The 144,179-nt window shown below is 42.9% G+C and overlaps 2 protein-coding genes and 3 long non-coding RNA genes across 9 annotated transcripts in view; 3 read left to right on the top strand and 2 right to left on the bottom strand.

Moving 5' to 3' along the window:
* LOC147018885 (uncharacterized) overlaps nt 1-35,471 on the top strand; it is a 90,118-nt gene extending 54,647 nt beyond the window's left edge. The window contains exons 3-5 of the long non-coding RNA XR_015062573.1: nt 10,321-10,535; nt 23,609-24,244; nt 30,764-35,471. This is a non-coding gene — a long non-coding RNA (uncharacterized LOC147018885). The remainder of the gene's footprint in view (nt 1-10,320; nt 10,536-23,608; nt 24,245-30,763) is intronic.
* Nucleotides 35,472-56,130: 20,659 nt separating this feature from the next.
* Nucleotides 56,131-75,930, top strand: LOC147018884 (uncharacterized). 2 transcript variants are annotated; one of them, XR_015062571.1, is made up of 5 exons: nt 56,131-58,125; nt 58,952-59,021; nt 59,293-59,541; nt 73,008-73,186; nt 73,338-75,930. It is a non-coding gene; the product is annotated as an uncharacterized LOC147018884 (long non-coding RNA). The 2 variants fall into 2 exon arrangements; XR_015062570.1 differs by lacking the exon at nt 56,131-58,125 and having other exon boundaries at nt 58,883-59,021.
* LOC147018883 (uncharacterized) lies at nt 73,336-105,179 on the bottom strand. Its single transcript, XR_015062572.1, has 4 exons — nt 105,043-105,179; nt 98,302-98,471; nt 93,089-93,229; nt 73,336-73,440 (listed from the first exon to the last, which is right to left on the bottom strand). It is a non-coding gene; the product is annotated as an uncharacterized LOC147018883 (long non-coding RNA).
* Nucleotides 105,180-108,137: 2,958 nt separating this feature from the next.
* LOC147018880 (uncharacterized) overlaps nt 108,138-144,179 on the bottom strand; it is a 90,591-nt gene continuing 54,549 nt past the window's right edge. Inside the window, exons 1-5 of one of the 4 annotated variants that reach the window (XR_015062568.1) lie at nt 142,836-143,384; nt 134,999-135,084; nt 119,914-120,060; nt 118,293-118,476; nt 108,138-108,889 (exon numbers count right to left, since the gene is read on the bottom strand). Coding sequence is in view for 1 of the 4 variants with exons in the window: in XM_085898998.1 (XP_085755124.1) it covers nt 118,461-118,476; nt 119,914-120,060 (163 nt within the window). In the remaining 3 variants the exon portion in view is untranslated. Of the gene's footprint in view, nt 108,890-118,292; nt 118,477-119,913; nt 120,061-134,998; nt 135,085-136,086; nt 137,744-142,835; nt 143,385-144,179 lie in introns of those variants that run through there. The other 3 variants (XR_015062567.1, XR_015062569.1, XM_085898998.1) reach the window with 3 other exon arrangements.
* Nucleotides 138,243-140,390, top strand: HES1 (hes family bHLH transcription factor 1). The gene is made up of 4 exons (XM_085898997.1): nt 138,243-138,632; nt 138,747-138,842; nt 138,946-139,033; nt 139,478-140,390. The coding sequence occupies exons 1-4, from the start codon at nt 138,528-138,530 to the stop codon at nt 140,056-140,058; spliced, it is 870 nt and encodes a 289-aa protein (XP_085755123.1). The 5' UTR covers nt 138,243-138,527; the 3' UTR covers nt 140,059-140,390.

Here is a 144,179-nt window from a genome sequence, read left to right as displayed (position 1 = left end):
CCGAAAGGTTCTCGGTGGTGTTAAGGTCCAAAGGGTACATTCCAATAGTATTATGGGTCAATGAGGTTGAAAGGGACTATTCTCTCGTAGGTAAAAAGGTCTCGGTGGTCTAAAGCTCTAAATGGTCAAGGGTCGAAGCTGTCAAGGGTCGAAGCTGTAAAGGGTCCAACGTGTCTGGTGTGTGTGTGTGTGTGCGTGTGTGTGTGTGTGTGTGTGTGTGTGTGTGTGTGTGTGTGTGTGTGTGTGTGTGTGTGTGTGTGTGTGTGTGTGTGTGTGTGTGTGTGTGTGTGTGTGTGTGTGTGTACACATACATATATAGATGGATGTTTGTGGTTTAACCAAGCACCCTCGACAGTCAGCTCTGTACACCAATGGAATTGTGCTGGATATTTGCCAAAGAATGATTGACAGTTCCTGAAATAGACCATTGCATTGTCTGTCAATCAAGAAGTGTGTGTAAAAATCAACAAAATGGAAAATTCTTATCAAAAAGAACAACGCGGCTCAAAGGCTGGATTATATCAAACCATTTCCATGTGCTCTTTGACGAAGGCTTCTTCTGGCAATGGCCACCCACTGCTTTCCCCAGAAATTAAACTTAGTTGGGGGGGGGAGTTGAATTTCCAGGTGGTGAGGACTGATGGGTGAGAGGTGCGGGCGAGGGACGTCCGTGTTAGAGCACCATTCAGTAAGAACTGAAACAAAGTTTGACGCCAATTTTTTTAGATTTAACTCGAATTTATCAATTATTCAATAAATTCACGTTTGCTTTAGATGAAGGGAAATGAACTTATCTCATTTTGATAATAAACAATGAACAATGTTAATGTTGAACCCATCTGAGTTTGGGCTGAGAGCTTTCTTCAGAAGAAGAATGTTGGCTACTCGGGCCTTAGATAAAATGAGGGACGCCATAGCGATTGAAAGGCAATATTTTTTGAGGGCAAAAATAAATTAAGTAAATTATTTTTTTTTTTTTTAAGAAGATGACTACCATCTCCTTGCATTTGTTGATTTTGGGTAGAAAAAAAATGGACATAAGCATCAAGTTGGAAATTGAAGAAGAGTTTGAGGCCCCAAATTTCACAAAAAAGTGATGAAGGAAACCTGCCCACCAAAAGGTTCCAAAAATTGATAGCGCTCATGTGCCATAAGATTATTTTAATTCATCATGATACCGAGAATTATCAGTCATAACAAATAGTACTGTGCAGTACACCACCACCTTCACGATCCGAGCACATTGTACTGAGCTCTGACAGCAGTCGGCTTGTCAGGGTCAGGTAGCATCATTCGCTGCCAGAATACGTGCAGTGTCTTCTTGCAATGAAAATTGAGGCTATCTTTAAGAACTAGATCGCCTCCACAGGTTGTGCTACAGATTGATTTTTTTTTTTTTTTTTTTTTACAAGGTATATTCATTGTGCACACTTCCAGTCGGATTTGCATGCAAGATGAGTGAACAGGTGCATTCATTTACTATCGGTTGTAGCATACAAACTACTTGTATGTAAGTCACGATATCATACGTGCACCCCACATTCATCGTTGGCACTGCACTTCAATCACTGATGGAACACGCACATCAAATAATGGCTTCTGAGTTTGGTGTCTGAAACCTGGATCCTACTCAGGTTCCTCGTGAGGACTCCATCTTTGCTCTTTATCTCTTTGTGTTCCTCCTGATGGCTCCATTTTTGCTCTTTCCTTCTTCGGGTTTCTCGTGAGGACTCTATCTTTGTTCTTTACTTCTTTGTATTCATCCTGATGACTCCATCTTTGTTGTTTACTTCTTCGGGTTCCTTCTGATGACTCCAATGCAGTATTTGGTGTTCCGTTTGATTCTGATGCAAACTATCAACATCTAAGAATGATTGACTTTCAAAAAATCCGAACTAAAAGAAGTTCCTTGCCAGAGAAAATCACTACATTTGAATGATCGATGAAAGTTTTTTTTTTTGTTTTTTTTTTTGCATACCATACCCAGGTTAAACATGAACAGATCTATTTTTATGCATTTCTTGTGAAAATTCAGAAGTTAATAATTTTGAATATACTCTTGTCCATTGTAACTTAAATATTTTAGCTTTTTTTATTTAAGTAAATCTATTTTTCATCTTAATTAATTCCTTTTCAATCATTAGGCAATTAACGTACTTCCAATTAATTTATTTGCAGACCATTGTTTTGAATCTATCGTGATCTCGCTGCCGAGAATAACAACTCGTCGCTCCAAGTTGCAAGGAGTGTGACCACTCCTTGGCTTTTTTCACAAGATCTTGGCTATTCGTTGTTCACCTTGGTGTATTGGTTTTCTATAGGTTTTCTATTATCATCGCTTTTCCGAAACCTTGTGAATTCTTGGCTTTTTTCATTGGCTCACCTTGGCATTTCGGAAAATGAGAAGTGGTCACACTGGTCGCAAGAACCAATTATCCTGGTTCAGAAGTTCTAGTTGTGAAGTTTGGCGCTGAACGTTGATTCGGAGCAAAAAGGGAGGGTGCGAGTTATCGGAGGTAGAGCTGTCGGGAGTAGCGGCTGCGCTGCAGAGTTGTGCTACCAGTGGCCATGCACAATTTGATGATGGCTCAATTGCTGTGTTCAATCACAGGTTTCTCCTGGTTGTTCCAAGCAAAATGATTTTGCTCTCCAATGGCACATACATCATGCATCACCTGATCATGCTCAAAATGTCATGAACATAAACATGACCATTCGCTAATGGTCAGTTTGTTTGCCGTTCAATCTGGGCCTTTCCCTCCATGTCTTAACAGTCTCTTCCATCAATGTAGTGAAATCACATCTTTCGGAAATGTTACCAACGTGAGGCTCGCCATGAACGGATATTTTTGGACTTTATTTTGCATAATGTGAAGTGCATAAAGCAGTTGCGCATGAAAACACCATCCTTAGAATAATTAATGGATCGGTATTTGTGTGTTTGTGTGTTTGTTGGGATACTCATCCTACAGTTCTGGCCTAATTACATACTGAATTACATACTGACCCTAATTAATGTATAGGGGTGTTTATTTTTCCTATACACCGCCAAAATAAAGCTGTGTCAGAACAATGTATTGCATATTTGTAAAAAGATTGCCTGTCGGGCAGGTACTCCACTAGTTTTGAGAATTTGCCAGAGAATCCTATAAAGGAAAACAACTCAAAAAAACTAGCACAAGTAGTCTCTCGGTAATGATCTTGTATGCAAAGCTGCTGTCACACCTTGACGTTTTAGCCAGTGTATGGCAAAGTATCAAAATGTATGTAAAACGCTGGCGTACGCTGAACTATTGATGTTTTTTTTAATTTTTGGGTGTATAATAACGTGTTGGACGTATGCATGACGTATTGGTAACGTATACAGAACGTTTCAATCACATATAGATAATTTATACCAACGAATGCTGAGTGTTGACGCGTTCATAACCTATGCCCAACGATAGTCGAACTTATGCATAGCGCGGCAGCGTATCGCCGACGATCACGTGGCGTAGGTTATCAATAGGCTGCGGCTCGACGATTCAAATCATAACCGCACGAGACATCGAAGTGTGAAGCTGCTGTCATACCTTGATGTTTTAGCCAGCGAATGCCGACGTATGAAAAATTTGCTGAACCAAGCTGGCACACGTCGAATATGTTATGGGTAAGTTTTTTTTTGTATACGTTAAGAGCATGCTGGCATACATTGTAGTATGCTGGCATACGTCGTAGTACGCTGGCATACGTCATTGTACGTCGAAATTTTCAGCATGTTGAAAATTTCTTGATGTACTCGACGTATGACACACATTCCACATACGCTGGCATAAGTTGAAGGCACGTTACGCGATCGTTGGCACACTTCGACACACGTTACTTATACTTAACTCATAAGTCGAAACGCGTCAAGGTAATGGTTAGTGTCTGTGTTCCAGACGCCCTGATTTTTTTTTCTTTTTTTTTTGGTATGACGGTTATGATTTAAATCGTTGAGCGGCAGCCTTTTCATTAGATTATATTATAACCGCACTAGAAATTGAAGTGTCAACATCACCATCATACCGAAGAAAAAAAATTAATTTAAAAAAAACCAGGGAGTCTGGAACATTGACGCTAACCATTACATTGATGTGTTTCGACTTATGAGTAATGTATAAGTAACATGTGTAGACGTGTCAACGATCAGGTAACGTGCCTACAACACGTTACTCGTAGGTTAGAAATAAGTTTCAGGTACACAAAACATTACCTCGACGTGTTTCGACTTTTGAGTAACTTACAAGTAACGTGTGTCGACGATCGCGTAACGTGCGTACAACCTATGGCCATCATTATGTGGAACGTGTGAGTCGTACGCTGGCATATGTCGGGAAATTTCGAGAATGGAAAATTTGTCTAACAGCTTGGCGTTCTATGACGTATGCCAGCGTGCTCTCAACATATACAAACTTACCCATAACGCATTTGATGTGTGCCAGCGTTTTAGCCAAATTTTGCATACGTCAGACATACATTGGCTAAATCGTCAAGATGTGACAGGGCCTGAACCACAAGTCAAAGGCGATGATGGCAGACAACGTTAACGGAAGTAACAAGTCAAAGGCGATGATGAAGAAATCGCCGATTTTTGTTGATTCAAGCTTGAACAGCATGACCTGTGGTGGTGATCTGGCTATTAGGATAGTCTAAATCTATACAAAATTGGGTGTTTGACTTAATTAAAATAACCCTTTTGAAGATAATTAATGGCCTAATTTATTTAAATTTTTCTTGTTTAATTATCATCCTTGGTCAGTTCTCTATGCCTGGTGTTTGTTTAATGGTTTGGGTGGCGGGCTTGGGATCCTGGCGTCCTGAGTTCAAATCCTGCTCAGTTGTTGAATTAATACCAGGTGGGGTTAACTCGGCCTGTCATCCTTCCGAAGTCAGCAAAATGAGTGCCAGCATGCTCGTATACTTTGTCGGAGTGGCGACCCTTCCAGGATTGTGCGCAATAGTCAAGGAGACTGCTTCGGCAGCATCAATGTTCTGTACAGAGTATGGTCCCAATGGATGGATGTCAGGCCTCTGTCAGCTTGCTGGGGTCTTCATTCGCTATTTTGTTCGGCCTATTCAAATATGCTTTGATTTGGAAACGCTATCTATTTTCACGGACTAATTAAAGTATATAAGCGAGATATTTTATCGGATTTGAGAATCGGATCTTGTGGAATAAATAAGTGTCTTCAATTAGATTGGACCAGAGGTTGTCGAGAAACAGCGGTCACACACTTACACACACACTTACACTTACACACACTTACACACACACTTACACACACACACACACACACACACACACACACACACACACACACACACACACACACACTGCTGGAATTATAGATAGATATCATGTTTTAAAAAAAGATATGTGTACATTTACCCTAAAATGGCTTCCAACACAACGGCTCTGAACAGGTTTCCAAACGCTGCTGTTTGGTCACTATCCTAACCTCCTCTGTCAGTTCTGCTCAAAACTGGGTGTGGTCAACTCTCTTAAAGGGACAATTATATTTGGATGCTAGCCAACATTTCCTAATAAAATCTCTTTAAGGGACACTTATATTTAGGTCAAGCCAACATTTTGTCGTAAAATCTCAAAGGGACACTGTGTGCAAATGGCTTCCAGATTCGTAAAATACAACAGTCAGCAGTCCCCGCAGTTCAGTTATGTCGACAAGTATGTGTTATAGTCAGGGTGTCCTTCTGTCTAATGAGAATTACATGTGTGCGTTGCAAAGGTTCTTTATAGTTTTTTTTTTTTTTACATCAATCCTCCACCTCTCCGCACTATCGACTCCATTGGCCACGTGTTTTTGGCTGAAGGCGTGGGCGGAGCCTCTATCACTTCATATCGAGGCTCTGCTCCAAGGAAGGGCATGTAGCGTTTCACCGAGCCAATGGGTGAAGGGTGAGCAGAGCCGAGGCGCTCCGGCCAATGGGAGGTGAGAGTGTCGGGAATACTTCGGAGCCTCTTTGGGGGGCGTGCCTCCAAGATGCCTGACAACCTCTCGTCCAATCAGGAGGCGAGTGGGAGGGGAAGAAACCACATTGGACTTGGCAAGAAGAGTCGAGTGGTTGTCAGGACCAGTATGGGAGTCATCGTGGCGATTGGCTCGGTCTTGGTCGTGGTGGCTTTTTGACTGCGGTCCTTCGCGGTGGCTCATCGTAGTGGTGGAGGTCGAGCAGGAAGGGTCGTGGGCCCGTGGATTTCAGAACGTGGGTTTGAGTCTCACCGTGGTGGTTGAAGTATGGTGTGACCGCACGAGGCGGAGAGGTACCCGACAAGGCCCTGGTCTCCAGCTCGCCTTTCCCTCTTGAGCTGAGGGACTGAATAAAGACCCCATAGGATCCAGTGTGTGTGTTGTGTGTTGTGTGCCAATCTGATAAGTAGAATTGTTTAGTGCTTTTGCTCATTGTACATTGCCTGCCTGATATTCGTGATTAAGTCTGCACTGTCTTATTATTGTAAATAAATATCTGTTAAATGTTCCAGTTCATTGCCTGTCATTTCTACCTTTGGCCAGCACGGTGCGTATTGAGAATTAGTGAGGGCATTTGGGCCGGTAAGTTGTCATTGGGACTGGTGTGGCTTTGGTAACTCCCACTCGGTACCCCGGACCTGAGTCGGTACATGCGACTCGGTTCTGACCGAGTTGGCCGAGGGTGTGGTTTTCCCGGTAGCTCGATGGCGTGAGCACTTTGGTAAATTCGAATAGACAAGTGGAATCTACCTTATGCCTTTGAAATATTGGCGACCACGGTCCTTGAAGTGACCTGTGATCTTTCGGACTTATTCGAGAGCCACGACATAAATTTCAGGTGTTCAGTGGGAGACGGCTCTACCGCTTCCCCTGTTCGTCGTGGGCCGGGGTTCGGCGGTGATAAACAATAATATTTCGGTCTTGCCAACATTTCTTTTGTAAAATCTGTTAAAATGATACTGTTATATTTAAGTCGAGCCAACATTTCGTTGTAAAATCTCTTATAGGGACACCGTTATATTTAGGTCGAGCCATCGTTTCTTGAATAAAATCTGTTAAAGAGACACTTATTTAGGTCCAGCCAACATTTTTAAAATAAAATCTGTTAAATGACGCCATTATATTTAGGTGCGAGGTGACATTTACCACTTGGCTACATACATAAAGACATTAATTACCAATCCAAATGTGTTGTTCTCGTTGAGATTTTTAAGATCCTTCCATCCAAGCATGATATTAAAAAATGAGGGCACGACGTACCAACTTATGTCGTCGTCCTGAAGGGAAGGAATCGGCTCCACCAGTTGGTTCCACCTTCATTTTTGAATATAGTACTTATCTTTCCAACTCCAACCAGATTTTTGGAAATCAAGACATGATGTTGTACCTCGTACTGCAAACCATCATTGAAAACTATATATAGGACCTCCAAAAACACAAGGCTTGATTCTTCACCCTTTTATCAGATATGAAACACACTTCGAAGAAGAAGAATATTAAGTAATTTTCACTATAATTCACAGACTGGTTTGTGTTTGTTTGTGTGTTCATGTGTTTTTGTGTTTGTTTATTTGTAGCACAACTCCTCCTGCAGTTCTCGGCTGATGGCATCTCGACTTGCTACATAGGATCAGTATGGCTCCAATTAATGTAGAGGGGTGTTTTTATCTTTGCTGGTGGTCTTGGGGGGGAGGGTGGATGATGTAAATTCTCAATGTAAATATGTATTGTGTTGTACCGCTTCAGGTGAGAGAGTCTATTACAGGTACCCACCCCTTACAATACAGTACAGTATTCCTGTCCCCACGTTTTCCAGTGCAGTGGAGTGTTTTGAATTATAAGCAGTCGGTATGTTTTTGCTTCATGTACGTAACCCAGTTTTTATTTTTAAATTTTTTGGGAGCGATTGAAGCAACTGCCAGTTGCCTTTCCACCGTCCAAATAAAGATATGTGTGAAATGAACATGTTGCATGCTTGGAACAGGATGAACCATGGAGCGGATACTCAGCTCTTATTTATTAGACCACTAACTTCAGAAACAACTAAACTCAGAATCTGGACAAATTAAGTAAAACTATGTACTTTCCAATGAACCGTTTACTAATGTAACAGGAAAAAAATATTTTTTTAATGTTATTGTTTCTGATAATTTTGGAAAACAGACGATGAGGAATACGAAGGAGATTCAAAGGGAGCCGAGACTATTCCTATTGGCCACCCTGCACACCATGCTAGTAAAGATCTCTGGACAAGGGGTGAACCATCCTGGTGCCACACACGGAATGTATGCTGTGAGTGGTGTTAAACACGTTAAACCAACCTCTTCCCTCTCTTCCTCATCCCCCTCCCTCATTCCCCTCTCGTGTTCATACTGTATCACATTTCAAGCATTTGCAATGATTTAATACCTTTTAATAAGTTTTTTTTTTTTTCTTGCAGAAATTATTTTCTGTGCTCGCCATCTGTTTCTAAACAATTCTGCTCCTACTTCACCACCTCCACTTTGCAGTTTACCATTATCTCATCAGACACTCCAATGTGTGTTTGTGATTACAACTACTTATTTAATGGGCACAATTATTCACACCACTTGGAGGGATCAGCCAGGGAAGATCTTTGGTCCAGGTCTTTAACAAACCTGGCTGACCAGGCATGATTGTTTGACTGAAAGTGACCGGAATTTGTAATTTGTCCAGGGTGCCTCAACCAACTCACCTACTCTTACCCAAGGACGCCTTGGATCTTGAAGGTCACAGATGACGCACCCAGTTTAACACCCATTCGATGGACGGTACACACATTCATGCCTTGCCCCACAAGGGTAACAGTTTAAAGCTTGGTGGGGATTCAAACCCAGGCTGGACAAATCAGAGGCGTGTGAAAAAACCTCTGAATCGTGCCAGGTAATAGATTTGTGATGATAGTTATATTGATCGTAATTACTCCACACACGCAAAGAGAGGAGTGGAGTTCAGCATTTGGTTCACTTTTGTCTGTGTTTGAAAACGTGAGTTTATGATTCGAGGAACAACTTGATTTCAATTGACTTATATTTTGACCACGAATCGGAACATGAATCGGAAAATAAACTGTCGTTTAACTACTTTGGCTCTGAATTCGTCTCGTTCATACATGCACGGAGAGGAGTGAGATAATCGTTTTACTCTCTGCCTGTCCGGCAGTGAAACAAAATTGAAAATCATTTCAAACAGGAAACTTACTGTTTTTAAGGACGTCATAAAGGACACAAACAACAGGCACAGAAAAGTCCTGTAACGTGTTAGATAAGGTGGTGTATAAGCTGCCGCATCAATGGCAATAAACTTGAGTTTTTTTCCTACAACCCTTTAAAATCTTAATTTTTTTTATTAAATTGAGTGATACACTTGAACCCGTAGAACACAAATCACCTTTTTGGCACTTTTGTTTCAGCAGCACCGAGACAAAATATTGTGAGATTTTACGTTGTCACAACTTATCAAATTTGCCGTTTGTGGACCCCACCTATGTCTTTGTTTCTCAAGACAGTGTGGGGTAATGTATTCTATGAACTCTACAGTTATATAAATAGGTGCAGCAAGGTGGCTGCAGTTGGGAATGTTATTATCAATGATCGAGCTGTCTCATGTGTTTGACCTCTTCTAACACCAACAAATCATGGTTTGTGTTAACGGGGTGCAGCATTTTGGAGCATGCTGCCCTTTGCACATGAACATAAAGTCTGATGCTCTACCATCTGCATTAAGTTTGTGGACGTTAAAAATCACAAAATATCCTCCGAGAGGAACAGGCCAAATCGATGTTTATATCAGCCATTTTATCGGTGATTATGATATGACAGCTCAGAGATGGGGTTCTCGCCTTGGAGTTCGCCATGTTTAAATTTGAATCCCCAATTGAAAAGTATGGAAACTTTGGCTCTTTTGGAGGGGTCGTTAAGCTATTAAAATTTGCTAGTGAACAAGAAAGATGGAATCTTTTGAAAAAAGCCAGCAACTGTGTGCTGGTATGCTGGCAAAATGCCCAAATGAAACTTTGCTTGAGGGTGACTTTGGCCTGCGATGGAGTTGCGACACATCCGGAGTCATTTCTGAAACATGAAATGTGCATGACTTGTTATGGGTGCTCATTGCCTCGAGGGGTATGGCTGGTCGGGATGGGGGTTAGGCGTTGGTGATTGAGATTGTCAAATTTATTCACTCTTAACATGAGGAAATAATTGACATTTGTGAATTGAAGAAATATTATTTCTTATAAATGTGGCCATACCTGACGGCATTGGTGTCTCTGTTGTCAATACATTTGCAGATAAGATACGCCACAAGGGAGAAGATTGTTAAATGGAGAAATACATTTGAAAAAAGATATGTCTATCTTTTCTCATACATATTTCTTCATTCTTCTCAACCCTGGAGGACAGAGGAAAAAGGAGAATGGAGGTGAGGAGGATGTATGCAGTAAACATGGGGAGAAAACGATGGTGGATGTCAAGAATGCTTCCATTCTGTGAATTGCACATGCAGGTAATGCCGAAGGGGTCATCTACTCCTTATTTCATACAAATAGAAACACCCGCTTCCTATAGGAGTGGCCAGGGTCTTGGGGAGGGGGTCATGTAATTAAGCGTTCCCTTTTATAGGATAGTGGTGTCTCCTTGTAGGATAACAAAGTGGGGTTCCAATTTTTTTTTTTAACTTGATGTAATTTTTAAGGTCATTACTCAATTATAGATGTTTTAACATTTTTTTTTTACCATAACTCGATTAAGATTTATCTGATCAGAACGAATTTGTCCTCTCGAGATAGCCTGGAATAAGGTACATTTAAAACTACTTTACATCATACCCCCACCCCCTTCCCCGGGGTTAAAGGTCAAGATCAAATAGTGGTCTGAAAAAAAAGATGCGTTTTGTTTTTTGTTATCGCTCAATTTTGATAATGCGGAATCTTAAAGACCGCCAAGTCTGCCAAGGTGTTCTTGCATCATAATAGTGTAGCTGCACTGAAGTTGTGCACCTGATACTTGATTCGTGTCTTTGACCTACTTTTTTCAGATTGTGACCAAATTAATTTTAAAAACCTTTTTAATCATAACTTGAATACATTTCGTCCGATTTTCGTGATGTTGAGTTTTATGGACGGGTTGTACACGGTGATGCGTTTTCTTAGTTTTCACTCAATCCGTAAGTGTTGATGGTCAAGGTCATATGGTGATCCAAAAATAATATGGCCATATTTGGACCGGGGGTGCCAGAGGAGCCTTACCCTTGGCGATCGCTTTATGATCACATACATGTAGTTATTACTATTAATGTTATTATCATGCTATCATCAATATTGTTTTTGTTGTTATTTCGTTTACATTGGCAGTGTCCTTGGAAAAATTCTATGATAAGGTTGAATGATGCTCAAGCTGCGATGTACTTTTCACCTTAACATGGTGTTTTTCACGGCGGCAAAAGGCAAAATAGCATGGGAATCCTCCAGATTTTTTTTCAGTCATGTTTAAAGCAACATAGGCTCAGATCAAATTAGGCTAACATTAGATCATGAGTCGTGCTCTACACGAGCATCAGTGTTGCCGAAGCAGTTTATTTGGCGAGGGTTACAATCCTGGACATGTCAACACTCTGACACAGGAAGTCAGGGCAGGGATTTGTAATTTGTTCAGGGTCCCGGCAATAGTTTGGTGACTCTTCATGAAGGACGCCGTGAGATCTTCAACATCCATCAACAACAATGGCTAAGGATCTGTGAAAATGAGGTGAAGGTATCCAACTCGTGATACAATGGAGGTTGTTTAGTGGCATCAGAAATGTGGGTACCGCGACCATATTGGAGTAAGAGAAAAGAAAGGAAGGAATGTCCATTCACAGTCGGTTGAGTTGTTGTGCTTTGTGTGTTTTCATGGCCAAACAATTGGAGTCAAAGCTTTGATATTGTCACGGATTCGCGCACGCCGGCCTGCGGGCGGCCACGTAACTCGAATCGCGGCACGTCGCCCACCGGACGGACAATCCCGTCGTGACCCTCTCGGACTAACGCCGGGAACTAGTCACGGGTGGGCCTTTCGGCCTCACCACGATTGTGCCAATCGGCCCCCCGCGTGGGATAGGGTTGTTCGCCAAATTCGACCTACCTAAGTACCCACACGGAGGGTAGACCGGGCGATCGCACCTCGCCGCAGGTCGACTTCGGACACGGGCCACTTTAAGCGACCCGTTCCGTACTATCGGGATAACCGAGCGGTGTTATCGTCAACCTCGACGGTTCCGATTAATTATCGGGCGTATTTAGCCCACGACCAACTCTTTACGTGAAGTAAGATGGAGATTCAATTAGAGAAAAGACGAAGCGAAACGGGAGAAACAGTTCAACATAAAGCACATTTATTCCGCGGCAAACGGAAAGCACACATATACAATTACCACAATTATGCACCAAAAGAAGAAACAACAATTACGCACCAAAAGCAATTGCAACAAAAGAAACACAATGCAGATCTACTACCGACTACGCGAGCACACGGCAACACTTACACAGTTTTACTTCACAGACGGCGCCGACAACACATATACTCCAAAGCAAAAGAAAAAGGGGCCACCCTCAACGATAAGGGGGCAGATGGGCCTGGGGCCGAGACCGCGTCGAGCCTACCCGTCTGATGAGCCGCAAAATGGCGGCGGCGCCCCGACTCCGCGGGCCTCGCTGGCACTGTCTGGAATGGGGTGGGAACGGGGCCCCCTTCTCACACTATCTCAGCGCGCGGGGGAAACAGGGGGGTGTTGTTGATGCTCGGGGGAAAGAGGATATCTGGCTGGCTTGGGTCCCGCGACGAGCGACTCCACTGCGACCCCGACCGCGTTCTCGGCCTCCCCTCTCCGCAGCTCCCCGACTCTGACACGAGCGCAGACCTCCACAAAGCTCCTTGGCTTCTCCAGACTCTCCGGACCCCGACAGACACTCTCTCGACTGATTTCGCCGCCGCCACAACTCTCCAACTCTTCCCTCTGCCGCTGCCACACCTCTCCAACTCTTCCCTCGATTCGCCCCGTGCTCGGCGCTTTATAGTGCGACAGGAGAAACCATATGCAGATTTTTAGATCAGGATCGGCTCGGAGGCGGAGCCACGCTCGCCCATTGGACAGAGGAAAAGTGGGCGTGAATCATTCCTGATCCTCGAATCTGCATATATCGATTATACTCCGACGCGCCTGGAGGCGGGGCCAAATCGCCCCACGCTCGCTGATAGGACGGAACAGAAGTGGGCGTGAATCATTCTTGATCCGATTTCTCGGAAAGGCCGCTTTTTGCACCCGCTGCTCGGTGCGCGCCCTGTACGAGTCCAGGATCGGTACCCACAAGCGGCGCGGGAATGGCGGTGATGCGATGGTTGCGAGAGCGAGATGTGATGGTAAAGGTCGTGGCTGTTGGCGTTGTTGTTGTTGTTGTGAAGCGGCGTTGCGGTTGGTGGTTGTTGTGTGATGGCTGTTGAGACGTGGTTGGCTCAAAATAAAGATAGAACAGAAAAACGGCTATCTTGAAGGGTCGCAGCCCGAATGAATGACATTTATTCCCACTAAACAACGGGTTTGGGGCTAACTACACATATACTTGTAGAGATATCTCACCTACGGGACCTGAATGGTGGTTTGCGAATTTCCTCAACCACAACAATATGTTGGATACTTTGTATGGGAAGTGCTATGACAACAAAATACAGGTTTATAAACAACACAGACCCGTTTGAATTGCCAAATACAGTAAGGTTCAAAAGCAAGATGAACTTTCCAACCGTTTTACCTCCAGATATACTGAATTATCTTTTGGTTACAAAAAGATTTTATACCCTTAAAAACCTGAAGGCATAGTAAAGTTCGGATGCCGACAACCAGTCGATGTGTGGCTGGATCAGTGATGTGGATGTTCTTGTGAAGAATGGCTATCACACTGTACCAGCAAAGGTAGGCCGATAACACATCAATGATACGGACTCGTGTCCATGCCGTTTAAGACCGACGCTGAACGGATGGACTGAACTGGCTTTTACTCCTAAGGACTGCGTTCAAACAATGGCGGCTTTGTGTGCGCAGGAATCGTCAGAAGCACACGAGGGTCTTGATTATTTTAAAACCAATGGGTTTATTTCCCAAATAAGTAACAGGGGATGGTGATTGCAATGGTGGAGATGATGATAGGTTGAGGTGGCCAAGAGGAACATGGAATCGATAATAATTAATTATATACAATGAGACGACGAAACCTATGGCACCACAAACAGATTCAAGAACAGACAAGGATTGGGAATGAGAAAACCCGGATGAGGCTCTGCTCTGCTGGTGGACGAGGAGGGAGCAGGTCCCCAGGCTGGAGAGACCAACACGCGATGAGGCAGGTGACGAAACACCCATGCAGGATCACAAAGACATGAGCAGGATCAAGCACGATGAAGCAGACACAACGAACGAGGCAACGTCAAGAGCAGGACCAGAAGGAAGGCAGACGGTGAGACAGGCACCATGGACAGAGCAACTGTTTCCCTCCACATGTTCTCTCTTTTTGGTGCAATCTCTTCTCTCCTTGTCCTTGCTTCACTTCCAACCAACTCTACTGGCTCTCCTGAGCTCTCACGAGAGGTCTCAAAACTCCGCAGTCCTGGGGCAATGAAAACTGCTCCTCTGGAGGCAACAATAACGCCACCCCTCGGTTGACAACCAACGCTCTGCCTCTCTGGAGGCGACGAAAGGCTCCCCCCCCCCTCCTCAATCTGTACAGCGCAGCCCCTTTTAAAGCCCCTCCTCTCTCTGTTTCTACTTCACCTGAGTACCTCATCTGGTGGGACATACAAGAGACTACACATACAATTCCTTACCTTAAACCCCAACTATTTATGGAAATGCAACACCCCCCCCCTCCCCACATGGTGCACATTTAAACAGACAATCCTTAAGCTAAGTTTCCCGACTTAATGACATTGAGATGGGCTAACTACTTGTACACAGACTATCTTCCTCAAAACATTTATATCTGCTCTCAGGTAATAAGTACCTCTTCCTCTACAAATGTAGCAATATGTTAACATCATGCTTTTCTGCTCTGCCATTTCCTTCAATATTCTCGGATGTTTATCCAGCTTAAAAGTTTTATCTTTTTTCATGAACTCTTCAAGAAAGACATAAACTAATGTGAAAAACACCAATTAAACAGTGCTTGCAGACAGGATACCCAGCCTGATGTCGATGGAAGAGTCAGTGAAGTATCCATAAAAATGACCTCAGACCTGCCTTTCGGTCAATCCAGTGCATGCGTACCAGTCCGAATTTAAATAAAAAACAAAAGCAGCATTCTGATCATGAAAGTGAGATGGACACTCTTCCTCACCATAGGAGGCCCCTATAACTGGTGATGACATCACCATGTGCGTGGATCCTTCCTCCATGTCTGAGGTCCAATTTTTTAGGGGGTCGGCTTTGGCTACAGATTTCCTCGTATTATGGCTACAGTGCCCGAATGTATCTCCACCACAGTCATCCCCCAACACCACTGTACCCTTTCATTTCACTATCCGCCCTTACAACCGTAGCACAACCCAATATGAGCCTTTCAAAATGACGTCATGAATGTCATTTCCAAAAGGCCTTTGTGCAAAACACGCAAACACGTGTTTTGGGGAAACCGTCATGTGGTGAGGAAACTCAAAATGGGCGAGCTGCTGGGTGTGATGACATCACTGCACAATTGCCGAAATGTGCTGAGATTCCAATGTGTGAAGTATTGCAGTAGTTATCACCTGATCATGTTTCTTTCAGTTCCTGGGAAGGTATTTGCTCATGTTTTATTCTGAACTGTATTCAGTCCCTCCTGCTGAAACGTCGATGCCCCCAGCAATCTGGTTTCACCCCAAATAGGTTTATAACAGATGCTTCCACATTCTCGCAGAACTTCTTCAGGAATTTCAGCGCCGAATAAATGTGGCGTATATCGACCTCGAGGCCGTATTTGACTTGGTTGATCGGACATCTCTGTGGATGGTGTTGAGAGGCAGTGGAGTTCCATTAAAATGATCCAGAATCTCCACAAAAAATACAACAGCCTGCTTAGAATGGACATTAACTTATCATCATATTTCCCCATGTCTTCTGGAGGACATCAGGGCTGCATCCTTGCTCCTTCCCTTTTCCACTGTGCCATGCACTGGATCATGTCAAGATGTGCAAATCAGCTTGGAATTGATATCAGTAAAGAAGTCATCACTGATCTACTCTTATGCAGATGATCCCATCCTATTTATGAGAGAACGTGTCCATTGGGCGGCAATGTTCAACCGCTTTGAATCGGTTGCTAAAAGCCTCAGCCTCAAGCCCTCATGGAAAAAACTAAAGAACATAATTTTCCCATGCCCTCCATCCTACCGGTTCCTACCACTGGCATGGTCCGAGAGTTAGTGGAACACGTCATCAACCTGGGCTCCAACATTCATTCATCTGGATACTGTTTCCTTATGTGCACAGATGAATCGGCATGGTTGGCTCTGTCATGGGGCAACGAGACGTTGTCGAGAAACATCACCGTCTAAGTTGACCATAAATGTTCCACATCAAGACCAAGGCACCTCACAAGCTTTCAATTTGCAATGTCAACGCTGCATCCTTGGGGTTTGATAGTTAGACCAAGTCTCAAACAGTACTATATGCGAGATCACTAAACTTAGAGCGATCACATTCTATTGCAAAGAGATGCTACTCTATGTTTGGACATGTCTGACACCAGTCCACATATCCCTGGAATTTGACATGAATCTTTACCACAGTAACCGATCCGATCAAACCTGGCATGGTCCTCGAGGATGTCTAAAACTCTCTTGGCTAAGCCAGTGCACCAATGAGATTGGCCTTAGCCCACGTGAATGTTGGCTGAAGGTGGACGACCGACAGTTGTGGGGGTCGCTATGTTCCTTAGCTGAGCAAGTGGATTTGTAATAGTAGTAGTAGTAGTAGTAGTAGTAGTAGTCGTAGCAGTAGAGGGTTGATGCAACCTGTAATGCAACAGCCTGCATATCTATTAAGAATAAAAGGCAATGTGTGTGCGTGCGTGCGTGCACCTCCTCCATAACTCCAAAATTAAAAAACCTTGCAGCCTGAAACTTTGCAGGCATATGAAGAAAACTGCAAGGAAGTAGAATCGTGAAAATTGGGTGCTTGGGTTAATTAAAACGTTCCTTTTGAAGATGATTAACGGCCTTATTTAATTATATCCTGAATCAGGCGATCCTTGGCCACGTCGCTCTTTGAGTCTGTAGGTGTTTCCTGGGTAACTCCGCTGGGGTCTGAAACCACCATGTTTTTTGGCCTTCTCAACTTTACCTTGACTTAGAACAGGCCACAACGATTTCTTAACGATAAAGTTGTTGTTTAAGGCCCGGTCACACCTTGACGTTTTAGCCAACATATGCCGATTTTAGAATTTTTTTTCTAAAACGCTGGCACACGTTGAATACGTTATGGGTAAGTTTTGATAACATTGAGAGCACGCTGAAAAACACTGCCATACGTCGTTGTACGCTGGCTTTAAACGTTGTACTTTTCGGTTGTCCTCAAATTTTTTCATGCTTGAAATTTCACGACGTATGCCGGCGTATGACTCACACGTTCCGCTACGCTGGCCACAAGTTGTATGCACGGTCTGCGATCGTTGACAGACGTCAACACATGCTACTTGTAAGTTAATCATAAGTTGAGACACGCCGAGGTAATGTTTAGCGTACCCGAAACTTATTTCTAACCTATGATTAACGTGTTGTTGGCACGTTACGCGATCGTTGCCACACGTCGACAGACGTTACTTTTAAGTTACTCATAGGCTGAAAGACGTCGGTATAATGGATCGTCCTTGCGTCAGCGTCCACGGCCACGGCAAGGACACTTATTTGCAGCATTCTTCAAACTTTTCTTCGGCATGACGAGGATGTTCACACTTCGATGTCTAGCTTGGCTACGATTCCAATTGTCCATCGGCAGCGTCTATTTAAAATAGTCGAGTTTGAGCGTTTTAACACGTTCAGAAGAAACGCTTCAAATTTCAAAACCCCAGCGTCAAAAAACAAAGGCGAGTGACAGCAATTTAAATCGTTCATTGTAAACAATGAAACTAGCTGAGTGGTACCGTTTAAAAGTCGTTGAGTGTAAAAAAAATCCAATTGTTGAGCGCAAGCGTCTACTTTCAATAGTGGAGATGCAGCCATTTAAATCGTTGAGTGGCAGCCTATGAACCTACCCGTGGACACGCGGACGCAAGGACGATCCATCATAACCCACACCCTCCCCCTCACACTCACCTACTACTGCCAACATGAACAAACTACTACTAATACTAATACTAATACTAATACTACTACTAATACTGATACTGATACTGCTGACATGGACATCGACGCAAAAAGGACTCGAAAACACTGTTGGGTTCCCCTTTTATGAACACCATTTTTATATACCAATTCCCAAAACCGCTGGGAACACGTCTTTTTATGGCAGTTGTAACCTAGAAACACGTTCATTTTTTTATTTTTTGTCGACCGGAAGACGTCATTGGAATACGTCTACATACGTCGATGTGTGTTGGGACTACGTAAAGAATTGGTTCAAAGCACGTCAAACATAAGTTAGAAATAAGTTTCGCGTAAAAAAGACATTACCGCGACGTGTTTCGACTTATGAGTAGCTTATAAGTAGCCTTTGTGGACGTGTTTAAGCGTCCACATATCGTGTGTAAAACTTATCCCCATCGCATGCGGAACGTGTGTCATACGCAGAGTACGTCGTAAAATTTTGAACATGTTTAAAATTTCTTGACGTACTCTACTTACTACGACGTATGATAGCGTACTTTAGCGTTCTACTCACGTATACTAAACTTATTCGTACCGTATATGACGTGCCCCCAACGTTTTAGACACATTTTTCTTAGGTCGGCATACGCTGGCAAGATCGCCAAGGTGTGACCGCGATGTTGTCACTTCCATTTCTATGGCAGTTATGATTCGAATCGTTGTGCGTCAGCCTTTTAATAGGCTACGTCACGACATCGTCGGTGATGCGTGCAACGCGCTATGCCTAAGTTAGACTATCGTTGGGCATCGGTTGTGTAGGCCGACAACATGTCGGCCAACAGGTTCAGCATTCGTTGGTATAAGTTATCTATAACACAACGAAACGTGCTGTGTCCATTACTAATATGTTATACATAAGACCAACTCGTTATGAATACGTCCGAATCTTAAAAAAAAAAAACATCAAAAGTTCAACGTAAGCCAGCGTTTTACATACATTTTAATACGTTGCCATCGCTGGCTAAAACGTCAAGGTGTGACCGGGCCTTCACACTTTCTTTACTCATATTATTGAATGTCTGTTCATAGGTACAAATCACTGGGTACATTGCAATGCTTATAAACATCTGGAGACGTCAACATTCGAGGCTTGACATTTTGGGCATCTCCGGGAGGCGTACGTTGACCGCGTTTCCAATCACGTGGCAAACTAGCAATTTCTTTACAACCCATTCGTTGCAGTGCTTTCTTGAGTGCTTAAGCCACTTGGTGCGCATTCTCCAAGCTGCTTGATTGTTTGTTTCTGTAAAGTATCCATGCTCTCAAAGGAACATCGATGAAACAGACTTCCAATCGCTGGGTACATTGTAATGCCAATAAACATCCGGAGACGTCAGCGTTCGTGGCTTGACATTTTGGCTCGTCTCCGGGAGGTTTTTGTTTGGCACTTGATTAGAAACACGTTAAACTCACTGTTTCTTCACCGTTTCGTTGGAGTACTTGCATGAGTACTTGAGTCGCTTGGCGAGCCTGTATTGGGCCCTGTGTTGTTTCTGCCTGTGATGGGCCGTGCGGTTGGTGTCTCGGGAGGTGCAATTTTATTTTATTGTGTGTGTGTGTGTGTGTGTGTGTGTGTGTGTGTGTGTGTGTGTGTGTGTGTGTGTGTGTGTGTGTGTGTGTGTGTGTGTGTGTGTGTGTGTGTGTGTGTGTGTGTGTGAAAAAATTTTATTGCCATTATACTGGTACATATGCATTTTGTCAACCTTGGAAGGATGACAGGCTGTTAACCCCACCTGGTGTTAATTTAATAGCTTACAGTAGCTAGAACTTAAGATCCGAGGATCTTAAGTCGGCTTCCTTGACCGTTAAGTCAACAGCAGGTTTAGCCTTTGTTTTATAACCCTTAAAAATCGAATATATAACGTCGAGATTGCATATCTGCAGGTCTGTGGCCGATGCATTATCCAGCAATAAAACGAATTGCCTATTTTAGTGTGATAGCAGAATAATGTATTTGATACCTCCTGGCTCCCTCTTCTTCCCAGAAAACTTGTAATGTTGTCACCAAGTTGAAGGAATGTTTCAAAAAAATGTTAAACAAACTTTTTGTTTTGGCATTTGATAAACGTGGATAAACGTTTTAAAACGTTTTATCAACGTGTTGTGAATTAATTGCCTTCATTACTTTGTATCGTTGGGTTAATGGAAATAAGATGGTTGGCTTGAGATCTCAGGGTCTTGAGTTCAAGTTACTGTGGTGATGTTCGGCTGAGTCAATCCCACCTGGTGTTATCTGTCTTCCTTCCAAGCTTTGCAAAATGAGTACCAGCTTCCTGGTAACAGGGGGCACTGCATCTATGGCACAGCTGCACTACCAGCAATGATGCAACCACAGGCTGCATAATAAATGATGATGATTACTTTTTATTTACCCACAGTAAATGTAAACTTTGCGGTGTAATGTTTGGAGTTGGAGTATCTGTTTTGAGTGTGATGGAGAGGGGGTTTAACCCTCATCTTAGTCTGCAAGACTCAGTGTTGCAGAAACAAGTTGAAAAGTGCAAAATAAATGTCATAAATAAAAGATCAGTGTCTCGGTTGTGTTAAGGTAACTTGTATTGTTACTTGCCGGGAGGCGACGATGGTTCGCGGGCATTATTGAACAATGCCACGATAGGTACAATTGAATTCGTGGAAGCTTTTTGAGGAAGCCCAACTGTAAAAATTTATCTCTTCCGTCAAAATTGACCAAATCAAATCGGAATTTTTATATGTTGTACTTATGGACATTTCGCACAGCTTCTAGGAAATGAAATTGCGAGAAGAAAACAAAAAAAAAAGTTGAAGTGGGCATGGCTCTGACCACAAGGGGTGTGGGACGCCTCTCGTACAAAAAGACACGAGACCATGATATCGAGCTTGTGTCCAAGTTTCATCAAGATCGCATCAAACATCATGGAGCTATGCTCTGGAGAGAGTCACAAACAGACAGACACAACAACAAGCCGGTAGGCGACATGGCTGCTCGCTCTAGATGGAAAGCTGGCCGACACGACGAGCCAATATTCATGTACATGCTATCGATCAATTTAGCACAATAAATATGATTATCACAGCCCTCTTAATTTGCGCCCAGAAACCCGCCTTGTGAAATTTCAGCCATGTTTCCAAAGAGACTCTAATAAATGGCAGCCCTGGTAATTCCATTTATCTATTTGCTAAAGATTTAATTTTTTTATATGATGCTGTAAGACATTCTCTTTGGGCACAACAAAAAACAGGTCCCTCAGAGGTCCAGTTTCGGAGGTATTGATTTTTTGTACAGTCCACAATAAGTGTACGATGTACGATAAAGTATTTTAGCTGTTGCTAAGCAATGGAGGTGTGCGTAGCAACCATTCATTTTTGTGTACATGCTCGCCACATTGTACACATTTCACCCAAGTTTCATCAAAATCAGACTTTCTTTTGGAGATATTCGCAATTAACCGTTTCTGAAATGTTTGACATGTATTCGCCCAAAACCTATCTCTTCCTACAAATATTTTTTGTTAGAGCTGCAAATTGGCACGAAGGGAGCTCGATAGATTGTGCACAGAACTCTCAGCTTGGTTTTTTTTGAATTTTTTATTTATTTATTTCGATTTTTGAACACTTTAAAGGGCCGTTGCTCAGGCCTGGGGTCACAGATTCGAAAGTACACGATTCCCAGAAATATTGGTCCAACCTACCAAATTTAATTGGAATCGGTTGAGTGGTTTAGCCCCAAGGCTTGACCAAAGTTTCGCAGACAGACAGACAGATGGAAATGTCCAGAATAAGGGTGCTCGAAGAGCAGCCAAAAATAGTGGTCACTGCTGGTCCCCGTGAACCAATTATTGGCATCTGAATATTGCCATTAGGTTGTGAGAATGTTGTACCATAGCGTTATGATCAAATGTTGTGGTCACATGAAAGAAATGATCCGTTTGAACATTGATGCAAGTTATATAAAAACGTTACCATCACCAAAGTTGAGCGTTAAATTGGTAACTGAGTAACAATGTGCATTCCCTACTTTACCATCGCTTTACTCTTATTTACTTTTTAAAAAATCGACCTCTCTCACCTTTCGTTAACCTCCCACCCTACCCGAACCCACCCCATCACATCCACACATCATCCCCTCAACAAAGGAATAAAAAGTGTTTCTTTTCCTGAACATTTGTGAGATGAAAACGTTTGTTTTCACGTCTTTTAAACATTCCAAATACCACGTGATGCTCCATAGTTTACTCTTTAACTCCTTCGTTAACTTTACCATCAACGATGCCATCGGCCATTGTGCCGTTTCTCATTGACGTGCGAGACATTTCCATGAGGTATTACCACGGACCACAACCCAGAAGGGCAGCGTGCAATGGTCTTTTAACAAGTTGCCATGAACACAAATCCTGGACAGCCGTGCTGTTTCGGCCGTGACGGTTTCATCAGCAGGAAAAAAAATGGTCAGTCAAACTTTTTTTTTTTTTTTTTTTTTACGAAAGTTTGTCTCTAACTTTAAGCAAAAGGACACCATGAATGATTTAGCAATGTATCTTTTAAAAAAAACACACGATTCACGTTCGAAGTCGATGAACGGCTTGAAAATGTTACTTTAACAATCCTAATTAATACCACCTTCTTGGCTGGAAATTTTTGGCCAAAGCCCTCCACTCGCTGGCCAGACTTCACATTGGACTGAAGGTGATTTGTGTCGGAATATGTACTTTTTCAGTTTTCAGGACACCGTGGGATCTTTAATATCCACGAATGGCTGGTGCTGGCAGATGGGACACCCAGCTTAATTAACACCCTTCAAATGAACGGTGCACACGTTGATATATACATAGCCTTGTATGTGAAAGACGAGGAAGACGGTTTATAGTTGAGTCGAGATTCAAACCCAGAATGAACAGTTCAGAGGTGAGTGTGCATACCTCTGGCTATGCTACCACCAGTTGAGGTTGTCCTTATAAGCATGTCCTCTCGCTCTTAAACTTAACACCAAGCGTCTTGAAGATGCTCGTCTTTTGAGTGGTTCAGAAGCGGCTAACAATGAGTTATTGTGTTTAACGAGGCTGGAACCTGGTGGATCCAGCTTGCACTGCATGCCGATGGAAAGTCAGACAGTTCGCAGGTGAGGAATGCATAAAAGGAGAAGACGGGTTTGAGAAGTTTAAAAAGGGAGGGGGATGTGTTTGGTTGTACGCATGCTGTCGCACATTTTAACTTTTTTTTTTGTTTTAAAAGGCGGAAGGAAAGAGCCCGGTGGCCTGAAGTTGGTGCAATGAACGGCTGCTCGTGGAAACCACATCCACACCCAGACAGAGTGCAAACAGCAGAGCTGGGCAAGCCATGACAGAGGAAAGCTGACAGCAAACGTGGGAACCGAAGGCAGACAGCCCTTCTTACCAGCATGCGGTTACCTGGAGGGGATCAGAATTCACAATCTGAGAGCACAAATTTATGATGCTCACAGCACTTTGGTGCTGTGTATACATTCTAGATTGTGTCAAAATACTTGCTTATCGCATGTGGTGCATTTCGGCACATGGGTGACTGACGTCCCATAAAATGCAGTCCCTGAGGCATCCCCCCCCCCCCACACCACCAACCTGCTCAGGAATACCTGTGTGGGCAACCTTTACTATTGCCTCTGACTTCTTACCCTGATTGCACCTGTTCCCATTAGATCTTGGAACCTGACACAAGTGGAGTTGAGTAATTGGGTGGGATGCCTCATCGGAAGATGTCGTACAAGAGGAGGCAAGAAGGTGCTCAATTATACATTACATACAAGTGGAAACAAAAAGAATCTGGTGGTATAATACAGATTTCAGTCCTTTCCAGGAAGTTTTCAACCAGTCACGAATTTCCCAGTCGGGGGTGAGTTTCCGCATGCTCTTATACATCATCTGTTTGCACATTCATATACTGAGGGTCTCCAGGGAGCTCAGCTGGTCATGTGCAGTCCTTCAAACAGTGATATAACTTATAGAGAAATTCAATGAAGTTGCAATTTCTACTTAAAGGTGCTTTTTATTTTTTCATTAAATGATATGAAGTGGAAAATTAGATTCATCAGGATCAGATCCTAGATTTCACAATTATTATCTCACGCACACAAGGTGAAAAGTGTTATAATTTGAACACGGATCGTAACATTAATCGGAAAATGAATCGGAAAACGAACCTGTTGTTTAGCAGTACGTTGGCTCTGAATTTCTCCTGATCGTGCACACGTAGAGAAGAGTGCGATAATTGTTTTACTCTGTGTGCCTGTCCGGCAATCAAACAAAATTGGAAAATCATTTTAAACAGGAAAATTACTGTTTTTAAGGATGCAACAAGGAACACAAACAACAGGCATGGAAGACTAATGCAACGTGTTAAATAAGGTGGTGGAAAAGAATCTGCATCAACAGCGGTAATCTTCCTTTTTTTTTCTGCAATCTTTATTTTATTCGAATTGAATTATATGCTTGAACAATATAAATCACAAATCACATTTTTAGCACTTTCAAAACCCTTCCGTTTGGTAGAAGTTTGAAAAACATTACGGCATTTTACATAATCACGACCGATCAAATTTTCCGCTCACAGATCCCGCCCATGTTCTTATTTCTCAAGACTGCACAGGGTAAGGTGTTCTATTAATTCTCCAGTTAAAACTTGAGTATTATTCCAACTTGATTGTAACTTTGTCGTTTGTTTTTCAACCAGTTGAGGTCAGAGCCATAATGTAGAGATCTGAATTTGAATTGTTGAACAGGCAATTTGAAGCATCACTCAACCGTTGAGTGCAAGTAGGACACCGTGCCCCACAAAACAGCATCAAAATCGTTTTTCTACATAATTATAGGATGACGTAAATACAGTCACAGTCAGATGGGGAGATTGGCTGGTTCTCGTTAATTACTACACGTCTTGTTACTGGGTGTTTTTTTTAACTCCATTGAAATTGATTCCTTGATGCATCATGTGATAATTTTTTTTTTTAATTTAATTTCCAACCAAGCTAACCACTTGAGCATCATAAGTGACGAGAGAATATTTATTTGTCTGTAGGACTAACAATACGGTCAGACGGAAGGTCATCAGGCGATATGACATCACATTCACACAAAACGAGTTCGTCGTAGCTGAGCTAACGTCCCGTTCTCCTTTTGTGAATGTGTAATGTTTTATGAATGGTTCTGCGGAATGATGGATGGGGAATTTGCACGACGGGAATTTGGTGTCGGTACAATCGGTGCTAATGGAATGCATTCCCTGCACTCCAGTCTGTGCTGAAGCTTCTGATTTGTCTCCACACATTCAGAACTCGACAAAGCGGGAGGGAGTGCATTCTTTTTGATAATGGTCTTTATGACGTCATAGATTTGTTGGACTTGTTCGTTGCGTCGATGATATTTTGATACGTACCGAATGAATGATATAAACAGCGATGTTTGTGAAGCAGAAGTGGGAGGTAAAGCCATAGTCTGGATGTGAGGTGCAGCGCTTGCCAAGCCAGTCATTCCTTATCAGCGGTTTTGAATGGAGTGCTTCCTTTAGTGCTTATGCCATTTGGTGAGCGCTACACAAGAAACTCGGTGACTGAACATACCCCTGTGTTCAATTACCAATCAGCTCGTGAGAGCTTGCCAAGGCGGCCATTGTTTATCAACCATTTCATTGGAATACTTGCTTGAGTGCTCGGGCCACTTGGCGAGTGCTCTACAAGCTTCTGATTGGTAATGGAACAAACCTCAATTTTAATGTCGAGGAAACTTTCAAATGTGGATTTATTAAATTTTGTAACCAACTTCAGTGATCCATTGAAACCTTTTTGCAATCGATGTGTCAATTTGACAATCAGTTACACGATTTGGTTTCTGTCTGTTCAAAGAATTGGCACCTTTGATGCATATTTAGTTTTGTATTATTATTATTATTATTATTATTATTTTTTTACAACCGGGGTCAATGCAAATCGATACTAGTCCCAAATCCCAATTGCCTCTCTGCCTTTCGAAGGAACTACCTTGTAAGCATTACTTCCTGTACTCCCATGCATAGTTAAGCTTACACGAGAGGGCCATACTGCAGCAGCCTTTGAAAATGGCCTTTTCTTTATGAGTGCTTTCAATCGGCACACAGCAAAGGAGAAATGGGTCTTGGCTCTGTGTACAGCTATTGTCTGGATCGCAGCAGTTGCTCTCTGCTCGACGCGCCTTCTTGTACCACCAAAACTTTCCCATCCGCCCGTTCTCCCCCGTTCTCCCCTCCCACAGCACTTCCCATGTCTGCTGGAGACTCTCCATTTGTGTCCACTTTGGAGTAATAGGGGCAGGCCTGGTCAGAGATTAGCTGAGATGGTTCAGGGTACTGAGGAAGGGTACAAGGAGGGGTGCTGGTGAAGGGGAAGGGTAGGGGTGCCTTTTATACCGACTTGCGACTGTTTATTGCAAACTGTGGGAAAGGGGAGGCCAGGCGACATACTGCCTTTATTTGGCCGGTTACATGAGACGAGGCTGAATTGTGAAAGAGGAGACCGAATTTAGCCCCACGGAGTTCAAGCGCTGTTTTAAATACTGTCTGTGTTAGCTGCATATAAACATGACCACCTCCAATTCTCACTTAATACTCTAACCGCAATATTATAATGCAATCGAGAAACATTGTACGTATTGCACGTTTGTCATCCTGTAAATCCCTTTTGGGAAATCCCAGAAAATGTAAAGTATATTGAGATTGCATGCACAGGTGAAAGAGTTTTTGTCTTTGCACAGAGGATTGAGGATCAAGGAAGAGCAAGGTGACGCAGGATAACTGGAACGGCACTCGGTAGAGCACATACCACAGTCAAGCTGAACAATGTATGTTTTGTATCCCACCGATACGCCGGATCTGGATCCAAAGTTGAACGAAAATCAAATCGGCTTGTTCTTGTCACCAAACCAACATGTCCACAACCTTTTGTCTAAATCCATGCACGATGTTTTGAGATATTGTGCTGAATGTCGTTTTTGAGCTTATCTCTCGATTGTGAAGAATAACTTTAAAGATTCTCTTTTCTGGTTTCGGATCCAGATCTTGACCAAAATCCAATCAATTTTTTCTCGTCATACATATAACTTTTTAACATATGCTGTATACACAGACAAAACAGACAGGGGTGAAAGCATAACTTCCATCCACCTTCAGTGGTGGAGGTAAAAGGGCAACATACTGACAATGGGGGAGCAGTGCAAGTGTTGCACACAAGCAAGGGCATGAACAAATACGAGAAGATGTGAGGCAATACAGGAACCTGCATGGAGGAGGGCTGTGTTTGAAAAGACTGTTGGTAAGGATGTGAGATGATATTGCACCGGTTGAATGAATCGCTGGATGGAATGGTAGTGTGATTGAACTGTCTCTGGAAGGTGGTTCCACAAACAGAAGATAAGAGGAACACAATAGTGGAAATGTGCAGAAAGCCTGCGTTCTAAGAGTTTAACCACGAGGGGGTTACGAGAAGAACGCAGGCATCCTGGAGGATCTGGAGAGGGTCGGAGGACCGAGTGAGAAGAGGGGGGTAAACTGGAGGAGAGGGACTAAACGGATCTTGTGCTTCGGTTTCTTCGCAGGACATTCACTTAGTGTTGAGAAATAGTACTGAATCCAGTAGAGACACGTGATGCAGGGGCACCAGTCGATAGGGTAGGGTTGAGTAGTACTCCGTTGAGTGATGGGCAACTTTTTTCAAGTTGGAATGATGGGATTTCTTCACAGTTTTAATTCCAGACTTTAACTCAATGATTGCTTCTTCATGGAAGATTTTGTAAGTTGATAAACAAAATAAACATGGAGAGAATTTCCCTGCAGAATGAAAAGTGACGAGACTTGGGGCCACAGTCTTAAAGTAAATAAGAGGAGACTGAAGATGGTATTCGGGCATGGGTCTTTTAGTCAGAGAGTAGTTGATGCAAGGAATGACCTCCCTGGAGAGGTGTTACCAGCAGCAACAGTTTAAATTTGAGTTGGATAGGTACCTCGAAGCATCGAGAGGTTTTCGGATATTCACAGGACTAATAGGTAGTTTTGGTGTTGGATGAGTGATTTTGATGTCTGTAAGAGGGTCTTGTGAACAGGTAAATGTGTTGTCGATGTTTCTTCATTCCTCATCCCATCACCCATTACATCCCCCTCCCCTCAACTGAAAGAACACCCAGGTGGTTTCTTTGTTCCTGCCCCCACCTTTCTTCTCCATATTCCTCCCTCCCACCCCCCAATGAAATCATGTCGATAAACTGATGTGTTCAATAAATCGAGTGTCAATATGTCAGAGGCATGATGGGCCTCCTCATGCATCAAGGCTCCTTGGAATCCATATGCAGTTTCAGACAAATATCAGGAAATGACAGTAGAGCATTTGGTTAAAAAAAAAAATGCAACGCTAACAACTCACTGCACGTAATCCCCAGCACTCTCCATTTTAAGGTCAAGATGGTTGCAGAGCAAACGCTGGCCTGCTGTGCTCATTCCTTAGCAGGGAAGGGAGCGGGTGGGGGAGCCGTTTGGCTTGTTGGGCGGAATCCCGAAGGATGCAATTACTGTGCCCCCCTGTCGCCTCGGTTTGGACAGCAGCTCTGCTTTCAGCCTGAAACACAAGCCAGCTGGTGGGGATTGGGTCAGATGAGGTTTTAATGAAATACAGTAAATACATTAACATGATGGAGGTTGAAACATGGAGCAGTGGGTATTCATGTGAAACATTCTTTCTTTATGAACAAAATCTCCATACCTCATGAGATTCTCAACAGATTTATATCCGATCTTATGAGGAATCGGAGAGATTTTTAATCACAATTGTGCAGAAAGAGAACTTCAAGTTTATATCTAAAATTTCAACAAGAAAAAAGCAAAATATCTTTATTGTTTTTCAGCAAATTCTGAAATGGGGTTTGTTTCACTGTTTTGTTGCAGATAGGGTTTCTCTCCGAATTTCTTGGAGTTCTTTTATTGACGACCAATAGATTTTTGTCCTGCCGTTGCACATGGGGTCAATGGCTCCTTAACAGGGAAGCGACAGTGTTTAAATATTCTTTTATTTGATCGTTTCAAGGCAAAATTTTGTTCTTTATGATCATTATCAGCTGTGCTGTAACTTTTACAAAGTATAATACAGGTGCGTGTGTGCGTGCGTGTGCGTGTGTGTGCGCGCGTGTGTGTGTGTGTATGAGCTGGGATACCAGATCAAGATCAGGTTATTTCGATTCAAGTATCCCATCAAGAAGATTGATGTTTAAAGCTGGAGCAAAAATTTACTCTCATGAGTGTACATGGCAATGATGGACCAAATGGCCTCATTTCCTTGTTTGAGGTCAGTTTATTGATTTTCAGCCGTACAAACACTCGTACATACAGAGAATTTCCTTGCGTGGGTGGGATGGAGCATTTGCGCCCATTATCTGAAATTGGATACCCCCAGCATTTATGCTAAATTTGGTCGAGATTGGTCAACGAGTGTGAAATTGTCGAGAAATGACAGAAAAGGCGTTGCGCGCGCGCATGTACACACGCACGCATGCACACACACACACACACATCTATCTCACTACCTCATGTACATGAAGTGAAAAGTAGGGTTAAGCAATTGATCCATGTCTGTTTGTCCATTTTATCAGTTTATTATGAGGAAAAACTTATTTCAATTGAATGTTATGTTTTGAACACGAATCGGAACACGAACCTGCTGTTGAAGAGTACTTTGGCTCTGAAATCATCCCTCCTGCACATGCACATACATATATATATATATATATATATATATATATATATATATATATATATATATATATATATATATATATATATGTATATATATATATATATATATATATTTTTTTTTTTTTTTACTCTGTCTGCTTGCTTGGCAATCAAGTCGAATTGAAAATCATTCGAAACAGGAAACTTACCGTTTATAAGGACGTCATAAACGACACAAACAACAGGTACGAAGAACAAATTCACTGTGTTCTATCGGGTGATGTTAAAAAGCCACTGCATCAATGGCAGTAAAACCCGGAATTAATTTTTATTTTATACAACCTTTGCAATCTTTATGTTATTTAAATTTAATTATGTACTTGAACATTATAGAACACAAATAGCCTTCTTACTGCTTTCAAAAACCTCCAGTTTTGCAGTACTTGGACATGTTAAATAAGGTGGTGTATTAAGACACTGCACAATGGTGATAAACTTCAGAATGCTTTTTAATATGACCTTTAAAAACATTCTTTTATTTGAATTGAATGATATACTTTACATTGCACAGGGTAAGGTGTTCTATGAGCTGTCTTGTTACCTTTTTCACCGAAGGTAAAGGAGGTTATGTTTTCACTCCTTTCTGTTTGTCTGTCTGTTTATGTACAGGATATCTCCAAAAATTGTAGATGGATCCGGATGAAATTTTGTGGACAGGTTTGGTGTGTGACAAGGACGAAAGTATGAGATTTTGGTGAACATCCGGATCCGACGACTGGAATTTTTTCAGTGATTCTTCACCTTTGAGAGATTGAGCTGAAATGATATATAACACTATATCTCAAAAAGTTGTGGATGGGTTCATATGAAAATTGGTGAACTCATTGGGTGTGTGATAAGGAACAATTGATTCAATCTAGTTGAAAATTCCAATCTGGATGCAATAATTTTTTAAATGATTCTTCACGTTTGAGAAGTTGGGCCAAAAACAATTATCTCACATGATATTTAAAAAATGAATCGGGCCAGATATGTTCTCGTGGAATCGGGCATGACGTCGCGGAGGTGTGTGCTCCACCGAGCGCCCTTCTCGTTCGAAATATTTTCAATTTGTTTGTTTCTTTTTTCGCATGATGAAATGCTTGCCAAATCACAGGTCAGGAAGTGCAGACATAATAGACTGTTCAGGTAATATTGAATAGTCCACTGTTTAATGCAGTATTTGACAAGCAATGAAGTCGACAGACACCGCTCCAAAATTTCCCAACATAATGCTTGACGGTCAGTTCAGAAGGGATCACGGTGCATTGCAGTGAAACTAGAACTGACAATATTTAGAGTGTGAAATGTTTGAACAACTGTCACATGTATCGATCCCAAAATCTTTTTCGTATTGTTACGAATTTGGAATTTGATCGATCGTACTCAACATGCAGGTTCCTTTAGCTCAGTTATGTCGATAAGTTCATGTTCCATAGACAGCTCACCTTCCATTGTTTAATGGGCAGAAATCGATTAAGTGTGCTACGATTCAATTTAATAGTTAAGGAGCGATCACAACACAAAGGAAGACGCCCCTCCCCCTCTTCTGGGAAGAGGAAGAAGAGTCCTCCTATCCAGTGATTCATGACGAAAGCAACTCCCTCCCATCCGTGGTTGAGCGGAGGATGGAGCATGAGGACATGAGTCACGCCGGGATTGGGGGAGGGGTAGATAAGAATAAAGAAGAGGTCCTCTGCTTTGTTCACGCCGGCTTTTAGTTTGGTTCGGCTTCTGCTTGGTTCGGGTTAGGGTTGAAGGCTTTTTGCTTCGGCTTGGCTTTTAGCAGGCCTTTGGGTTCTGCTTGGCGAGGTGGAGGCTTTTTGGGCTCTGGCTTTGTTCATCGGAAGAGAGTTGAGCTGGTTGCTCGGCTCGGAGCTGTTTGTTCTCCGCTTGGCTCCCGGCTTGGTGTGACTCCTTGGCCTCATCTTGGAGGTAGTTCTATGAGGAAGCGACGCATCGACGGGAAGGATCAGCACCTCGTCTCACCAGCATGTGCTCGGAAGCGCGAGAGGATTTGCTGGAACTTGGGAAGGATCGCGGCTCATGGCAATTGGATCCATCTCTCTCTCGCTGAGCCCGGGTCCGGACAGCTTGAAGACCACACGAGGTGGAGAGGTTCGAGATAGAGGACAGATGAGCTGAAACTTAGAACCTGAGTTGAAGTCCTTATTAAAGGCATCAGCCACCATTTTTTGGGTGTGTACGTGTACGTGTGTCTGTGAGCCCATCTTATAAGTAGGAAACTGTTAAGAGCTTGTGTTGTATTTGCTTTACATTTCATAGGAGAACTTGGCTGTAGGTTTTTGCTCATGTCTTTTTTTCCCCCATTCCTCCATTCATTGCATGCCGGTGAATGGAAATAAATGTCACCTGCTCATTGCGTCCCTTCCTCACATTGACTGCCATGGAGCATTTGGAATGTAAGCTGGTTTTTAACACCGATAACATAATCGGGTCCGATGAGGCTTGGCGATATACAACTGCTCGGCAATCACAAACGGAACGAGCTGCTTAAGCAGCTCATTTTCGTGCAGGCTCTGTTGAGGTGGAGATCCCCAGCATTTCTGTCTGCGTGAATAATTAGGTACAACGATAATTTGGTGATCGACCCTGTAGTGAAGTGGACAGAAGAGTTGGCTGATCTATGGTGTGGTTAAAAAACCCGTAGCTGGGTTTTGGCGTTGATCCGGAAGCTGCGACTGGATTGCTTGTTCAGTGGACGCGCGGCCTGGATTTGGTTGAAAAGGTTGTGCGCACGTCAAACGGGTGGAAATCAACAACAGTATTTTCAATCCTGTACAGGGTGGCCACAATGTCTTGTCACCCCTTGTAAAAATTGTGACATTACCTTTTATCAAATTATCTGATAACACTGAAGTGTTGTACAAGTTATACTGTTGTGAACACGACCATTCGATGGAGCTGCAAGTCGGCCTGACCGATCGCCCGGAATGTATAGGTCATCACCCCGGATAAGTCCGGAGCTGACGGGTCCTCTATCGGACCGAAGTTTGCCAATGGATAGACCACGTGGGGTAGGGTCGATTGACAATTTCAATTGACCTAAATACTCACGTGGTCCAACTGCCAGGGAAATTCACCCTTGACAGAACTCGTACGAAAACGAGCTGCTGAGTGCGCTCGTTCTGTGTGCGATTCCAAGCGATTTCATCGCCAAGAACCATCAGCACAAATGTCCCCTTAATTGTATGTCCCAGGTATTTAAAAAGAGCGTAACAGCTTTTACTAATTCTCAATTACGCGTCCTGTCGAACCAATGAAAAACACAAAACGAGCTGATACGTTGAATAAATATGGATATTTATTTACAATAGGCAGGGAGGGAACACAAAGGGCAGAGTAAAACCAACGAAAGCAAGGCAAGTAATGTACAGGCAAAAGCACTTAACAGTTTTACGACTTACTAGACTGCTGTCTCACTCACACACACACACACACACACGTACACACACACGTACACACACACACACTTGGCTTTTCCCCCAAAGAATCGGACCCCCCCAACACCCCCAAAGAATCAGACCAATTGGTCTTTATTTGGATCTCCAGCCCAGAGAACAGTCGGGCTGAAGATCAGGGAAGCTGGCCGGCTACCTGGCCACGAGCGCGGGGCTGGTGTCCACTCCTTGCCGGAGCTCCGGTCACCAAAGGACTGAGCAGCGCAGCCGAACCCAGTTGAGGTGAATCGAGGTGATCGCCCAAGCTCGCGATCATTTGGAGGAGGAGGCAGCGGAGGTGGACGAGGACCAGGGCCAACACCGACGAGGACTGTGGCAAAATCTCTCTTCTCGTTTCTTCGACCAGCCATCTACGCTCTTATTTCCTCCTCCCCGTGTGGGGGGGGGGGTCTCCGCCCTCACCGCTACACACTGATTGGTCAAGGACTGCTGTGCGGCTCCTCCCTGAACTCCACCTTCTTCCAAAGGACCGCCCCTCCAACAAGAAGTTGAGCAACATGGTTCTGTGTGGGCTCTGCCCACCAACCAGCCAGAGGAAGTGTATTCTGCGTGGCCTCTGCCCACGCATGAGCTGACACGCACGTGAGCGATGGTGTTGCTAAGAAGCGAGATTAAGGTAAAACGATGCTGGTGCTATTGTAGTTGTTGGTGGTGTAAAAATAACCAAAAGAAAACCTGACTATTAAAATAACTTCACAGCACATGAACATTTAACCACCCACCCGACAAGGGAAAGGAAGCTATCTATAAAACACGTACTTACTGAAATAACTGAGCGATTGGAACCTGAATGTTGTGTGCGTTAGTTTTCCAAAGCTGCAGCAACACCACACATACATTCGCAGTACTTTTGTTATTCTATTATACATTTTACAGCATTTGACATGAGCCTTTGAGTGCAAACGGATCCACCAGACACTTAATCAGTCATCACAGAGAATAATTTTGCGCCATGTTCTGTGGGACATTTTCTGGAGCATTTGTGGGGGGTGATACGATTAAAAGCAAGCCTCACTGCTTGTTTGAGGTCATCAATGGTTTTGTAACACTGATGTACAACAATGTCTTTTATGAAGCCCCAAAGGGAATGATCACATGTCGACAGGTCTGTGCTTTGAAGTGGCCATTCAAGTGGAGCAGGCAGCACCGGTGACCCCCTGTTGTGGACATTCGTGAACCCAGACATTGACAACAATGCGTTGTTCGATGGTGTAATTGCTTGTATCGTGCACCCATGGTTATACGCTCACTCAATCTGAAAAAACGAAACGAATTAACACTCTCCACACACAAGCAATGTCAATTTTCACCTGGGGTGACAAGACATTGTGGCCTCCTTGTAGATCAAAAAAAGATTAAAATTTCCACCCTGAAAAAAAAATAAAAAACACAAATCACTCAACCCTATTCTTCCTCTTTTTAATCATAGTGAAGCATATTATTTTTGCACTTCATTTTGAAATTAAATTCATGTACGTCCTATTTATCATTGATTTTTGCTCAACTCATGATTTCGTGGTCTGTGTTTGTCCTCTGCCAAGAATAATTCCTAAAAAATAAAAGTTTCTTCATGTAATCATAATGGATTAGTGATTTAAAAATATATATATTTAGTAATTCTCGTGATGTTTCACTCGGTGATTACTCCTATATCTATGGTGTCTTACTGATGTCTCCATCAAACTTCCTTTCTCCCTTTTCTTCCAATCGCAGTTCCCTACTTCTGACTTCATATCCCCCCACCCTTCTTTCTGTCTTTTCTCAATTTTTTTTTCCCATAATTTATCAAATCCCCCTTCATACGTCATGTATTTATCGCCTACACAGCAATCACATCAACTACTTATGTGCAATAGTCTGAATGTCGTGGTGCACAAAATCATCAATTTCCCCAGTCGTTCATTGCTTTCAGCTCTTTCATGAGCTTTGGCGTTGGTGAAGTTGCAAATGCAACAATTTATACAATTATCGATGATTGATGTTTCAGCAGATGTTTTCATCTTGTATCTCGTGTTCATTTATGTGGTTACCTCCACAGAAGGTGTACGGAGGTAATGTTTTTGCCCCTGTTTGTTTATTTGTCTGTCTGTCTGTCTATGACCAGGATACCCCAAAAAGTTGTGGACGGATTTGGACGAAACTTGATGAACAGGTTGGGTGTGTGACAAGGACGAATTCATTCTCAGGATCTGGATACGAGAATTAATTTGTTTTCGAAGTGATTCTTCACCATTGAGAGGTCGGGCCCAAACCAATATACAGCACAATACATCAAACAGTTGTGGATGGATTATGACAAAACTTGCTGGATGAGTCGGGTAGATGACACGAACAAACCGATTACATTTTGGTTCAGGTCCGGATGCAGACCTGGCCTATCGGTTGGTTCCAAAGCGGAAACTGGTCATCCTGGCAGAGGTATGCGCTGTACTGAATGCTGTTCTAGTTTCTATTTGCTCTTCCCTGAAGTATAGTGCTTGACAGTTAGCCATTGATGAGGTTCCTGATTCAATGAAATTCCATCAAGAAAGACAAGATTTTATACTTTGAAAGAGAAGGGATATAGATCATTAGCAAAACGACGCCGTGCAAAGTACGAGTTATTGCAGGAGGATAGATCACATTTCAAACGGTAACGGTTGGGGTGAGGACGGAGAACATTTTGCAGAAAACAGGGTCCAGCATTCAGAAACCAGCCTTTGAGTTGGGTTTTTTCAAGGTCACTTTCAATAATTAGCCAGACTTTGGTTTCAGCAGATTTAAGTGGTGACAGACATGTGGCAGGAACCTCTTCTTCATGGCATAGAAACATAAGACACAGAACTGTAAACAAGTTATTTCTCAGCAAGAAGTGAAAATTCAAAACCAAGAAACACTTCACATGATCAGTTTCAAGATGATAGGCCATCAAAGAAAATACACTTGTGAATGGTGAAGACGATGTGAATAGCAAAGTGGAAAACGTTCTTGTGAATTTTTTTTTTTCATGCAGAGGATAATGCTCGCAGAAGAGCTGGACAACCAAGGTGTAAAGTTGACAAAACAAAAATTGGGTGAACAGGAGCAAGTAGATGAGGAACATTCAGCAAATTAGAGTTAATACAACAAGATAGCCTGCACACTGTTCGAGGATATACTTCATTTTAAATACAACAATAATTTTATCGATCATTAAAAAACATCTGGACATTTAGCGCTATTGGAGCAGTCTTGTACATGGTCTTTATACACCGCCCTGTAGAACATGTCCAATTACTGCGAAACTCGGGAGGTTCTTTGAAGTGATGAGAATGAGATTTGTGTTCTGGAATGTTCAAGTATATAATTCAATTTAAATCAAGGTTTGAAGAGGCTAAATGGCGTATAAATTAATTAATTAATTTCAGGTTTTAGCACAGTTTTGCGCAGCATCTACGACACCACCCCATCTAATACAATACATTAGTTATTCGTGCCTGTTGTTTGTGTCCTTTGTGACTTCCTTAAAACCAGTAAGTTTCCTGTTTGGAATGATTTTCAATTTTGTTTGACTGTCATACAGGCAGACAGATTACAATATTATTTCACTGTTCTCTGCACATGCACGATCAGGACAAATTCAGAGATGAAGTACTATAAACTAGTAAACTTTTCTTCGTATTCATGTTTGAAATGTAACATTCAATAAAAATAAGCTATTCCTCCATCATAAACTGACTATCACAGACAGATGGACAGACGTAAACCAATTGCTTATCCCCACTTTTCACTTCACATGCATGGGGTAACAACATTGAAATGTGAAGAATGTCAGACAGGGGAGGATTAGTAAGAATAGAAAAAAGTCATGTGTAATATAGGGGAGAACAGGTTGGTGAAGTGAAGGACTTGAGGGAAGAACCTGAGATGACAAGAACTTGCAGAATTATTCCAAACATGAGGGACAACAAGTGGAGGTGAGCACAAAGAATGACTGAGGAAAGGCAACAGTGAATGAATCGGTGACTGAAAGAGTTGAATCAGTGAAAAAAAAACTGAAAGAGTTAACCTAACTTGACAAAAGAGGTGTCAAGAGCAAACTAGGAAATGTGATATTGCAGCACAAGTCATCATCTGACCTGTGTTATAGAATTCCAAGTACATCAGCTTCCTGTCTAGAGACATTGATGAGTGAGGCCTTTCGACTCAACCAAATCTTGAAGAACAAAATGATCATGGGGAGCCACTCTTAAGAACTGAGAATGGGCAACAAGATTATATCTCTATTATAATACCAAGCTTCCACACTAAAAACTCAGCTCGCCGTCACACGATCCCTATGAAATTGCTGTGGCACTTAGCGGACCTGCCGACAATGTTTGGGAAGTCTTGGCGTTCCATAGTACCACTTGCATTTTGCACAATGCGTATTTTTGTCATTCCCCATGTACGGTCTGTCGTCTGCTACCAGCCATGTTGTACTGCTATCCCGTGCATGTGTATTGCTCGTATGTATGTATATATATACCCATATATATACCCAAGTGGAGACCAATGTATTGCAGTTGCAGCACAGCCATACGCTCAGCCAATAATGCAACCCCGCAGCCTGTGCTGCATACAAAATAAGCATCCAATGCAGGTTGTAGATAATGGTGAGGCCAAAGAGTTTTAAAAGGGGCACCTTGGCTTGAAGTTAAGTGAACAAGTAAATTGAAGGATTTACCAGTCAATTATTATAGAGATACAGCATTCCAATGAGAGGCTTTCAAGCACTGAGTGTCATGGTCCTGGTGGTTGATAATTTTCTTCTTCTTCTTCTTCATCACAGAGTAGAGAAGCTGTTCTTCAACAGGGTGTCGTCATCAGGGAGTGATGCACACAAAGCGAAAACAGGGTTAAGCAATTGGTTCAATTTGTGTCTGTCTACAAATGTCAGTTTATGATCGAGGAACAACTTGATTTCAATTGGATGATGAATCATAACAAACCTGTAGTTTTGCAGTACCAGTATTTTGGTCCTGATCACGCATGCAGTGTCAGACAAAGTTAGATGATAGTTTTACTCTGACTGCCGTTTGACTGCAGATAATCGAAATTGAAAATCATTCTAAAAAGGAAACTTACTGTTTTCAATGATGTCATAAAAGAGACAAACAACAAGCATGAATAATTAATGTACATCTCAGAGTGTAGTTGCTGCATGCGTAGCAGGTCCGATACTATAATTAGTGCGGATCGCAAATCAAGGTGGTGTAAAAGGTGCTCCATCAATGGCAGTAAACTTCTGAATTTTTTTTTTTCTCTATCCTTTAAATTTTTTTTATTTGATTTCAATTGAGTTATATACTTAAATACTGAAGAACACAAATCTCCTTGGCACTTTCAAAACCCTTCCGTTTTGCAGGACTTGGACAAACTATTACGGCATTATATGTCATTACCAACCATCAAATTTGCCGCTCGCAGACACCGCCCATATCCTTGTTTCTCAAGACTGCGCCGGTTAGGGTGTTCGATGAACTCTCTCGTTTTATAGAGGTGTCTCGACTCATGGACGAGAACAGTTGGGGGAAAAGGGTCAATAAACACAAAGTACAGTGAACGAGAAGCAGGACACTAATGTATGGATGCACCACAGCATGAGGAGGAGTTGTAGGATCAAAGGGCAAAATAATAATAATAATAGTGGGTGTAATTAAGCTTGGATGGAGGAATGGAAGAGACCTTGAGGGTAGTGGGGGGGGGGGTGTTAAAGACCTGAACTTCTGGAGCGAAGAACACAAGATAACAAACTCAGAAGGATGGTTTACACATGCAAGAGAAAAGGTGAGACAAGCTGGGAGGCGACGATGGTTCGCAGACATTATTGAACCATGTCACGATATGTACAATTGAGTTGGTAGAAGCTTTTGAGGAAGCCTGACCATAAAAATGTATCTCTTCTGTCAAAATTGACCAAATAAAATCGGATTTTTTTTATATGTTGTACTTATGGACATTACGCACAGCTTCAAGGAAATGAAATTGTGAGAAAATAAATAAAAATAAATAATAAAAAAGTTAAAGTGGGTGTGGGACACCCCTCATACAAAAAGACACAACTCGACCACGATATCCAGCTTGTGTCCAAGTTTCATCAAGATCACATCAAATGTCACGGAGCTTATGCTCTGGAGAGAGTGACAGACAGACAGACAGACAGACAGACAGACACAACGAAAATAGTGGTCACTGCTGGTGCTCGCGAACCAAAAGAATGAATGTGAGTGTTAATTTTCAACTTAGGGAGAGGAACAAGTTAAGTCATCCAAGGAGAACACACGTGACCTGAAAAAGAAAGGGTTGGGCAGAGATGTGAGAATTTCCACTGGAATTTTTGTTTGTTTACAAACTTTTGGCTCATGGAATAACAAGGTGACAGACGATAGAAGGGAAAATCCTGACAGTGAGGCAGTGGGATAGCATACAAACAATACAAAGTCAAAAACAAAAAGTAGGTATGAGATCTCCATCGTTTTCTGACAGGCACCGTCAGCCTGTTCAGTTAATACCAGACTTGTTGGCGTCATGGTCAGAATGTCCACTCTGAGTCTGGGAAGTCTGCGGTTCGACCTCTGGCCAAATCGTACCAGACTTATAAAAATAGTACGTGCTGCTTCCTGGCTTGATGCTCAGCAATTAAAAATGAGATATCATGGACAAACAACCATAAGTTGACTAATCATTGCAGGGGCCTTGAACGATAGGCCTCATGGCCTCGCCTGCATTGAAGTTCCTTGTAAGGGAACATATAGATAAGGAAGAGATGGAAGTGTGAGGGAAACCAAGAAATATTGGAGAGGTTATGAATGAAGAATGAAAATCTCATGAGTATGATGGTGCATTGCCAATTAACTTCAAGCCCTGGAAAGAAGAGTGTGATAGAACAGTCTTGAGGAGGGAGTTCAACAGATGGAAGAAGCAAAGAACGAAAGAGGTGAGGGGTGCAATCGACCTGGATTTCAGAAGTTTAACCAGGAGTGTGTAATACCAGGAGTGGGTAATGGAAGATTTCCCGATTCCCTACATCCTGGCGTTCCTGGGAGGGTTGACAAGCATGTTAACACTGACTGGGGGAGGGCAGAGGGAGCTCGATCAGAGGAGAGGCTGCAAAAAATCCCACGGATGGGTTTGTAAATAGTTTCACCCAGAAAACCACTAATTGAGCAACCACAGCACTGTCCATCATTATTATTGGTTCAGCCCCAGTAAAAACTGGCTTGAACCAGTCCAGTAATCCAGTCCACGTCATACTTACAGTGCTAATAATATCAAAACAAATGACTTAAACTTTATAATTTTCACTGTACTTGCAGAGAAGCTTGATGAAGCCTGCAAAATGTAAGGACAGGTTAACACATGAATGTTGATCAACAAGTCCATCAATAAGTTCAAAATAAATAAATTAATAACGTCGTTGAAACAAACAGATTATACAGTAACGGTAAAAATTGTTATTTTTGAAATATAAACTTCATAGCAGTATAAAACTAGAAGGGCACTCAGTAGAGTGCATACCTCTGCCACGCAATGCATGATTCACAAGAACATATCAGGCCCAACCAATACATGTTTGAAATATCATGCTATACACTACGTATTGTTTTTGGCCCCATCTCTCAATGGTGAAGAATCAATTGAAAAAAATTTAATAATTGTCATATCCAGATCCACATTGGGATGTTCACCCAAATCCAATCAATTTGTCCTTTCCACAAACCCAACATGTCTACCACATTTCGTCCAAATCTGTCCACAACTTTGAGATATTACGCTATATATCGTTTTTGACCCGATCTCTCAATGGTGAATTCCATCCATCCATCCATCCATCCATCGGGACCATACTCTGTGCAGAGCGTTGGTGCTGCCGAAGCAGTCTCCTGGGATATTGGGCACAATCCTGGACGGGTCACCACTCCGACACGGGACACCAGCAAACTGGCACCCATTTTACGAACCTCAGAAGGATGACAGGCCGAGTTAACCCCACCTCGTATTCATTCAACAGGCGAGAGGGATTTGAATTCAGGATCTCAAGATCCCATCTTCACCAAAATCTAATCTTACCTGTCCACAAAATTTCATCCGGATTCATCCACAACTTTTTGAGATATCCTGCACACAAAGACAGACAAACAGACAGAAAGGTATGAAAACATAACCTCCTTCACCTTTAGTGGCAGAGGTAAAAACTGAAGGTTGGTCCTCCGGGTAATTTCATGACTTGTAAATGTGGGGAAAACCCTGTTGCACAATTGATTCCTGCAATCCTTCATGGGTAGTCGGATTTTTCGACTCATTGTGAATGATCTTGAAGATCAGACATGTTAATAGTGAGCTGAGCAAAATAAAATGAAATGGTCAAGTTTTTTTTTTTTTTTTAATAAAATCTACAACCATCGAGAATGAAAAAAAATACATGGTTCAGAGACAAAGGGAAACTTTGGGGGATGGGTTTGGACGGGGGGTCGAAAGCCCAGACAACCTACCAGATCTCTCTGTGGACTTCCATCAACCTCTGCACCTGTCATTTTCAGCTCTTACATCCAAAGCATGTGTGTTCACAGGGACAGGCAGAGATATGAACCCCTGACCTTTAGGATTAGCAAAGCTGCCCTCTGAAAAGTGAGATGATGTGACACCCCTACTGGGGAATGGAGGATGGAAAAAGAAAAGGGCAAGATGGAGGAGTGGGACGTTAAAGTTATTCAATTTCCCACATGTTCACACACTTTCAACATCCAGACTCGACCAAAGTGAACGAGTTCACCATCTCACAGCAACCATCCAGGCTACAAAACAAGGGTCTTTCACCCCACTGTCAGCGAGGTTTCTCCTGGGTCGACATTTCAAAACGTACTGCATGGTGTATTAAAATTACGGCTTTGCAAGGCAAGTGCAAACATGATCTGTCGATTTTTATCTTTTTAGGAAATGATTGTTGAGAAAAAAAAATTCATAACCAAGAAAAAAGAAATGATCAATTGAAAGTCTTACCACGTATCGTCGGACAACCCTGAGCCATGGATCGTCGTGCGCGATTTTGTGCTCGGTTCCTTTGGCATTCAAAAAGTTACTATAATGACATACAATAGTCAAAGACAAGCCAAGGGGTATGTATACAGGCTACAGTATCCTGCAAAAGTATTCACCCCCTTCCAAAGTTTTTACATTTTGATGTTACTTGAGCTTATTTCATGATACTTTCAAATCATACTTAACATGTGGAGTCTTCACAATCTACTCCACAGTGATAAAGTTGAAAAATGCAGATAAAATGTGAATAGGTTAGATTAACAGAGAAAATCTGATAATTCGAAGTTGCAGAAGTATTCAAACCCATTTTGCCGAATCAACCCCAAATCACTTCAGGAGCAAATTATTTGTTCGAATGGTTATAAAATTAGTGTAATAGGTTTCACCTGCATGTAATCAGTGCTTTAACTTAAAAAAATAAAGCTCCCTCACTTATCAAGGAATTTTAAGGTGCAACACACTTCGTCCACCACCAAGGCAATCGTGAAGACCAACGAGCCACAACACTTGCAAAATCCACCACCCTCTCCAAAGGTTGCCATGGAGACATCAAATTGTCCATTTCATTAAGATTAAAATTAACAATCTTCATCAAATCTCAGGTAAATCAGATGAGAATTGATTATTTTTTCGATTGAAATTTATGATTTTAGAAGTTTGACGTCGAGTTGACCTTTGACCGTTTGACCTCAAAAAGAGTTGCTTTCCAAATTCAATGATTGACCCCAAAATTAAGCAGAAATTGCAAAGTCAATCGAATGAAAAATGACGATATTAGAAATTTGACCACAAAATTCAAAGGCTTCTCAGTTAAAATTCCCTCTACAACTTGATAAAATTTCATGATGATTGTCAATCGCCTGCAGGTCACAATTCTAAACCAAACAGACAGACAGACAAATAGAATAACAAAATCAACTGACCAATATACTTGAAAAATCTTCGATTTTACAAGCAATAAATGTTCTTAAGTAGCCCAGTCAAAGTCCTGACTTGAACCCAATTGAACATTTATGACAAGACTTGAAGATTGCAGTCCATCGACAATCCCCACCAAACTTTGCAGAACCAGAACAATTTTCACGTGACGAGTTACCAAATATTTCACCATCTCGCTGTGCAAAACTGGTGGAGGTTAGGTTAGGTTAGGTATGGGAACATGTGCCGGAGCAGTGTGTCACTCCATCCCCTTTCCGTCTGTACTCCAGGGGCCCCGGTCTGGCCATTCCCATCTCTCCTTGAGATGCTGATCAAGCTGCTGCAACCACCAGGCATACGGTCATCTCATTGGCCTTCTCTGCTCACAAGACTCCCTCGCTGAGAGAATCTGCTGACCAGGATCAGCCTCAAGAAATCGAGCAACACGTCCGTCCATCCATCCACAGCTGATGCTCACGGACTATACGGGTAACAAATCTCATTTCAGTCTATCTCGGCAACCGCTTGTACGACACAAAGTCTGACCAGCGATGGCCAAGGCTTTCTCCAGAGAGACCTGGTGCCAAAGGAGCTAAGTCTTCATCGCAGATTCTTTATCAGTGTTGATGATTTTCAATGATCCTTTATCAAAGTCTCATATCCATTGAGCAAGACTGGAAGCACCAAGGACCTGAAGATTCGGACTTTCGTCCTCCTGCATAGGTACCGACAGACCCACACCCCAGGATCCAGTGAATCCATGACTTCCCAGACCCACCGCAGACGTCGAGTGAACTCCGGCTCACAACCTACGGAGACATGAATATCACTGCCATTGTAAGTGAATCTCTCTGTGACCTCAACATCCCCCCCCCCCCCTGAAACAGATACAAACAATAATGCAGCATCCAAGACATCATTGAACACTGAATCTTTGTTTTGACCCAGTAATCCTACAGTCCCACATTCTCCAATTCCTCATTCAGTGCCTCGAGGAGTCCCAAAAGAACATCCAGTGTTTCTGCAAGGATGACTGCATCATCTGCTAAATCAAGGCCAGAGATCTTGACATTCCCAAGCGATGCACCGTTGCTTTATCTCTCCGACATCTTCCCCAGAATCCAGTGCATGGAAGCATTGAAGAGTGTAGGGACCAGCACCACCCCTGATGAACTCCAGTAACAACTGGAACAACCACACGTCACAGCACTCTCTGTATCAGAATATAATTCAGAAATCAGATCAATCAAATTTGGTGGCACCCTGCAAAGACCGAGAATCCTCCAGAAGGTATCCCAATTGACTGAATCAAATGCTTTGCAGAGATCAACCTAGACTGTGAGCAGCCCCTGCTGAAACTCTCACATGCATTTATTGAGGACCGGAAGAGCAAGGATTACAGTCAATCATTGACTTCTTTGGTGTAAAGCCTGACAGCTTTGGAAACCACTGATGGTGGAGCTCACTCAGATGGTGGCGAACCCAATCAAGAATTATCCGAGCAAATATCTTTGACACTGAGAGCAGCGTCACCCCTCGGTAATTGTTGCAGTCTTGGAGATCACCCTTCACTTTCCAGAGAGGGACAAAAAGGCCTCTCTTCCAGTCAGTTGGGATAATGCTTGTGCTCCAAACAGAGCACAGACCTGCAAGCAACAATATCAGTTAAGCATTTCCACAAGCCTTGAGAAGTTCAGCATGGACATCACAGATCACTGGGACTTTAACCCCTTCAACTGTTTCACCACAGCCTGTGTTTCCACAAATGAAGGCAGTTCACAGTTGATAGGGGTATAAATATCCCCATTGGTGACCCTCCAAACATTCAATGCAGTCAGCCTGGTACAGCTGCTCAAAGTAAACGGCCTAACGGTCCTTCACTTCTGATTCCTCTGTCAACAGCCCACCCACCCTCTGCTCTAACAGCAGTAAACCAAGGAAAGAGTTTGGAGGAACGCAATGCAGGAGTTCCTCTGCAAACAGGATGAGCATCGCTCATCCACAGTTGATCCTCCAACCCTTCACAGATTCCTCGTACATTTCCTCCTTGTCTGCCCTCAGTGCAAGTACAGTTTGACGCCTCAACTCCCTGAACAGCTCAGCTCTGCCAATAAGCTTACCCTGTGACTGGTCAATGGTATTTAGTGTCCCTTGGGAGACAAAGTTCCTCTTCGCCGGATAGTAGGTCCCAAGACATCCACCTGCCAGCAACATCAAGGATGGTTGTCTGGAAGGCACTCCACAACTCTTTAGGATTCCCGACAGCACCCAGACCCCTCAAATCCCCAGTCAGCCTGTTCGCAAATTCCTCAGCTACCCTCTCATCATTGAATTCGCTAACATCCAGCCTCGGCTATGATAGTAGCATTCTCCTCGATTTTAGCTAAAACTTCAGAGATGCTACAGCAATCCTGTGATCATTATTGAGAAACCGAGCACTCCGTGAATCGCCGAAGGATGATTCAGCGATTCACGGAGTCTATCAATAAGCACATGGCCACGTCATCTATCCTTTGCCACACCACCAGCATTGGAATAACAAGTCCAGCGATGAGGCTGTAGAGTGTAGACACAAAAACCATGAACCAGCCACCTTTGGTCCACAACTTCTTGCAAAGTCAAGGAACTTCATGCAATTCTGGTTCACAGTTCCAGACCCAGTTCACAGGGGACTGACACATGTCTCAGAGCCACGCTCGTTGACTGATGTTCCCTCAAATATCATGAGCATCAACTTAATGAACACAGCCACAGCAACTCCTTGGGCAAGGCACCCATCAGAGTGACCACACCAGCAGTGGGTGTACCCACCCCATATGATCTCACCACTGTCCGTTCTCAAAACCTTTGAGAATGCTGCAATGCCGATATTCAAGTGCTGGAGCTCAGATGATAACAGAAACAGGTGATCGTCCCCTCTTACGGATAGGACATTCGAGGCACCCATCCAAAGGGACTGCCTCAGGTTAACCCGAGGAAACCGCTGTCTGGTGGACGACGCCTCAGCACGAACCAACACACACGACTGCAATCCAACCCAGGAAGGTTACCCTGTGTTTTTCCTCCTATAATCAAAGTATGGAGTCCCAAAGACTTTTCCCCAATCCTGTCATTCAATGAGCTGCTCTCCAAAGGTTGAAAGCATTCAAAAAGAAATCCATAACTATTTACTTTCTTCTCCATTATATACTTGGTGCGTCATCCATGCCTACCATTGGTTCCCTGTTATCTTACCCAGCTGTAACCAGGTGAATGACCAGAGATATGCTCCTATGTTCTGTTATTCCAATATTTGTGTTGGTTGAATACTTTTTGGCTCAAGACATTTCAGGTTTTTTTTTAAATTAATTTTTAATGAAGTTCAAGAATTTAGAAGAAGAAAAAAAAATTCTACTGACATTTGGGGGTATCTTGTAGGGATCGGTGACAAAAAATCTCAATACAATTTCAGTCTGCAACAATGAAATGGGACGAAAGTCAAGGGGTGTGAATACTTTATGAAAACACAGTGTGTGTATCAAAAAAAAATATATATATATATATATAGATATATATAAATATATATATATACATATATATATATATATATATATATATATATATATATATATATATATATATATATATATATATATATATTTTCCAGTGGGGAGAACAAGTATTTGATCCACTGCCGATTTTGCAGGTTTTCCCACTTACAAAGCACGTAGAGGTCTGTAATTTTTATCATAGGTACACTTCAACTGTAAAAGACAGAATCTCAAACAAAAATCCTGAAAATCACATTATATGATTTTTAAATAATTAATTTGCATTTTATTGCATGAAATAAGTATTTGATACATCAGAAAAACAGAACTTAATATTTGCTACAGAAACCTTTGTTTGCAATTACAGAGATCAGACGTTTCCTGTAGTTCTTAACCAGGTTTGCACAGACTGCAGCAGGGATTTTGGCCCACTCCTCCATACAGATCTTCTCCAGATCCTTCAGGTTTCAGGGCTGTCGCTGGGCACAACAGACTTTCAGCTCCCTCCAAAGATTTTCTATTGGGTTCAGGTCTGGAGACTGGCTAGGCCACTCCAGGACCTTGAGATGCTGCTTATGGAGCCACTCCTTAGTTGTCCTGGCTGTGTGTTTCGGGTCGTTGTCATGCTGGAAGACCCAGCCACACCCCATCTTCAATGCTCTTGTTGAGTGAAGGAAGTTGCTGGCCAAAATCTCACGATACATGGCCCCATCCATCCTCCCCTCACTACGGTGCAGTCGTCCTGTCCCCTTTGCAGAAAAGCATCCCCAAAGAATGATGTTTCCACCTCCATGCTTTACGGTAAGGATGGTGTCCTTGGGGTTGTACTCATCCTTCTTCTTCCTCCAAACACGGCGAGTGGAGTTTAAACCAAAAAGCTCTATTTTGGTCTCATCAGACCACATGACCTTCTCCCATTGCTCCTCTGGATCATCCAGATGGTCATTGGCAAACTTCAGATGGACCTGGACATGCGCTGGCTTGAGCAGATTGACGTTGCGTGCGCTGCAGGATTTTAATCCATGACGGCGAAGTGTGTTACTTATGGTTTTCTTTGATACTGTGGTCCCAGCTCTCTTCAGGTCATTGACCAGGTCCTGCCATGTCGTTCTGAGCTGATCCCTCACCTTTCTCATGATCATTGAGATGATATCTTGCATGGAGCCCCAGACCAAAGGAGATTGACTGTGATGTTGAACTTCTTCCATTTTCTAATAATTGTGCCAACAGTTGTTGCCTTCTCACCAAGCTGCTGACCTATTGTCCTGTAGCCCATCCCAGCCTTGTGCAAGTCCACAATTTTGTCCCTGATGTCCTTAGACAGCTCTCTGGTCTTGCCCATTGTGGAGAGATTGGAGTCTGAGTGATTGTGTGGACAGCTGTCTTTTATGCAGATAACAAGTTCAAACAGGTGCAGTTAATAAAGGTAATGAATGGAGAATGGGAGGGCTTCTTAAAGACAAAACTAACAGGTCTGTGAGAGCCAGAATTCTTCCTGGTTGGTAGGTGATCAAATACTTATTTAATGCAATAAAATACAAATTAATTATTTAAAAATTATACGATCTGATTTTCAGGATTTTTGTTTTGGATTCCATCTTTCACATTTAAAGTGTACCTTTGATAAAAATTACAGACCTCTACGTACTTTGTAAGTGGGAAAACCTGCAAAATCAGCAGTGTATCAAATTATTGTTCTCCCCACTATGTATATATATATATATATATATATATATATATATATATATATATATATATATATATATATATATATATATATATATATATATATATATATATATATATATATATATATATATATATATATATATATATATATATATATATATATATATATATATATATATATATATATATATATATATATATATATATATGTATTTCGAGAATGTATATTGTTAAACATTTAGTGGAGGTGGGATTCGGATGTCAATCACTGTCCATAACCAGTTTGGGTTTTCACACCCGACTCTCGACAGGCAAATATTACATATCCGGCGTCCCTTAACCACTGCCATCTCCAGGGTTATAACACCTGCTGGTTCGGCACAATTCTCCAGTTACGCGCCTCAGATCACAATACCAAAATAAACCTGTGCCTTGTCAGCTGGGGGAATAGCCCCCGGTTACAGACTGCTTTTGTCAGATACTGAACTAATTTTGCCAGTCTGTAACCATTTTGGTTTCTATATCCAAATCGAGTGGATTGTGCCTCCGCACAGCACAAATTAATTCAAAGCAGCAACTTCATACGAATCAGCCAGATGTATTGGGTACACATCAGGGAACACGACACAAGCAAAGCATTCACAACAATTTATAATCAATCTATAACCCGGTCTTAAGGCCCTGTCACACCTTAACGTTTTATCCAGCGTATGCCGACATATGAAAAATTTGTCTAAAACGCTGGCGTATGTCGAATACGTTATGGATAAGTTTGGTATATGTTCAGAGCACGTTGAAGCACACTGGCATACATCGTAGTCTGCCGAGCTCGTCGACAAATTTTAAGCATGCTCACACGTTCCGCATACGCTGGCCATAAGTTGTAGGCACGTTATGTGATCGTTGACACACGTCGACACACGTTACTTGTAAGTTACTCATAAGCCAAAACACATCGAGGTAATGGTTAGCGTACCCAAAACTTATTTATAACATACGAGTAACGTGCTTTGAACCTATGTGTAACGTATCTCCAACGCACATTGACGTATTTGACGTCTTCCGGATGACCAGAACTTACTGAACATGTTTCTAACTTACAGCTTCCGTATAATGGCGTATTGGCAGCGTTTCGAGGAATTGGTAGATAAAAATGGGTTCACAGGAGGAACCCATCAGTGTTCCAGACTCCATGTTGAGTACATGTCCATGTCAGTAGTATCAGTAGTAGTAGGTGAGTGTTATTAGTAATAGTAGTAGTAGTAATAGTACTTAATAGTACTATTACTAAGTTACTACTAAGTTACTATTACTATTACTAAGTAATAGTAATATTAGTAATAGTAGTCGGTGAGCGTGATGGGGAGGGTGTGTGTGATGATGGATCCTCCTTGCATCCACATCCACGACCACGGCCACAAGACTTCTTGGCAGCATTCTTCGAAGTTTTCTTCGGCATGACGATGATATTGACACTTCTATGTCAAGCTTGGTTATCATTAAAATCGTCGAGCAGCATCGTCCATTTAAATAGTCGATCGGCAGCGATTTAAATCGTTGAGTGGCAGCCTATTAATAGGCTACACCACGTGATCGTCGGCGATACGCTGCCACGCTATGCATACGTTAGAGATTAGAATATCGTTGGGCATATGTTGTGAACGCCGACAACACGCTAAGCGCTCGTTGGTATAAGTTATCGAAACATTCTGTGTACGTTACTAATACGTTATGCATATGCTCAACTCGTTATGAATACGCCCAAAACTGAAAAAACATCAATAGTTCAGCATACGGCAGAATTTTACACACATTTTGATACGTTGCCATACGCTGGCTAAAACGTCAGGATGTGACAGGGCCCTTAACGAGGGTGCTATGCGTTTCGAGGGAGATCCTAACGAGATAAACCTTAAACAACATGCACACAAGACATGGACAGCATGCAGACAAGACACAGATTACTTGGTGATGTTTCATGGACGAGAGGAAAGTGTCAAAGCCCAAATGTCGCTCGACAAAAGCTGATGTCCACGGATTCGAGCACCCAAGCTCGAACACGCCACGTGACGAAATGGCACTCGTCCATGTGTCTCAGCTCTCACGCACGCAGCCTCGGTGTGTTCAGACCCCGCGAGGTCGACTGCACCAGAGCAAAAGATCCATGGTGTTATGATCCAGCTGGCTTTTCACAAGGTCCAGCATACAACTCCAGGCCTGTCCTGTTCACCAGATCAGGCCAAATCGAGGTGTCTGGCTCCAGCAGACAGATCGACAAACGTGTCGACGACCTCCTCATGAAAGTCAATCGCCAACTCGACATGCAGGCAACCTCTCCCACTGCCAAAATGGCAGACTCGACGTGCAGGCAGCCTCCCTTACTGCCAAAATGGCAGACTCGGCGCTCTGTTTCCCCCCTCACCTCTCTGCCGACTGCTCGCCTCTTAATCTGGGATCCAAGGTCAAAAAAGGGCCTTAAAAATGAAGTTACCTGTCACAGAAAGATATACTTTGCAGGGCACTTTTTTTGCAAGTTCAGACCCTTCGGGAACAGAATCCAGAGGCCTGCTCTGCCCGAGGAATTGCAAAATTGGAAAAAAATTGCATTTTTTACCACCACTACCCTCAAATCGAAACTCACCTCTCATGAAAAAATGAAAAATGCAGAATGATAAAGTTTGGTTAATTTGAATGGAAATAGTTTAATGGAAAATTATTCAAATTGTTTCATTGCTTTGTGTTTGTTATAAAACCATTGCATGGTTTACACTATTAGGGAGTGCAATACAATGTATTGGGGCTTGTTTCTCATGTCAAATCTGTTATCCTCCCAATGTTGACCTGAACGATGGAGCACATATATTAAAAAGGTATTGCGAAGTTTTGAGTTTCTCATACGTCTATGACCCTCAGATAAATAATTTGGAAATATACATAAATACGGCCCTTATCTTCTAAAATACTTATTTAATTCTCAATAAAAAAATACCCATAGTTAAAAGAAAATTCATAGAATATTTGACATGTCAAATGATTAAATTATTTTATTTTATTTAAAAATCATGTACACAACTAATATCAGGCTGGATATTTAAGATAATATTTTCATTGTCTTGTATAATTAAAGTAATAAAAATATTACAAAATGCATTTTGAAACGATGAATACTCCCTGTCTTCTAAATTGGCATACTAGCAGACGACAACATTGAAGCAGATCTCCACAGCAAAAGGTACGTATGTTGTTATAGTAAGCATGAAACCGCATTGGAATGTTGCATAATATATGTGCAAGTGACCATGTCATCAATTAAACAAAACGTACCAATAATAGTCGGCGGCAAAGGCAGTGGTATGTGCATTTTTGGTTTAAAGCATGAAACTTGGCACACTTACACATTGACACAAACCTTAAAAAATTAGATATAGAACCCACTTGCCACGGACCAATTAGAGGCCTGGTTACATGTAAAAGTTTTAGGCAGAATAGCATTTATACATTAAATAATAAGATTAATTAATTAAATATAAAATACTTCTGCCTAAAATATTATGTCAGCTCATTTACTATTCTGAATGCAATATTTAAATAATGCCAAAAACATTAGGATTTTTGGTTACCATGGCAACAGAATTACAAGCATTTTAATAGTCTACTTACCGTCCTTATACAAATACAACCCTCCCATTATTTTTCCTAAGATGCATAGTAATAACATATGTGAAAATGAAATTTTTGTTTTAGTCCTTTTGATGATGCTACGAATAATTATTTGTCGACATGCAAGTTGCACAGGAAATGCACCTGCTCCGATGGTAAATAACCAGAAGGTCATCACTATACCCACCTTTAAAAGACTGTTTGGAGATCAATTTTCAGAAGAAGGTGAGTAATGCTACATTCATATCGCAGATTATATACTTCTGCACTCATAATGATAAAAAATACAATCAAAACATGTAAAGAAATGATATAATGGCAAATGAAACCTATCATCAATTTGGAAATCCCCCACTCAAACTTTTGACCAATGTACTACTTTCTACAAGACATGTTATACATGTTATATATTGTGAACCCGAGATGAACTATGCCACAAATCCCAATTTATTTAAATACATATAAAGTCAATGAGATTCATAAAACAAATGGAAAATCTCAACATTCATCTTGTTCTCTAGAATGTCAAGTCACTTATTGCAAGGGAGCAGTCCTAATTTAGATGTGGATACTCGTTCTTGCTTTTGAAGAAATTGTCTTATTACAAGTAGCTGTACATGTAATGTTTGAGATACAAAGATATTCTTGTATTATTCTAGACTGCAACCTTGAGTACATGTTTATTTCTTCCACAGATTATCTAGCACGGTGGAGTCGACTGAATAAATCATGGAACCGGAACACACGAGCGGGAAAAGATCCCGATCTGACACAGATTATTCCAGATGTCTAATTTGTCAGCATGTATCAGAAACTGTGCCGCTCCAACAATTAACGCCACTGGGTTATCCAGCACTTCTTAACGCTGTCACTAAACGAATGGATGAAGTAGCTTTTAGATTGAAACGAGACATTATAGATGAACATAACTTTATGCTACATGAACCAAAAATGCATGCAAAATGTTGTAACAGTTATACAAACCGAAAGACAGTTGAACAGAAAATACGAAATGTTAAGACGACTGTGAACAATTGTGACGAATCAAGCTCTAGTTCCAACACGGCACATATGGGAACAAGGTCAAGTTCTGAGCAACCTATCCGATACAAGCACCAGTGTTTCATTTGTTGCAAAGAGCGAGATAAAAAGTGCGAATGGAAACTCTTGCTCATCACAGATCGAGAAGGGCATAAACCGATTCAACAGAAAGCAAGAAGCCTTCATGATAAAGTCATGCTGAAGATATTACATATGTTTGATAGTGGTAGCACTGACATAGTTGCAGCAGATTTTCGCTATCACCGCTCTTGCATGACATCTTACATGAACAAGAGGATCATTGGCGCAAAACAGCAAGCTGAGAATGATCCATATAATGATGCATTTGAAAAACTGATTTCCGAGATAAAAGTGCCCCTATTTCTTGAGAATAAGTTATTCTATATTACAACCCTACAAAATCAGTACAGGACGAAATATGTTGTGTTATCCTCAGTGCCTACATCTTGAGTGGCTGTGATACAGTCAGCTATCCATTCCAAAGAGGAAAAAAAGCGGGCTTTCAAATGTGCTGTGGACAATCCAGAAAAGCTTCTTCCACTCGCTCGGTATGGCAAACCTGGCGAGAACTTTATCCTTGATGTATCGACTGATGTCATTGAAGTTGCTCGATTCTTCTTTCTGGCCCTCCACACAATCTGATTTTCTGGGTAGTCGATGTCCTGCGCGCACACATTTTCACGACCAAAAAATGTGACCGCAGATGCCTACCTCCTACAGAAGATGCATTTTCCCTTCACTTGCTACAAAGTCTTCAGCAAATGGCTGTGTGTAAGAGTGCTCACATTTCAAAACCAGTTCACCCAATAGCAACTGCATTCGTCAGAGAAATCAGGAATGGCACACTGGTGCCAATAATCATGACAAAGGATCCAAAGCCAAGACCTGTACAGGAAAAGTTCTGTAAATGCAAGAAGAACAACTGTCTTCGAAGCTGCATGTGCACTCGAACCAACTCGAAATGTGTGTTTTGCTTGCCTTTGCATGGGTGACCCACTGAAATGTGGACGCGTTGAAGCAAACCTCTTGATTCCTGATGAGAACTAAATAATGAACTAGTCAGTGGAATATTCATTTTCATTGAGTGCAACATGATACATGTCAAATTTTGCAAGACTTTATAAAAAGAGGTAATTTTACTAAGTGTCATCATGTGAAACTATTTGTATTTATGATATTAGAGATGGTCACAACATAAAAGACACAAAAACAACTCATGCTGTGCATTTATATCGAATCTGTGGTGAGAACAAACATTTAGTCAGAAATTGACAGCCATTTTGCAAAAAATGGTAGCCATATTGAATTTTTCATTAAATTTAATAGTGTGTTTTCTTGTCCAACTTTCAAAGTTCGACTAGTACATATATCAAGCAAGCAACACAATTCTGAAAATGTTTCTTGAAAGACCAAATTATCATCAGTCATGAAAAATGGCAGCCATCTTCATAAGATACAGCGACAAAACATTGGGTTTTTTTACGCCAAAAAAAAAAAAAAGAGTAAACCAAGCAAAGGTTTCGTAACAAACACAAAACACTTGAATAATTGCAATAATACTCAGAATATAATGAACATAGATATCTATCGAAAAATATGGCATACATCTTAGAAAATGGCAGCCATCTTAGAAATATGGTGACCATTTTGAAAACTTTGAGTTATAATTTATAGTGAATACTTTAAAGGATGTTATGTTCTATTAATGTGCCAAGTTTAGTACTATTTTAATTAAAATTACCCAAACTTTATCCTTCTGCATTTTTCACAAGAGACAATTTTTTATTTGAGGGTAGTAGTGATAAAAAAAATGCATTTTTTTTCAATTTTGCAATTCCTCTGACAGAGCAGGCCTCTGAATTCTGTTTCCCAAGGGTCTGAACTTGCAAAAAAAAGTGGCCTGCAAAGTATATCTTTCCATGACAGGTCATCTCAAATTTTGGTGCCCTGGATCCCAGACTATCTCAGCTGACTGCAGTTTCATTTCTTCTTTCTCAGCGCTCATCGCCTCTCTGTTTCACTTCCTCTTTCTCAGCACTTGTCGCCTCTCTGTTTCACTTTCTGCCAATTGCAGACTGACCTCGGTGCTCTCAGTTCCACCTTCTCTTCCTGGCGCTCACTCACCTCAAACCCGACTGGCTCCTCCCTTCAGTTTCACTTCCTTCTCTACGCCACTCCCCCTCTTAGAGCGCTGGGCGGGGCTTATTGTCCAGAGATGGGAAGGAAGAACAAGAAGAACCACTCAGTCCACCACCACTGTAAGAACAAACAGCCTCTTACACCTCCCAATACACATGTAACATCCATTTACCGAACAACCAGGCAAAACATGTATTTAATGAGAGATCTGGACTAATCCTATATTTAATAACATACTAAGGGCCATTTCCATAACACTATATATAAAATATTTTTAATATATATATATATATATATATATATATATATATATATATATATATTAATATATACATATATATATATATACATATATATACATATATATATATATATATATATATATATATATATATATATATATATATATTGTTACGAATTTGGAAACCAAACTGTTAGTTATGATTGTCCCACACCTTAGTGGAAAAGTTATTTTTACAATTGGGGATGCGTGAACACAGACTTGATGCATCTTATGATGAATTTCCTTGTTTTTCCTGTTGCATACAAAATTTACCATGATCACTCAAACAGGGGCATCAAGAAAGTGCATCAGCATTACCAGGGTCTATACCAGGACAATCCAGCCATCCATTGGGACAATATTCTGTGCAGAGCGTTGGTGCTATCTAAGCATTCTCCTTGGGTATTGGGCACAATCCTGGATGGATCGTCACTCCGACACAGGATACCAACAAGCTGGAACTCATTTTGCCAACCTCGGAAGGATGACAGAGATTCAATCCCACCTGGTATTAATTCAACAGCAAGTGGGATTTGAACTCAGGATCCTCGGATCACAAGCCCACCACCCAAAACCATTAAGCCAACACCAGGCATACCACGACAATGTTCTACTCCAAAATCAAATTGTGCTGCAATTTCTCCCAACACCTTGAATTTTGACCTCCTGACTCCTTTATCGAGAGAAGTTATAGCAAGGAGGAATTGCCTATTATTTTCACAAATTATCTCTTTTAAACAGAGAAGTAGAAATGAATTAATGTAGGCAGTATCGCCAATAACTTTTCTAGATACATAGTCATTTCAGCAAACCTTTCCACAAAGTCCTGATAGTAGGACCAAAGATCCAGAAAACCTCATAACTCCTTTACAATTGTGGGCATGGGCTATTCCTCCACTGCCTTCATTTTGACAGGGTCAGTTTCCACACCTTCGCTGCTAATTATATAGCCCAAGTAAGTTACCACTTTGCCAAACAAATTGCACTGACTGGGTGACAATTTTAACCCAGCTTCTCATAACCTGCCAAATACCTCTTTTTAATTTTTGACAGCTGTTTGAAATTTTCAGCATGCACAAGCACGTCATCCAAATAGACCAAACAGGTTTGTCCTGGCATGCCCACTAATACACGTTCCATTAATTGCTCAAAAATATAAGGGGCATTGCACAACGCAAAAGGCATGATGGTGAACCCGTCTTGTCCTTTACCTGCAGAAAAGGCTGTTTTCACCTTTCCTGTCCCATCCATCAACACCTGCCAATAACTGATTTTTAGATCAAGGGTAGCAAACGATTTGGAGCCCAAAACGGTGTTCAGCATGTCATCATTGCTTGGAGGGATAAGAATTTTTGAGCATCACATTGTTTCACTGCTCATAGTCCAAGAAAAAAACGCATTGAACCCAATCTTCTTCTTTATCAAAACAACATGTAACAACTGAGGAATCACCAAAGGTTCAATAATACCTGCTTCCTGCATATTGCTCACCTGTTCCTCAGCTTCCTCCATCTTCGAGATTGTGAGTTTCCAGACGAATGGACGAACAAACCAGGCCTCACCATAGTCAAGTACATGCTTGACAAGGCCTGTCCACTGAACATCCTTGGCTGACTAGGAGAAGACATCCACATTCTTGCCAACCAAATCAAACAATGCTGCTACTCATCATCAAAACCTTCCATACCTCTGTTTTCACTACCTCATGGCAATATCGTCAGATCCAGTTTATCATGTCTTAATTACATCTGGTAAGATTTCACTATGTAGTCGAGCTCCTTTCTGTGGCTGACTCTACCTCATGATAGCCATACTAATTTCCACAATCTCTCTAATCAGGACGCAGGCGGATCCCTTCTCGCCTCTTTTCAAAGTGTGCAATCCCATACACACATTCGTGAGTTCAACTGCTACTTTATTCTCATTCATTTTAATGAAGGTGCAACCCACAACTTCACCATCTTCTCGTAAACCTGCCAGTGGCTCCGTCAAGCTGAATGCCTCTTCCAAGTCTGGCCCATCCACCCATATCGTATGAGTCCTTGGTTGGAGAACAGCAGCTCACTGGTGGGAAGGCATACTCCTCCGACACTTTAGTTGGTTTCGCTTCTGTGGCCTGTTTCTTTCGGCCACATAACCCAGACCACAAAACATGACCCTTGGATCCCTGCACGCAACCTGTACACCGAGGTAAGCTGGTCCACTAGGTCGCTCGGGCTTTGGGTAGTTTGGGAATCACCCTCAAGCCTTTGGAGGCACCCCTGGACTGACAGGGTAAATCTGCAGACCACTGGCAATGGTCACTCCACTGTTTAATGGGTCAGCCTCACAGCATCCCATCTAGTAGTGTGTTTGGCAGCCTCAGTCAGACTGGCCAGCTCCTTAGGTGGAACCACAGCTCCTGAACTAAAATCGCCTCCAGAAATTTCTCCAAGGCGAAGCTTTATTGAGCATCAGCTGCCAACAACACAAATGTTTTCAGAAACAACCGGATAAACCGATGTTTATGCTCTGCAAGCTCCGGCATAGTTGCATCTGGACCTTTTTTAATATTACAAAACTGAGCCCTCACTGGCTTCACTTGGTGCTCCATCAAAACCAATAAATGATAGCCAACACCAATTCTTGGCTGGATGTAGGCCCTCTGGGTATCGCTCTCAGCACCTCAGCAGCTGGCCCTCACAACACAGCTATCAAGGGTACCCTACTCTCTCCTTCTTCTCATTAATTCAAACCATTCATGCAGCCAAATTGGATCAGAAATGCCTCCAAACTGTCTTTCCCATTGTATGTGGTAGGTGGCACATACTTGCCAATTGTCGGCATAATTACCCCACCTGGGCCCACTATAAAATCCTCTATTCCTGACTGGTAAACCTCCATCGAATCTGTGTTTCCATGGAAACCAGTTTGTCACCGGTCCCAATAATTCTGCCATTCCTCATGTGTTTGGTTTTTCTCTGGAATCACCTTTTCACTTATCCCACTTACCTTGAATATGTCCACCTGCCCACAGCACGTGCACTTCGCTCAGGGGGCCCAAATGTGTGCTTCTACCACGTCCTGATACTCCTATTTCACATCACGTAGGTGCTTTTCAACATACCTCTTAATTGTTTCAACCTTCTCTCCCTCGAAATGAACATACTTCTCCATCACTTCATTGCACTTATCCTGCTTTCCATGTTGTTCCTCTACGTCCACCTCATTCACATTTGGCCATATTATTTTTACATCATTTAATTTCTTGCATTTCTTACAGCAATTTCCTACATATTTGCTCATATTTTCTCCATCTTCTTTATGACCTAATTATTCTTCTATTTTTCTTTCTTTCTTTTTTCTTTTTTTTAATAGTGTCAAGATTCGTGGAGGAGCCAGAACACAGAACGGATCAGGATGCAACAGAACGAAAAGAACAGTAGAAAGAGGAGGAAGAAACACACCTACAACAGGTTTGAGGGACAAAACAGAGGGAGACCCGGAGAAACGAGGGACGTGGGAAGAATGAGAGCAAGGGGAGGACACAGGGGATGAACAAGATGGATACAGCCTGAAAGCTCTCAATGAAAGGAGTGGAATGACAAACTGCAAACACGGAAGGAGGTGGGCTTTGGGAGAGTTCGTGGAAGTAGAAAAGATCATGGTTATGGACGGGTGACGACCTGAGATGGTGGTGAACAGCTGTCTTGAAGGAATAAGTTATCGAATTATTTTGTCTGCATGACGGGAGCTTTAAAAATGGTACATTCTACTTCCTTCTTTGATGCTCAATATTTGAGGATGTAACACAGGCGCACCCCATGTGTTGGCATCTCTGGATAGGAAGAAATATCAACTTAATTGCTTCAAGTGAGTGCAGACAGAAAACCGACATCAAAAATCTGGGGTCGCCGGTACCCAGAGCGCTCATGTTTGTCTGAAATCAATTCCGGTGTTGTCTGTGTGCGAAATTTGTGTACGAGCTCCTGTGTGAGCTTGAAAGTGAAACCCTGTATAGTAGAAAAAAATATATATATATATATATATGTATTTCAAAAGAAGTCTACCTCCTCCAGTTTTCAACTGCCCTCTGCCTCCTCTCTTATTACTCCCCACTGTACCTCAACCCATCACCACCAATCCATCTCTCCTCCTCATCCGGCAAGCTCTGCAAGCTCTTCTGCAACCCTCCACACTCTTTCAATAACTCTCCTTACCTCCCCCAGCACTCATCCCTCGTCCTACCCTCCCCCTCCCCTGCACCCAAAACCTCCTTCCCTCCCTCTTCCTTAACAGTGTGGACCTCAAACATTTGGGGCCTTCGCTCAAACCTGACATATATTTCCACACAGGTTACCACTGACAAACAAGACATAATCTGCTCAACAGAAACTTATCTCCTTCAAGACATCTCTCACTCTTAGTTTCTCTCCCTGGTTACTCCTTCCTCCCGTTTGACAGACCTGAGCCTCGTCCTAGCGGCAGAGTTGCTCTCTTCACCAAAGACTCTATTCCTCACTCACCATGCACTACCCTCGCTCCCCCACATCCCCAAGAATACCAATGACTGTGGCTTCCCCTCCACACCCACCTCATATAGATATGTGTGTTGGACCGTCCACCAAACAGTGATGACTCCATTTACACCTCGCTCTCCAAAAATATGGACCAACTTCTATCCTCTCATCCCAACTCTCTCTTCCTGATTCACTGAAGCTTTTGGCAAGGCAGTTGTCCTGAAACAACTTGCCATTACCCTCAGTTGGGTTTGCTTTCCATGAGGCAATCTCAGTTCCTTCCATAAAGCTGGGAACAAGTGTGTATCTACCATCAGGAGAGCCAGAAAACAACATCTTTCAAAGCTCAACTCTGAACTCTCAAACCTCTCTCCCTCCTCCAAATCCTGGTGGCATCTAATCAAATCATTTCTGGTGTGTGTTCCCCCTCCATCCCCTCCCTTACCTCAAAAAGACCGCACTGCTGATACTGCACGTGAAAAGGCTGAATGCTGAAACTCGGTGTTTGCATCGAAATCTTGTGTCCGAAACTCATCACTTTCTGTGCCCACCTTTCCCAGTCTCACACAACTGTCCTTGGACTCTGTGTACTTTTCTCCTGACAAGGTGCAGAGCTTGCTGCCAAACCTCGACTCAGATTCTGCAACCGGTCCAGACGACATCAGCCCACAGGTCCTAAAAACCTGCACCTCTGCTTTTGCTCACCATCTCTCTGTTCTATTCACCCTCTCATTTGCTCAACATCATCTGCCATCTGCTTGGAAATCAGCAAACATGACTGCCCTACATAAAAAAGGTGCAAAAACATGCCTGCAACTTCAGACCAATCACTATTCTCCCAATCATCACCGAAGTTATAGAATCTATCATTCCTTCAGACATTAAATCCTTCCTCTCCTCCAATGGCTTGATTTCCGATCATCAATTTGGTTTCAGACCAGGTCACTCTACCCTGGATATGCTGCTTCTGCTCTCCCAACAATGGACGGAGGTACTCGATGCCGGAAATGAAATCAAAGCCGTATCCCTGGACATATCACGTGCTTTTGACAGTCTGGCACCCTGCCCTGCTCACCAAACTCTATTCCTATGGTATACAAGGCCATCTCCACTCCGAGCTCACAGACTTCCTCTCCTGTCGCAGTCAACATGTAGCCCTAAATGGAGTACTTTAATCCCCTCTTCCTGTCCAAGCTGGAGTTCAAGGCAGGATTCTGCACCCTGTTCTTTTTCTTGTTTTATCAATGATCTCTCCGATTTGGAAAATCCTCTTCATCTCTTTGCTGATGACTTCACCCCCTGCCGTACCGTCTATCATCCCTCAGACCGGCAAGCAGCAGATTCTTCGCTCACTGCAGATCTGGGTAAAATCACAACCCGGTCCAACACGTGGAACATGTCTTTCAATCCAGACAAATCTCACTCTCACGACGTCTCTCCGAAAAGACCATTTAGAAACCACCCCCCCCCATCCACTTTCTCAACAATCCTCTGGAAGAAGTCCTTCCTTTCAAGCTTCTGGGTCTCAGTATCTGCCATGATCTTTTTTGGGAAAGCCACATTTCCAACCTCACCACCAAAGCGAGTCACCGACTGGGCATACTCTGTCGCACAAAGTCCTAACTTGGCACACCTGAGCTCCTGACCACAAACAAAGCTTTCGTCCATAACCTGATGGAGTATGACTCTCCCCTCTGGGCTGGTTCTCCTGCCTTCCACCTTTCTCAGCTTCACGCTGCGGAAACCAAGGCATTTCGGATCAACGGCATCTCCCGCGATGAGGCTCAGTCTTTGGGTCTCTCACTCTCTCACCGCAGGCAGGTAGGTGGTCTTTCTTTCTTCTACCGTCTCCCTCCGGTCTCGACCCCTCTGCTCTGTCTACAATTTGTCTCCACCATATTTCCGCAGGGCGCTCAAGGTCCACCAAAACCCCCTTCTGGTAAAACTACCAAAATCGCAAATCACTGCTCACCTTCACTCTCTCGTTCCTCTTTTTCCCCGCCTTTGGAATAAACTCCCTCACTCTATTCAATCCCATTCTTCCCTCCAGGCCTTCAAAACAGCTGTTCACCTCCACCTCTTATCATCAGGACAAGTCAGTTCAGGTATGGGAGCATGTGCCAGAGCAGCGTGTCGCTGCATCCACTTTCCACCGGTACTACAGGGGCCACCATCTGTCCATCGCCATCTCCTTGATATGCCGATCAACCTGCTCCAACCATTAGGCACGAAGTCAGCCAGTTGGCCTCCTCCACTCACTAAACTCCCTCGCTGAGAGAATCTGGTAAGCAGGATCAGCATCAGGAAAATGAGCCACATGTGCATACAGCCGCAACTGATGCTCAGGGACAATGCAGGTAAAAAATCTCATTTAAGTCTCTCTCAACAACCGCTCGTTGGACACAAAGTCCGACCAGCAATAGCCAAGGATTCTCCGAAGAGACCTGGTGCCAAAGGAATTAGGTCTCTTTCTCAGATCCCTGGCCAGAGTCCAAGTCTCACATCCATAGAGCGAGACTGGAAGCACCAAAGACCTGAAAATTCAGACTTTCGTGCTCCCGCACAGGTACCGGCAGCACCACACACCACGATCCAGTGAATCCATGACTCCCCGGCCTGACCCAGACGTCTGATGACCTCCGACTCACAGCTTGCAGAGACATGAATATCACTGCCAAGATAAGTGAATCTCTCCACGACCTCAACAACCTCACCGCAAACAGCCACAGACAGGATAGCAGCATCCAAGATGTCATTGAAAGCCTGGATCTTAGTTTTGTCCCAAGAAAATCATAATCTCAGCGGCTCAGACTACTTAATCAGCACCTTGAGGGCCCCCAAAACGATATCTAAGGTCTATGCAAAAATGACTGCATCATCTGCGAAATCAAGGTCAGAGATCTTGACATTCCCAAATAATGTACGACAGCTTGATCTCACAGACATCCTCCCCAGAATCCAGTCCGTACAAGAGTTGAAAAGTGCGGAGGCCAGAACACATCCCTGACGAACTCGAGTAACAACTGGAAATAAGTCAGAGATGGTACACCACACTTCACATCACTCTCAGTACCAGAGTAGAGTTCAGACATCAGATCGATCAGGTTTGGTGGCACCCCACGAAGACCAAGAATTCTCCAGAGTGCATCCCGATTCACTGAATCCACCGCTTTACAGAGATCAACATAGGCTGCAAGCAGCCCCTGCCAAAACTCTCGTCTGTGTTTGGTGAGGACCCGAAGAGCAAGGATACGGTCAATCATTGACCTCTTTGGTGTGAAGCCTGACTGTTCTGGACGCTGGTGCTCAAGCAGATGATGACGAACCCTATCAAGAATTATCCGAGCAAAGACCTTGCCCGGCACTGAGAGCAGCGTCACCCCTCGGTAGTTGTTGCAGTCTTGGCGATCACCCTTCCCTTTCCAGAGAGGGATGACAAGGTCACTCTTCCAGTCAGTTGGGATGATGCCTGTGTTCTAGGCAGAGCACAGAACTGCATGCAAGGACGTGTGCAGCATTTCCACCAGCCTTGAGAAGTCCGGCATGGATCAAACAGATCCCTGGAGCTTTACCCCCATTTCAACCGGTTCGCCGGTGCCTGTGTTTCCACAAACAAAGGTGGACCACAGTTGATAGCGGTGATACAATAACTGTTGCTGACCCTCCAGGCGTCCAACTCGACAGCTGGTGGATCAATCTGGAACAACCGCTCAAAGTAGCTGGCCCAGCGGTCCTTCACTTCAGACTCCTCTGTCAAGAGCCTACCACCCTCTGCTCTAACTGTAGTGCTCCGAGGAATTGGGCTTGGATGAACGCAATGCACAAATTCCGCTGTAAGCAGGATGAGAATCACTTAACCACAGGTGATACTCTCCCCCCTCACAGATTCCTCGCATATCGGCCTCCTGGTCCACGCTTAGCGCACATACAGTTTTACGCCTCACCTCCCGAAACAGTTCAGCTCTACCGTTCAGCCTGGCCCTGCGACTCTGGTCAATGGTGTCCCGTGTCAATTGAGACAAAATTCTTCTTTGCCCTACAGTAAGTTCTAATACGTCCGCCGGCAACATCAAGGACGGTGGTCTTGAAGGCACTCCACAACTCTTCAGGATCTCCCAATGCACCCAGAACCCCCAAATCTCCACTCAACTTTTCGCAAACTCCTCAGCTACCCACTCATCCTTGAGCTTGCCAACATCCAGCTTTGGCTGGGATGGTACAATTCTCCTGGATTTAAGCTGCAACTTCAGAGTTGCTACAACAAGGCAGTGGTCAGTATTGAAGAACTGAGCACTCCGGTTGACCGTGCAGTTCTGGATCATCCTCCAGCGACCGTCAACGAGAACATGGTCAATCTCCTTTGCCACACCTCCAGCGTTGGAATACTAACTCCAGTGATAAAATTGTGGGCACTGAAACCATGAACCGGCTACCGCCAGTCCATGATTTCTTACAAAGTCAAGAAACTTAATGCTATTCAGGTTCACAGTTCCAGACCCATGAGGACCAACACATGTCTCATAACTATCCCTATCAGTTCCAGTCGATGCATTGAAATCCCCCAAGACTGGAAGACTGGAAGACCAATCTCGCCTGGGGCGTTGATCAACCACAGACTATCACGTGGCACAGAATGTGACCTTCATGGTGAGATCACTCGCCTCAGTCGGAGCATAAACAGAGACCTGGAAAATAAGACCCAAGGAGTGACAAATCCTTTGTCTCGTAATACGCTCGTTGAACGGTGTTACCTCAATTATCATTGGAGTCAGCTTATTGGACACAGCGACAGCAACTCCTTGGGCATGGTAAGCATCAGAGTGACCAGAACAACAGTTTGTGGAACCAATCGCCATGATCTCGCCACAAACCGGTCCCCGAACCTCAGAGAGTGCTGCAATACCGATGTCCAAACGCTTGAGCTCAGAAGATAACAAAGACAGGTGATCATCCTCTCTTAGGGATAGGACATTCCAGGCACCCACCCGAAGGGACCGCCTCAGGTTAACCCAAAGACACCGCCGTCTAGTGGACGACACCTCAGCACCAATCCCACACACTCTTCCGCAATCTGACCCAGGGATGTTACCCCGTGGTTTCCCTCCTGTCATCAAAGATTGGGGGTCCCGAAGGCTTTGCCCCAATCCCGTCACCCGGTGAGCTGCCCTGCGAAGGGAAGCTGCACAGGACATACTCCCACGAAGTGAATTTTCAAGATTTTTTTATGCTTCGAAATGTTTTGTGGAATGAAGGGTTTTACGGTGGCTGGAGTGCAAATCCTGCCACCAACCTCCTAATAAGAAGGAACCCAACTGCAGGATAACGTCCACCGACACACCTGGGCACTAGATATGGATGGCCGTTGTCTCACAAGGAGCTCCTCCGTCCTTTGACAGGTTTTGTTTTTAATCCTGCTGGGTGTCCATATCCAAACACCCTCCTCACCAGGAAAGCTGGTGGGGAAAATGGTTTAGTCACCGACAACCCGACCATGGAACAAGTTAGTACAGGTTTACATGGTACCTGTACCAAGTCACAGATCTGATCTGGCCTGACCTGACACTTGGGTCTTATCATCCCCCATCCAAATCCTTGATCTTTTCTACCCACGTTAATCCACCCCAAACTCACCTCCTTCAAATTCCCTGCTTTCCTTCATGAAAGTCCCTGTCATGTACATCTTGTATGCCCAGTGTTCCCCACCCCATCCCTCTCCCTTCTACAGATCTCCTAATGTCTCTGTTCCCCACTGTTTTGTCCTTCCCACTCCCGGCCCGATTGTCTCATGCCCCCCTTGCTTGGCGTTGTGCGTTAGCTCTCATACGAGCCTCGACAAAGGTATACAAAAAACAAGGACAAGTGTGTCCACGAGCAGCGTCCTCAAGGTTTTGTCAGCTAAAAAAAAAAAAAAAAAAACAACAACAACTTCCGATATTTCCTCACGTGCATTAATTAAGCCAATAGCAAAACACATCAATGTATTTACGATATATCGTGTATTTACAAAATAAATGATGTATTTACGAAATTACGATACGATAAATGGATTAATCTCTAAATAGTAACGTAAACTTTTCGAAACTTTCAAGCAAATGTCCGAATATATTTAAAAGTTCATGATAGATGCTCTCAAAAGGCACCGTCTATGTGAGGATGTGTACATGTGCTCTGTATTTAAGGAGATCCAGATCTTGTATATACAAGAGCCAAGTCCGAGAGAAAGAAGCAAAAGAAAAAGAAAAAGAAAAAGAAAAAGAAAAAGAAGAACAACAACAACAACAACAACACCGCTGCTCTCCATGAGCAGCATTCACTAAGTGAGATGCTGCCAAAAAAAAAAATTCAGTGACCTGAAGTATAAATCCTCTTCAAATTTCAAGTCAATTGGATGAAAAATGGGGATTTAAAAAATCTCACCAAAGTTATTGAACTTTGGCCTATGTTCACCTTTTGACCTGAAAAACAATAGGCTTCTTCCTTATGACAAATTCTACCATATGGTGAGGTTTTGTGAAGATCGGTTTGAAATTGTGACCTGAAGGTGACAAACAGACAAAGACAGACAGACAAGCCGGTCAACGGACATGAGTAGTCGACTACCCAATAGAACCTGATGCGATGGGCCCTTTCAATGGGGAATGACCTGAGGATCAAGCACAAGAAAATTCATGATTCGAGCTTCAAGGGTTAATGCTGCAGATTGTTTTTTCGTTAAAATACCCCCACATTTAGAGGTTTTTCGGCCATTGCAAGGCAACGGAGGGGTCCATAGCAACGGTTCTCATTTGCACACAACTCGGTCATGGTATGAACCGACCAACCAAGTTTCATCGAAATCGCCATTTTCAATACTGATAATAAGGGAAGAACAAATCTCAAAAAAAAAAAATTTCGACTTGATCGACTACCCAACAGACAGACAGACAAACAAACATATCGACGGAAATACTGGCAATGAGTGTAGAAAATTTTTCAAAAAAATCTCAATACATTGGACTACGCAACAGAATAACAAAATCGACTAACCAATATAGTTGAAAAATCTTCGATTTTGAAAGGAACAAACAGACAGAGAGGGGTGAAAACATAACCTCCTTCACCTTCAGTGGCGGAGGTAATAGACGGCCCAGTATTGGAATTCTTGTGAACTTCCCAAGAATGGCAAAAGGCACAACCACAAATAAAACAAACCCAATGTGCTCTTCCAACAACGAACCTTCCCAGAATCTAAAATGGTCACTTTAATGAACAGTGCAACCGAATACAGAGTTGCATTTTCCCCAAACTAGCAGAAACATGTGCCTTCCATAAACAATTTATCTTTCTCGTCATGTCCGATTGAAATATCACAATAAACATGTTAACATAAATTATCTCCCACCAGAAATGTTTTCACATCTCTCGTTTAAAAGTCAAAACCAAAATAGACACAAACCTCAGGACAAAATCGCCAAGCGATATCATTCTGAGAAAGTGGAGTCCATAGAACACCTTACCCGATGCAGTCAAGTTTGATTGGTCGATATGATGTAAAATGCCGTAATATTTTGTCCAGGTACTGCTAAACGGAAAGGTTTTGAAAATGCCAAAAAAGTTTTATGTTCTACAATGTACAATTATATAATTCAAGTGAAATTTTAAAAAGTTTTAAAGGTTGGAGAAAATTTTTTTCTGACAGTTTACCACCGTTGATGTGGTGTCTTTTGCACAACAATATTTATCATATTACATTAGTCGTTCGTGTCTGTTGTTTGTGTCCTTTATGATGTCCTTAAAAACAGTAACTTGACTATTTGGAATAATGTTCAATTTTGTTTGACTGCCAGACAGGCATTCAGACTCAAGTCAAGAATGACTGCACTGTGGTCACAACCTACGACAAAATTCAGTAAAAGCTGAGAAGGAAACACGCATTTAAAGCACTCTTAAAAGCCCTTTGCATTGTACGTCTTTGAAGAGTGCTCTTTTCTTCTTTTTTTTCCTGCTTCTGTTGTTTAATTGAGAAACACCTTTAATGCATTCTTGAAAGATTAACTCGACACCTCTCATCCATATCAGCCTCCGCCACACTTACAGGTATATCAGAATGAGCTAATTTATCACACGGTCATGGATGTTTAACCCCAATATGGAGCCGTTCAAAAAGTATGTAACACTAATTTTTTTTTACGGAGGTGCATACCATGCATGCTGCCAGGCTTGATTAAACCTGGATAATTATTTTTATTAGCTCGCCAATTCGAAGAACAGAGAGCTATAACGATACCCCCGGCATGAGCGTAAAAATGTTAAAGTTTTTGGTGCAAGTTATTTCCTTTCTAATGTTTTTATCTACCACACTATTTTTTACTGATTACAATATACAAATACATATATTGCTTTAAAATTATTTGGATCAGACTTCACTGCAATGCTTTATAAAAAATATTATTAGACTAGTCTTTTCACCAGAGAGTTGGTGTCAAAGCCACCGAATGCTCGCCTGTTTATACATTTATCGTTTTTAAAAGATGAGTCTAATAATATTTTTTATAAAGCATTGCAGTGAAGTCTGATCCAAATAATTTTAAAGCAATATATGTATTTGTATATTGTAATCAATAAAAAAAGTGTGGTTGATAAAAACATTAGAAAGGAAATAACTTGCACCAAAAACTTTGTAATATTTCACGCTCACGCTGACGCTCATGCTCACGCCGAGGGTATCGCTATAGCTCTGTTCTTCGAATAGGCAAGCTAAAAACGATAAATGTACAAACAGGTGAGCATTGGGTGGCTTTGACACCAACTCTCTGGTTCGACATATGCTTAGATTTTTCTGGGTCCCTAATCATGATTAACACTCGACCCAAACAAAGCCAATGGAAAGCTGACGCAACAAACCCGGGCAGTGTATAGTGATCAGCAGAGGCCTGCAGGCCTGATGCGTTAGGCCCAACAGAAAACCAAGATGGCAGGCATACCATTTGGTCTTGTTGGTATGATGGGTGGAGTCAAGCAAAATATTCCGGTCTGCTCCAACAGTCGTCACACCAATGAGTACACATTTAAAAGAAAGCAGCAGCAGCAGCAGCAGCAGCAGCAGCAGCAGCAACAGCAGCAGCAGCAGCAGCAGCAGCAGCAGCAGCAGCAGCAGCAGCAGCAGCAGCAGCAGCAGCAGCAGCAGCAGCAGCAGCAGCAGCAGCAGCAGCAGCAGCAGCAGCAGCAGCAGCAGCAGCAGCAGCAGCAGCAGCAGCAGCAGCAGCAGCAGCAGCAGCAGCAGCAGCAGCAGCAGCAGCAGCAGCAGCAGCAGCAGCAGCAGCAGCAGCAGCAGCAGCAGCAGCAGCAGCAGCAGCAGCAGCAGCAGCAGCAGCAGCAGCAGCAGCAGCACAAAGTGAAAACCAATACACTGTATTGCTAAACTTCAGGTTCATTTTTCGATTTATGTTTCGTTTTTCAAAGTATAACATTCAATTTAAATCAAGTTCTTCGATCATAAGCTGACGTTTGTAGACAGTCAGTAAGAAGTGTACCAATTATTGCATCATCGCGCTTTTCACTTCGTGCGTGCATCGTCACAAACAGGTAGCCACATGAACAGGTGACCTCGGATTTGAATCGTTAACCGGTTTCAGGTGAATCATGAATTAAAATCACTTTATCTATTCCGAATCGCTTTAGTGGAGAATGAGTAGACAGTAGATCAGCTCATGAATCAATTTTTTTTAATCACGGCACTTCAACACTTGATCCAAATCGGCTTTTGTAACATGGACGGATTCCAACAACAATTTTGTGATGTTGCACAGAACAACCGCCCTGGAAAGATAGGTGCTCTGCTTACAGAGCTGTCTGAGCTGTGTACTCAGGTTTCCATTCCCGACCCGATTAGTAACCGTCATCCAGGTGCTTTGCAGGTAGAGATTTACATCGATCGATGTGCCTTCCTTATGAGGGAAACGTTAAGCAGACTGTCCTCTGTGCTTGCATTTGCTTGTAAACGTCAATGAACATTTAGAAAAGGGTAGGTCATTGTTTCATGCTGGGCAAATTCTAAAATCCTAATCTGATCCGTGGGCTGCCTGTCCAATGGGTTGGCGCTTGGCTTGCTTCCTTCCCTTTGTGCTGTGTAGTGTGGGTTCGATTCCCAACCTGACTTTCGGTGGACGTTAAGCCGGGTCTGCGGTCTACTTGCATGAGTTGGTGGATGTTAAAGATCCCCCCAGTGTCTTTCACGAAGAGTAGGTAAATTATCGCTCACACCCTGAACCATTTTTATAATTCGAGCAAAATCACCTTCAGTCAAAAGTCAAAACCGTTCCCTGCCCATTGGGCCCGGTAAGGTAGTTGTAGTTGTGTGCTACGCTCAGCAGCATCCTCTGATGAAGTAGCGCTCACTGTTCAGTTTTGGTTAAAGCTGCGGTAACACTCGCGACCAAGTTTGCTTGTCCCCCCCCCACCCCCGAAAAAGGATCGTATGGGATGGAACACCTGTAACAATACCTGCATTGCTATACAAGTGTAATTAAGCGTCTTCACAATCTTTGTATACAGAAATAAATAATTCACATGAAGTTTCTTCTTCTTTTCTTGTAAAAAAGACAGGGAGGTTGTCATAAATGCAGGACATTCGGTGAATTCAACTAAAAGCAAAGAAAGAATTTCAAGTTGATATCATGCCTCTCCCCCTAAAAACATGCAGACACAGATCTTTCAGGTAATAGAGAGAACCCCATAAATGGAGACGGTGACATCGTATGCCTGGTGTTGGCTTAATGGTTAGGGTGGTGAGCTTGGGATGGTGGGATCCTGATTCCAAATCCTGCTCGGATGTTGAATTAATACCGGGTGGGGTTGATTCTACCTGTCATCCTTCTGAGGTCGGCAAAATGAGTGCCAGCTTGCTGATGTCCTGTCTTGGAGTGGCGACCCGTCCAGTATTGTTCTCCATAGCCAAGGAGACTGCTTAGACAACACCAACACTGTGTAGAGAGTATGTTCCCAATAGATGGATGGTAGCGTTATGGCAGGGACATTTTACTGTCATTCCAGGGTTTGTAGGTTGGAATTCCTTCCCAGCAGCAGTCTTAAGGATTATAGAGTCAGGATAATGACCATGTCACGAGGATTATCAATTTCTTCAATCTCTGTTAGACCCCCCTCATTGGAGGTCATCGGTGAACTATCAGCAAAACCTGGTCGAGTCTCCACACGATGCCAGTCCAGACTTGCTTTCATGAGAGCCTCTTACATACCCTCAGGGCAACCTTGGATTGGTTGATGGAAAGGAGGAACACCCAAATACCACTAAATGAGTAACCAAAAAGCCATAATAAAGACCTTAACAATGCTCAAAAAAAATAAACAACCCCCACAAGTCATAGGTGTCAAATAAAATAATCTGTTTACATGCTTGATGTGAGTAGTTTGGAGCAATTCGCTGGATAAACATCATGCGATTTACAAACATCACGTGATTTACCAACGGTACGGTCTAGATTATGAAGGGTTGGTGCTTTCTTTCACTGAAGATCGTTGTTTTCAAATTAAAAACAAGGTCTGCACACATATGCTCCTCACATGTATTTTATGATATTAGTTTTGTTCAACTCAAACTTTAAAAGTGAAATTAAGAGTAGCCGACTGTATCGATGGAATGCTAAAATGACCCTCTGACCTCTCCTCTCCTCTCCTCATGATCATGATGCACCGTAGGTGTACCGAGTACAACTCTTCAGCGAGTTGTGTTTATATCATTTGTTTTAATAAGGGTAGAACGTGATGGGCAGCTGGGTGGAAGTCGTTACTCTTAATTCTTCCTTTTCCCTTCAACGACAATGCATCAAAAGCTTCAAGTCATAAGAACCACCAAAATTTCATTCCCGCATAAATCACAGAGGAAACCCGGGAGTGGACGATTGGGGTTGGGGGATTCAGGGGGTTGTTCTTATGCTGGATTCACAAGTAAGTAACCCCCCCCCACCCCTTCCCCATCCCCCAGGATGTCCCCGGTGAATGTAATTCGCACGTCCGGATGAACAACCACGCCTTAGCAATAGTGCATCACAAAAGGCCTCTCTATTCTCTGTTTCCTTCGCTTTGCGATACCCAGCGAGGATGTACAAAGACCACTCACAAAGGTGTGAAATTCCCCCCCCCCCCTTTTGGCACAGTGGGTTCATGCAGCTTAGACTCGCCAAGTTCGACCCACAGCTCATTCGGAAAGTGTCCGATCAGTCGGGCGAAAGATCACACAACCACAAAGACGTTTCCTCTTATATTAAGGCTGAACACAAACAGGGGCTTTTTGCGCTCTCGAGGGTGCTTAAGCATCATTGCAGACCCTCACCAAGTCATCAGGACCTGCATTGTGTGGTTTTGTGTGCTGGTGTTATGTAATTAATATTAGATGTAATTACACATAATAAGTTCCAATATGTAATTAATACATAATTAATAGACGTTGCAATGCTGCGTAATTAATAGACTTAATCTATTTTTCAATAGTACAGAATTAAGACATACTCAGGTTCCAATGGTACGTAATTAGTAGACGTCTGTTCCACCACTCACTCTTCTTTGCCCTCAATGCAGGACACACCGATTTTACAACCACAATAAACTTCACTCAGCCCAACTACATCCCATTTCATGTTGCCGTGTTCTTCTTCCAAGATTTTCATATCTTTCTATGCTTCGGAGGCCAAGCAGATTGGCAAACATTGCATCACAATGCAACTGCATGAAATGTACACCATCAAGCTTCTAAAAAGGTATCTCTCCATCCAATGAAATTTGAACTGCAAGGGCTTGTTCATGTTATAATTACACTGATAATTGAGAAACAAAGCAACATTGCTCGTTAGAGACATTCAAAAATTCAGTTTTTTTTCCCCCTCCTCCAACCCCCCCCCCCCCCAACAGGACCTTCTGAAGTGTTGAAAAGGAAACGTGGCTGGTGATGCACGCACACACCGTGACAACTGATGGTACACGCACCATGATGCAGGTGATCCTCGCAGCAAACCTATGGCCAAGAATGAAAAAGAAGTGGGAAACGTCAACGGCAATTGATGCAAACATCTCATTTACAAAACCCAAGCAGCGTGCAAGAAATCATGGAATTCATTCAAAAGCTCCCGAATTCAATTTTCGGTACAATCTATTTACCTCCACCACCAAAGGCGGACGGAGGCCATGTTTTCACCCTGTATTTCTGTCTGTTTGTGAACAGGATATCTCAAAAAGTTGTGGACGGATTCAGACCAAATTTGGTGAAGACCTTGGGTATGTGACAAAGACGAAACGATTCGATTTTGGTGAAGATCCGAATCCGAATCTGGATCAGGGAATTTTTTTTGAGCGATTTTTCACCATTGAGTGATTTCACGATATAAAGCACTATGTTTCAAAAAGTTGTGGACGGATTCGGACGGAACTTGGTGGATGAGTTGCTTGGGTGCCAAAAACAAACCGATTAAATTTTAGTTCAGTTCAGAATCCAGATCCGGCCTATCAGTGGGACACAAAACGTAAACTAATCAGCCTGGCGGAGGTATGCGCTCAACCGAGTGGCCATTCTCGTTCAAACTGAGACTTCTATCTGTTAATTCTCACAACATCGTCCACTTTCAATTAAGCTTTCTTATCAAAGATTTGTTTTTTGTATTCTAGTTTGTCAATGTCTCCGAGGGTTTTGGTTTGGTCTGGAACGGTGTTGTTGCATTCATTTTTGAGACCGATGTGCATGGATTTCTCAGCACCCAATTCATTTTAGCATTTACCTGATAAAACAATCAACAATGAAAACAGTGATGCACAGTCGTAAGCTTTAGATTCCATTTTTTTTTATTGTACCATTTGTTAGGTCGATTCACACATGGAAGTTGTGTGCATATTCAGAAGTTACAAAGTAAACGAAGAAAGACAAGGTGTGAAAGAAAGCAGAAACTGTCCCCAATTTATAAGAGTTTGAGTGTAATGGCAGAACATCATGGAGGACAGCAGGCAAGGCCCCCCAAGGCCCCTCAAGGCGTTAAGGAACCGTATTGATTTGTGGAAGTAGAAATAGAGGAGAACATGATGCTCTTATCCGGTCGGTTCTCCCGATTATGCATCAATCCAGCGATAGAGAGACACCACGGTGTGCACAAAGCACATCAATGGCATCCACTATGACGGACGATCCTATAAAAATGAAACAAAATTAACATTTTCTGTGTACTAGTGTATTCCCATGCATTGCAAATGCTTCATAGAACTTTATTTTGATGGATTGCATACAATGCTAAACTTTCAGAGTCTGTGCTGCTGATTAAAATGGCCCTGCAAGTATTCCATTCACTTGGGACAATGCTTTTCATTCCACCTGTGTGTTAATAACTCAAGTGATCAGAAGAATAAATGCTTGCCCCTTGTTAAGTGTCGCTGTATCAAATTGTAATTTGGCCTGATGAGCTCATTATTGCAAAGGCAAAACAAGTGTGGGACCTTCAGGATATCTGGAGCTGTTATAGTTGGACAATGTGTTTGCTGCAAGAAGGTACTCAGTTGTTAAAATTGCAAGCAAAAGAAAGGCGTGACTCTATTCTGTATCCCCAAATAAAGTAACCCAGAAAGGAATCACATCACAAAGTAACGGCTGCTTGACTCGTGACTGTGAAACATGTTGAAAACATTTAAATGTGGTGAAAATAATGGGCATACTGGTCCATCAGGCAAAGTCTTTGCTTGGCACACCTGAACTCTTATCCACCAACAGTCTTCTTCCGTTGTTTGATTGTACTGCTCTCCCCTCTCGCCTGGCTGCGCTGACTCATCTGTCTCAGCTTAACGCCGTGGAAACCAAGGCCTTCAAAGATCATTGGAATCTCCTGTGATGAAGCTCAGTCTATGGGCCGATTACTTTGAAATCACAGACAGGTTGGTGATCTCTCTGTCTTCTACCGCCTCCTTTCTGGTCTTGTACCCTTTGCCCTGTCCATCCTCCACGGCCCACCTCGCCCAGGTTGTGGTGTGCCAGCAACTATCCCTTCTGGTGAAACTCCCTAAAACAAAGATCACTGCTCATCTCCACTTATTCGTTCATATTTTTCCCACCTGCAGAACAAACCAACACATTCTCTTCAATCTCATACTTTCCTCTCCCTTCCCCTTCCAAGTCTTTAAGACAGCTGTTCAACACCATCCCAGATCATCCCCAAAACCATGATCCTTTCTACCCCCCCCCCACCAATAACCCCTCCTTTTCCCTTAGCATGTACTCAACTCCTGCAACCATTTCTAGTGTGTCAGCTGTATGAACCCGACCCAAGCGAGCAACATCTGCCACACTGGATACTCCACTTTTACACTTCCTGTCCCAGTCGTACATCTACTGTAGCAATAAACATGTCATCATGTTGAATTTTTATTCTGCGATGGATTTCACTGGGATGCACATCCTCACTTCCCAAGAAACGGATAATAGAACGTTACTCCTCCCTGGTGCATGCTTCCAAGGGAGCCGCCATCTTGGAACTGCTCCACTGACATCACATGTTCAATGGTAACAGATCTAAAACAGGCAAAACATGACTCTTACCCATAGATATAACAGATGTCATCTGCAACTACACACATTACATTCTCTGTAATGTTTAACTTTAAGAGTTACTTATAGAATATATATATATATATATATATAATTACAGCTGTGGAAATTCACAATACAACATAAAGGGTCCTTAGATCAGTTATGATGCTAAAGGCCCGGTCACACCTTGACGTTTTAGCCAACGTATGCCGATTTTTGAAATTTTTTTCTAAAACGCTGGCACACGTTGAATACGTTATGGGTAAGTTTTGATAACATTGAGAGCACGCTGGCATATGTCGTAGTACGTTGCCATACGTCGTTGTACGTTGGCTTTAAACGTTGTACTTTTCGGTTGTCCTCAAATTTTTTCATGCTTGAAATTTCACGACGTATGCCGGCGTATGACTCACACGTTCCGCTACGCTGGCCACAAGTTGTAGGCACGGTCTGCGATCGTTGACAGACGTCAACACATGCTACTTGTAAGTTAATCATAAGTTGAGACACGCCGAGGTAATGTTTAGCGTACCCGAAACTTATTTCCTACCTATGATTAACGTGTTGTTGGCACGTTACGCGATCGTTGCCACACATCGACAGACGTTACTTTTAAGTTACTCATAGGCTGAAAGACGTCGGTATAATGGATCGTCCTTGCGTCAGCGTCCACGGCCACGGCCAGGACACTTATTTGCAGCATTCTTCAAACTTTTCTTCGGCATGACGAGGATGTTCACACTTCGATGTCTAGCTTGGCTATGATTCCAATTGTCCATCGGCAGCGTCTATTTAAAATAGTCGAGGTTGAGCGTTTTAACACGTTCAGAAGAAACGTTTCAAATTTCCAAACCCCAGTGTCAAAAAAAAAACAAAACAAAAAAAAAACAAAGGCGAGTGACAGCAATTTAAATAGTTCATTGTAAACAATGAAACTAGCTGAGTGGTACCGTTTAAAAGTCGTTGAGTGTAAAAAAAAATCCAATTGTTGAGCGCAAGCGTCTACTTTCAATAGTGGAGATGCAGCCATTTAAATCGTTGAGTGGCAGCCTATGAACCTACCCGTGGACACGCGGACACAAGGACGATCCATCATAACCCACACCCTCCCCCTCACACCCACCTACTACTGCCAACATGAACAAACTACTACTAATACTAATACTAATACTAATACTAATACTAATACTAATACTGCTGACATGGACATCGACTCAAAAAGGACTCGAAAACACTGTTGGGTTCCCCTTTTATGAACACCATTTTTATATACCAATTCCCAAAACCGCTGGGAACACGTCTTTATATGGCAGTTGTAAGCTAGAAACACATTCATTTTTTTTTTTTTTGTCGACAGGAAGACGTCATTGGAATACGTCTACATACGTCGATGTGTGTTGGGACTACGTAAAGAATTGGTTCAAAGCACGTCAAACATAGGTTAGAAATAAGTTTCGCGTAAAAAAGACATTACCGCGACGTGTTTCGACTTATGAGTAGCTTATAAGTAGCCTTTGTGGACGTGTGTAAGCGTCCACATATCGTGTGTAAAACTTATCCTCATCACATGCGAACGTGTGTCATACGCCGAGTACGTCGTAAAATTTTGAACATGTTCAAAATTTCTTGACGTACTCTACTTACTACGACTTATGATAGCATATTTAGCGTTCTACTCGCGCATACCAAACTTACCCATACCGTTTTCGACGTGCCCCAACGTTTTAGACAGACTTTTTGTTACGTCGGCATACGCTGGCAAGATCGCCAAGGTGTGACCGCGATTTTGACCCTTCCATTTCTACGGCAGTTATGATTTGAATCGTTGTGCGTCAGCCTTTTAATAGGCTACGCCACGACATCGTCGGCGATGCGTGCAACGCGCTATGCCCGAGTTAGACTATCGTTGGGCATCGGTTGTGTAGGCCGACAACAGGTTCAGCATTCGTTGGTATAAGTTATCTATAACACAACGAAACGTTCTGTGTCCATTACCAATGCGTTATACATAAGACCAAGTCGCTATGAATACGTCCGAATCTTTAAAAAAAAACATCAAAAGTTCAACGTAAGCCACCGTTTTACATAAATTTTAACACGTTGCCATCGCTGGCTAAAACGTCAAGGTGTGACCGGGCCTTAACTTTATGTGCAGATAGGTCCCCGCCATTGTTTCAAGGGATTTCTTCGTGTTCACCGGGCCACAACTCGTTGAGATAGCCGTTTTTCTTTGTCCATCGTTATTTTGATTCACCATTGCAACAAACCTCCACGCAAACAACAACCGCCACCAACTACGCCACAACGCCCACCACGCTCACACCACCCCCACAACAATCACCACCATCTTCGCCACTACGCCCACTACGAACGCCATCCTCCGCGGACCAAGGAAAGACGGTTTCCGTGTCAGAAACAGTCCGAGAAGGATTGGCAGAACACAAGCTCTTGTGAGGCCTGTGGGGTATTTTCCCACCTATTTTACCCGCGCTTGGTGTGAAGGAAAGGGGGAGGGCAGCTCGCAGCCGATTGCTGGATGCACGGCGTGAGGCGGTCGGGATGAGAGAACGCCCCTTTTCAGGAACCTTCTCGAGAGGGGGCAGAGCCAAAAACGGGGAGGAGCGAAGGGCGGAGCCCCACGCTATATAAGGCGGACAGGGCACGGAGCTCGCTCTCTCTTTGGTGGTCAAGGTCAAGTCCTTTTTTCGTCTGGGTCGTCGACGTCATCCTCTCTGTCGGGGTCGTGCTGGATCTCTCTCTTTCTTTGTCGTCGAGGTCGAGTTCTCTCTCTCCCTCCCTCTCGTCTTGGCGTTGAGCGACCTGTCGGTGAAGGCACGGGCCGGTGGCGAGTCCGGGCGAAGCCTCGGAGACGCGGACAGGAGGCGCCGCAGGCGGTCTGTGGTGGACCTGCGCGTGCGGATGAGGAGAGTGCCGGAGAGGGTTCGCCAGCCGCAGAAGGGAGGTTTTCTTTTCTTTGGCCTTTTGTATGTGTGTTTGTGACGCCAGTCCGTGAAGTAAACCTGGTTAAGTGCCTGTACAATTAATGCTATAGTCGGTCACAACGTCTTTCATTTCTTGCTGTACATATTGCACGACTGCCCTTGCTTGTTTGTGTTATATGTGTAATAAATGCGCTTGCGAAATGTTTCCCGTTCATTGCGTCCTTCCCCTCTTTTGAAAGTGCAATCTTAAATCGTGGAATGAATGGTAGTGGGTTTTAAACACCCGATAAATAATCTGAACCATCAAGGTCGGCGATAACACCGCTCGGTTATCCCTGTAGCACGGAACAAACCGCTTAAGCGGTTCGTGTCCTAAGCCGACGTGGTGCAACCCCTCAGTAGGTTACCCGCACAGGTATTTAGGTATATAGACATTCGGCGATTCACCCTATTTCGCGTGGGTAGAATGCGGACTGGGTTGTGGTGAGGTTAAACCCCCACCCGTGACTGGCTCCTGGCAGTAGTTCCAGGAGAGTCACGACTGAATTGTCCGTGGGGTGGGCAACGCGGCTGCCATTAAAGGTATGCAGCCGATCGCACGCCACACGGGCCAGAATTCGTAAAAAAAAAAATATATATATATATATATATATATATATATATATATATATATATCTTCTTCTTCTTTCGGCTGCTCCCGTTCGGGGTCGCCACAGCGGATCATCCGTATGATCCGCATAGTGATTTGGCACATGTTTTACGCCGGATGCCCTTCCTGACGCAACCCTGGTCGCCTCTTACGACACAGGGATATGGTACACCTATTTTAACCGGGGTATACACCGGCCCAGTACACTGGTACTCATTTCGCCGACCTCGGAAGGATGACAGGCTGAGTCAACCCCCTGGTGTATTAATTCAGTGGCCCAACGGGGCTTGAACTCAGGACCTTTTGGATCCCAAGCCGCTGCCCTTACCACTGTGCCAACACCAGGCTAATATATATATATATATATATATATATATATATATATATATATATATATATATATATATATATATATATATATATATATATATATATATATATATATGTCCCAAAAAAATGTACTCGCATTTTGGCTCCTCATAACTCATAGAATTTTTCATTTATTTTCAGATCAAATTGACCATAATAATGGCAGAAGTACGACGAGGTTTTGAAGAAAGAAAATTTATCATAAAGTGCTACTGGAAGTACAAAAACATCATGGAAGTGCATAGACAATTTAGAAGACATTTTCACAAAGATCCACCAACGCGACGCACCATTGCTCGCATCCGAGATAAGTTTGAAACAGATTGAACTGCGCATGACGTCCATAAGGAGCGTTCAGGAAGACCACGGTCATCAACCACCCCCGCAAAGGAAAATCGATTGCTGGAAACCCTCCACCGATCCCCACGGAAATCTGTACGACAAATGGCTCATGAGACAGGAATCCCAAAATCAAGCCCCCATCGCATTTTCAAGTGAATTAATTGGAAAAGTTACATTCCAAAATTAATCCACGCTCTTAATAAAGACGATCCTGACCAGAGAGCTGAATTTGGTGAGTGGTACCTGGACAAATACAAAGAAGATGCAGCATTTCAATCCAAAATTGTTTGGAGCGATGAGACCAGCTTCACGTTAAATGGCTCAATTAACCGAGACAATTGCACCTACTGGGCTCCTGAAAATCCGCATGTTACTAGGGAACACCATTTAAAAACTTACCAGGGGTTACTGTATGGTGTGGGATATCAGCATTGGGCATCCCCTAGGATGTTTCACTGGGATGTTTGACCAAGCTTTCACTGGGGATGTTTATTTAAACTTGCTGCAGGAATCCGTCGGTCCACATGGCGAAGAGATATTTGGTGACGAAGAGATTTACTTTCAGCAAGATGTAGCACCTCCCCACTACCACCATGATGTAAGGGCCTATCTCGAAACAACTTTTCCGAACAGATGGATTGGGCAAAGACGTAGTGTTGAATTCCCTGCGTGTTCGCAGGACCTCACTCCAATGGACTTCTTTTTATGTGGATATCTGAAAGATAAGGTTTACGGCTCAAAACCAGCAACAGTCAATCAGCTGAAAGAGGAAATTGAAAGACAATGTCTCACAGTTCCAAATGAAATGATTCATAATGCTGTTGAATCCATTGGTCCGCGTTATCGGCTGTGTTTGGAACGTGACAGTCGTCAGTTTGAACATTTGTAAACATGCATTTATTCATATCTACATTTAACCATTAATCATGTTTCTAAGTCAATAAACAATGCATTTATTATCTTATAAAGAGAGAGCACAAATTTTTGGGACTATCTATATATATATATATATATATATATATATATATATATATATATATATATATATATATATATATATATATATATATATAACATTACCCGTAAACCCGTTGATTTTTTTTCATTAACTGCTGTCACAACGGGAACCCATTTCAAGAAAAAAAAAGAAAGATAACTCCAGCGAACTATACCGCTGAGGTTGTTTGCATTGATTAAATACTCGCAAAGAGTACTTCACTGAATCGGGAATTGATTTTTTTCATTGCCCAATTTAAACGAAACTTGATATTGCACACCGCAAGCGAATGGCGAGTGAAGTGGCCCAAAAAATTTTTGCACTATCGTGTACCGTTTTGGGTGTATTTCTGAAACATACATACATACATATACATAAGCCTGGTGTTGGCGCAGTGGTAAGGGCAGTGGCTTGGGACCCAAGAGGTCCTGAGTTCAAGCCCCGTTGGGATATAAACCAAGTCGAAAACACCAGGGGGTTGACTCAGTCTGCCATCCTTCTGAGGTCGGCGAAATGAGCACCAGTTGTACTGGGCCCGGTGTATACCCTGGTTAGAATAGGTGTACCATATCCCTGTGTGTCGTAAGAGGCGACCAGGGTTGCGTCAGGAAGGGCATCCGGCGTAAAAACCTATGCCAAATCATTATGCGGACAACAAAACGAGCGAAATGGAGACAGTTGGTCCGCTGTGGCGACCCCTAACGGGAGCAAGCCGAAAGAGGAAGAAGAAGAAGACATACATACATATACATATATACACACGAGCAAATACAAGCCGTCGCCTCGCCGATGGGTCAATAAAGTGGTGGGAGAAGAGCAGAGAAAGAGGGAGGGAGAGAGAGAGAGGAGGCAGGTGTAAGGTGAGAGGGGGAAGGGAGGCAGAGGAAACACACACACACACACACCAATTTATCTTATGGTTATCACTGAAAACATTGAAGTAAAAAAATCAAAGCAAAAGCTTTCAGCAGTCGTACCTTGATCTGTTCATTTCTGATGAAGACATTTTATTTAAAGTGCATTCTACAAGGCAATATAACAGCTTTTCCTTCATTACAAGGACTGTATAATTTAACATCATTATTGATGAGATTAATGAACGATCTACGACTATGTTCCTTCATTGCTCTGGACTCTAAATCTTCCCTGGCTTCCTTATATTTTTCTTTAAGATATATTTAAAAGTATCCACAGAACTGGCACCCACAATACATATCAGTTCTATGAGCATCTTTCTTGTAGAGAGGGAAAAATATGGCCTACGTATATATGGACCTTAAATTGATGACCGTTAAAATGTATTTCTAATTTTAATCATTCTAAAGTTCAGATTCAATCAAGTCACATGACCATATATAATCGACCACTTTAGAAGAAACTTTCTTCCTTTTAAACTTTGAGTTGATGGGTTTTTGCAATTAATTGGCAAACTGCCTCTTTATTTGCTGTTCAGTGGATCCTATGACTCCTTGACATCATTGAAGCTTAAAAGTTTCTCTAAAAAAGGTTTATAACACAAGGACAATAAAGTCAAGTTTCAACTTAGCCCCTGTTGTCGTTTTTGTAGAATAAACCTATTTACCTTTTCTCTTAATGTTGGATTTCACATGAGGGACAGATTTTAGAGCCCGATCGACCTCATTTGTTTCATTCAACATCGTGCTATCGCAATATTAATATCATACTTCACACAAATTTGATCAACCTTATTTTAAGATGTGTTCCAGATGTTAGGCTTTCCGTCTTTGTTTAAACTCGTCACAAAATTTGTTCTCAGTCTGCAGAAAGAATATCTGAACAGGTGCAATTCTTCAGGAATCCCACTTGATGTAAATCAGCTTCCAGATAAAAACTCCTTGATATCACCACCTGCTTTAATGATAGCAAATGAATATTTTTTTATTTGCTCCACAAACCAAACACATTCCTGTTCTTATAACTATTTTTAGTTTCAACACATGAACTTTTTTGAATACAAGTTACCCCATGCACACGAAGCAAAAAGCAGGGTTAAGCAATTGGTTAATTTCTGTCTGTCCATCCATCCGTCCATCTTATGAGTTCAAAATGGTCAGTTTATGATGGAGGAACATCTTAATTTCAATTGAATGTTATAACGTGAACAGGAAATGGAACATGAATGAGAAAGTGAACCAGCAGTTTACCTGTACTTTGGCTCTAAATTTGTCTTTGGCACATGTGCAGAGAGAAATCACATGTTTGTTTGTTTTTACTCTCTCTGCCTGCTGGCAGAAGAACAAAATTGAGAATAATTCCAAACATAAAACTCACTGTTTTTAAGGACTTCATAAAGGACACATACAACAGGCACGGATGACAAATGCAAGTGAAAGATAGGGTGATGTAATAGACACTGCATCGACCATGGTAAATTCTGGAATTAATTTATTTATACGAGTTTTAAAATCTTTATTTTAATTAAATTGAATTTGATATTTGAACACTGGAGAACAAAAAAAAAGAAAAAATATCACCTTCTTGTCACTTCCATGAACCTTTACTTTTACAGTACTTGGAAATGTTCTATAGGGTGGTATATCAAGTGGTTAGTGTAAAAAATGGTGTACAAGACTGCTTCAATGGTACTAAACTTCCGGATTTTTTTTTACTAATCTTTAAAATCATTACTGTATTAAAATTGAAAAATATACTTGACTTATTTGCTTGGTTTGATGGTTTGTCGCTTCGTTTTTGATTTTGATGTTTTTTTTGTTTGATGCTTTTAAGACAAAAACAAAACTGCACAGGGTATTGTGTTCTTGAAACTCTCTAGTTTTCTTTTTGCATTTAATACAACAAATTTTCTCAAAGATATCATTCCATTTATTTATTGGACTTTATGCAATCATCAGCATCTTTCCAACAGGAAGGAATAGTTCCTTTGCATTCCTCTCTGTAATTATTTATCATGCAGTTTTAATACGATTAATGCCTTTATCAATTTCACTCTGCTATTCATTACCTGAAGTTTTTTGAAATATTTCTCCAATAACATTTAATCACATCTTCACTAAATCTCCAAATCAATGACATTTGTATTGTTTTCCATATCCAGCTCAGCAGTATGCATCACCCTCAGAAAGAATGATAAAAAGGAGATTTCTCACATGACCAAAACACTGCTTTCAAGACGAATGCTCCCACTCCCTAAGAAAGCGACAGGAATGGTGATGTTATTATCCTCTCAAGTAATATATATATTTATATATAGTACTGTGAAAAAAACATTTTGCAGTACATATATGCTCAAGACTCAAGAATGTCAGGTTTACTCCCTTTCAGTTTAGTATTAAACAGCAGGAGTGAATCTTTTAAAAGGTAATCATATGTATTTGTGGTTGATCATATTTTTTCACTTCTCGTAACGGTGCCCCGTGAAATTTCACGATAAGCTATTTATACACGTTAACACAGCGTTTGTCCCAAGCGGTAAAACCTCTTTGTGGAGAGAGGATATTATTAGTACAGTATTAATAGTTTTGTAATAACATTAATACTATGTTATTATCATTAGAGTTGTCATTAGAAGCGACCTTAGAAAAAAACATCACAATTAGCTATCTTGACACGGATATATACCTTAACATGGATTTCGCCCAAGGAAGAAAACACCTCCAGGGAGTAGGGTAAATTATATCACAACAACCTCCATCGTGTGGCCTTAGTCCTCCTGCCAAGTTTGGTTGAGAATGGATAAGTAACATGCCTGGTTTTGGCTTAATGGTTAGAGTGGTGGGCTTAGGATCCTAGGATCCTGAGTTAAAATCCCACTCAGCTGTTGAATTAATACCAGGTGGGATTGACTCAACCTCTCATCCTTCTGAGTATGGCAAAATGAGGACCAGCTTGCTGGGATGATTGAGCCATTCAAGTATCCTGTGTTGGAGTGGCAACCCATCCAGGATTGTGCCCAATAACCCAGGAGACTGCTTTGGCAGTACCAATTGCTCTGGACTGAGTATGGTTCTGATGGATGGATGGATATGTAACAGCTGAAAGTATTGTGGTCAAAAAGACAGACACACAGAAACCAAATTGTGTATTTTAGTTTCACTAAGCATCGAGATCTATTCAACTACCATTTATTTACGATAGAGTACGCTCTCATTTAAATACAATGTCAATCTCAATGTTTCTTCATTTTTGTTATATTCCTCTGTCAATCTCTTCTTTTGTCAGAAACAGTTTTGTTTTCTCAAACTACTCCTCTTTGCCAATAAAAGAAAAACATTTTGTCTTCATTGTCAAGTTCTTCCATGCCAGCATCACACCCCGCAATAATTTACCCCACAAGTTATGTTGTATTTTATTTAAATTCATTATTATAAGTTCCCTTTTATTGAAGCCATCTTCTCTCGTATTATCGCTTCTTTATCAATCACGTCAAAATTTGCCAAAACTCCTTTTGTGACTACCACCTTTTCTCTTGATGTAATTTTTCAAGACTATTAATATAATCACCAACAGAACCTCTCCTCTTCATCATCCTGACAGACATCCCGGGCAATCCCTGAGCCCCATCACTTTCATCCCGTAGGATATCAAACACTTAATTGTCAGGATTTTCAGACAGCCTTGAATCAGAAATTAATTTACTCATAACATGAACCAGAAAGACTTCTTTTGAATAAGAGTTATACATTTCATCATGTTGAGAACCCTGCCAATTAGTCAATATTTAAATTAAATCTTCATTTATAGGTTATGCAAATCTGGAGTAATACCACTTTGAAAAAGGAGAATTCCAATTTACATTTCTGGGTCATTTAAATTCTTGCTTTGCGTTGCAGAGCACAATCAATATTTCCAACAAGCCGCCATTTTCTCTGAATCTCATTTTTCCCCATTGATGAAAGTGCAAGTGACACATATGATTTGTTGAGATGGCATAAAATGGCATAATATATTTTGGCTAAGGGCCCTGTCACACTTTGACGTTTTAGCCAGCGTATGGCAAGGTCTCAAAATGTATGTAAAATGCTGGCGTACACTGAACTATTGATGTTTTTTTTAAGTTTTGGGCGTATAATAACGAGTGGGACATATGCATAATGAATTAGTAACGTACAGAGAACGTTTCAACCACATATAGATAACTTATACCAACGAATGCTGAGCGTGTTGTCGGCATTCACAACCTATGCCAAACGATAGTCTAACTTAAGCATAGCGTGGCAGCGTATCGCCAACGATCACGTGGCATCGGCTATTAATAGGCTGTGGCTCGACGATTCAAATCATAACCTTACTAGACATCGAAGTGTGAAGTCGCTGTCACACCTTGACGTTTTAGCCAGCTTATGCCGACGTATGAAAAAATTGCCGAACCAAGCTGGCACACGTCGAATACGTTATGGGTAAGTTTTGTATACGTTAAGAGCACGCTGGCATACGCTGTAGTACGCTGGCATATGCCGTCACACGCTGAGTACGTCGAGAAATTTTCAGCATGTTGAAAATTTCTCGACGTACACGGCGTATGACACACGTTCCGCATACGCTGGCATAAGTTGTAGGCATGTCACGCGATGGTTGACACACTTACTCATAAGTCGAAACACGTCAAGGTAATGGTTAGCCTCAGTGTTCCAGACTCCCTGTTTTTTTTTTTTTTCTTTGGTATGACGGTGATGTTGACACTTCAATTTCTAGTGCGGTTATGATTTAAATCGTTGAGCGGCAGCTTATTAATTATATTATATTATAACCGCACCAGAAATCGAAGTGTTAACATCACCGTCATGCGAAAGAAAAAAAAACAAGCAAACAAAAAAAAACCAGGGAGTCTGGAACACTGACGCTAACCATTACATTGACATGTTTCGACTTATGAGTAACATACAAGTAACGTGTGTCGACGTGTGTCAACGATCGCGTAACGTGCCTACAACACGTTACTCATAGGTTAGAAATAAGTTTTGGGTCCGCCAAACATTACCTCGACGTGTTTCGACTTATGAGTAACTTACAAGTAACGTGTGTCGACGTATGTCAACGATCACGTAACATGCCTACAACTTATAGCCAGCGTATGCGGAATGTGCGAGTCATACGCTGGCATACGTCAAAAAATTTCAAGCATGGAAAATTTGTCTAACACCACGGCGTACTACGACGTATGCCAGTGTACTACGAAAAAAAGCCAGCGTACTCTTAACGTGTACAAACTTACCCATAATGTATTCGACGTGTGCCAGCATTTTAGCCAAATTTGCATACGTCAGGCATACGCTGTCTAAATCGTCAAGGTGTGACAGGGCCTTAAGTACTGCAAAAAAGTGATTTGTGTTCTACAGTGTTTTTCAAACTAAATAATTTTTTTTTTCTACTATATAATTCAATTTCTACTTTTTCAAACTATATAATTCAATTCAAACTAAAACGACTCACGGTTCAGCGCAAACCACCAGGCTGAACAGTTCTGGATTTTCACCAAAATCGAAGCAGTTCGTACATGTTACACACCCAACCTGTTCACCAAGTTTCTTCCAAATCCATACACAACTGTTTCAAATATTATGCCATAATATTTCTTCTTTGGCCCCATCTCTCAATGGTGAAGAATCACTTGAAAAAATTATATTTTCTGGATCCAGATCTTCACTAAAATCTAATGAATTAATCTTTGTTACACACCCAATCTGTCCACCGAGTTTCGTCTGAACATGTCGATAACTTTTTGAGATATCACTCACAGACAGGTGTGAAAACATCGGCTCCGTCCACCTTCTGTGGTGGTGCTAATAAAATAATGGTTTTAAAGGCTGAAGGAAAAAAACAAACAAACGCGTTTCGGAAGTTTATCACCGTTGCTGCACCATCTTTTACACCACATGATTTAACACCTTACATTAGTTTGTCATGCCTGTTCTTTTGGTCCTTTATGATATTCCTAAAAACAGGAAGTTTCCTGTTTGTAATGATTTTAAATTTGTTTGACTGCCAGACAGGCAGACAGACGAAAACAATTGCTGTCGTCCTCTGTACGCATGTGTGCTCAGAACGAGATTCCATAAAATTTGCCAATGTCAGAGCCAACGTACTGCTAAACTGCAGGTTCGTGTTCCAATTCATGATCTGATTCGTGTTCATCGAAATACAAAATAGAAAATTCAATTCAAATAAAGCAGTTCCTCCATCATAGAATGACGTTTCTCGACAGCGAGACAAAGTAAATGGCTTAACCCTGGCTTTTCACTTTGTGTGCCAGACCAATAGACCAGACCAACTAATATACTTGTAATTCTACGATTGTGCAACTAAAGGCCCGGTCACACCTTGACGTTTTAGCCAACGTATGCGGATTTTTTAATTTTTTTTCTAAAACGCTGGCACACGTTGAATACGTTATGGGTAAGTTTTGATAACATTGAGAGCATGCTGAAAAACACTGCCATACGTCGTTGTACGCTGGCTTTAAACGTTGTACTTTTTCGTTGTCCTCAAATTTTTTCATGCTTGAAATTTCACGATGTATGCCGGCGTATGACTCACACGTTCCGCTACGCTGGCCACAAGTTGTTTGCACGGTCTGCGATCGTTGACAGACGTCAACACATGCTACTTGTAAGTTAATCATAAGTTGAGACATGCCGAGGTAATGTTTAGCGAACCCAAAACTTATTTCTAACCTATGATTAACGTGTTGTTGGCACGTTACACGATCGTTGCCACACGTCGACAGACGTTACTTTTAAGTTACTCATAGGCTGAAAGACGTCGGTATAATCGATCGTCCTTGCGTCAGCGTCCACGGCCACGGCCAGGACACTTATTTGCAGCATTCTTCAAACTTTTCTTCGGCATGACGAGGATGTTCACACTTCGATGTCTAGCTTGGCTATGATTCCAATTGTCCATCGGCAGCGTCTATTTAAAATAGTCGAGTTTGAGCGTTTTAACACGTTCAGAAGAAACGCTTCAAATTTCAAACCCCAGCGTCAAAAAACAAAGGCGAGTGACAGCAATTTAAATCGTTCATTGTAAACAATGAAAATAGCTGAGTGGTACCGTTTAAAAGTCATTGAGTGTAAAAAAAAATCAAATTGTTGAGCGCAAGCGTCTACTTTCAATAGTGGGGTTTGAGCGATTTAGCACGTTCAATAGAAACGATTAAAATTTCCGAGCGCCAGCGTCAAAAAACAAAGGCGAGTGACAGCAATTTAAATCCTCCATTGTAAACAATGAAAATAGCTGAGTGGTACCGTTTAAAAGTCGTTGAGTGTAAAAAAAAAAATCCAATTGTTGAGCGCAAGCGTCTACTTTCAATAGTGGAGATGCAGCCATTTAAATCGTTGAGTGGCAGCCTATGAATAGCAAACCCTACGTCACCGGCAAAGATAAACTGCCGCACGATATGGATAAGTTAGGCTATCGTTGGGCATAGTTTGTGAACGCCAGCTTCACGATAATTATTCGTTGGTATACCGTATCTATAAGTAATCAAAGCGCTCTATGCACATTATTAGTTCATTGTGCATTTGTCCAACCCGTTATGAATAGACCTAAATCGTAAAAACAAGCTCTAGCTCATTGTTGAAAAAGCCCCATAAAAAATTACCCACGAAGAACTTTGAACAATGGTGAAAAGATGTCTCCTACCCGTGGACACGCGGACGCAAGGAAGATCCATCATAACCCACACCCTCCCCCTCACACTCACCTACTACTGCCAACATGAACAAACTACTACTAATAATAATACTAATACTAATACGGTTGACATGGACATCGACTCAAAAAGGACTCGAAAACACTGTTGGGTTCCCCTTTTATGAGCAGCATTTTTATATACCAATTCCCAAAACCGCTGGGAACACGTCTTTATATGCCAGTTGTAAGCTAGAAACACGTTCATTTTTTTTTTGTCGACCGGAAGACGTCATTGGAATACGTCTACATACGTCGATGTGTGTTGGGACTACGTAAAGAATTGGTTCAAAGCACGTCAAACATAAGTTAGAAATAAGTTTCGCGTAAAAAAGACATTACCGCGACGTGTTTCGACTTATGAGTAGCTTATAAGTAGCGTTTGTGAACGTGTGTAAGCGTCCACATATCGTGTGCAAAACTTATCCCCATCGCATGCGGAACGTGCGTCATACGCCGAGTACGTCCAAAAATTTTGAACATGTTTAAAATTTCTTGACGTACTCTACTTACTACGACGTATGATAGCGTACTTTAGCGTTCTACTCACGTATACCAAACTTACTCGTACCGTATATTGACGTGCCCCAACGTTTTAGACACATTTTTCTTAGGTCGGCATACGCAGGCAAGATCGCCAAGGTGTGACCGCGATTTTGACCCTTCCATTTCTACGGCAGTTATGATTCGAATCGTTGTGCGTCAGCCTTTTAATAGGCTACGTCACGACATCGTCGGCGATGCGTGCAACGCGCTATGCCTAAGTTAGACTATCGTTGGGCATCGGTTGTGTAGGCCGACAACAGGTTCAGCATTCGTTGGTATAAGTTATCTATAACACAACGAAACGTTCTGTGTCCGTTACCAATGCGTTATACACAAGACCAAGTCGCTATGAATACGTCCGAATCTTTAAAAAAAATCATCAAAAGTTCAACGTAAGCCAGCGTTTTACATAAATTTTAACACGTTGCCATCGCTGGCTAAAACGTCAAGGTGTGACCGGGCCTTAACAAACAGACACTTCTCAAATCACAATCGCCATGCCCTACCTTTACGTTTTCCATTCTGTGTGAAACACAAACAAAGCAATTGTTAAAATGATCATCAAATATTGAAAGGCTAGGCATCACCGGCCTTCCTACGCACAGTATGTATAGGCCTCAGGCTTCATTCCTTAGACCTCACCTCCAGGTTATTATTAATTTATACAGTGACCGATGCAGTGTTCCAGACTTCCTGCCTGGGTTTTATTATTTTCTCCTGGGAGAGTTTAACGCAGTGCTCCATTGCCTTTAACCTGCCAAAATGAAGGTCTTCTCCTATGACCAAGAAAGACTTTTACGATAGGAGTAACAAATTAGCCTAGGTTTCTAAATACAGTGATATCGTTTTCATAATAATAATTAGAATAGGAACATAACTAATAATAATAGTTAAAGTGGTGTATTATTTATGACTCGATGGGAAGCAGTATCCCGATCAACAAATTCTTCCTGTGGTCCAACGAGCGAGGCAACCAAATATCATCAGTACCTGCATGAAAAACTCTCCAGAGTGGCAACATTGCATGACGCTAACTTTAAGAACAAATATGTGCGTGCTCGATCGACTTGATGGTGCGGATGAAGGAAGTCGAAAACGACTCGAGCATTATGCTGATTGGTTGTTGCAACTGAGTGAGGGCACCTTTACGTTGATGTAATTGCATTACCACCTAGTCTTTGTGTGAAATTGGAAGATGACGTAATCTACCATGTGTGTGCCGGGCTGAAAGAACCGTCCAATCATACAAATTGAGTGGTTGGCTTCACATTAAACTTTAACCACAACGAATAACATGGTTGATCTTCTCAACAGTAAGATCATTGACTGCCTGCTGAATGACACTTTCATCGCTGAAATTGTCGATTCTGTGGCCAATCAAAACCTATCTGACCTTTCTCCACCTGAACTACTTTACTCGATAAATCGTTCAGGTCTGCCACCACACAAAATATCACTGAAGGTCAACCCTCCAATCATGCTGTTGCTAAATCTCATTCCTCGCAATGGCCACTGGTTAAGTCATGCAAAAGGAATGTCACTGATCATCTTCTTGGAGCACAGATTATAGGTAGTGAGCGTACCGGGTCTATTCTCCTTATTCGAAGAATTCTTCTTTCTCCATCTGACACAGATCTTCCTTTCCAACTCCACCAACGACAGTCATCACAAAGGCCGGCCTGACTGGAAACTATCAACAAAAGCCAGGGTCAGAACCTGCGGCTGTTTGGAGTCCTGCTTCCCACCAGTGTTTTACACATGCACAGCTGTACATTGCAGCGAGTAGAGTCAGAGATCCACTGGATCTACACAGCGATCTTTGCCAACCACAGTGAATTCCGGATAAAGAGAAGGACTGAACATGCTGCAGGCCAACGAACCCACAACGTTGTTTATAGTGAGATCGTATAAATTCAGGAGCAGATCCAGAGTGAAATTTGAAGGGTTAATAGCTCCCAAGAAAATGTTGCTTTTAAAAAAATTAAAATGGACTAATTCAGTGCAGTAAACAAAACCTTTCATACTTCATTACAACAAACATAGGCTATACGTAAAAACTGAATTACCAGTCCCCCCCCCCCTTCCCTCCCCCTCAATCCACCACTGAAATGAAATGGTTAAAAAAAAAAAATGATTATCACTATTGTTCACCATCACAATGTATAAATGATGCCAATGGAAACAAAGGCAATGCTACTTCACAACGTTTGTTTTACTGAGATGTATAAAGCAACACATTTTTTTTCTTGATTGTCACTCATTCACCATCATTGACACTTTCATTTTGTAATTTAGCATTTATTTAATTTCACTTCAAGTTCTCATCTCTGGGAACATACAACAAATTCGTAACATTCTTTTTTGGCAATAAGTGTGCGGATGACTAAAATTAACGCTGGGTTGTTAGCAGTAAACCTAAACTTCCAGAAACGTGAGGCAGTGCTTCATTGAATATACATCACCCAAATGAAGGGAGCGTTTTCTGTTCTGCAGGTCACTAAAACTTATCAGGAAATTGGGCAATGTAAATTTTTCACAGCTACCCTGTACTGTCTCCAAATCAGAGTTAGTAATGTATGCACATACCCTGTTGACTTCATCCTCCACGCTTTGAAAACGAGTGCAGCATTGTGATATTTCAGCCCAAAGCTCATCTTGTTCCCATCATACTTTATCATGGTGCTCCAGCCATGAGTCAACCTCTCGCCTCTGCTGATTTGTCTGCACCTACACGATGACAGTATGAATGGAGATCAAAGAAATAAGTGATTCAACAATCAGGAGGTATCATACAGAGTGCCGATTCTGTACACTTCAAAACTTGCATCAGATGTATGTAAACAAATGTTGATTGCATCCTGGGTGATCTGATCATTCATCCCTTTAAAAGCACAGTATTCACAGAGCTGCATACTTTGTAGGCATTGCATAATTTGATTCCAAAGAGAAAAACAAAACAAAATAAAAACCAGAACCACTTTGTTCCAAATTATTCCAAATGTTCCAACCTGAACAAGTAGATCATGATGATATGACTGCAGAATCATAACCCATAAACCATTCTGATTTCTACAATTTATAACTGTAACTACAATATCTGAAATTGTTTCACGCTGCTTTTCACTTTGTGAACAGTGTACTAACAGTTACCTAATCAATATATTGTTGCGGATTCGCGCCCGCCGGCGTGCGAACGGCCACGTAACTCGAATCGCGGCACATCGCCCACCGGACGGACAATCCCGTCGTGACCCTCTCGGACTAACGCCGGGAACTAGTCACGGGTGGACCTTTCGGCCTCACCACGATCGTGCCAATCGGCCCCCCGCGTGGGATAGGGTTGCTCGCCAAATTCGACCTACCTAAGTACCCACACAGAGGGTAGACCGGGCGATCGCACCTCGCCGCAAGTCGACTTCGGACACAGGCCACTTTAAGCGACCCGTTCCGTACTATCGGGATAACCGAGCGGTGTTATCGTCGGCCTCGACGGTTCGATTAATTATCGGGCGTTTTAGCCCACGACCAACCCTTTACGTGAAGTAAGATGGAGATTCAATAGAGGAAAAGACGAAGCGAAGCGGGAAAACAGTTCAACATAAAGCACATTTATTTCACGATGAACGGAAAGCACACATATACAATTACACCAAAAGCAAATGTAAAAGAAGAAGAAACACAATATTACACAAAAAGCAAATATAAAAGAGAAACACAATGCAGATCTATTACCGACTACGCGAGCACACGGCAACACTTATGCAGTTTTACTTCACAGACGGCGCCGACAACACATATACCCAAAGCAAAAGAAAAGGACCACCCTCAAGGATGAGGCGGGCCTGGGGCCGAGACCGCATCAGGCCTACCCGTCTGGTGATGAGCCGCGAAATGGCGCTGGTGCCCCGACTCCGCGGGCCTCGCTGGGACTGCCTGGTATGGGGTGGGGACGGGGCCCCCTTCTCGCACTATCTCAGTGCGGGGGGAAACAGGAGGGGGTTGTTGATGCTCGGGGGATGGAGGATATCTCCCTGCCTCGGGTCCCACGACGAGCGTCTCCACCACGACCTCGGTCACGCCGCCGGCCTCTCCCTCCGCAGCTCCCCGACTCCGACACGAGCACCCCCTCGACCGCCTTCGCCGCCGCCACCTCTCCACAGCTCCGTCCTCTTCACTCTGACTACTACCACTTCTTCCCAGCTCCACCGACAACTCTTGACTGCGAACTGCTTTGACTGACGAACGCAGCCGTTTATATCCCCCGTGGCCTCGCTCCTTCACCTTTGACCCTTTACCTCCGACCCTTCACCTCTAACTGGCTCCCCATTGGACCGAGGAAAAGTGGGCGTGAATGCTTTTTGATCCATGAATTTGCATATAGCGACCACACTCCAACGTACCTGGAGGTGGGGCCAAATCGCCCCACGCTCACCGATAGGACGGAACAGAAGTGGGCGTGAGTCGTTTTTGATCCGTTTTCTTCGGAAAGGCCGTGCCTCTGCACCCGCTGCTCGGTGCGCGCCCTGCACGAGTCCAGTATCGGTGCCCACAAGTGGCGCGGGAATAGTGGTGATGCGATGGTTGCGAGGGCGAGTTGTGACGGTAAAGGTTGTGGCTGTTGTTGTGAAGCGGCGTTGCGGTTGGTGGTTGTTGTGTGATGGCTGTTGAGACATGGTTGGTGGTGGTAGTAATGGCGGCTGGTCCAAAATAAAGATAGTAAAAGAAAAACGGCTATCTAGAAGGGTCGCAGCCTGCATGAATGACATTTATTCCCTCTAAACAACGGGTTTGGGCCTAACTACACATATACTTACAGAGATATCTCACCTAAGGGACCTGAATGGTGGTTTGCGAATTTCGTCAACCACAACAATATTTACGATTATATGATTTCGCAACTAACAGACACTTCTCAAATTACAGTAGCATGAGAAAGACCCACCTCATACGGGAGATTAATACCCCTTCCCTTTGGCTGGGTTACAAAAGTACTTGAAGTGCATCACATGTACAAAGCAAAATTGCACGTCATCTACACAGATGACTTGTAATACAATACAATCTCCCACCACCACTGCATGGCGTTATATGATACACAATTACGTAGAGATTTTTGCATCACCCCACTCCTCCTGAACCCATACGACTTTTTTTAACATTTGCAGGTACACATCAGGTACAACTACCAAATTTCAACTCATTCCATCCAGCGATTTAGGAGCATATATGGGTCAAGCAAACAAACAAACACCAACAAGGCAAATTATTTGTTTGTAGTATGATGATTTATGGTGCGGTATTTAAGTCAGGTCAGTCTTTTTGGAGTGCCACTTCTTCTTGCATGTGGCAGCTTAGTTGCCGGGGTACCTATCATTTCTTGGACGCGCGACTGTGTCACTGATGCAGTGATCCTCTACCAGTTCACACTGGTACTCATTTTGCCAACCTCGGAAGGATGATAGGCTGAGTCAACCGCCTGGTGTTTTAATTCCAGCAGCCAACGGGGCTTGAACTCAGGATCCTAGGATCTCAAGCCGCCACCCTAACCACTGAACCAACACCAGGCTCCTGGACTGCCACTGCAAACATGTAACCCAGTTCTACCTGCTGCATGGTCAGGTTGTTGGTGAATAAACCGATACCTTTCACTGGCTTTGCTTGTGAGGAGGGTAACTTTGACACCCTGCCAGGAATTAAAACAACACCTGATAAAGGATGCATGAGTTCCCTTCTGAAGCCTTCTGAAGATATCCAGTAAGATGTTGTCTCCTAAAAAACACCCATCCAAATTCAACCAGTTTGTAGCAACTTAGGTAGCCAAGAGGGGTAGTGGAACCCTTGATGTGAGGCAGATAAACTAGTATAAACCAAAGCAAACAATCAGAAGGTGAATGAACTAGTATTTAGCCAACAGCAACCACAAAACAACACCCGTGAGGAAGAGGGTGGGTACACATTGTCGCTGAAGCTGTGGAAAGCATGTTCCTCATCTGGTTGGTGACACTGCATTCCAATTCTTCCCCAACCACTTTTGCACCATATTCATGGTATAAATTGACATTGATCATTGGTGTTAGTGCTTATTCGTAAAAAAAAGAATATTAATAATAATGATAATAAAACAATGATCAGCATCTCAAGAGCCCAATAATGCAATTGCAATATTCATAAAGAGATAAGGCGTGTACTTGTTTATCCTGCTGTTCCTCAAAATGAAATAATTATCAGGAATTAGGCAATGTAAAATTTTTGGCACCGACCCTGTACTGTTTCCAAATCAGAGTTCATAAGGTATGCACGTACCCTATCGGCTTCATCCTCCAAGCTTTGTAAATGAGTTTGCATTACGATGTTTCATCCCAAAGCGCGTCATGTTCTCGACAAACTGTCTTACCATGTTCTCGCCACGAGTCTACCTCATACCTGTGCAGGTCAGTCTGCACCATCACGATGAGATGATGAAAGGGGATCAAGGAAAGAGATGATTAAAAACTGTGGAGGTATCACACAGAGTAACTGCACCAAAAGCACAGGATTCTGTACACTTCAAAACTTGGACCAGAAGTTGGAAAACAAACGTCGATTGCATGTTGGGTGATCTGATCATACATCACTTTAAAAGCTGACTATTAACAGAGCTGCATACTTTGTATGCATTGAATAACTTGATTCCATGCAGAAAAATAAAATAAAACCAATTCTTCCAAATGTTCCAACCTGAAGAAGTCGATCATGATACAAAGACTGCAATATCAAATCACACCAACCATTGTGATTGCTACAATGTCGAAGAATGTCCTTCTGCTGCATATTATGAAGGTGCAAGTTCAGCTATGAGGTATAATGCTTGAAGCACAAGATCGGTAAAGGAATGTCCAATAAATGGTTCATGACATGTTCGACACTGTTTTGTTTTTTTTTACAACTAAAATGGCCACCAGTCGGCCATCTTGGATCTGATGTTGAAAAATAAAATGACTCGCATATATTGTCAAGTATTGTCTTTGTGCCAAGTACAAATAAAATCACTCCATACATATCCAAGATATGGTTGCAAAAGCACGCATGCACAGACACAAAAATTGAGTCCAAATCCATAAGCCACTGTTTTGGACTAAGTCCGACAGGGGCTAAAAAGACATAAAATGTTATTCCCCACCCCATTGTTTTAGATATTTTGCAGTATGGAGTTGAAGGGCTAGTTCATATTAATGGAAAACAAAAATGGCCGCCAGTCTACCAGTCAGCAATCTTTAATCAGATCGCAAAATAAAGTGAGGAACACGTGTATGCCATCATGTACTCTGCTTGTGCCGAGTTTGAACAAAATCGGACCACGCATGTCTGAGAAATGGCTGGGAACACATTTAAGTCACAAAGTGGCCACCAATCGGCCATCTTGAATCTGATCTAACAAAAAAATGATTTTCATTTGTAAGTCATCATTTATTATCTGTGTGCTGAGTTTGAATAACATCGGTAAATGATTTTCCGAAAAATGGCTGAGGACGTGTTCGACATCAGGTTATTTTTTAACAACTAAAATGGCCGCCGATCGACCATCTTGATTCTGATCTCAAAAAAAAATGACTTGCATAAGTATACCACCATGTGTTGTCTTTTTGCCAACTACGCATAAAATCAGTCCATACATGTTCGAGACATGGTTGCAGACGTACACACGCACACACGAAAATCGAGACAAAATCCATTAGCTCACGTTTGGGACTAAGTCCAAAGAGGGCAAAGATAGCAAAGCAATCGTGAATAAAAAATGAAAACCAAAAAAAAAAATGCACCTTTCTGGAAGACATTTGCAGTTTCTTCAAGAATATCTAGCCTGCTGCCAAGCTCCACAACATCCTCCTGCTGTCCTCTTCTTTCTTGCTCAAATTTCATTGCTTGGTCTGAGAGAGCAGTTTCGAAATAAGAGTTCTTAGTCTGAAGTGCTTCACCCTTCTCCTCAGCACTGAGAATGAGTATTTGAGGAGGAGGGAGATTTTAAAACAAGAGTGGAGGAAGAAAGTTCAGTAGTTGGAAAACAAAAGTTTTGGGACATATCAAAACCATGAGCAAAGTCTCCAAGATAGAACCCGTCAGCAAAGTCTCCAAGATAGAACCCGTCAGCAAAGTCTCCAAGATAGAACCCGTCAGCAAAGTCTCCAAGATAGAACCCGTCAGCAAAGTCTCCAAGAAAGAACCCGTCAGCAAAGTCTCCAAGATAGAACCCGTCAGCAAAGTCTCCAAGATAGAACCCGTCAGCAAAGTCTCCAAGATAGAACCCATCAACAAAGTCTCCAAGATAGAACCCGTCAACAAAGTCTCCAAGATAGAACCCGTCAACAAAGTCTCCAAGATAGAACCCGTCAACAAAGTCTCCGAGATAGAACCCGTCAACAAAGTCTCCGAGATAGAACCCGTCAACAAAGTCTCCGAGATAGAACCCGTCAACAAAGTCTCCGAGATAGAACCCGTCAACAAAGTCTCCAAGATAGAACCCGTCAACAAAGTCTCCAAGATAGAACCCGTCAACAAAGTCTCCAAGATAGAACCCGTCAACAAAGTCTCCAAGATAGAACCCGTCAACAAAGTCTCCAAGATAGAACCCGTCAACAAAGTCTCCAAGATAGAACCCGTCAACAAAGTCTCCAAGATAGAACCCGTCAACAAAGTCTCCAAGATAGAACCCGTCAACAAAGTCTCCAAGATAGAACCCGTCAACAAAGTCTCCAAGATAGAACCCGTCAACAAAGTCTCCAAGATAGAACCCGTCAACAAAGTCTCCAAGATAGAACCCGTCAACAAAGTCTCCAAGATAGAACCCGTCAGCAAAGTCTCCAAGATAGAACCCGTCAGCAAAGTCTCCAAGATAGAACCCGTCAGCAAAGTCTCCAAGATAGAACCCGTCAGCAAAGTCTCCAAGATAGAACCCGTCAGCAAAGTCTCCAAGATAGAACCCGTCAGCAAAGTCTCCAAGATAGAACCCGTCAGCAAAGTCTCCAAGATAGAACCCGTCAGCAAAGTCTCCAAGATAGAACCCGTCAGCAAAGTCTCCAAGATAGAACCCGTCAACAAAGTCTCCAAGATAGAACCCGTCAAAAAAGTCTCCAAGATAGAATCCATCAGCAAAGTCTCCAAGACAGAACCCGTCAGCAGTCTCCAAGATGGAACTCTTTTCCTGATTTTTCCCAAATTTCACATTGTCAGTCTCGCATTGCAAGCCATCAAGGCAGAACTGTTTTTGTATCTCCAATACAATTTTCTCAACATCGTCGAGGTTCGAGGACAGTACAATACATCGATTGGGAGTTTCAGATTAGCACCGTTTATCCAAGATAATCGGAAGTCATCCCAAGCCAATCCATCAAAGTCTATTCTTCAAGCAAACAAGATTTTTTTTTTTTTGGTAAATATTAAATTGTTTTTTTTTATTAGACATTGGTTGAATGGTGGTGTGTTTATTTGTGAGAGATGTGATTTGTTTAGACGACCCCGCATTTTCCCCAGCAATGTTTCACAACACCAAGCATTCTATCATTAATTTCACATCAAAATATATCAAGTAAGAATTAAAAGTACTTCAGGCAAGCAAGCACATCTCTTAGCAACTCAATAACAGGAAACGCAAAAGAGCTTTGGAACTCTGCCTCGACATCCTTTCCATTGTCTAATATTCACACGTTGGCATCGTTCCCAGATATAACGATTTCTGATTTCTTTTAAAATAAAATGATTTCTGAAGTACAATGTTAAATTTAAAAAATGTTGATAATGTGTTTGATAAATTATTTTTTATGGTGGAAAAGGGGGGGGGGGGTGGAATGAGGTAAGAGAGGGGATGAGGTTGAGTTTTCTTAAGAAACAGCATCGTCAATTGAAAAATACTTAATAAAACAATATATCCTCTTAATATGGGTTTATAGGTAAATTATAGGCTGGTGTTGGCTGAATATTTAGGGTGGTGGGGTTGGGATCCGAGGATCCCGAGTTCAAATCACTCTCAGTGCTGTTGAATTAATACCAGGTGGGGTTGACTCAGCCTGTCATTCTTCTGAAGTTGGCAAAATGAGTACCAGCTTGTTGGTACCATGTGTCAGAGTGGCGACCTGTCCAGGATTGTGGCCAATAGCTAGGGAGACTGCTGAAGCAGCACCAAAGCTCTACACAGCGTATGGTCCCAATCTCCTCCTCCTCGTCCTCAGTATCATTATTTTAACAGGTGAGCACCCAGGCATATTGCCTCTATTTTTATGTCACCTTTTTTGAACTTGAACTTCATTTTTTTTTGACAAGTGCATGAAGCTGATTGAGAGAATGCCAAGAGTGTGCAAAGCTGTCATCAAGGCAAAGGGTGGCTTACTTTGAAGAATCTAAAATCTAAAATATATTTTGATTTGTTTAACACTTTTTTTGGTTACTACATAATTCCACATGGATTATTTCATAGTATTGATGTCTTCACTATTATTCTATAATGTAGAAAATAGTAAAAATAATGAAAAACCCTTCAATGAGTAGGTGTGTCCAAACTTTTGACTGGTACTGTATATATATACAGGGTAGCCCGAAAGTTACTTTACCCCTGATAAATTTCTTGCACTTCCCTCCGTCCCTTCCCCTCTGCCCTCACCCTCTCGCCTGCTATGGTATGCAGAAACACGGACTCAGAAGAATGATGGAGCACATACAGATACAATGATAAATTAATTATTACAAGTACTGTACAATAAAACCTGTATATTAAAAGAGTTCAAGAACAATGCGTCACTGGGAAGGGGTAAAGTGACTTTCAGGCAACCTTGTATATATACATATATACATATTGTTGCAAATTCGCGCCCGCCGGCGTGCGAATGACCACGTGTAGCCAAAAGCAGCGGCCTCGCCCACCGGAATGGACAATTCAGTCGTGACCCTCCGGGAACTACCGCCCGGAGCCAGTCACGGGTGGGGGGTTAACCTCACCACAACTCAGTCCGCATTCTACCCGCGCGAAATAGGGTCCGATCGCTGAATGGTCGATTTACCTAAATACTCGCGCGAGTAGCGTACCGAGGAGTTGTACCACGCCACAGGTCGACTCCGGACACGAACCGCTTAAGCGGCTCGTTCCGTACTACAGGGATAACGGACGGAAGTTATCGTCGACCTTGACTGTTCCAATTATTTACCAGGCGTTTTAAACCCATTATCAATCCCTTACATGATGCAAGATGGAGATTCAATAAAAGGAAGGAGACAAAGCAAAGCGGGAAACAGTTCAACAAGTAAGCACTTTATTTACACACACACACAGACAAGCACGTATATACACCATACATTCAAAATCCAACAAATAACAGTCAATACAAAAATCAAATGCAACAAAAGCAAAAGCAATACAACCGAATAAAAGGGGCAATTATTTACACTTCTACAGTTCTACTTGTCGGGACTCGGCACCACGTCACTCATTCCAAAAAGCAAAGGAAAGAAAGCCACCCTCACAGGCAATGAGGCAGACAGGTCCGTGCACAAAATATGTGTGGAACCTGGAGGAGAGGCCAGGTACATGAGACCGAGAAGGTCTTACCCGCGTCCTCGTGACGCGATGGCGGGCAAGCCGCAATGTTCGCACCGCTGCGCCCCGACTCCGTGCCCCTGGCGTGGTCGGCGAGCCCTCTCCGGCGTGCTCCGCGCAAGCAGTTTGGTTGGTACCAAGTTTAGGGTGGGGGAGGAACGGAGACCCCCGGCACCATCTCAGCGCGGATGGGGGGGAGCGAAATTGCTGATGCTCAGGTTCAGGATAGGGGAATGGCTGGCTGACTTGGGTCCCGCGACGAGACGTGCGACCCCCACACCGCAACCTCGATGCCAACCGCTGTATTCACTCGACTCGAACTCCCATCTTCACTGAACCGCCGCCTGCCACTGAACCGCGCGAGTCGCCTTGTGCTCGCGTCTTTATAGGCCTCAGGAGGAGCCTATATGCAAATATCAGGATCAAAACGCGATTGGAGGCGGGGCCACGCCACCCTCTGTTCAGCCATTGGTGCAGCAAAAAGGGGGCGTGAAACCTTTTTGATCCGAATTCCTCTCGTAAAGAATCCACGTTCATCGCGCTTGGAGGCGGGGCCATTCCGCCCGACGCTCACCCATTAGACGGAGAAAAACGGGGCGTGAAGCCTTCCTGATCCAAATTTCTCCCTCGGAAAGGCCGCCATTCGTGCTTGCGGCTCGATGCGTTCGGCACCAATCGCCGAACGGGCCCGGGACAGCACGACATTTGGTGTTGACTGGTAGTGTGGTCGATGGTTGTAGTAGGAGAAAGGCGAAGGTGGTGGGGGGTTTGCTGAGGTGGTTTGGTAGTTGGCAGGCGTCATTTGGGAATGGCAGTGAAGCGATGTTTGCGGGATGGAGTTGTGAAGGTAAAGGTAGTGGCTGTTTACATTGTTGGCGGCTTAATGGTCGAAAATAACAATAGAGAAAGAAAAATGGCTCACTCAAAGCATCGCAGCCCAAATGAATCACACATATTTCCCTCTATACAACGGGTTTGGGCTAACTACACATGAACTTACCGATATATCTCACCTGAGGACTCTTTATGGTGTAATGTGAATTTCCACAACCGTAACTATATATATATATATATATATATATATATATATATATATATATATATATATATATATATATATATATATATATATATATATATATACACACCTGGTGTTGGCGCAGTGGTTAGGGCAGCGGCTTGGGATCCAAAAGGTCCTGAGTTCAAGCCCCGTTCGGCCACTGAATTAATACACCAGGGGGTTGACTCAGCCTGTCATCCTTCCGAGGTCGGCGAAGTGAGTACCAGTGTACTGGGCCGGTGTATACCCCAGTTAAAAACAGGTGTACCATATCCCTGTGTCGTAAGAGGCGACCAGGGTTGCGTCAGGAAGGGCATCCGGCGTAAAACATGTGCCAAATCACTATGCGGATCATACTGATAATCCGCTGTGGCGACCCCGAACAGGAGCAGCCAAAGGAAGAAGAAGAATATATATATATATATACATATACATACACACACACACACACACACACACACACACACACACACACACACACACACACACACACACACACACACACACCCGGGAACCTTGGGTTTCCAGTTTTCAGGATAAAAGATAAATAATTGAAGGATCTTGGACTGTTTTGACAATAATACAAATATTTATACAGTACACTTTGTTTGAAAAAAGGTTTTGATTAAGGTGAAATTTGAAGTGATCGAGCAATTCGAGGAATGAACATTTGCCGTCTGAACGCTTCGATTTCCGGTATCCCCACGTTGCAAACGATTTGTTTTTGTCTCAAAATTATTGTTTTTAGCTTGAAATATTGGCGGTTTTCGGGTGAATGCAAATTTTGAGATCCCGCATTTGTGGTAAATTACTTGTATTACACAATAATAATAAAACCATGCAAAAAAATTTACACAATAATAATAATAATAATAAACCATGAAACTGCCAAGACAATTTCATTGGCTGAAGAGTCCAATCCAGGATAGGTTGCCACTCCGACGCCGGATACACAAATGGCTTATTACCCCAGTCAGCTCGTGCTCATTTTACTGACCTTGGAAGGATGACAGGCTGAGTCAACCCACCTGATATAATTATTCAACCGAATGGCAGGGGCTCGAACTCAGGATCCTTACATCTTAAGCTACTCACCTTAACCATTAAGCCAGCACCAGGCTTGTATCACACAATGCAGTCCTCATATTAAAATATTTTTTTTATTCCATCCCATTTGTATGCTTCATCGCTTATTTGCGCTCTCAGTTGGGCAGTGACTCCCATATTCGGCAGCCCCAAAGATCCTGACTCACCAGCCCAAATGGACAAGTAAGATCGTCCGGCCAAATCCCGCGAATACATCATGTCCCTAATTTATCGCACAACAAATTTCAAATATTTCTTCAATGAGTCGAGATTAACCCTGCTCAATAATTAATTCAACATTTTTTTCGGTATTGCATTGTGTACAACTTATGATACTAAGAACACAGCTTATTTTAGATGCGACATGTACTTTGAATTAGTCTTGAAAAAAGCTTTGAAAAATAATGAAATAAATAGTTGTTGACATCCGAATTTGGGCCAGTGTGCTGACAAATACCTGGGCCCATTTTTAGTCCCAGTCCATCACTGCGTGAAAACCTAACCTCTGCCCTCCTTCGGTGATGGAGGTAACAATATCCATTGTCTGTTCATCAGTTCCATAACTCCTCCCAAACTACTGGTCGCACAAGGTTGAAAATGGTACCACCTTCATCACCAAGGACCCAACTTTGGACAAAACATTTTCATTATTCATATCGATAAATGCCAAGACAAAACAAGTGTGAACTATGCTTTGTGGCTTCGTGACAAGTCACAAGATGCTGCTGATTGGCTGCAAGAGGCTAGGAGCATCGTGACCGAGTCCTGGAAAGTGACGTAACACACCCTTTACCGTTCTTCGAATTCTAAAATAAAATTACAACTCCATATTACCTTGCAGTTCTTTCCCTTTCTTGGCTTGCTCCTCAAAATTACTCTTTGCAAACTCCACCATGCATCTTTGTCTGTCTTCATTGTGGTGCCTTCATCATCCTTGAATGCTCTAACACTTCAGAAGCTCTAGTCAGATGGCTCTGAAAGACAGACATACATTACATTTTGATATTTTGTCAGTTGTCTGATGAGAAATGATATGCAAAAATGATAAATTAGAGGCTTGCAGATACGATGGCATTAAATCATCTGTGAGTGAGATTTGTGATAAAGAATTTTGGACAAAATTTTAAGGTCTTTGAACAGTTGGTAGCCATCTGCAGATGAGCAATCTCACCAGTCCTGTTTTTTTTCTGCAGTCTCAATTCTCTGCTGCAACTGTTAAATTTCATCTTGCAGGGTTGCCAGTTCATACCGAGTGCCGTTTTCCTCTGCCACTCTCTCAGCGTGTAGGGTAACTCAGCTTGTGCAATCCCCAGAAAACCTAACAGGGCAGCAATTTACAGAAAAAGGCACATGGTTGGAACCACAGGTAATTCGAATGGCATTTAATTAATCTTGCACAATATATCTTAATGCAGTTTCAACATATGGTATCAATAGAAAACAATGACATGATATATTTTTAAAATTTATTAAGTCGTTCAACTTTCAAAAGATGATAGTTAAAAAATAATTTTAAGCATAAAGTACCAAGTTCAGTTTGACATTTAAAGCACTCAGAGTTAACTTGTTCACATACAAGAGATTTGAAAAAGAAACAAGACCAGCATTGTCGGTCACATTAAACAACCACCAACTCATTAACTCGTCGTCCACCCCTCTTGAAAACCACACTTTAAATTCGGGTAAATGTTTCCAATTTTTATTCTTCATCAATTGAAGAACAAAACATGATGTTCTCAGTAAATCTTTCTCTACTGTTCCTTTTAAAAGCAATGACAATATCATATTGCATGAAAGAGCAGAGCCCAGTAACTATATTCTCTGAGATATTTTACTGCAGGGTTAATATAAATTATTTAAAAAAAATTCTGATCGATGCTCTTTTTGTAAAAGTACTCTGGCATTTATTCTATGACATGGATACTGCAACAACATCAGAAACAATGCTTCAAATGATAATGTCGTCACGGTCTCTTGCCATGTGAATCGCACTCAGAAAGATTAAAGCATCTGCTTGTTCAAGATCAGCAAAGTTGCTTGACAATTACCATCACACCTTTACAACCACACAAGACAATTAGTGACGATGCTTTTTGTGGCACACCATGACAATGTTATTCTGCAAAGCCTCAAAAAATATCTGTTCCACATTTTAAAAAGACCAACTGTCTGTTTTTTTTCTCTGTCTTAAACTACTGCTATAGTATACAGAGGAAGTGAAAAACTGTTAAAATGTCAATCTTTTTCCTCTCTTTTTTTCTATTTAAGCACCTTTTGTCCTGTATTGCTCCCTCTGCTCTGCTCCTCCAGGATGTACATGCTTTTCCAGTAACTACTGAGTTAAACCTTGTTGTAGACAAAATTGAAGCTCATGGAAGAAAAAGGTGACATTGAGGGTCCTTTTACCTTCTTGTCCCCTCGTTATTCCATGACGTTAGATTCTGTACACAAAAACGTCACTCAACCAGGACTCCCTTGTTTTTATCCACAAAACAAATATATATTTGGTGCCTTGAATGAAAAGAAAATTGACACAAAGGTGAAGGTCATGGAAGAGCAAATCATTTGTTAGGGTTTGAGTTATGATGCTTCGTTTACTGCTTCATGTTCATTTCTGTCCTTTCTTTTTATTTGTTTGCATTGGGTTTTGTTTCTGCTTTTTGTTATTGTGTAATCCAGCGATTCTACAATTGCATGCAATTTAGCCAAATGGCTACCAAGGGTAATTTCAAATAAATCATTCATTCATTTATTCATTGTGAAAAATGGTCAGAGTAAGAAATCTTGATTTCCTAAACTCCAGTGGACGCTCTTTAGTTCTGTTTGTTGCCAGTCATGCTGTGCGGAGGAGAGCGGTCGATGACAAAATCAACTCGTTCAGCACCAAGGTGCTTGGTAATGGAGAGTCCTTTTTCACAAACTTCTTTCCATTTTCCCAAAAGTAGCTGACACACCCTCACTTTGCTGAATAATAGATGCAGCCAAAAAGAATCCAGATGTTGTGTGAAGTTAACCAAGCAACTTGCATCTTTGCAAAGCTTTCAAAATGTTTTGTTTGCTTCAATTTGGCAATCTTTACCATTGTTTTACCTTGATATCTGTTCTTCCATCTCTGTCTGTTTGTTCATCTCACTATCATTGGCCTGCTTGTCGAGTTGCAGCTCTCGTTTTTGCCATTTGTCTGTGCTTGTCTACCCATTATACTCTGTGTTAATGCTGATGCATTAACCTCTCAACCTCTGATACCCCGCTGTTCCATGCTCACCCTTGACCTTTGTTATGAATAAAGAACAAGTGAATAATAAAAAAGGACAATTAAAATCTAAAGAAAAGAATGAAAGGCATATGGTGGTGTGCATGTGTGTGGGGGGGGGGGATTGGTATTGATGGTGGGTCATGGTGGAAGAAAAGTAAGTGGTGGTGATGCCAATGGTAGTGGTAGTGGTAGGGGAGGATTTTTTATTAAATTGAAATTCAACCTAAACAAGGCTGAGAGCCACTAAATGTGAAGGGCTACAGATAAAAAGAAGAGGAAAAACTGGCAAAACCTTCACCTCGTCCTGAAACAAGGAAACCTCTTCATGGGACCACTGTGCAGGAGAAGGTAACTCGTCCAGGTGGAAAAATAAATGTTCCTATCCCCATTGTGGTGAGAAATGATGTGGTTGTGGTGAGAGAAAAGAAGTGATGGGGAGGGGTGAGGGAAGAAAGAGATGGTAGGCCAGGAAAGTATTGAAGAGTTCAACAGGCAAGACAACCTTACTCTGTCTCTGTGACCAGGCTGATTCTCTTTGGTGGCTTTCCATCTTTGCTGCATAAAGAAGATATTTGTTGAATAAATGTCCAACAAAAGTGGGGGAAAAAAATAATTGAGTAAAAATATTCATTGGAAAATAAACATCTCACAGGATAAAAATCAGACAAGAATGTATTTTTTATTAATCACGATAAAATTGTAGGCAATTGCAAACAATAAATTCCTTACATTTTCAATGCAACTGCCATTTTCAGAAATACGATTGTTTCTATCGCTTTCTCGAAATACGAAAAAAAACATTCTATCGCTGAATTATCATTTTTGAGTGTACACGTACGCACACATGAAACATTCACTGACTATATGGGTATTTTCAAATTTTTTTTTAACGATACCCCTCTTAAGTACATCCATTAGTACATCCAACTGGCCAACTGCCCCACCCGTGAAAAACCATCTCTGAGGCCCTTTAGCAACCCTTCAGCAAAAATGAAATACAGGCTTCTCTTTTGCAACATTTTATTTAAAATTAATGTTTCTAAGCAACTAATAATGTACATTATGGAATGTAAAATTGATTTTCCCTGTATAATTATTTTTGTTCATGTGAAACACAATATAAAACGACAAATGGATGCCAGTAGCCAGATTTGCAAAAATTTCCCATATCAGCAAGAAGTTGGATCAACTGATCAAGATTGGGTTACTTAAACTTCAGCACAGCATCAATAAGATCATTGTAGGCCAAGATTGTCAAAAATAAGCAAAGTCATAACTATATTACAACAACAGAGATGAAGGGAACAGACTAACAGTTGGGGAGAAGGCCCAACTGTTAGATGTTGGAGGAGGACACTTGGAGGCCAAACAGGCGAGGAGAAGAAACACCACGAATGCCTGAGCCCAGAAGTGGATGTTTTACACCTGCAGCAAAAAACATAATTTGGGAGTATAACATTGCGAAAAAACAACAACATTGTAACATGGCAATGATGGGCCAAGTGGCCTCATTTCCATGTTTAAGGTCGTATAGAATGGCATGACCACTCGAAAGACTACGTCAGCGGTTCCCAGCCTTTTTCTTTATGCACACCACAACATAGTCAGCAAGAACCTTTGTGGATCACAACATAAACAAATCCAGTTTAGTGCTATTGAAGTTGCCCAGAATCAATCCCAAAAACAACACTTATACAACACCCCCATTGACCCTTTTTCTTTTTTTTTTAATTCAAGTACTGCAAAACTGGAGGTTCTTGGAAGTACGAGTACACGTGTTTGTGTTCTAGTCTTCAAGTACAAATATATGTATATGTTGTCACGGTTGTGGAAATTCACAGAACACCATTCAGGCTTCCCAGAGATCCGTTATGTCGATAATGTGTGTTCAGATTAGATTTCCCCACCGATGTCGAAAGGGAATTTTTCGTGTAACCGGGCTGTGATCTTTGAGTCAGCCATTATTCTTTTGCTATCGTTATTTTGGAACAACCACATCTGAACAACCACAACCGCCTCTCAACAACCACGCCATCCCCACCACAGCGCTAACCACACTGCAACAACAATATCTGAACAACTCCCACCCCGATATCTACCAGAACGGGTGAACAGAAATGACGGTTGAAAAATAACAACTGAGCCCAGCCGAGCTCTGTTTAGTTGGAATTTTCCCTCAGAAGGGCGAAAAGAAAGAATGTCCGTGATTGGGCCAAAAGAGCGGGCCAAAAGAGCCGAGCCGAACCCCCCTGGAATGTCCCCCCGTGCGCGGCGAAGGGAGGGACGAAGCGCCGGGGTGATAAAAGGCCGGGCTGAAACGCCAAGCAGTGAGTCGAGTTGGGTCGGTCTGGGTTCGCCGTGAAATCTGGGAGCAGAGTCGAACTGCAATCGTCTGCAGTCTGGAAATTACAGTCTGAGAGTGCAGCGGAGTCTGTCAGCGAGTAGAAAGAGAATCCCTCTGCTTGGTCTCTCTCCTTGGTCGATGGAGGCGCCGGTGGAGCCAGAGAGGAGTCGCCAGCCGGATCACCGTTGAAGGCACGGGTGGAATCCAGCGGAGTGCGAGCAGGGCCACCGAGGGTCGCCGAACCAGGGCCCGGCGAGTCACCACGAGGGTGACAGGTAACCAGCACGGCCTCTCGGAGATCTTGCGGTCTCCACAGCTCCATGAACTATGAAAGACCCACGAGGTCCAGTTCTGCCCTTCCCTTTCCTGGGGTTTCTTTGAATGAATGTTGTGGCGCCATGTCCTTAAGTAGAATTGTAATAAGTATACATAATAAATAGAACGGTTGTAGTTCTTTGTCTTGCTCATTCCTGCATTGCTTTATTCACTGCATGATTGCATACGTGTTTGATTGCATACGTGTTTGCATGCATATGTGTCGTGTGTGAAATAAATGTCATTGTTTGAATGTTCACCTGTGAGTTGCGTCCTTTCCCTGAATTGAGCTGCCGTATTGCGTTCGGGATATTAGCTGGCTTTTAAATAGCCGATAAAGTAATCGGATCCGGTGGGGCTTGGCAATATACACCGCTCGGCAAATCGCAAATGGAGCGAGCTGCTTAAGCGGCTCATTTCCAATCAGGTCCCGTCAAGGTGTAAATCCCCAGCATTTCTGTCTGCGCGCATACTTAGGTAAATCGACAATTCGGCGATCGGACCCTGTCACGCGCGGACAGAGTATTGACTGGTTTATGATGCGTTAAGGCATCCGTGGCTGGATTTCAGGGTTGGTCCGGAAAGTCACGACTGGATTGTCGCCTTCGGTGGGCGCGCGACCGCGATTGGGCTGAAGCGGCCGTCCGCACACCGAACGCGGCAGAAACACACAACAATAATAATAATAAAAATTTAAAAACGCAAATACACGAAGCGTGAATGTAGAAGCAGATCACATTTTATGACCCACAAAAATGTGGGCTCCTCGAATGTCAGGGTCCTACAGTATTGTGAATATCTTATGTTGAGTCATATATGCAAGTTATTGATGCAAACTGTGTATTCCCTTGGTACGTTTCTCCCCTACCTCTAATCTGGGTTCCATCCGTCTGTTGCTTTTTCACGAAGATCGACTCCACACCAGGATCAAAGATTGACACGGTAAGATACCCAGCGGAGCAATTCTGGGGTTTCACTCGCGCTCATAGGGCTACAAGGATTTTTTTTTTTTTTACAATAAATTTTTGTGCACAGGAGGAGGCCATTCGGCCCATCATGCATGCACAACACAAATACCAGATTTAATAAATCCGTCAATACCCCTTCCCTTCGTGTGTAGCCTTTTGGCTGCTACACTGGTACTCAGTTCGCTGACATCGGAAAGATGATAGACCGAGTCAACCCCTGGTGTTAATTCAGCGACTAACGGAGGACATAGGATACCAACCAGAAAGCCACCACCCTAAACGCGAAGCCAACACCAGGTTCAAAGCCAACAACACCAAGCCAACACCTTTCCGAAACCTCTGGAAAGGTAAACAGCACCTTTTGGTTCGCCAGCCCGGGTGTGCGGCCAAAACACAAAGTTCATTTATGAAGCGAGAAATAATGAATAAAAATATCCTTTTCTTTTAGTGCATCCTTCTCGAGTAAAGGAAGGATTAAATCAACATCTACACTCAATAGCACGACTCCTGGGACCATTATCCTTTTCTACACCGGGGCTGCTCTATTAATTATGTGGAATAATTATTTCATCAAGTCAGACGTTAATTCTCAGCACCAATCCTAGTCTATCAGCACCGTTGCGGCCACATACGATGCTCAATGAAAGGTCATGTTGTAGAGCAATGGAACTTAAGTGGAGAATGATTTACGATGGTCATCCCACAAGTTCTATCACCCAGCTTATAATTACTAACTCGTAAATATGTCGCTTCTCACACCATTTGTTTCAGGAATTAAAATAATTAGGATCGAGTATCGAGGACTTGCCCATTTATGGAAGAAAGCCTGCATCGTAAATATATCCGAGTTAATAAGTTAATGCTGATATCCGAGTTAACCCCACCCAAATCCCTCCTCCTTCTAGTTTTACAGTTTTCCCTCCTTAGAATTCCCTTCTGCATCCATCTTGTCTATTCAATGCTTGCATGTTTTGCCTCCTGTTCTTGTCTGTTACGTCCTGATCCGTTCACTGTGCAAGCTCTTCCATGAACCTCGACTATGTATACAAAGAAAGAAGTTTCCTTTTTGAAATTATTTTAAATTTTATTTGATTAGCAGACAGAATAAAACTAGAACAACACTCGGTAGAGCGCATAACTCCGCCAGGGTGAACAGTTTACGTTTTGCATCCCACTGATAGACCGTATCTGGATCGAGACCTGAACCAAAATCGAATTGGCTTGTTCTTATCACCTCCCCAACTCATCCACCAAGTTTTGTCACAACTCGTCCACAACTTTTTGAGATATCATACCATGCATCGTTTTGAGCCGCATCTTTCAATGAATGATGAAGAATCACTTTAACAAGCTCAAATGAGCTAAGATCCTCATCCTCTTAATGATGACGTCATAAAAACGAATATGACGTCATTGTGATGTATCACATTTGCGATAAATTATCTGTGCTAATGCCGGGCTTGAATCCTGCAAACAAAATTCAAACAGCTTGCCGAGTTTCTGAGATAATGGTATAGGCGATTTCCATTAGCGGAGATATTATGACGTCAACTTTTTTTCTAGGAAGAATTTCCAAAATCGGAGATGGTTACTGCCTGCGCGTGGGCTTTCTGCATATACATGGCAAGTTTCACTAAGATCTGATGAAAACTCTGGGTTGTGAAACAAAAAATGTCAAAAAATTGATATGACGTCAGAGTGACGTATCATATGTGCGGTAATTCATCTCTGCTAATGCCCTGTTCGATTCCCGCAAACAGAATTCAAAAAGCTTGCCGAGTTTCGGAGATAATTTTTTTAGGCGATTTCCATTAGCAGAGATATTTTGTTGTCGTAACTTTTTTTTCTGGGAGGAATTTTCAAAATCGGAGATGGTTACTGTCTGCGCAGGGTATTTTTACATATATGTGCCAAGTTTCAGGAAGTTTCGATGAAAACTGCAGGCTGTGAAACAAAAAAGTTCACAAGAAGAAGATGAAGAACAACAACATGCTTCAGACTAAGAGATCCTCCACGAGGATCTAAAAATTTTTGAATTCTCGTCTCCAGATCTCGATTCAGATCTTGCCAAAAATCAAATGAATTCTTCCTTGTCACACACACACACACACACACACCCAACCTGCAAGTTTAGTCCAAATCCGCCCATAACCTTTTGAGATATCGTGCTATATATCGTTTTCGCCCCGTCTCTCAATGGTGAAGAATCATTTTTACAATTCTAATATCTGGATTCTGATCCAGATATTCACCAAAATCGAATCATTTCGTCCTTGTCACACACCCTACCTCTCCAAAAGATTTCATACGAATCCGTCCACAACTTTTTGAGATATCCTGCTAAGAAGACAAACAGACAAACAAACATGCAGGGGTGAAAACATTAACTCCACCCACCTTTGATGGCAGAGGTAACAATTACCTTACTCTTCTGTAGGCATGCGCACTCGGAACAAGATTCCTTGCAATTTTCCAAATTCAGAGCCAAAGTACTGCTAAACTGCAGGTTCACCTTCTCATTCATGTTCAAAACACAACAATCAATGGAAATTGAGTTGTTTATCAATCATAATCTGATGTCTGTAGACAGACAGACAGACAGACAGACAGACAGAGTGAACCAATTGCTTCACATGTGTGGTGAAGAACCACAACCATTACAGCACTGGAATGGCATTTATCTGTACGAAATACTGGCGTGGTGACATGGTTTGATGATGTGCGTTTGAGAATGAAGCATGAAAATAAGGGTTCGAGTCCGGAAGTCTGAGAATAAAGGTTTGAAAACGGGTGTTTGATAATGGCGGTTCAAACATGGTGGTTCTTGTTCGGGTGTTGAAAAATAATGGATTGGAAAATTAGGTTTGAAGGAAACAATGGGGAACGTTATACCTATTATCACAACGCATGTCCCTTTCCCCTGGTATGAGGATGAGTAACCTAACTAAACCATCACGATGGAAATATCTAAACTCCAGGGTTCTTTTATGTGTTAGATGCAACTCCCCAAAGCTTTTCCAGAACTGTAACTATATATATATATATATATATATATATATATATATATATATATATATATATATATATATATATATATATATATAAATATAATCAAGCCTGGTGGCAATGCACAAAATATGACCAAGTGCTTTGGTCTGCAAAGGCTTTGACCTGGTATAAAGTGAGCAACTTCCAACTGGGAGAAGGTGTAGGTTAATGCCTCAAGTAAGTTGTGCACCTTGTGGTTGGTATAAAGTTATGAGGCTTGGGTGTTACTTCGTGTCAGCCTTCAGCTTAGGACAGACTGTGTGTGGATGTGTCGGCGAGTGCTTGTGAAGCTCTGCATGTGGCCTCGGTGAGGTTAGAAGTGTATGATTTTAACGACGTGTGACTAATAATTACCAAACGGAACCAAAACAAAGATTGCGGTTCAGCAGTTGATTCACTTTGTTGGTCTGTCTGTTCACAGACATCAGTTTATGATTGAGGAACAACTTAATTACAATTTAATATTATATTTTGAACACGAATCAGAACATAATGCAGAAAAGGAATTTTCAGTTTAGCAGTACTATGGCTTTTAACTTGTCCCGACCACAGATGCGCAGAGAAGAGTGAGATTTTTTTTTTATTTTTAGGTCCTCGTGGAGGATCTGTAAGTCTTACTCACGTTGTTGTTCTTGTGGACTTTTTTGTTTCACAGCATACGGTTTTCATCGAAACTTCCTGAAACTTGGCAGATATATGTAAAAATTCCCTGCGCAGACAGTAACCATCTCCGATTTTGAAAATTCCTCTGAGAAAAAAAGTTATGACGTCAAAACATCGCAAATGGAAATAACCGAAAAAATTATCTCCGAAACTCGGCAAGCTTTTTGAATTCTGTTTGCAGGAATCGAACAGAGCATTGGCAGAGATGAATTACCGCACATATGATACATCACTATGATGTCATATCAATTTTTATGACGTCATTCCTATTTTTTGACATTTTTTGTTTCACAACCCAGAGTTTTCATCGGATCTTCGTGAAACTTGCCATGTATATGCAGAAAGCCCCCGCGCAGGCAGTAACCATCTCCGATTTTGGAAATACCTCCGAGAAAAAAAGTTGATGTCATAATATCGCCGCGAATGGAAATCGCCTATCTCATTATCTCCGAAACTAGGCAAGCTGCTTGAATTTTGTTTGCAGGAATCAAGCCGGGCATTAGCACAGATAATTTATCGCAAACCTGATACATCACAATTACGTCATATTCGTTTTAATAACGTCATCATTAAGAGGATGAGGATCTTGGCTCTTTCGAGCTTGTTTACTCTCTCCCTGCTTCACATTCAAACAAAATTTAAAATAATTCCAAACAGGAAACGTACTGTTTTTAAGGATGTTATAAAGGACACAAACAACAGGCATGAATTGTAAGGTGTTAAATATGGTGGTGCAAAAGACACTGCATTAAAACTGGGCGTGGAGTGGACGTTTCTAACATGGTGCAGAGTGTACATTTCTAACATGGTGCAGAGTGTACGTTTCTAACATGGTGTAGAGTGTACATTTCTAACATGGTGCAGAGTGTACGTTTCTAACCTGGTGTAGAGTGCATGTTTCTAACCTGGTGTAGAATGTACGTTTCTAACCTGGTGTAGAGTGCATGTTTCTAACCTGGTGTAGAGTGCGTGTTTCTAACCTGGTGTAGAGTGCATGTTTCTTACCTGGTGTCGAATGCATGTTTCTTACCTGGTGTCGAATGCATGTTTCTTACCTGTTGTAGCATGCGTGTTTCTAACCTGGTGTAGAATGTACATTTCTAACCTGGTGTAGATTGCGTGTTTCTTACCTTGTGTGGAGTGAACATTTCTAACCTGTTGTAGAATGGACATTTCTAACATGGTGTAGAGTGAACATTTCTAACCTGATGTAGAATGTACATTTCTAACCTGATGTAGAATGTACATTTCTAACGTGGTGTAGAGTGTACGTTTCTAACCTGGTGTAGAGTGCGTGTTTCTTACCTGGTGTAGAGTGTACATTTCTAACCTGGTGGAGAGTGTACATTTCTAACCTGGTGTAGAGTGCGTGTTTCTTACCTTGTGTAGAGTCTACATTTCTAACCTGGTGGAGAGTGTACATTTCTAACCTGGTGTAGAGTCGTGTTTCTTACCTTGTGTAGAGTGAACATTTCTAACCTGTTGTAGAATGCACATTTCTAACATGGTGTAGAGTGTACATTTCTAACCTGGTGTCGAGTGCGTGTTTCTTACCTGGTGTGGAGAGTACATTTCAAACCTAGTATAGAGTGTCCATTTCAAACGTGGTATCGAGTACATGTTTCTTACCTGTTGTAGCATGTGTGTTTCTAACCTGTTGTAGAATGTACATTTCTAACCTGGTGTAGAGTGCGTGTTTCTTACCTGGTGTAGAGTGTACATTTCTAACCTGGTGGAGAGTGTACATTTCTAACCTGGTGGAGAGTGTACATTTCTAACATGGTGTAGAGTCGTTTTTCTTACCTTGTGTAGAGTGAACATTTCTAACCTGTTGTAGAATGGACATTTCTAACATGGTGTCGAGTGTACATTTCTAACTTGGTGCACAGTGCGTGTTTCTTACCTGGTGTGGAGTGCATGTTTCCTACCTGGTGTGGAGTGCGTGTTTCTTTCCTGGTGTGGAGTGCGTGTTTCTTACCTGGTGTGGAGTGCGTGTTTCTTACCTGGTGTGGAGTGCGTGTTTCTTTCCTGGTGTGGAGTGCGTGTTTCTTACCTGGTGTGGAGTGCGTGTTTCTTACCTGGTGTGGAGTGCGTGTTTCTTTCCTGGTGTGGAGTGCGTGTTTCTTACCTGGTGTGGAGTGCGTGTTTCTTACCTGGTGTGGAGTGCATGTTTCTTACCTGGTGTGGAGTGCATGTTTCTTACCTGGTGTGGAGTGCGTGTTTCTTTCCTGGTGTGGAGTGCATGTTTCTTACCTGGTGTAGAGTGCGTGTTTCTTACCTGGTGTGGAGTGCATGTTTCTAACCTGGTGTCGAGTGCGTGTTTCTAACCTGGTGTTTCTAACCTGGTGTGGAGTGTACGTTTCTAACATAGTGTAGAGTGCGTATTTCTTACCTGGTGTAGAGTGCGTGTTTCTTACCTGGTGTAGAGTGCGTGTTTCTTACCTGGTGTGGAGTGCATGTTTCTAACCTGGTGTCGAGTGCGTGTTTCTAACCTGGTGTTTCTAACCTGGTGTGGAGTGTACGTTTCTAACATAGTGTAGAGTGCGTATTTCTTACCTGGTGTAGAGTGCGTGTTTCTTACCTGGTGTAGAGTGCGTGTTTCTTACCTGGTGTGGAGTGCATGTTTCTAACCTGGTGTCGAGTGCGTGTTTCTAACCTGGTGTTTCTAACCTGGTGTGGAGTGTACGTTTCTAACATAGTGTAGAGTGCGTATTTCTTACCTGGTGTAGAGTGCGTGTTTCTTACCTGGTGTAAAGTGCGTGTTTCTTACCTGGTGTAGAGTGCATGTTTCTAACCTGGTGTCGAGTGCATGTTTCTAACCTGGTGTAGAATGTACGTTTCTAACCTGGTGTAGAGTGCGTGTTTCTTACCTGGTGTAGAGTGCGTGTTTCTTACCTGGTGTAGAGTGCATGTTTCTAACCTGGTGTCGAGTGCGTGTTTCTAACCTGGTGTGGAGTGTACGTTTCTAACCTGGTGTAGAATGTACATGTCTAACCTGGTGTAGAGTGCGTGTTTCTTACCTGGTGTTTCTAACCTGGTGTGGAGTGTACGTTTCTAACCTGGTGTAGAATGTACATTTCTAACCTGGTGTAGAGTGCATGTTTCTAACCTGGTGTAGAATGTACATTTCTAACCTGGTGTAGAGTGCGTGTTTCTTACCTGGTGTAGAGTGCGTGTTTCTTACCTGGTGTAGAGTGCGTGTTTCTAACCTGGTGTTTCTAACCTGGTGTAGAATGTACATTTCTAACCTGGTGTAGAGTGCGTGTTTCTAACCTGGTGTAGAATGTACATTTCTAACCTGGTGTAGAGTGCATTTTTCTAACCTGGTGTAGAATGTACATTTCTAACCTGGTGTAGAGTGCGTGTTTCTTACCTGGTGTAGAGTGCGTGTTTCTAACCTGGTGTTTCTAACCTGGTGTTTCTAACCTGGTGTTTCTAACCTGGTGTAGAGTGTACGTTTCTAACATGGTGTAGAGTGTAAGTTTCTAACCTGTTGTCGAGTGCCATGTTCTGCCTGGAGTAGGGTGTGGGGCGCCTGGTGCACTGCTTCGCTGCCCCGAGGCAAATGCATGTGGAATGTGCCGCCGCAGCAGAGTGGTAAAGCAGGGCCGTGGGAACGGGCCAGGCCAATGGCGGATTAGCCCGAGGCATAGACATTTCAACAGGAGATGATGCTGGAGAGGGAAAGGAGGGGGGAGCAGAAGGGATGGGTTAGCGGACAATAAACCAGCATGGCTACGAGAGATATGTCAAAGATAAAAGAAGCATACATAAATTACTGAGATAATCTGTGAACAAAATTGATTTTAAACCGTTTAAGGGATAGCAGGTCGAGCTAAGGTAACAGTTAATATCCAATAATTCCATTTGTTAAATCGGAGAAATAATATCACATCACAAGAGTTTCACCGAAAAGATTATACAATAACTACTACGACGAAGAAGAAGTGAAACAGTTTATTCTATTTCCTGTAGATAAGACTCAAGCAGAACTTTTTCCTTGTTGATTATTGTTACACATACAGAACAATGTTCCACAAATCAACACAGTATGTGGGATTTCATCCTGGAGGTCACAGTATCATGGCACTAATACCCAGTTGGGTACACTCAACAGACTAATCCATTGACTTCCAATCTCAATGGATTTCTCAAGTAGACGAGGCCTTTTGGCCCTCTTGAAGTTGAGGCCAATGTCTGATCGACGAGACGAATCGGTTCTTGAGATCTGCTGGTGTACGCCAAATCGTACCTTTGGATGTTGCAGCGGAACTCGGTCTTCCTTGAGGTCCATTTCTCCAAAATAAGTAAATAGAATTTCTGCCTAAATGTGAAGCTTAACGAACCTGATCTCATGACGTCCCGGTTAAAGGCTCGCCAGTGTTGGATCCTCGTGGGGAAAACCAGCGCACTAATGGACTACATTAGGAGAACCCTAATGAGCCAAAGTTGTCAACCCCACACTACTGTCTCGAATGAATCCGGGGGAAGGATAAATAAATAAATAAGTAAATAAATTCATGAATAAGATCAGCAGTTTACATGGAAGAGGCAATTCTTCTTTCTTCCCTTGAAAGGACAGTCCGGAGGGCTTCCCACGAAGTTGCAAACATCGTGCGTCCGTCCGTGCAATCAACATGACAAAGCGGCTTCAGCTTGATGTACGACGTTACGTTTGGACATCTTTTTGAAGTTTATTTTGAATCTATCATTGTATATACCATTCCATAAAAACGTCTCACAGCTTGAGTTATTATGGACATGTTTTGGGAACGGGAAGAGTTTGTTTAAGTTTAAACACTTCGTTCATTTTATGAAAAATGCCACATTTTACTGATCCAGCAGGATCTGAGAATTTCATTTGAGTCCATGAAACCCCTTCTGCAGTTTTAAAGTTGTAATGGCAAATAAAAACGGTAACAGGAAAGGTGAGAGAATTGGGGGGGGGGGGGGGGCTAAATGGATAAACATAATTTTTTTTTTCAGAGTCATAAACATTGTTTTATTAGACTGGCATAACAGCTTGGAGGTGTGCACACTCACCCCTGAGCTGTTTAACCTGGGTTCGAATCAACCGAGCTATAAACTGTCACCCTGGTGTTTCGCATTACCGGGTGGACGTTAACCTGGAGTCCCGAACTGCAAGCGCTGGTCGTTGGTGGACTTTAAAGATCCTCGGGGTGTCTTTCATGGAGAGTAGGTGAGTTATCACCAGCACCCTGAACAAATTACAGATGCATGACAGTCGAACGACAGGCCTGAATAAAAAACGAAAAAGAAACAAAAGTGATTAAAAGAAAAGTTTTAATGCCAATGGGAAATGAGCCGGCGGTAAGAACAGCAGGTAATGGAGAGGTTAAGGACAAAAAAAAACCACACACAGGTAGGCGTGAGACCTGTGGAGCAACGATCCATGCCTGTCAAGTTGACGTGTAGTTAAACACACAGCAACAGGTATAAACACAGGAAAGTGCACACAGGTGAGCGAGTGTAGGGTGGGAAGGAATTGCAGGCACGCAGGCAGAGTCTCATCAAAGTGAACTTTGGCAACATATGTCAGAGAAACTCGAGAAGGGGAATAGAAACGACAGAGGGGAAAGGGGGTGCTAGTAGACCATAGTTCGTTAAATTCCGTCTGTGACCTTTTCATGTTCGGCTACGAATTTATTGATCATCCGTCGTACGTTTCCTTTGATCACTATAATATTGCATGTAATAATGTAAAAGGTTATTTATTGATAATTATGTAGTTGGCAGGAATGCAGGATGTAACTTAGACCTTAGAGGTGTGCACACTCGCGGATCACCTCGCCTTTGAGCCGTCGAGCCTGGGTTCGAATCTCAACACGGCTCTCAACTGTCACCCTGATGATTCACATTCGGATCGAGGCATCAGTGTGTGCGCATCAGTCGTTGGTAGATATTGAAGATCCCATGGTGTCTTTCGTGAGGAGTAGGTGAGTTGTCGCTAGCACCTTGAACAAATTAAAAATGCCTGCCACTGTCAAACACCAGGCCTGGCGAGCCGATTCGTGAAAGACTTGAACCAACAAGCTCAAATGAGCTAAGATCCTCGTCCTCTTAATGATTATGTCAGAAAAACGAATATGACGTCATTGTGATGTTTCAGGTTTGCGATAAATTATCTGTGCTAATGCCCGGCTTGATTCCCGCAAACAAAATTCAAACAGCTTGCCTAGTTTCGGAGATATTGGTATGGGCGATTTCCATTAGCGGCGATATTATGAAGTCAACTTTTTTCTAGGAAGAATTTCCAAAATCGGAGATGGTTACTGCCTGCGCGTGGGCTTTCTGCATATACATGGCAAGTTTCACGAAGATCCGATGAAAACTCTGGGTTGTGAAACAAAAAAGTGTTAAAAAATAGGAATGACGTCATAAAAATTGATATGACGTCATAGTGGCGTATCATATGTGCGGTAATTCATCTCTGCTCATGCCCTGTTCGATTCCCGCAAACAGAATACAAAAAGCTTGCCGAGTTTCGGAGATAATTTTTTAGGCGATTTCCATTCGCAGAGATATTTTTACATCATAACTTTTTTTCTAGGAGGAATTTTCAAAATCGGAGATGGTTACTGTCTGCGCAGGGAATTTTTACATATATGTGCCAAGTTTCAGGAAGTTTCGATGAAAACTGTAGGCTGTGAAACAAAAAAGTCCACAAGAAGAAGATGAAGAACAACAACGTGAGGAAGACTTCGAGATCCTCCACGAAGATCTAAAAACTGTTCCCCAACCGAGACGCCACAAGAAAGTTACAATTGGAATTTCAACGCTGGAGGAGACTATTCGGCCCTACCATCCCTCCTACCTCTCGATACCTTTTAAACTCAATATTAAATCTGTCTTCTGTTTCTGCTGAGATATGTGTGAATTATAATTAATTTGGGGCAGTTACAGAAGTTGTCATACACTGTTAATTATGAATACATTATTATAACAAGAAGGACCCATTCCCGAAGGGAGCGGCCAGGGGGGTTTTGTTATTATCCTTATTCAAAATACCTCTCCAAGATTCCTCTTACTGCGTAATTCAGAAAACCTCACTGGACTGGAAAATGTGGGGACAGGAAGTGTGGGTACTTGTAATACCCTCTCCCACTTGGAGGTGGCGCTACACGATACACATTTACATAGAGAATTTGCATCTCCCCACCCTCAAGATCACCGACATAGATAAAAACACCCCGATACATTAATTGGGGTCGTTCTGCTCCGTGCAAGTCTGGATGTAATTAGGAGTAGCGTGACAAACAAACACACAAACACCAGTCTGAATTATAGTGAAGATAACTTGCAAAAGTATCCGGCACCAGTGACATAAAAAAAGTTTAGGTTAGTCTATCAATTTAAATCATTTAATGGACTTCAAAAAGGTCATTAGTGTTGCACTCTTGGTTTCACTCATATTAAAAGCTCTAAGCTACTTGTACAGCCCACCGCAAAATGATGGTGCAACATCAGGCGGTGAAGGTTCAATTTATCTTAAAAGAGGGCCAAATAAAATTTGGAATCAACATTACTCATCTCTGATCTCCCATCATTTCAAAAGTGAATGTTGAGATTTTCAAATGCAGCGTGGGAAGCGGTCACCGTAAATGGGAAATGGAAAGACACCACAGTTCACAAGATATAATAGAGGACTTCCCTTCCAAGGAACTTCAATGCAGAAAAAGACCATTCGGCCCATTAAGCCTGCACTATGTTGCCAACCTCTGACAGTTTTTTGTGTACAGACTACAGAGTCAAGGCTCGTGGAAGAGCGAGAACACTGAATGGATCAGAACGCAGCATCACAAACCAGAGTAGAGAGGTGGAGGGGGGGTGGGGGGGATACCAACAGTGTGGTTGAAGAACAAAGTAGAGGGACACTTGGGCAAACAATGGGTGTGGGGAGGTAGCTGGATTGATGTATGCAGAAGAAAACTCCCCCCCCTCAATCTCTCTCCTCTCTCCCCCTTCTCATCCCTCCTTCCTCCTCTCTCTCTCTCTCTCTCTCTCTCTCCCTCTTGTCTCTCCTCTTTCTCCCCCCCCCATCCTTTTTAGATGTTGAGTGTGAAGCAAGGAAGTAACGTGCACCATTTTTAAAGCATTTCATGTAACGAGTGACTTGGCCGGGGTTTAAAATGCCAACCTCCTCGACTCAGAGCAGATGTTTTAACTCGTAATTAATTACGTCATCAAGTCCACAGAATATTAAATTTAAGTTTATTTTGGACCCCTTTGAAATTATTAAACGTTATTTTTGGTCAGAATGCTAAATAGAGGGCTTTAAGCTCACCTGGACTTTAGTCCAGTGAGCTTTGGCGAACGAGTCGTCTCTGAAACTACAATTTCGTCTAGTATATTACAATTTCGATGAAACTTGACCACAACCTTCATCACCCGTGATGTACCAAAGTTTATCGACCACATCAAAATCTGCGCTCACTTGAGTGGAGGTGGGGGGGGGGAGGGGTCTCTGTTCAACTTTGTGATAATCTTCAGGTTGTATCTTAACGCACTGTTAAACAAACCAATTCCATGTTGTATTTATACATTAAAATGCATCTCTTTTGGTAACATATTCTTCTTCTGGTTGACGTTGAGCTTTGCCGACGTTTGGAGTTTTTCAAATGCAGCGCGGGAACCGGTCGCCAGAAACAAGGAGACAGCCGAACACTTGGACAGACACCATGGTTTGCATTCTGTCATATGTTATCTATATATTACTAAAACTCTCATCTTGGATGTATGTATATATGTATGTATGTATGCATGTATGCATGTTCCCGGAATACAGCCAAAACGGTACACGATAGCACAAAAAATTTCGGCCCACCTTACTCACCATTTGCCTACGGTGTGCAATGTCAAGTTTCGTTAAAATCGGGCAACAAAAAAAAATTATTAAAAAATCAATTCCCGATTCAGTCAAGTAGTCTTCGGGAGTATTTGATCAATGCAAACAACCTCAGCGGTATAATTCGCTGGAGCTATCTTTTTTTTTTTGAAATGATTTTTTTTATCAAGCGGTCACAACGGGAACCCAATGGGTTCACGGGTCATCTAGTATGTTATAATATTACTGCAATCTATATGAAGAAGAAACAATTTTTTAATAACTAAAACCGATCAACATTTGGCATCGTTTCTGATTCAATACACAAAAAAGGTTTCTAAACCAACTTCATTATTTCCAAGCAAGCCATTGCACATTGAAACACTTTGTTTTCCTTCAACTTCAATCGTGAGAAAAGATCGTTTATTAACTCGATATCCACAATCACAAAGCGATCACCAAGGGTAAGCCTTAGGCTTACCCTTGGTGATTGCCCGCAACTTACCCTTGGCCCATAATCCAATGATGGTATATTTTTTGGACCACCATATGATCTTTATCTTCAACATTTAGGGATAGAGTATGAATTAAGAAAATGTGTCCACATCTCCAATATGTCCAAAATACTCAACATCATGAAAATTGAAGAAAAATTATTCGTTATGATAAAAAAAGCGTTTTCCGTTAATTTGGTCACAATCTGAAAAAAGTAGTCAAGAACACGAAACAAATATCCGGTGAACAACTTCAGTGCAGCTCCACTGTGATGTTACAAAAACATGATATATGGAATAGGCAAAGCCGAGAAGCGAACGTGGAATTCTTCTTACATTTGATGCTGCAATTTCTGGTTACTTTGGCCTGGATTCGGGATCAGCGATCAAATAATGTAAATCACGATAAAAAAATATTTTTTGATGATGCGGGAGATATCTTAATTATAAAATTAGGTTGACTCAAAACTGCAAGAGTATTTACTCTCAAGTTTTGTTGTTAATTTTTTAGTCATACAGGTGTGATTGGGTATACTCCAGATCAAATTAATTATTTGTGCATTTCAATAACTGTGATAACACTCCTGCATATTACCTCAACATTACCTTCATAACAACAACTACACCACCAAGAACAGGATCTCATCTGAAAGAAAAAAAAAATCCTCAACATTACCTTCACAACAACAACTACACCGCCGAGAACAGGATCTCATCTAAAAAAATAAATATTGCGTCAACATTATCTTCACAACAACTACACCGCGTAGAACAGGATCTCATCGAAAAAAATTAATATTACCTTAACATTACCTTCACAACAACAACTACACCGCCGAGAACAGGATCTCATCTGAAAAAATAAATATTACCTCAACAATATCTTCACAACAACTACACCGCCTCGAACAGGATCTCATCTGAAAAAATTAATATTACCTCGACATTACCTTTACAACAACTACACCGCCTAGAACAGGATCTCATGTAAAAAAATAAATATTACCTCAACATTGCCTTCACAACAACAACTACACCACCTCGAACAGGATCTCATCTGAAAAAAAAAACAATTTCCTCAACATTCCCTTCACAACGACAACTACACCGCCTCGAACAGGATCTCATCTAAAAAAAATAAATATTACATCAACATTATACCTCAACTTTACCTTTAAAACAACTACACCGCCTAGAACAGGATCTCATCTAAAAAAAATAATATTACCTCAACATTACCTTCACAACGACAACTACAGCGCCTCGAACAGGATTTCATCTGAAAAAAAAACAATTTCCTCAACATTCCCTTCACAACGACAACTACACCGCCTCGAACAGGATCTCATCTTAAAAAATAAATACTCGAAACGAACGTAGAATTCTTCTTCCATTCACTTCTGACTTTACCTATAACTTGTTCACAACTGTATACGCAATTTCCGGTTACTTCGGCCTGGATTCAGGATCAGCGATCAAATCATGTAAATCACAATTAAAAATTATTTTTTGATGATGCGGGAGATATCTTTATTAAAATCAGTGGAGGAAATATACACCATGTCTGATGTTTGGGTCTTTCATTTCTCCGACGATGCCTTTATCTCCCTCCCGGCATGCATCATTCCCCATGACAAAAAGCGGAAGCAAAAAAAAAACCAGAAGCAAAAAAAAAACCAGAAGCAAAAAAAAAGCGAAAGCAAAAGGGTCATAGCCAATGACACGGATTCCAAATTGCCAGGGTATTGTGTTGTTGTTGTTTCCTATTCTCTCATGTGCACGCATTAAGTATGAAGCTCACTTCGTTCGCTACAAATGAGGGGAAATGAGCAGTGATCCTGAATTTGGGTAGTTTTACCAGAAGGCGTTTGATGGGGGACCGTGTGAGCCTGGCAGAAACCTGTTGGTGGGGGGGGGGGGGGGAGAGGACAAAGTACGGAAAGAGCAGAGGGTGCAAGACAAGAAAGGAGGCGGTGGAAGACAGAAAACCACCAACCTGTCTGCGATGGGAGTGATATAGGCCCATAGATTCAGCTTCATCGTGGGAGATTCTCATGATATTGTTATGTTTGTAAGGGTAGATGGAGGAATTTCAGAGTGAAGATAGGATTGTATAGTATAGCATGGTCCGTGGACACATCTCCATGTAATTTAAGTAGGGAAACTGAGCTTAAGTTGTTTAACTGTCACTACACAGGGTTGGGGGATGGGGGGTGCTGTGTTAACTCGGTATGGTTTAAGGCTAATTTCTCCCAGTATGTGATTGTCCCCGTGACCTTTTCCTACGTTTTTGCTTTCACAAGGCCGGCTATAAAAAGGAACGACATTTCAACAACAACTACAGTGCCAAACATTCTGAGCAGGCAGAAACCCTGCCTTCCCGGCTTCGTACCAGCAGGCCACGCCACGAGGCTTATGATTGGTTGGTGTGACGTCAGAGAGGGGGCATGATTGACAAGAGGACAGTTGGTGTGAGGAACGCGGTTAACACATAGGACGTTGCTGGCTTCTCCTCAACATGGTGAAGAAAGCAGCGCAATTCTCATTCGTGCTGGTGTGAATTTGTTCACGTACTGAAGTAACATGCTAGCCATTGACTGTTGGTGAAGTTTGTATGCTTCTGAGGAGAAGAAAAGCGAGTCTCTCAGCGATAACTCGGCAGCTTCCCGCTGTGTGCGTATAAGGCGGTGGCGCCATTTTGCTGTGAGCAGACCTACTGTATGGTGGGTTGTAGGCCCTAACTGGTGTAGGAAGACCGACCGCGCAAATCGCCTCACGTACGTCGCAGAGAATGACTTGGCACCATTTTGGGTGCGTTTTCCGGTGCGGTGACTAAGCGGTTCGATCGCCAGGCTCCTAAAAGATCATCTTTAGACACACAGCTAAGTACCAGAATAAAGAGAGGATTTTCTTTTATCTGTTCCCTTGTCTGTTTTTGTGACTGAATGGAGACGTCTCAAATTAGGCGTTAGTTTATCTCACGTTTCATTACCTCATGCTCGATATATTTTCGTTACCTCACGTTTTCATGATCCCCATTATTACTCATCAATTTATGTTCATTAAACCCTCATTTGTTAAATTTACTGTGTTCGTCTATTCGTTGTTGGTTTGAGGATAAACCCGTGTGCTCCCGTCTTGGTGGGCGCCTTGCTGTTTCCGTCCCGCATAATCTCCAAGGATCTCCAAGGATCTCGGGTTCGCCTCCGAGGGAAACTGTTTGGCTATCCATCTAGGTCGGTGTTAACCCCCTGAACATGACATCTTGGTCAGGAGTGGGATATAACCTAATATTTTATAACTTAACTGACCTGGACAAGACAATACTAGAGGCCTTGATTTCCGCAGCATCAAACGGAACAAAATATGAAGCAGGGGAGCCAACCCAGTGGGGAGAGCCGTACTCCATCAAGCTGTAGATGAAGACCTTGTAGGTATATAGGAGTTCAGGTGTGCTGGGGAAGGACTTTGTACAACGGAGGACACCCAGTTGGCGGCGGGTTTTAGAGGTCAACTTTGAAACGTGGTTGCCCAAGAAATATCATGGCTGATATTGAGACCCAGGAGCTTGAATAACTGAACTTCCTCAAGAGGATTGTTAAGACAGTAGATAGGAGGGTTTGCCAGACTGTCCTTTTGGAGAGAGATTCCTCATTGGCAAAATCAGAGTAATGACATAAAAACGCGTTATTTTTTTTAAGACCGCCACTTGACCTTGACCTTTAACCCAAAGAGGTACGATGTAAATCAAATGTATGCACCTTGATGAAGGCTATCTAAAGAGAGCAATTTCCTTCTGATCTGACAAACCTTAATCTAGCTATTGTGAAAAATGTTAAAATGTCTATAATTAGGTCATGACCTTTAAAATATGTCAAGGTCAAAAAGAATGTCAATACCCATATGCTTTTTCTTCCCATTCATTAGTGATGCAAAATTTCGCTCTTAGATACAGCTCAGACATTACGGAAATTGGGAGTGCAGGAAGAATTTTTTTTTCTAAATGGTGGTTTAGTACTGGTTATTGAAGAAAGTGTGTGGTACCATTAAAAATTGGGGGTGCTAATTATAGAAACAAACCCTACAACAGCAATAAGCCTCCCCATATGCTATCGGCATAGGGGGAGGCTTCATTACATAATTACAAGTGCTAAGTTTGCTGTCTTGTTTCTTACTCAGTTGGGTAGATAAGCATGAGGACCATTTTGTCTATGCTAGTTAGATCATCAATAACTGAGTTTGAATCGATTGTCTTCACAAAACGTATTCAGTTTTTGTTTTAATACAAACGGTCAGGTTTATTTTTGTATTCAAAATCGAGGCTCGTCGAGGAGCTGGAACATAGAATGGATGAGCACGTAACAGAAGAAAGAGAGGGGGAAAACACAGCAGCAGGGAAGAGGGACAAATAAAGACTTGAAGAAAGAAGGGATATGGGGAAGAATTGAGGGGTAGGAGACAATGCAAGGGGTGGATAAAATTGATATGGGAGCAACCTCTTAGGAAGAAAAAACTGGAAACTTGGAAATAGGTGGACATGGGGGAGTTAATGGGGTAGAAAAGATCATGGTCTTGGATGGGGATGATTTAATGGGAGTGAACAGCTATCTTGAAAACCTGGAGGGAAAAATGAGAATTATAATGAGAATGAAGAAGAATGAGACCAAGAGGGAAGAATGAAGGACAGAACCAGTTATTTCCAATTTAAATTTCTGAATACAAAAAAACATCTGTTATTTTTTCATGATTATTATTGACATCTATCGAAGTAATATGATTGTGTGTCCATCTCTTATTTTTACCCCACGTGCGTAAAGTGAAAACAGGGTTAAGTAATTGGTTCACTTTGTCTGTCTATATATCTGTCTGTCTGTCTGTCTGTCTACATGCGTCAGTTTATGATCGAGGAACAACTTGATTTCTATTGAATGTTATATTTTGAACAGGAATCAGAACATGAATCGGAAAACAAACCTTTAGTTTAGGAGTACTTTGGTTCTGAATTCGTCCTGATCGGGCATGCCCAAAAAGGAGTGAGACAAGTCGCGGTGTCTTCAAAGTACACTGCCCCCATGCCAAATAAATAAATAATTCGTCCAGCGGGCGACATCGCCGGGGCGCCTTCGGCACCCGACGTTGTTAATACCAGGTGGGGTTAACTCAGCCTGTCATGCTTCAGAGGTTGGTGAAGTGAGTACCAGTGTACTGATAGAGGGGCACAGTATCAGTGGCACAGCTCTGCTTCCAAGAAATGATCGCTACCTGGAAGTCAAGCTGCCGTATGCAAGAACAGAACAGAACATCTCTATCATTGCTTCGTACTTCATTGGGCTAACAATGTGTTAACATGTCACAATACATGACAATGAACAATGTGTTGAAAACCCAACGAGAAGAGTCTTTCATTGTAGTGTTCCAATGAACAATGTGTTCCCATTTTGCTTGCCCTGTAAACTTGTTGATGAGATAACTTTTATCAGTAAACTTAAATACACTGTAAAATGCTTTAGCTGCGAATTTGAAAATACAATCTCACCTGTAACTCCATGACGTCTTTATCTCGGTTTATTTGTCATCTTTACACAATAACATGTGCCTATGTAATGTTATAAATCTCCATGCACAGTTCCATATGGATGTACCAACTGTATTCACGTGAGTTTAAAGTTGATCCGCTGAATTATATTTATATGCCTCGTCCGTTCTGGTCGAGTGTGCAGTTAATAGCGAATTAAATTCTGACCTGATCTGCATCCGCCCCAATGGTCCCGTTGGTCGTCTAGAAAGGATGATCCTGAAAACGAGGGACCAATGTGCAGGATAAGTATAATTGATGACCAGACGGGCCATTGCACAAACAGCACCACCCTCCCTGTTTATAATGACCGGCGATCGATCACTCCGTGCTCACTGGCTTTGAAAGGTTCCACCTCTGCCCTCTGGCGGAGCGAATTACAAACAATCGGGTACTTTCGGCAAGATAGCCGGCTCAGGCATCTCTTTGAGAATTGTTTTAAATCCTGATCGATAACAAACTTACTTGGCTTACAGCAGGCGTTGATTGATATTGGCATCGCCATTACCATCTCTAAACTCCTCCACTTTCCCTGAGAATCCACTTATGCAACTGGTTGCTGCTTTGTTTGTCGTCGAAGATGGCTGTTCGCAAGCAACATGCAAACTACCTGGTGAATCTGTTTGCAGTGCAGAATTTGGTACCCAGACGGAAACCATACTCTTGGTGAAGCAATTGCAGTGTCACCTGGTGTCAAGGAACCTCCCAATATTAGACCAGGCAGAGCATTTGCTACCCACAGATCAGGCAGGAATTTTGTAATGTGTTCAGGGTGCCGGCGATAACTCGCCCACTCTTTGCCAAGGTCACCGCTAGATCCTTTAACGTCCACCAAGGAACGCGAGGACACAGCAAACCCAGTTTAACGTTCATCCGAAGGATGGCACACATATTGATGAATCGCACTGCAAGCGAAGCACCATGATGACAGTTTTGAGCTGGGTCGGGATTCGAACCCAGGTTAGACAGCATGCTCAAAGGCGAATGTGTGTACCTCCAGCTCTCGAATGTATGTATAAGCGGCATGCAAACAACCAACCAACCATATACTGGATATAAATAATCAATATCGGATCAATCGAAATCATTTTACTTTGTCCAAAGTTTAGATGTGTGAAGATTGATCGTGCGACTTCTCCACAATGACCCAGAGAGATTCCCTCCACGCAGTTGTCTTTGTTCAACCTCTCTGTCCGTCCTAAGATTTGCTCTGCCCCCTTTAACCAGTTTCCCGATTGGTCAACAATGTTCATGGCATTTACCTTCTGGCTGAAGACGTTGAAAAATTGTAGTGAAACGAGACCTCATACCTGTCCGATTTTTCCATCACGAGAACATTTTCTACATGACATGTTGTGGCTTGCGGGGGAGGCCGGATAGCCAGCTTTGCTCCACGTGACACAAAACGTATTTCATGCAACTACAGTGCGTACTTGCCCACCTTAAAACAACGGATCGGCCTTTGTGTGAATTCACTCCCACTGTGCACAACAGCGAATCGTTTGGTCCGTTGCTCCCTTATTAAAATATTATTTTCCAGTTGTCGAGGCTCATGGAGGATCTTGAACATAAATCACATGCAGGTACCCAAACACATGGCAGCCTACGTGGGATGTGAACCTGGGTTCCCTACTGTACATCATGACTCATGAGCCAGCCATGGGTTCAGATGGGAACACGAACAAGGCAACCCGGATATCGGTTCCATTGTTACGTCATTATCATCATTGTTCGCGTATATCGATCTCCTGCCGTGCACAGCAGCGCCATTCGAGCCGTGCACGACAGGCTCAGCATGCCGCATGGCACGGTTCACTTTGTGTGGTGAAAGGGACGTAAATCTGGCAGTTTAGCTCGAGTTGAGGCTTCCGGTTTAGGGGGCACCAGTGACGTCATAACCCACAGGCACTATTTATAGAGGGGCGTTTCCCGTTAACCTGAGTCAGGCTTCTGCTGGATTGCTTAAAAATGCATTTTCCGATTTTAGAAGAACTATATGTCATGCTTCAGTTCAATCACGGTACCCCCGTCAGTTGTGGGCCTATCGTGCATGATGGTGCTGGTTGAACGTGGTAGGGGTAACTTCTGAAAAGATACATTGAGAAAGGGAAGAGAATATAAGAATGATAGGAGAGAGGGGGTAGGGTAGTTGGGGAAGAAGAGAGGGGAGAGGAGGAGGAGGAGAAATTAGATGAGGGAAGGGGAGGGAAAAGGAATTTGCATGTGAAAGACACGTTGGGTTGGGGTAGCCACGTGTGCATGTGCTTCGTAGGTGGGTATGTATGGGGGATGGATGGGGGTTATGATGCCACCATATACAGTGTGCACTATGCAGTCAAGAGACAGCCTGAAAGACTGGCACTTGTTCACAGCAGTGGTTATACTTGTAGCAGAATATGATGAACATGATTGGGAACCAGAGGCACCGGAGTGCACGAAGAAACAAGATGTCGAAGATTGATGGTTCATTAACCAGGAGATTTATCTGATGTGCTGAACTGGCTGTGACATGGAACCAGCATCCATATCTATCTCTATCCCTATCTCTCTCCTTCACCCGAATGAAACTCACCACTCCCAGAAAACACATTTGTGCTTTTAGTGCTTTCCATGAGTTGCTCCAAGGCTCGGCTCATGGAAGAGCGAGGGGCGAAGAAGAACACATTGGCAGTGGGGCAATGGGACAACACGTGGAAACAAGGGAGGAATAAACAGCAAGGAGGAGAGAGAGAAGAGAGAAGAAAACCTGCAAGTAGTTGGGCAGGGTTAATGGAGATAGAAAACATCATGGGTAGGGATGGGTCAGAGATGACCTGAGGTGGTGTAAGCATTGCCAACTGTAAGCCCTCGGGGATGGGGCAGTGGGATTGCTCAGACGGAGGTTCCACGAGGAGTGTAGGTGGGCAGTGAGCCTGAATTCTGGGGGTTTCACTGGAAGAACGCATGTGATCTGGAGGGACTGGAACATGAAATGGATGTATAGATGCAAGAGCAGCGGCAACAAGACCTGAGGAGAAACCGAAGAAAGCAGAGGCCATCGACTCATGCTTCTGCATCATGGTGGGAGATGCCAACGATTCTCCACAGTCAAATACCAGAGCTTTGGGACTTTGGGAAAAGTAGGGTTAAGTAATACGTTCACTGTGCCTGTCTGACAGGCATCAGTTGATGATCAAGAAACAACTTAATTTCAATTTACTTCTACATTTTGAACACCGCACAACATGAATTGGAACAAGAACCTGCAGTTTAGCTCGGGTTACCATATTTTAACTTAAAAAAGAGGGACACTCCGAGAAAAAGAAGACACTCCAAAGAAAAAGAGGACACTCCAGCGAGGGACAATCCAAAAAAAGAGAGGACTCTGGCGAGGACACTGAAAAAACAAGAGGGCACATTTTTAAAGAGCTTCCTTTCCGTACTGTGCAATCATATTGGCAGTCTCATTCGGAGAGTTCTGGACCGAGATCGATTTTGACGGCAAACCGCTGTTCTTCCAATGGAAATACTGAATTATTACTGGAAATATTGTGTTGTTTTAAATCAATAACACCTATATTTGCCACAGAAACATACGTACCAGCTATACATACCAAGCACTCAGCTTCCCATTCTTCTCGACCACTTCGACACCATGGGGATTCTGTCTTTAGTTGTGCAGTGAATATACACTTTCGTTTTGGCATTGTTAAGAGCTCTTGAAAAAAAAAAAATCAAACAAGTGTGTTCGGTATGGACTCAGAAAACACACTGAATTGCGGACTGAGCACCACACTGGACTGACTGACTGACTGACTGACTGACTGACTGACTGACTGTCTCTCTCTCTCTCTCTCTCTCTCTCTCTCTCTCTCTCTCTCTCTCTCTCTCTCTCTCTCTCTCTCTCTCTCTCTCTCTCTCTCTCTCTCTCTCTCTCTCTCACTGTGAAGTTGGACAGGAAGTGGATGCGTGAGTGTCGATGTTCAAACACGTCCATTATGACATGACGGAGTCGTACAGCCTTATACCAAACTGTCCTGATCCAAACATTATACCAGAGAGTTGGTGTCAAAGCCACCCAATGCTCGCCTGTTTATACATTTTTCGTTTTTAGCTCGCCTGTTCGAAGAACAGAGAGCTATAGCGATACCCCCGGCGTGAGCGTGAGCATGAGCGTCAGCATGAAAATGTTAAAGTTTTTGGTGCAAGTTATTTCCTTTCTAATGTTTTTATCTACAACACTATTTTTTACTGATTACAATATACAAATACATATATTGCTTTAAAATTATTTGGATCAGACTTCACTGCAATGCTTTATAAAAAATATTACTAGACGAGTCTTTTAAAAACGATAAATGTATAAACAGGTGAGCATTGGGTGGCTTTGACACCAACTCTCTGGTCAAGAGACTAGTTGAATAATATTTTTTTATAAAGCATTGCAGTGAAGTCTGATCCAAATAATTTTAAAGCAATATATGTATTTGTATATTGTAATCAGTAAAAAATAGTGTGGTAGATAAAAACATGAGAAATGAAATAACTTGCACCAAAAACGTTAACATTTTCACGCTGACGCTCACGCCGGGGGTATCGCTATAGCTCTCTGTTCTTCGAACAGGCGAGCTAATAACCACATTTTATTAAAAGAAAATTTACAAATATGGTTTACCGTTTAAATAAGGTAAAAAAAATTTTTTTAAGTATCCTAAATCTTAAAATGGATGCCTTTGAAATGCAAAAGCAAAAAAAAAAATGACAAAATCCTGGACATTTTCCGAGATTTTGAAAACCTGGCCGGGCGGAGATCGAAGGAATAAAAAGGACATGTCCGGGGAAAAGCAGATGGACGGCAGCCCTTGTGTAGCAGGACTTTGGCTCTGAATTTGGTAAATAGTATGGAATGTCGTCCTGATCGCACACGCGCAGAGACAAGTGAGGTCATTATTTTATTCTGTCAGCCTGTGTGGCAGTCATACAAAATTGAAAAACATTCCAAACAGGAAACTTACTGTTTTTAGGGATGTCATAAAAGACACAAAGAACAGTCACAAATAACTAATGTAACACGTTAAATTAGATGGTGTAAAAGAGTTTGTTTTGTAAAATGGTGTAAAATTTTTAGATGGTGTAAAATTAGATGGTGTAAAAATTAAAAAAAATTTAGACGTTAAATTAGATGGTGTAAAAGAGTTAAACAGTTTGTTTTGGATTTTATTTTATTATTAAATCTTTAAAACTTTTATTTCATTTCAATTGAATTACATACCTGCAGATGAATATTGTAGAACACAAATTACCTTGTTTGCACTTCCAAACACCTCCTGTTTAACAGTTCTTGGCCAAAATTGTATGCCGTCTCAACCAATCAAATTTTCCACATGCTCTGAGGGCGGAGTTGGGAAAACGTTCAGCTCTGGACTGTTCAGTTTGACCCATCGGCCTTACGCTTGTTTTTCAAGGTTCACAAACAAAGCTCATATACATCGTACGCAGACACACAAAGCAAGAGTTGAAAAGACTCGTCCGATGTCCCTTTCCTCAAGAATGCGTGGGTTAAGGTGTTCCATGAACTCTCGTTTATATAGATATTCCTTTTGTTTGACAGGCATCTTGGCACATGGAGGAGTTAAACAACAGAGGCCATGCAGAATGACAAAGCACAAGAGGGGAACAGGAACACAAATGCATTACAAGTGAGTGAACGAGTGGCAGGAAAGGGAAAATGTTGTGGGTGAGGATGTCAGCGAGAGTAAAAGAGCAGGTGTTGAGAAAGCATGAGGTGACTGTAGGCAGCACTTTTATTCTTCTTCTTCTTATTCGTAAGTGAGGGCTCTCAGATGACATCGATCCTCAGCTTCCAGTCCTCTCGATGAATCATCGCTACGTGCAGCTCTGTCTCCAGGCTCGTATCGTTCTTCAAAATGTTGATGTAGTTGAGAGATAGTCTGCCCAGCTTCGGCCTTCCACGCTTAGGTGTCCAGAGTACAAGATTGGAAACAGGTTCATTTTCACAGCAAAAGCAGTGCCTAGCAATCCTGAGACATCTCCTTCTAAGTTCTTCGAAGCAGCACTTTTCAGGGATTGAAGGGTTGAATACGTGACGGCAGAGACAAGGAAGTCGGTTCCACAGAAAAGAGAGAGTCGAGAGGTATGAAGGAATGGAGGTGAGCATTCAGCTTGGGGAATGGTGAAGGTAACCAGGTGTGGGGTTCCGTTTTCCAGTGACCACGTGGGACAGACAAGCGGGAGAATTCTCAGGGATTGCAAAGTGCGCAAGTACGAGTCGAGACGCTTTCGACGAGCAGAAAGAAGCAAAATCGAACACAAAAAGTGCACAATTCATCCCCATTCAGCAAAAGCACACCGGAAGGAACGAGTGAGCCACCTGATGACGTGATGACGTGCAGCTGACGTGCTCGATCCAGCAGCTGCTCGGTGTCGCTTTTAGAGAGCACTCGACACGCCTGGGAACCGGACCGCACCCATGAGGTCCACACCGAGCCGTGGGACTCACTGCCACGTCCACCTGGGCCCGTTTCATTCACCGCGTCGTTTACAGGACGGAGAAGCTCACATTGTGTTTTTACCTCTCAATAAACAAGCAACTATATTTAACTAAAAGTAAATGTCGACAGAAACTATCCTGGATGGTTGTCCCATCCCGAGAACCTTTTGAATGCAACATCACTGAACCCCTTCCGTTATTACTCGAGACCATCAGATAATTCCCACCTTTAGCACTACAGGAATACTGGTTACCTCGTATTATATGCAAGTAATGTAGCCAACTAGGGTGGAGAAGCTTATACATGTCCATGGACAAACGTTGGGATAAAAGCAGGAGTGTTGAGGGGATTGTCCATGAGCGAGAAATCGTTAATTGGCGACTCCTTTCAGAAGCAGGTATCAATAGACGAAGTCTCTCGTCCCACCATCAATCCCGATGAAGGTATTTTCACCCCTGTTTGTCTGTCCGTGAACAGGATATCTCAAAAAGTTGTGCACGGATTCAGACGAAATTTGGCGGACGGGTTGGGAGTGAAATAAGGACGAACTGATTCGATTTTGGTGAAGATGCCGATTCGGATACCCGAATTTTGTTTAGACTTCTTCACCATTGAGAGATGGGGCCAAAAACGATACAGATCACAACATCTCAAAAAGGTTATGGATGAGTTATGACAAAACTTGGTGGGTGAGTTGGTTATATGACAGGAAGAAGCCGATTCGATTTTGGTTCAGGTCCGAATCCAGATCTGGCATATCGGTGGGATACAAAACGCGAACTGTTCCCCATGGCGGAGGTATGTCCTCTGTACCGAGTTCAATGAACTGCAGCTTGAGTGAAATGGAGTCATTAAAAGATGACATCAATTAAAATGCGGAATTTGTTGTAAAATAAGTACTCGTTAGTTAATGCGACTCGTTAAGTTTGTAATATAATAGGCCACGAACTTATTGATCCGTATGTGGATTCACTTTCCAGGTAACCGATCGACGTGAAATCCAGCACACGGTCCACTACAGGTATTCAGCTTGGGTGACCAACCCTGCAAGACTAGCACCACGCCCCGAGGCACGAAGGTGCAGCACACAGACGGAGGTCCGACCGCCCGCAGGGAACACTCCGCAAACATTCGCTTCCCCCACCCACCGAGTCGCCACTGGTCCGGTACGGGGCGGGGGGGGGGGGAGAGATTAAAATAAATAAGCGAACTCCGAGGCCACCATGTGACCCTCCGTCACGACCACTCGCCACGAGGGGAGAGACCGAGGGAATGGGGGAGGAACAGAGCGAACTGAGCGCGGGAGGGAGCACCGCGGTCAGCGGGCGGTCGTTTGAGCCCAGGGCGACGGAGCAGGAAGGAGAGAAGTTCGGAGGAGGAGGAGCAGGCTCGACATGCGAGCGACCTGGCGGCCGGCGTGCCGCTCCGCGCCGAGCGCGCGTCTGTTTGTGTACAGTAACCAGCGAGCGAGTCGCCGAGGGAGTGGTTTTCCCAGGCTCTGGTTTCCCCCCCCCAAAACCCACACCCTCACTAACCCCCTCTCCCTCCCCCTCGACACACACTTCGGCTCCCGCTCTGCGGTCCTCCATCGGCGCGGGTCCAAGGCAAATCCCCCCGCGGGGCCGTTGGGGCGGGAAGCCTGCGATTTGGCACGTGCTCGGGTCCTCGATAATAACGCCCCCGATACGATTCATCTCGCGCGCCGACAGATGTCAGGAGTCGGCGAAACGCGCGCGGGTGGGGCGTGGAGCAGGCAAGGGGGAAAAGGGGGCGGGAAGAACCACGTGCGCGCTGATGGACAGGTCGCGAGCGACTGAACCAATGAGCGCCACGAGCCTCGGCTCGTCGGACCAATGGAACGCTCCGTTTCCCCCTCGCGTTCCACCAGAAGTTCCTCCACAGCCCTCCCCCTCCTCACCCCGGCCCGCGGGGCCCGATAACCGCCCCCGTGCCCCCACGCGCCGCCGCCTCGCGCCCGTCTCCCGGCGTTGTGCGCGCTCGTCGCTGATTGGCTGCAGGGAGTGTGGGAAAGAATCTGTGAAGGGTTTCACACGCGCCGCTCGAGCGCGGCACGGCAGCCCGAGCGGTATATAAAGGCGCCGGCACGGAGGGTCTCCGCGGATTATAACCGGGACTCGAGGCGAACGCGTGCGCGTCCGTGTCCGGGGTTCACGGCTGAGACACCCGAACATTTTGAGGGGAAGCCATTTTTTATTTTATTTTTTTATTTTTTTTTTTACATGTAAAAAAGGTCTTGCAGGACTTTCGATCCAATTCCTTGGGATTAAAAAAAAAAATCTTCAAAAAGGTCTTTGGCGTCATGCCCGTGGACATAGTGGAAAAAGCATCGGCATCGCCAGTGGCCGCCGCACCGGTCACCCACGCGATGCCCGAGCGATCCAAAACGGCGAGCGAGCACCGCAAAGTGAGTGACCCCCGTGGACCCATCCCCCCCAGGCAAGCCGGAAATTCGTGCCACTTTTATTGCTCCTCATTGTCCGAAGCTTTTGTGCTTATCCCTCTTCTTCTTCTCCAACAGTCTTCCAAACCCATCATGGAAAAGCGCAGGCGGGCGAGGATTAACGAAAGTCTCGGACAACTGAAGACCCTCATTCTGGACGCCTTGAAAAAAGATGTGAGTTTGGAACGTCCGTGCCACCTTGGCATGCCCCCCCCCTTCTTGGAGATGTAGTCAAGATCACATGCTAATGACCCTTTTCGCTCTGCTGGTTCCACAGAGTTCTCGGCACTCCAAACTGGAAAAGGCGGACATCCTGGAAATGACGGTGAAACACCTCCGCAGCCTTCAGAGGGTCCAGATGACCGGTGAGTGTTGGAGTGCTCAAGCGGGTGCATGGTCGGGTTGGGGAGACGACGAACGCCCAAGGACGAGGTCTATAATTAAAGTGCTTGGAACATCACACCCTAACTCCCCATATAAATGAGCCCGAGAGATCTTGAGGTGGTCATGAGAAGCTGCAAAAGCTCGTGTTACCCTGGGACGTATTAATAGACCGTTGCGTGTGAACCCTTGTGGATAACACAAGATTGTGCCGCGACGGCTGTCGTGTGACCGTTCCTCGGAAGATCGACGCGCGAAATTTCCAAAATACCTGTGTGGTCGAGGAGGTTGTGAGAGGTCACAACGAGCACGTGACGTGTTGTGGGATACTTTCACCCTTCTCAGATCGATGATGAATGAATGCTCTTATTGCGATGGTTGGATAATGACGTCATACTCCCCCCACCCCTCCCCTTGTGCTTCCACAGCGGCTCTGAGCAGCGACCCCAGCGTCCTGGGACGATACCGGGCCGGATTTAACGAGTGCACGGGAGAGGTGACTCGTTTTCTGTCCACCTGCGAGGGCGTCAACACCGAGGTCCGAACACGACTTCTCGGGCACCTGGCCACGTGCATGGCCCACATCACCGCCATGGGCTTCCACCATCATCAACAGCAGCATCAGCACCAGGCGACGCCTTCGGCTCCGACGCTCCTTCCCCCCTTCGTGTCCGCGGTGCCGGGGACCGCTCCGATCTCGCTGACCACCAAGGGAGGGTCTTTACCCGACACGACCTGCAAGTCGAGTCCCTCACCCGAGGCGCTCGCTTCCTGCACCAAACTATACGGGGGCTTCCAGCTGGTACCGGCGCCCGACGGGCAACTCGCCTTCCTGATCCCGAACCCCCAGCTCGTACCCGTACTCCCCGGCGGTGGCAATTCTCCCCGCTCGACGGTGACGCCTTCGAGCCCCCCCGGAAAGGGGGCTTATCCGGGCGGAGTTCCGCTCACGTCAGCCGCTCTGTCGGTGCACTCCATGGCCTCGGACTCGGTGTGGAGACCTTGGTGAATTAAACGGTTCGAAGGGAAAGCAAGCCGTGCATGTCGCACGGTCCACGTGTTTTCCTTTAAAAGCCAGCGGGAATCGGACGGACACCCGACCCGGCCATCTTCGAGCCACAAGGTCCCACATGTTGTGCACCGATGCACTGTCCCGTCCGTGCGCGATGATAGATTGTATGTACATATTGTACACTTCTTCAGGTATAGACACGACCATGGTCAATGTTTCTACGTGTTAGAGATGCAGCACCAAAGATATTTTCTGCCAATGTCTTTTACAAAGAAATTATTCTCATTTTATACGAATAAAACGTGTAAAGCACTTTACTACAATCACCACCACGGCCTTTTGTCTTCACTTCACTTCGTCATTCGGTGACGAGGGCATGTTTGTTGGTTTACACAATAAAGTGTTCTTCATTTTGTGTCATCTCCTTCTTTTGACAGATCAAAGTTTTTCCACCTTGGGGACTGGAAGGAATGAATTTGTCCACCCGTCGTTCGACCGTCAGGAATTTTGTACTTCCTTTTGAGAAGCACAGGACCTTTAACGTCTACCTAGGAACAGTCGGTCCTCCGGTTTGGTGCACACATCCGATGCCTCGTCCGGCCTGCGAAACACCATGGTGGCAGTTTATAGCCGGGTGGAGATTCGAACCCACGTCTTGCGGTAACCGAAGTAACACGTAGCACGTGGGGAACCGAAAACAATAGGTCGAAACCCCGGTGATTATGTCGACCGAGATCATTTTTGAGGTTTCCTTTCGTTTTTAGATTTTTCTCATTTGGAAAAGTAAACTGTCCGTTGGGGTTCCCAGACGTACTGCACTTAATGGGCTGAAACTCCAGCGAGGGACCTCCACAACTGATGATGGTTGTTATTACCTCTACCATTGGAGGTGAAAGGGGGTATGTTTTCACCCCTCTGTCTGTTTGTCTACAGGATATCTCAAAAAGTTGTGAACGGATCTGGATGAAATTTTGTGGACAGGTTGGGTGTGTGACAAGGACAAACTGATTAGATTTTGACAAAGATCCAAATCCGGATCCCACTACGACTACTCCAATTTTTAAGTGATTCTTCACCATTGAGAGATGGGGGGGGCCAAAAACGATATATAGCACGATATCTGAAAAAGTTGCGGACGGATTCGGACGAAACTTGGTGGACATGTTGTGTGTCGCAAGGACGAATTGATTAGATTTTGGTGAATATCTGAATCCAGATATGGATACGAGAATTATTTAATTTTTTTTTCAGTGATTCTTCACCATTGAGAGATAGGGCCTAAAACGATATAGTACTATATAGCATGATACTTCAAAAATGCATAGGGCCCGATATGTTCTCGTGGATCAGGCGTTACGTGGTGGAGGTATGCGCTCTACCGAGTGCCCTTCAAGCTCGTGTCTGTGTCTCTACCGGGTAGTTAACCAACGCACTCCTTTTCCCACGAGATAAGGTTGACTGGTTTAAATGCACAGGCTTGGGGCGGTGGGGGAAAGGGAGGGAGGGGCGGTGGAGAAAGGGAGGGGAGGGGAGAAAGGTAAACAAGAGGGCTCGACAACAGTCGTAAATGAATAAAAGTAGATTTATTTCTTTATTCCGATTACACCCACCAATGACTGAGAATTCCTTTCTTTATCTCTGCAGATAAACCGAGCAATTACCCGAGGGAATCTTGAGGTTCATTTACAGATAACTCGACGTTACGTAAACTTTGCACCCGATCGATTGGTCCGGAATGAACAAAGAGATTGAATTCATCCATTTGGACACAAAGGTTAAAACGATTTATTTTTATTTTCTGAAATCGTTTTTATGATCCTCATGGTTTTTGAATTTATTTGCTTTTCCCACCGCGAATGCTTCAGGGGGGGGGCGGGGGGGTGGAATAAAAACGTCCTTTGCGAGTAAACGCCGCGTTTACGGACTCGTTTACCGTAGGCACTTCAAATGTGCCTCCGATTACCCGATACTTTCGTGTCTCACATTCATTATTATCAATGTACATTCCATTAATATTAATTAATTCGTACGAATGTTCATGATCAGGGGAGAAGGTTAATCTCACCAGGTGTTGCTATTTCACACCTGCCACGGGATCCACATGAAGGTGCATGGTACAGTTGGTCGTGTACATAAGAAGGTCACGTACGTGTGAACCCGATCCATAGGAGGAATCGAAAGAGACGACCGAAACATGAAAGTGGAACAGTTATAACAAGTGATCCTTTAATTGCCTGGCAATTCCAGGGCGCTCAAAGCAATACGCAATTGGGCGATTAGTGACGGCAGAGGTGGCCAATCAAAAACCAGCCCCGCCAACCTCTCAATTCGACCCCGACCCCTTCCCCCTGGTGTAAATCCTGAGTCATGAGAAGTATGTTATTTTAACATATAATAACCGAACTCACACGAGGCCCCAAACTTTCAGGAAAGTTTGTTTCCTGCTCAAGTGCCCAAGTAATCGTGACATGAAGCATTTCGCTGTCGCTTCGTCTGGTTTATAAAACTGTTCATTAATTGTAATTGTTCAAAAGTTTAAAATAACTGCTCCACTCGACTTTTCCTCTCTGCTTAGGAAGGAGTAAACTTTTACGACAGCTCGCTTTACAGCCTCACTCACCAGACCTTTAGAATAGCTCAATTTAAACTGTGAAACGTCACAAATAAACTATCTCAAACTGTCAAAAAAAAACGCTTCTTTTTTCATCGACCTGTGAAAACCCTCTCGATTCTGGCAAACTTTACCGAAACTTCCAGAACACTTTGCATTTCACCTGTTATGACGTTGCAATGAAGGGATGACGACCATCGTCTGTTTGTAAAGGTTCACCCCCGACTTTCTTGGTCGTCCATGGTCGATCTCAGAATCTGGAACAACAGATTTCGGCGAAAAAGCAAAAGTCTAAAGGTGGAAGTGGGAAGAAGCACTGTGCCCTGTGACTACTCGTGTGACGTTTCCAGTGCGAGTCGTCCGCCCGCACACGTCACAGGGAGCCGATAACGAACACCGAGGCGTGTTATCACTCACGTCCATCGCTGAACTCTTACGATTATGGTGTTCTAAGAACTCTTGTGTACACGTCCATTGGATGAATCATGGATGCGTTTATAGAACGATTCGATCACTTTAGAGGTCCTATTCAGAAATGCCAGATCTTTGACCCCACCGAATCCTTACCCTGTACATTCACCTTCCTTTCCCTCCTAATGTCCTCCTATTTACCCCCTTCCTAACTGTCCTCCCCATTAGTTTTTTTTTTGTTAATCACCAGCAAGTCCCGAAATCAGTATTAAATAGGACGATGGACCCCAAAACCGAAGCAGCCATCGAAGGCAAAACCTCTTTCGTGATGATTATGTTCAGGACGTTGTGAAATGAGCCATCGCATCACGTGACTCGATACGTGCTCATTGCTTTATCAGAATCGAGGAGCTCCAAGACACGCTTGTGTCCACGGCGGACAAATCCCACGGTACGGAATACCCAGCCCACCCTTATCGTGACTGCTCACGATGCCACGATGCACCTTGCGTGCCTGACACCTGCAGATACATCTGCAGATCTCCTCTGGCACCTGCAGATACATCTGACAGACCGTCTCGATAGACCCCTATCCGAGATAACGAAGCCACGCGGGTTACACTCCCATCTGACGTTGTCAAAAGAATGACGTCACCATTACGGCTCCTCCAGATACAGTATAAACACCTGCCGAGTCACATGATGACACTTTCAAACTTCATACCACGGGCAGGTGAATAGTTTTACACACATGGGCTTATTAGATCATCAGAAGTTTGTTGTGCATGTCTATTTAAACATGTTCGTGAGACACACGGTCTCTGATGAGCAGAAGCCAAGCCGAGGTGCGACCGAGGCCCTTGGTCTTCATGTAAAATTCAGAAGATGTCCCCTACCTGACAGGATGACCTGGAGGCTACGCACACTCTAAGCTGCCTAACCTGGGTTCGAATCCCGACCCAGCTGCAATCTATTTCACAGGCAGGGTGATTCATCAATGTGTAACTTGGCGTCATGTCCACTGGCATGAGTTGGTGGATGTAAAAGATGCCACGGTGTCCTTCTCGAAGAGTTGGTGAGCGATCGTCAACACCAT

The sequence above is a fragment of the Eptatretus burgeri genome, chromosome 10, assembly GCF_056783735.1.
Source record: "Eptatretus burgeri isolate ZD-2024b chromosome 10, Ebu_testis_v1, whole genome shotgun sequence".
Classification (NCBI taxonomy): domain Eukaryota; kingdom Metazoa; phylum Chordata; class Myxini; order Myxiniformes; family Myxinidae; genus Eptatretus; species Eptatretus burgeri.
Note: the sequence above shows the minus strand (reverse complement) of the source record. Positions and strands in the feature narration are given on the sequence as shown.

What these genes read in the sequence shown, in the direction of transcription:
- HES1 (XM_085898997.1), top strand. Translation starts at nt 138,528, where the DNA reads ATGCCCGTGGACATAGTGGAAAAAGCATCGGCATCGCCAGTGGCCGCC. An exon ending in TGGACGCCTTGAAAAAAGAT is followed by an intron (nt 138,843 to 138,945) that starts GTGAGTTTGGAA and finishes CTGGTTCCACAG; the next exon opens with AGTTCTCGGCACTCCAAACT. An exon ending in TCAGAGGGTCCAGATGACCG is followed by an intron (nt 139,034 to 139,477) that starts GTGAGTGTTGGA and finishes GTGCTTCCACAG; the next exon opens with CGGCTCTGAGCAGCGACCCC.